We start from the raw sequence: 144,179 nt of genomic DNA, 5'->3' as shown, positions 1-144,179 counted from the left end.
GATTTTCTAATATTAGAAAATGATTTCTTAATATTAGAAAATGCTTTTTTAATATTAGAAAATGCTTTTTTAATATTAAAAAATCATTTCTTAATATAAGAAAATCCTTTTTTAATATTAGAAAATCATTTTCTAATATTAGAAAATCATTTTCTAATATTAGAAAATCATTTTCTTATATTAGAAAATCCTTTTTTAATATTAGAAATTCATTTTCTAATATTAGAAAATCAAAAGTAATTTCTTATATTAGAAATTCATTTTCTAATATTAATAAATGATTTTTTAATATTAGAAATTCATTTTTTAATATTAGAAATTCATTTTTTAATATTAGAAAATCATTTTCTAATATTAGAAAATCATTTTTTAATATTAGAAATTCATTTTCTAATATTAGAAAATCAAAAGTAATTTCTTATATTAGAAATTCATTTTCTAATATTAATAAATCATTTTCTAATATTAAAATATCATTTTCTAATATTAGAAAATCATTTTTTAATATTAGAAAATCATTTTTTAATATTAGAAAATCATTTTCTAATATTAAAAAATAAGGTACTTTTTAATATTAGAAAATGATTTTCTAATATTAAAAAATGGTTTTCTAATATCAAAAAAGGATTTTCTAATATTAAAAAAGGATTTTCTAATATTAAAAAAGGATTTTCTAATATTAAGAAATGATTTTTTAATATTAAAAAATCATTTTCTAATATTTAAAAGTACCTTATTTTTTAATATTAGAAAATGATTTTTTTAATATTAGAAAATAGTTCTTTTTGTCCACTTTGGCTTGCCATAAATACTGGCTTCAATCAGAAAACAAAAGAAACGGTGAGCATCTTCATAATGTACATAGATAAATAAAGTCGAATAAGATGCTGTGGATTCATTAATATTCGTTGGATACCAATTTTCGTGGATTTCGTGGGTACAGGAGAACCACGAATTCAAATGTTCATCGAAATACAAATTTTGTAAAGGAATGAGTGTAGACTTTGACAAAACCACGAAATTAAATATCCACGAATTTGTAAGTTTTCCTCAAACAACGAAAATTGGTACCCACGAAAATAAATGAATCCACAGTAAGTTAAATGAATATGTTAAATTTGATGTATGTCTATTTGTGCTTCTTCGTTACATTTGTTGGTTTTTACAGTGATTAAGATGATAACACAATATTGACTGCTGTACCCCTATTTATGACATTTTTACTCTTTGAGTATGTTTGTTTTGTTCATGCATCGTTGACAATGTAATGGAATTTGATACGACTGTCATACAAGTGAGAGGTTTATGAATATGGCAGTTGTTATCCATTCGTTTGATGTGTTTGGACTTTTGATTTTTGTCTTTTGATTTCGGACTTTCCTTTTTAGCTCACCTGGCCCAAAGTTCCACTGTAATTACTGGGCCAAGTTCAGTATAGATAATTGTAGCAACAAGAATGTTCAGTAAAGTAAGATCTACAAACAAATCACCATCATCAAAACACAATTTTGTTATGAATTTATCTGTGTCCATTGTTTTATATGCACATAGACCAAGGTGAGCGACATAGGCTCTTGAGAGCCTCTAGTTGATTTTCCTCGGAGTTCAGTATTTTTGTGTTTTTACTTTTTTTGACATTTATATATATGTGTAAGAAGGCAGACACGTTTTTCAATTTGTCTTCGGTATCAAGATAGTCTAATGTCAAAACTCCTTTTTAACAATTAGTAAAAATAATTGAACCTAGAAATGTTGTTTTGTTCCTCAACTCTGTGTGAGCTATTAGACAATTGTAATGCGTGAATAAAACGAACATTCCAAAATGAAAGTGGAATATATTTTTGTTATAATTACACTTATGTGAACTTCCCTATTGAACTCCTGATTTTATTTCATATGTTAATAAAGGTAACGGTAGCATATCGTTGATCAATAGCCATCAATTGTTACATCTCAGCTCCTTTGTTGTAGGTCCGTGTAACACTTATCAATTCAAAGTTTTAAAAAGTTTTGAAATTTTAGATTTTTGGAATTTTGATCAAAGTTTTAAAATATCAAAATTTCAAATTGTGTTAAAGTTTTGAAATTTTGAAATTTTAACCAAATTATTAAAATATCAAAATTCTAAATATCGTTTAGAAATTTGATAATTTAGAAATTTGACCAAACTTTTAAAATACTAAACCTAATGCGCAATTTTGATTATTTCACTTTTTGAAAGTTTGATTTTTTAAATGTTTGCTTAAAATATCAAAATAGAAAAGGGGCAATAAGAGGGATACCTGTAAAAAGCGAAACGAAACGAAACAATATGAATTAAAAACATACTGATACTTAAAAGTTTATGTATGAAAACGGACAGTGGAAAGCGGTGAAAAATAGGATGACAAAATTAATATTTCTTAAAAGAAGATAATTCATTTCAAAACCAGACGTACGGCTCTGATATTGACCATTTTACCTGCTGGTTTTTCTAGCACCCATATTTTAGGAGAAACGGGAGTAACAGTAAAAACTAAACAACTTGCAGTAGGTCAAATAGTATGGTTATGTTGAGCATGTATATTCATTTTCTACTAAACTCTAAGCCATAAAAAGGCTCAATACACGATGTATTATCTCTTTTGATTTCATTTTTTTTTTCTGTTTTGCTTTACGACTTCTTACTTTCTGCAATCATGTTGGCTAAAGAATATATCATTTCATGTACTGAATGAAAGATCATCTTAAACGTTTTTATCTGTTCTTTGTAAGTTGTTTGCCCTAAATATTCAGCTTTAAGCGTTCCGTAAGGAGGTCGATCAAGAAAAGCGCTTCATGATACTGAATGCATGGTTTAAGGTTGTGCTAGTCCACAGTGTGGGAGGTTTTTAATATGATCTTTTTACGCTGAAATTAAGACGGTAATAGGATCCAATATCAGCAAATTGGAGCCAAGATACTGTTACAAGGTATCTACAAAAACTCATCATAGATGGATACCGGAATATAAATTTTGCCGGTTTTTGCGCCAGACGCGCGTTTCGTTTACAAAAGACTTATCATTGACACTCGAACCAAATTAAGTTAAAAAGGCAAATAAAGTCAAATAAAATTGAAAAGGCCAAATAAAGTAAACTTTTAAATCCAACGTATAGCTCTGGTTTTGTAAAAGTTGAAACCTTTCATATCATATATAAACGTATACCATAAACATTATTCTCACGAGCATTCATATTTATGTAATAGTTACCGCTGTACTACATTAAGCACCCAACTTGCATTCATGTTTATGTAATAGTAACCGCTGTACTACATTAAACACCCATCTATCCAGTTGTAGGTGTCGGCATTTTGAAAGTTGAAAATTGTGTTCAAAAGTTTTTATCAGCGATAAATGGTAATCTTCTGGGGAACCAATATTTAGATAGTACCTGTTTTTACTTGATACTTCCACTAGGGGCTTCGATAATGGTACATTAAAATATTCTGATCCATAATTTGATGATATAATATTCTGTGCCAGAAGAGAACAAAAAAAATTATCCATGCCTTTTAGTGTTAAATTTTGAACCAGACAAGTTGATTGATGGCGATGAAAAACTTAATAAAATTATTAGCGCTTCGACAAAACAACCTCACCACACTTTTAAAGTTACATGGTTGCTACCTTAATTTAAAGACAACGTTTGGACTGGTTATCATACACGTAGCTCCATTATAGGTTCTAGATCAACCACTGTTTTATTATAGTAAACAAAAGGAATAGATTTTTTTGTATTTAGGATATTACTGTCCCGTATTTGCATTTTGATATTTGGGTATTTTGAAGTTATCGTACGACAATCGACTTTTAGCAAACTAAAAGTTCACATGTACACCCAGTCAGAATGGGGCGATTAAAGAGAAGCCACACTGTCAGCTGCATGATGGATTTTTTTCCATTTTTGGCCGTACACCAATGTCGCTCTCGAAAAACCAGTACAATGTTAAACGCTGAATTTGAAGTAAAGAATTCACATACGGAACGCTGAAACTGAAATTTGAAATTCAAGCAAAATAAGAACGAAACAATTAAAGAGGTGTTTGACCAAAGTGAAGTTAAAACATATTTAATTCCATCTATATAAAGGTCTACTTTGTCCTAGGAAGTTGAATTTTATGTTTCTTCGTAATTTGTATGTAAACAACCTATTTTAAATTATCGATTTTTTGTTGTTGCCAGTGACAAATATTTCATGAATGTTCCGGAACCAAATAGCAATAAATGCAACAGGGAGAGAGTGTGCATAATGAGGACATATTAAACCTTTCAATTAGTTAATTGTGGTCTGGAGCTGGCGTATGACAGTAACTGCTAGCCTTATGTATAGTAGGCCTTTGTTATTTTATTATCATTGTCATGCATGTTAATTAGTTTCTTAGTTTGTTTCCTATTCTGACATAGGACTTGTATTTCCTATTGAAGTGCGTTTTACTGTTCGTATTACTGTGTGTTTTTCATTCTTTATTGGCTAGAGGTATAGGGGAGGGTTGGTATTTTATTGCGACGCTATATTTAAGTATTCCTTCAGTATCATTTGTTGGAACTGAAATACATCATAAAAGGCAATATATTATCATCATGCAATCGATCAACAAGAAAGGAAAACGTTTTAAGTTGTATGGCAGCCCATCGAAGCGCTTTTTCCGGATCTACCTTCATCAGGAACGTCAAAAAGGCGAATTTTTCACTGATACTTCTAAATGTTGGGCACTGGGAACACAAAATAGCTTTGAATTATTTATCTCAAACGCTAACCTTATATAAGAGATTTAAATTAACGTAGTTGATCCCGGTTTAAAAAGGTTTAATTATATATATTTTTTTGATAGATGCACAACCTTAAAATTTCAGGATACTGTTATCCCATGTGATGTCTAATATGTTTCATAAAAAAAAAACGACTTCTTCTTTTCATTATTTATTTTGTTATTAAGAATGATTTGATATATTTCACGCTATTTATTTATAACTAAAATAGTTCTTATCAGAGCCGTGTTTACATCAGTGATTACAGGTTCCCCTCTTGTCGCCCCTTTATACTTTTGATATTTTAAGCAAACATTTAAAAAAAATAAACTTTCAAAAAGTGAAATAATCAAAATTGCACATTAGGTTTAGTATTTTAAAAGTTTGATCAAGTTTCTAAAATATCAAATTTATAAACGATATTTAGAATTTTGATATTTTGATAATTTGGTTAAAATTTCAAAATTTCAAAACTTCAACACAATTTGTAATTTTAATATTTTAAAACTTTGATCAAAATTCCAAAAATCTAAAATTTCAAAACTTTTTAAAACTTTGAATTGATAAGTGTTACACGGACCGTTGTAATAGGGGTGATCTCAGCCGGATCACCTCTACCAGATCACCCCAGTTTGAGTTTCTTTGTTATGCATGCGTCTTTTGTTCTGTAACATTTTGGCGGGAATGTCAAATCCACTATAAAACTAAGGCCGTGTTCACACCAAACGCCGTGTACAGTAAACATGTTTACATTTGGTTTAATGTAATCTACACTAGTTTCACATAAGATTTGTCAACATCTATACACCTTGTTTAGTTACATGTACATAAGATGTGGTCACACTTGTAAACTATATGTCATTTAATTGTTCATTACGTAGAACTGAACTCAAATTTTCGAACAACCTTTCTAGCAGTAAGGGAACGACCATCCTACTTTAAAAAAAAAAAAGGGGGGGGGGGATTTTCCCACAATTTAATTGAAAAAAAATCGGATCATACAGATGATTAGAATGAAAAAATAGTCTGAATCGAAAGTTTCCCCATACATTATAGTGTTAAATATTGAATTGGTACCATCGAAAAAAAATTGAATATTACTTTTTGGACTCAGACCCCCCCCCCCTTTTTTTTTTTAAAGTAAAGTGATTGCTCCTAAAAGAAAGTCATTTTGGATGATTTGCAGTAGTTTAAAGATGTCTCGACTACGCATTAAAAATATAGGCTGCATCAGCGTGCTTATAGACAAAAAAAAAGAATTGCGATGTTAAGGATCACTACATTTCTATCTTTTCTGTTTGTTTCAAATGGTATTGTTTCTACAAGTTGTTTTTTTTTTGGGCAAAAGCTGAGGGTGATATTTTTTTTTTATTTCTTATTGTATTTTAACGGATCGAAGATTCCTCACAAACAAAAAATTAACCTCCATCTTTTTTAGTAATGCATTTATGAGTGAATCGGTTGTTTGAGTAAAGACCAATGGCAAATATTTCTGTCAGTGTATACGTCCAGTCGATTCGAGAAGACCATTTCTAAGGAATTATGTGTTCGGCAATGAGGATGGATGAGTTTTGATAAGGGGTTAATAAGGCTACGTTAAGTGTTTTTTATAACAAATAAACATATATCAAGTTTAGACAAATATTTCTGTAAAGAACTTAATTAATAAGTGTTATGAGTTTCGATTTTATATAAAAATTGTTTCTTTTTTACATATAAATGGAAAAATTACAGTTCGGAATGTTTAGTTTTGTGTACACTGAACCTACACAAGGCCTACATCGACTATCGACTGCATGAAGACAAAACATGATTTAAACTACATGTAAACATTGAGTTTTATCAATGAGAACGTAATTATGTTTAGTTTATGTGTGAGTTACACTAACACGACACCGAGTTTAGGTCAATGTGAACACAGCCTAAGCTATCAACATTCACGTAGAAAAAAAATCAAGTGTATATGCTGGGATTGGGACTCAAGACCTTTGGCATATCAAGCCACGACACAAACCACTACCCCAGGACGACTGGATACGAATTATCAATAATTAAACATACTTAAAGGAAGCAAGATATTTATATAAGTGGGGAGAGTTGGCAGACCTTTATTCAGTGGGGTTTAAACCATGTTCGTTAATAAGTGAGTTGTCAGACTGATTGTTCAATTAGAGTTTACACTTTTTCAAAAGTAAGGCGAGCACACTACTAGTGTGGGCCGATTGGCCAATAGGGCGAGTTTACATTGTTTGATATCTACTCATCGTGTTTAGGGGGTCATAAAGGGTATACATAATATAGTAATATATAAAGTATATTATAGTGGTTGTGTGGCGTTTTAAACTAGATTTTATGAAATGCAAATGTTTTTTCCCACTTGTATTTTTTGTCTATCTGATGATTTAAGCCTTTTTCAACTGATTTTTATAGTTCGTTCGTATGTTGTACTGTTATACCACTGTCCCAGGTTAGGGGGAGGGTTGTGATCCCGCTTACATGTTTAACCCGGCCACATTATTTATGTATGTGCCTGTCCCAAGTCAGGAGCCTGTAATTCAGTGGTTGTCGTTTGTTTATGTGTTACATATTTGTTTTTCGTTAATTCTTTTAACACAATTAAGGCCGTTAGTTTTCTCGTTTGAATTGTTTTACATTGTCTTATCGGGGCCTTTTATAGCTGACTATATGCGGTATGGGCTTTGCTCATTGTTGAAGGCCGTACGGTGACCTATAATTGTTAATGTTTGTGTCATTTTGGTCTTTTGTGGATAGTTGTCTCATTGGCAATCATACCACATCTTCATAAAACAGCATAAAACAGCTGGAATGTAAAATAGTTATCCCACTCGGACTTGGTGTGTCATCCGGCCATCGGGGTGCTCTTACACCGATCATGACACATCGCGTCCTCATGGGATAACTATTTTACAGCGAAAAAAGATACGAGTGAAATACCACAAACGACGGAAACAACATCAATTAAATGAGGAAAACTAACTCGCTCAATGGGTTCGCATATCGGTCAGTGCATGCTATACAATGTATGATTACACTGTATTCAATTCGATTGACCATATCAGTGCAGGAGTTTTGCTTATAATGTCACCAACTGTTTTAACTACATCAATACATTTCACATAAAATTCAAATAAATATTTTTGAATTTCAGTGTCAGTTGCTTTGATGCGTTCCTCATTGTTAAAGGTCATAGCAAGCTCCGAGACAATCCCTCGAATTCCCAGCCTGATGCGGGGAAGTTAAACCTGAGGACCTATGGCTATGGTTTACCAGGGTGTACCTACCCAGGAAGAAGTTGCGGACCAAACTACTGCTGCTGCTGGGCTTTCTGAAAAGTCTGAAAAGGGCAATCTTAATTAAAAATGCATTTAAGTTATCCTATATTCATGCCTTTATCATATAAAATGTTACTTTCCTTCGTATAGTCTTAATCTGCTATATGTTCTAACCTGACGTAAAATAAAATAAAGTGCTGTGGATTAATTATATTATTCGTTGGATTTTCTTGGATTTTGTGGTTACAACTAAATGTACAACGAATTACACATTTTGTAAACATTCATTATTTTCATACAACGAACTCAAATCAGACGAAAATACAAAAAACAAGTTTGTAGCATCTTTTGTGAATTTCTGTTTTCAATGTTTTTCAACTTCGATTTTGATTTTTCTTACCAATCTTTTTATAGTTGTCAGTTGTTTTCCATAAGTTCTATTATTGTAAGATATAGCCAAACGTTTTGTTTCGTCAGGTTTTATTGACCTCTCCATTTTGAATAATTAGTTATCAAAGGTACCAGGATTATAATTTAGTACGCCAGACGCGCATTTCGTCTACATAAGACTCATCAGTTACGCTCACATCAAAATATTTATAAAGCCAAACACGTACAAAGTTGAAGAGCATTGAGGATCCAAAATTCCAAAAAGTTGTGCCAAATACGGCTAAGGTAATCTATGCCTGGGGTAAGAAAATCCTTAGTTTTTCGAAAAATTCAAAGTTTTGTAACAGGAAATTTATTTAAATGACCACATTATTGATATTCATGTCAACACCGAAGTGTTGACTACTGGGCTGGTGACACCCTCGGGGACGAAACGTCCACCAGCAGTGGCATCGACCCAGTGGTGTAAATAATTATCAAAGGTACCAGGATTATAATTTAGTACGCCAGACGCGCGTTTCGTCTACATAAGACTCATCAGTAACGCTCACATCAAAATATTTATAAAGCCAAACACGTACAAAGTTGAAGAGCATTGCGGATCCAAAATTCCAAAAAGTTGTGCCAAATACGGCTAAGGTAATCTATGCCTGGGGTAAGAAAATCCTTAGTTGTTCGAAAAATTCAAAGTTTTGTAACAGGAAATTTATTTAAATGACCACATTATTGATATTCATGTCAACACCGAAGTGTTGACTACTGGGCTGGTGATACCCTCGGGGACGAAACGTCCACCAGCAGTGGCATCGACCCAGTGGTGTAAATAGTTATCAAAGGTACCAGGATTATAATTTAGTACGCCATGCAGACGCGCGTTTCGTCTACATAAAACTCACCAGTGACGCTCACATCAAAATATTTATAAAGCCAAACACGTACAAAGTTGAAGAGCATTGAGGATCCAAAATTCCAAAAAGTTGTGCCAAATACGGCTAAGGTAATCTATGCCTGGGGTAAGAAAATCCTTAGTTTTTCGAAAAATTCAAAGTTTTGTAACAGGAAATTTATTTAAATGACCACATTATTGATATTCATTTCAAAACCGAAGTGTTGACTACTGGGCTGGTGATACCCTCGGGGACGAAACCTTGGAGTCTGTACTTTCGTTAATACAATTGCCACGTATTGCGGTTGTATGTTAGCAAATTATTAACCTGTTATAAGTTACACAAAAACATCTCAGCCTTGTGTTGACATGAGTTATCATTGATATGATCATATTATAAATTTACTGTTTAGAAAATTTATTTTTGAAATACTAAAATAATAGCTTTTCTCCCTTAGGAATAGATTGCCTTAGCTGTATTTGGCAAAACTTTTAGGATTTTTGGTCCTCAATGCTCTTCGACTTCGTACTTTATCTGGCCTTTTTAACTTTTGTGGTTTAGAACGTCACTAATAAGTGCAAATATGAAATTTCAATTATCTTACTAGTATCTATGATGAATTCATTAACGACTTTAAATAATCGTAATTATACTGAATGGGCGATGACTTAAGTATTTTCAATTCTAATAGTAAATTAGGGACGAAAGATACCAGAGAGAAAGTCAAACTCATTGATCGAAAATAAACTGACAACGTCATGGCTAATAATAAAAAGACAAACAGACAAAAAATACTAAACAAGAAACAACATAGAAAACTCAAGACTGAGCAACACGAACCCCACCAAAAACTGGGGGAGATCTCAGGTACTGCGAAAGGGTAAGCAAATCCTGCTCCATATGTGGCACCTATCAATTTGCTTATGTTATTACAACTCTGGTAAAATGTCTAATTCTGTAGGTCACAATCGTGAAAAATGAAGGGTATTGTAGTTACGACATAAGGAACATATCTGATATAATCTGTGAAACGGTTATTCCATAACGGTCAATCAACTCGTGATGGCGTCCGTAAAATTTACGAAGGGATGAGTTCAACTTCACCATTCGGAACTCTTGGTTTAATAGCTTCCTTGTTAGCAGCAATCCTCTATTAAAGAAATCATAATAGGAAATAAAAGCCCGGGAATACCGTATCGATTGTGAGATATATACTCCGTAGGCATGCGCTGCTGGTATGCGGCTAGTTAGATACTTTGTCAACCAACTGATAACAGGTTTCTTTGATAAGGTTTCACAATCACTGGATTCATGCACATAATTTGCGACGTCTATAACTCAAGAGGCAGTGCTACAGTCCTCATTTCACAATCACTGGATTCATGCACATAATTTGCGACGTCTATAACTCAAGAGGCAGTGCTACAGTCCTCATTTGTCGAAAAGTTGTGTTACAATCATTCAAAACACTATGGGTTTCCTACATGTACCATCGTGAACAATTGTGCGTGCTCGAACAAATTTGGAAATTGTTTTACTTATTTTTAGATACTAGTAGCTGAAGGATAATACAGCCTTTGAAGGGCATTTGTCTGATCCACTATAATTTTAATAGGATGCAATTTTAATTTGGAAGATCATATTTGCACAGCCTTGCTGAAAATAAAATCAGAAATCCGTGATTGTTATGTTTTCAAACGAACACTTAACGCTAGAACTTTGAAATTCAAATTTATGCAAACATTTGGGGAAATTAATTATTTGATTTCTTGTCAAAAGCTTCAGAAAAGTTATCACTCGTATGGATTGAAATTCTACTTTGAGTCATATTATCTTCACCAACCTTTTTTTTTTTTTTTTTAAATATTTGTATCAAATAAAATATGTTTCTATACATATATGCATATATGACACAAACAGTAAGCCTAGTAAGCCTATTGTGTTACAATACAAAGGACCGAGGAAGGTAAAAAATTATGAGTGTCAATTTAAAGTTGTTTTTTTTTTTTATTTCTAACTCATTGCTATCTAAGGGACGACATCAAAAGATCAATGTAAGATAAAAAAAAAAAAAAAAAAACTTAATTCAAATAGTTTGGGGGTGGGGTCGAACTGCTGCAAGATTTGGTTATCCGACATTGATTTTTACATATATCCATATGGGTTGATCAATTTTTCCCAAATTAAGTTAAGAGGAGGGTAGGGGGTCAGTGAAAAAACTATGTGAATTAAGTTTTTGTTATCCTTCATTGAACTTTTGATGTCGTCCCTAACCTCTCACTTGTCTTTTTCAAATCGACCTTGACTTTGGTGGATACACATTTAACACATTGAAATGCTCTTAATATTAAAAGCCAATTACTACTCATCAACTATCATATCCCTGTTTTACTGGGATTGTCACTGTTTTCACAAGGACATGGTCTGTTCCTCTTTCCAGATTATTTCATCATTAATATCAGATATAACGTTAGCATGAACATTCATTAAACACATTGTAAAATTATATTAAAAAAATCTTTAAAATCTGAAACCATCTTGATATCGTCTACAACAGACTAATAAAGGCAACAGAAGTATACCGCTGTTCTAAACTCATAAATCGATAGAAAAAACACCAAATCGGGGTAACAAACTAAAACCGAGGAAAACGCATTAAATATAAGAGGAGAACAAGGACACAACATTGAAAAAAGTAAAAACACAAAAATACCGAACTCCGAGGAAAATTCAAAAGGAAAATCCAAAATCAAAAGGCAAAATCAAAAGTCCAAACACATCAAATGAATGGATAACAACTGTCATATTCCTGACTTGGTACAGGCATTTTCTAATGTAGAAAATGGTGGATTGAACCTGGTTTTATAGCTAGCTAAACCTCTCACTTGTATGACAGTCGCATCAAATTCCATTACATTGTCAACGATGTATGAACAAAACAAACATACTCAAAGAGTAAAAGAAATGTAACACACACTAATCAGTGACACTCAAATAAAAAAAAATGTAATATATTTCTGAGGTAGAAAAGCTTCAGTATTTCAAAATATCAAGTCTTAATATGTATCAAGATCGGGGTAACAAACTAAAACTGAGGAAAACGCATTAAATATAAGAGGAGAACAAGGACACAACATTGAAATGTAACACACACTAATCAGTGACACTCAAATAAAAAAAATGTAATATATTTCTGAGGTAGAAAAACCTTAGTATTTCAAAATATCAAGTAGATACGATTTAATTGTTTATAAACTGATCGCTTGTTATGTATTACCACACACACTTAAACAGGATATGTTATATAACATACTTTAGCGTTTAGTAACCGCATCTACATAACTTTCGAACGAAAACATTAAAAAATTGAAATATTAATGAGTTTAAAATGTCAGAAGATATAGATAAAATTTCTTTTGCAAATGTACAAAAGATATGGAAACATCAAAATATTGCTTATGTCATAGGTACAATAGTCTCAGAGACAATAGTTCTATTGTCCAAAATGATATTTGCGTCGTTCGGTGCAGGGAATCTATGACACTTCAACCTACGATATACATAATATCAGGTTTCAACATGTTCAATACAATGACTACAATGGCTTTATGCAGCTTTTCCTTATCTATTTTGATTCAAATCAAATCATGTTATTGTATAAAAGTTTTTATAGTATATGTTCATAAGATAGTTATTTCTTCTATAATACAAAATCCATGATAAATGTTAATTAACCTTTTTACGGCGATTCAGTTACCTGCACATGCGTGCGACTACCGCATCTATTAACCAATCAAACTATACCAAACCTACACAACACATATGCGCAGATTAAAGAAAACAATTTCTCGACCGGCAAAGTTAGGCGTACTTTTAAGCGAACTCCGACAGTGATATTCTAAAATGAATTTCGTAGTGACGTTGTTGAACATTTTTGTTTTGGGTAAGTTCAATTATTTTCATAACTTTAACTAAAACAGGATACAAATAAAATATGTATTGTATGTACTAAATGTATAACTTGAAAGTAACAATTATAGATTAAAATACGGCCTTGATCACGGAGCCAGTTGCAAGCTAAAAGGGACCCGAAATGCAAAACAATTCAAACAGGAAAACCAACGGTCTAATCTTTATAAACAAAAACGATAAACAAGAAACACATATGAACACATCAACACACGACAACCACTGAACAAAAGGCTCCTATAACTGCATGTATCTCAGGATATATGTGTCCTTCTAATATTGATAAACAAATATATTGTAGGAAATAATGTACATGAGAGAATATAAACTTGTGTTTTTAATATTCAAAGTAGTCATAATATATAGGGCCTTTAGCGATGAACTAAGAGGCCACCCACAAATCTAAGACCTCTTGAAAAACAACTAACAAAGAATATATGCTTCATGCTTTTAATTATACTTTTAATATTTGCTCGTTCACTGTTGCAAAACCTCACATTATATCTGAATTGATAAAAAAAATCATTACTTTATTGTGATTGCATATGCAATAAAAATTAGATAAATCAAAATGAACGAGAAAGTAAATAAGTAAACAAGATAAATCAAAACAAATTTTTACAAACGCAACTTTCACATCTTGTTCGCCAAAGTTCATGATCAAAGCTTGACCTTTCCCATGTGTAAATAAATCAACGTAAAATACGTGAAATAAATAACATGTTTTAAGAATCCACAGGATCCTACAGGGCATATAATGACATTGTCGTTATTGTGGGTTTCTCAATAATAAAAAGAAATCGTAGTAATATAGAAACAAGTACATGCGGTATAATTGTTAATAAAACTGTTACAACACATATTATAAGTGCAAATGAAGTGAATTTAAGCAATTAAAACATTCAGCCGTAGGGCCTATGACAATGAGAGAAAAAACATATCGCATAGTCGCGCAATAGAAGGCCCCCACCTGAAAAATAAGAAAATATCCAATTGAGAAAAAAAACGCTTTAAAAAGTAAAATCACAAAAGTACTGAACTCCGAGGAAAATTCAAAACTGAAAATCTCTAATCAAATGACAAAATCAAGTGATAAAACACATCAAACGAATGGACAACACGGTCACATTCCCGACTTGGTACAGACATTTTCAAAGGTAGACAATGGTGGACTAAACCTGGTTTTATAGCGATAAACATATCATTTGTATGACAGTCGCATCAAATTCCACCTATTTACAACGTTGGGTGAATAAAACAGACATAATAGGTAAAACTTGTACAATCTCTAATATTTTATTAACTCTGCATTTGCATTCAGATCAAATTTATTCGTTCATTGTGTATTAATTTACGTTTTTTGATTGAGTTGAGTCTGCCAATTGATATTTTATCGTGTTTTTTTCTATGTTGTGATGTTACGCTATTATATCAGAAAAAGGGAGATGGTTTGGATCCATTAAAACGTTCAATCCCGCTGCAAATGTTTGCTCCTGTCCTAAGTCAGGAATCTGATGTACAGTAGTTGTCGTTTGTTTATGTAATATATACGTGTTTCTCGTTTCTCGTTTTTTTATATAGATTAGACCGTTGGTTTTCCCGTTTGAATGGTTTTACACTAGTAATTTTGGGGCCCTTTATAGCTTGCCAAGGCTCCGTGTTGAAGGCCGTACATTGGCCTATAATGGTTTACATTTTTATAAATTGTTATTTGGATGGAGAGTTGTCTCATTGGCACTCACACCACATCTTCTTATATCAATGTAACAGTTGTAACAGATTCAGGACACCTTAAAGCTTGCAATCTTCGCAGGTGCTTGAGGACAGGATCCTGTATGAGCCCCATATAGTCCCTCCCCCCTTTTTTAAACTTCGATCAACGGAAGTTACAAAACAACGACATCTGTGTGATCTTCAGCTCAAGAAGGATAACTCCACCTGAAAACGCGGAAAATTAGATGAGTTCCGGGGTAAATGCAGGGAACGAAAACATACGAGAATTTCGAATGTGTACATTTCGAAAATCTCTGACTTTTTCGACCCCGGAACTCATCTAATATCCTTCATGAGCTGAAGACCACACAGATGTCGTTGTTTTGTAACTTCCGTTGATCGAAGTTGAATGGACCAAAAAACAGCAACACCGCCAGCGAAAAAAATAATTAAAAGTGTTTAAACAGTAATAAATTATGTCTGGATATTGATATTCGATAAGGATAATTATATGGGAACAGCAAGTACTCGTTGATTAGACCGGTAAAAGACATTTTATTAGATTTTAAAACAATTTTTCCTGACCATTGCCCCAATTTCTTGAAACGAAGTTGGCAATCTTTCGCTTCGCTGTATAGTCGAGATTCACGTTGATAGTAAACATGCATATTTAAAGTTAAAATATGGTATATTAGTATATATATGGTACAAATAAGTGATATGAGATTTATGAATAAAAAAAAGGGGGGGAGGGACTATATGGGGTTTCATACAGGATCCTGTCCTCAAGCACCTCATTAAAAAAAACTAGGATTTTGTTTTGTTAAGCTTGAAATGTGGCAATGAAAGTTATGATCAGTTATCACACCTCTTGTGTCATTAACCTTTTCGTTCCCCTATTTATTAAAATTTTCACACAATCTCTCATACATATTTCCATTGTTTGATAAATTTGTTTAATAGGAGACATGTTTCCATTTGTAGTGATCTTCATTATAAGCTGTGTCAATGGACTGAACTTTGCATCCTTTGACAAAACAGCTCATGCCTACTGCGCAAGTCATTCAAATGGTCACGTGTTTGTTTTGAGAAGGGATTGTGAGAAAACCACAAAGGATTGCAAAGCAATGTGTACAGCAGCAAAAGATGTAATAGTTGGCACAATTTACCATAAGAAAGACACGTAAGAAATATATGTTTATACACCCTAGCAATGAAGAATCAAAAAGATTGTGGTTCACATCATGTCCGTATCCCGAAATGAAAATAACGTCCTCTATCGTTAGTTTAATTGCCATTGTTAAGAGCGTGTTTAACCAATCAACTTGAAACGTTTTTGAGTACGTTTTTGAAAAATATACCCATAATGCATTAGATTCTGAAACGCGTAATTGTACAATCAATATAAAAAAGAAGATGTGGTATGATTGCCAATGAGACAACTATCCACCAATGACCAAAATGACACAAACATTTACAACTATAGGTCATCGTACGGCCTTCAACAATGAGCAAAGCCCACACCGCATAGTCAGCTATTAAATGCCCCGATAAGACAATGTAAAACAATTCAAACGAGAAAACTAACGGCCTTATTTAAGAAAAAAATGAACGAAAAACAAATATGTAACACATAAACAAACGACAACCACTGAATTACAGGCTCCTGACTTGGGACAGGCACATACATAAATAATGTGACGGGGTTAAACATGTTAGCGGGATCCGAACCCTTCCCTAACCTGGGACAGTGGTATAACAGTACTACATAAGAACGAACTATAAAAATCAGTTGAAAAAGGCTTTACTCATCAAATAGACACAAAATAAATCACAAACACAAAAAAACACAATCAAAACCATTAGTCGAAGAACTACAAAAGACAACAACAGACCCCAAAAAATGAGGTGGAAAATAACAGAAAACATAATATAGTATTCATGTATAGTAACGCATACAATAAATATGTACTCATGAGCTCTGAAGGTTGAACAATATTTGAACATGTATTGCCTCCCCCGTGAGTGTTGCTTATGACACGCAAAAACGTTAATAAACCACACTCGGACATGACTTAAATATAAAATGTTGACGTACGTGATGGGGGCTACGAGACAAAAAAGAGTGATGTTGTTATGGTCAGCAGCTCTTGATACTGCAGTCCGCGTCACTGGTCAATTGATTTCCATTTTTTTCTTTATTTGCATGCATGATTTAACCGTTGTTTTTCAATTTCAGAGTTGCCTGCTTTGATGCTTACAAAGTTTACACACACGAATATAACTCCACTGATGTTATGCAGACCACTGGTTTAGTGGGATTCCATACATATGGGTTCGGTCCGAGAGGGTGCACCGGATCACCAGATCATTGTGGACCAAACTTCTGTTGTTGTGTGGCATATTAGAGCTTTTTTTTTAATTTTCTGGTTTAAAACGACGTTCAAATTTTTTATACAAATAAAAGGAGCTTAAGCACTTATTGTTTTCATGGGATGAACTTTAAAGTTGTACAAATATTCTACTGTTTTTTTATATGACTGCATATGTCTGGTATGGACACTTTCCGTGGTCATTGTTTCACTGACAAAATGAGTCTCAAAATATTAGAGCAACTTTTAAATTGTCTAGTGCAAAAGACCTTTAAATGTGTTATATAAATAAAATAAGATTTGCTCTTTGTTGAAGATTGTACGGAGACCTATAGTTGGTAGTTTCTGTGTCATTTGATCTCTTGTGAAGAGTTGTCTCAGTTGGAAATCATACCACATCTTCTTTTTCATAATAAGCAATTTTTGGTTCGCATAGGATACCCAGAATACTTTTTTGTATTTTTTAACGGCTGCATAGATGGAATTGACATTTCCGTAGTCATTGTTTCACTGAAAGAATAAATCTTAAATTACTGAGAATTCTTTTGGGGATTTTGATAACAGTATAAGAAAGATTTTGTTTTGTCTTTTTTAAGTTATTTTTGTGCTTTGTGTCTATGAGACGAATCAAGCTATTTACGAAAATAGAATTTGGTATCACAACAAATTCAAGTTTTTAACGACCTTGACTGACTATACAGCCCTTGCACGGTCGTTAAATTTTGTATTATATTGTGTTGTAACCCCATAGTCCTGAAAAATGGGAGGGTTGTGCGCTCGCTCACAAACAAGTTAAAACCCACCACATTCCTAATTTGCACAGAAGAACTGGAACAAGGAAGTTATTAAAGTGACAACGTAGAACGGCGTTGGAGATGTAAAGGTCATGTAAAGGTCATTTACTAATGATGAATACCAACAGTATATGTTGCACTGACATGGAAACCAGAGAGAAAAGGGAAAGTTGGGCGTTCCAAATCCAGCTGCAGACTGATTGTAGAGACAGAACAAACATAACTTTGATGGAACAGCTGGGCTACAGCAAGAACAGCAGTTAAAGACCGTGTAAAACAGAAAAAAAATGTATCAGGGCCTTTATTGATGACCAGCATGAAGAGGATATGTGAGGTTAGGTGAACATTCATGAGTTGTAAAGCATGTCCAATGATTATGAAGTTCAATGGTTGTCGTTCGTTCCCGTCTGACATAATTGACGTTCGTTTGGTTTTTAAATATAAGTCAGGCTTTAAGTTTTCTTTTGAAATATTTAACACTTTATGATAATTGGCAGTCTTCTGTAGTTTACTATTCGGTATGTGTTTGCTCATTGTTAAAGGCCGTAAGGTGACTAGTTGTTGTTCACATCATGATTTTTTGGGGGTTTCCGATTGAAAATAATCTCATTGGAAATCATACTACATCTACTTATTTTCATATTTGAAATTGAGAATGGAAATGGGGAATATTTCAAAGAGACAAAAACCCGACCAAACATTAGAAAACAACACAAGGCCACCAATGGGTCTTAAATACAGCGACCAAATCCAGTACCCGAAATCGGATTTTAGCTGGCCCCTAAATAAAAATATGTACTAGTTCAGTGAAAATGGACGTCAGACTAAACTCTAAACATCTAAATGAACTAAATTTAAAAAAAAATGCATACAAGACTTTTACATATGCCATAGTCTTCTGATTTGTTACAGGCGAAATGATGCGGCGGGGTTAAACATGTTTTGTATGATCTCCATCCTACCGTATATCTGTTGGATATACAAATACACATCCATACACACAGTAAAACTCAGTTTAAAAGAAGCTACTCTTTATTAAGATATCATTTATACATAAAACACCTTTCCAAAAGCAATACATTATAAGATTTCAAGATAAAAAATTGAGTAAAAAAATCATTCTATTAATATATCAGGATATCTTGTTTGTAAAAGTTGTTGCATTAAATGTAAATAGTTATCAAAGGTACCAGGATTATAATTTAGTACGCCAGACGCGCGTTTCGTCTACACAAGACTCATCAGTGACGCTCAAATCAAAAATTGAATGTAAGCTCACTTATACATTCAATCATTTTAAAAGTTTATTTTTTACATTTTTTTGATCACGTTACAATGTGAACAGAATTGAGTTCATGCTTATCTTGCCCTAAAAGAGAATGGTACCAATAAACCAAGACGAGTTCAATTTAAAAATGAAAGAGATAAACAATCTTTTATTTTAGAATTTTCATAATAACAACTTGAAGTATCTTTCTATTGAATCTTGACCCCAGAGAAACTGGTTCTTATATCTCGGCTACTTTCAATGCAACGTCCACTGTGTGCGTGACCAATGCGGACAAAGACACTATCCCCCTTTTTCAGATATAAGGGTGTTGATGTTGTTGCTTGATTCCTAAAGTGACCTCCATCCATTGAGGAGTCCGGCATACTAATATCTCGGATTCGCCCATTTTGTATTAACTGAATGATTGCCCATGACTTAAAACATACGCCCGTCGAAACATGGAACAGATACACACCCGGAAACGGCGCTGTGAATATACCGTTATGTCTGTTGTATGCATTTCCAATGTTAAGGTCAACACGGTCATACACAATAGTCCTGTATGTTCTACCATACCTGGAGCTTATACCAACATTTCCACTTCGATATGCAAAAAAGGCAACAGATTTTTCTCTTATTGCTGCAATAAAATGGTATATAGTATCATACGAACGATAATAAATGAATAATAAAAAAGCTTTATTTAGAGTTGGTAAGGTAAACACACAGAGACAAACATAAGCTATAATGAGCTTTTAACCGACATATGAGACATTTATAACAATCAAACACATACTAGATGGTAAACAAAATAGCATAATATATTAACTTAACTCTGCACTTACAGTCATTTCCATTCCATGACTTTCAAGTATTTTTTAAATGACTAAAATAAGCATTTTTTTCTAAAATCCTCAGGTAGATCATTCCAAAAAAGAGCAGCTATGTATTTAAAAGAGTTCTTGTCACAGATAACGTAAAACACCATAAAAAGTTTACCGGCGATTTCTAAAAAAAAATTATTTGGTTATACCAGAAACGGGAGTTGACGATTTCCCGCAAATATGTATATTTAATTTCCAAAATGTATAATGGTATTTAATTTCCAAAATGTATAATGGTATCTATTTGTAACGAATGGATGGAAGCAGGATACACACAAAACTAACGAGAAGTCGGAGTACGTCAAAAAGACATTTTTAACATATCATTATTTTTTTTATATATCATATCAACATACCTCTATCTTCCCTTTTAGGTCCATTGAGGTCACTAGTTTCTGGTCTTTCAATGGCGTGTGTCGAAGAAATGAATATACACGACAGGAACACAGAAAAGAGTAAAAGTGGTAGCACCATTGTTAAAAATGTATAACAACAAGCATGCAGTGAAAACAGATAACTTCTCAGGCAATATCAAGCCGAAATTAAATAAAAAAAATAATACGTGCAACATCTGTGCCTGCGCATTATTCATCTGTCCTATCATTTTCTTGTTTCTGGGAATTTTTATTTTGTACAAGGTTACTGAAATAGGTAACAACGAAGAAACGAATTTTGATATAAAATCAATTAAGTGTGTCAACTGAGTTTTCTGCATATATAGTTTCTTATTATATTATATGTATTGTCAGGATTACTCTGTTTTAAGTTTTACACAATTTCAACATCCTAATATTTAGTGGCGGTTCCAGGAGGGTTTGGAAAGGGGGGGGGGGGTCCGATGGGTAGGAACCCCCTTTGTTTTTTGCCGCTCAATGTATTTGAATGGGGACATATAGTTGCCCCCTTTTTGTCCTGGGTTGGCCCCTCTTTTTAAAATGGCTGGATCCGCCCCTATTATTGATCTTGAAAATCGAAAAAAAACCAACTTTGCACATGTCTGTATAATAATGGACATATGATTTAGGATACAGTATTTGTAATTTGTACATATAAAAATAAGATGGTATATGATTCTTGATGATACAACTTCCAATTAGTGATCAAATGACGAAGAAGTGAACAATGAGCAAAACCCACACTAAAACTAAAAAGAAAATTAGTCCGTCTTCTAGACATCTTGTCTTGAATATTGCAGTTCTATTTGCACAGGTCCGTCTTCTTGAGGGTAGAATTAACCTTAAGTACAGAAATTGTAATTTGTGCAGGTCCGTATTCTAGAATGACACTTGACCTTGAGTACAGAAATTGTAATTTGTGCAGGTCCGTTTTCTAGAATGACACTTGACCTAGAGTACAGAAATTGTAATTTGTGCAGGTCCGTATTCTAGAATGACACTTGACCTAGAGTACAGAAATTGTAATTTGTGCAGGTCCGTTTTCTAGAATGACACTTGACCTAGAGTACAGAAATTGTAATTTGTGCAGGTCCGTATTCTAGAATGACACTTGACCTAGAGTACAGAAATTGTAATTTGTGCAGGTCCGTTTTCTAGAATGACACTTGACCTAGAGTACAGAAATTGTAATTTGTGCAGGTCCGTATTCTAGAATGACACTTGACCTAGAGTACAGAAATTGTAATTTGTGCAGGTCCGTATTCTAGAATGACACTTGACCTTGAGTACAGAAATTGTAATTTGTGCAGGTCCGTTTTCTAGAATGACACTTGACCTAGAGTACAGAAATTGTAATTTGTGCAGGTCCGTATTCTAGAATGACACTTGACCTAGAGTACAGAAATTGTAATTTGTGCAGGTCCGTTTTCTAGAATGACACTTGACCTAGAGTACAGAAATTGTAATTTGTGCAGGTCCGTATTCTAGAATGACACTTGACCTAGAGTACAGAAATTGTGATTTGTGCAGGTCCGTTTTCTAGAATGACACTTGGCCTTGAGTACAGAAATTGTAACTTGTACAGATCTTTTCCTGGGGGGGGGGGGGGGGTTTGACCTTGAGTACATAACTTGTATTTTATGCAGGTCCATGCATCTTCCAGGGGGACAATTGACTTGGGAGTACAAAAGTTGTAATTAGTACATGCCTATCTTATAGGAGACATCTGGCCTTGAAGTCATAAAACTTTGCTCAGTGCTCAGAGCACAAAAATCATGCTCGAAACATGAAATCCAGCAATTTAATTGGTTGATTTTGAAGTCTGAGTAAAAAAATCATGCTCGAAAGTTTTATGACCGCAAGGCCTGATCTTGAATAAAGACGTTGAATTTGTACATGTCAGTCTTTCACGATCACTTGACATTGGATTGGTGTGTTGTTGTTTGCTTAACACCCAGTGGTATATATATATATATTTCAAGCAGTCAAGACAGCCTTGCCTATGATATACTAATTTTAAATTCATATATGCAGAATGCGAATGCCAGGAACATTGTAGGAATTCTTGGCAGGTCATGCCATATATTTGAAAGCATTTTTAGATTTCTCTACTAGTAATAGTTGAAGGACGTTTGATATAAAACGACATATACTACAGGTTTATTTTCAAATGATGGCATGTTCATCTGATGGAAAAGAGATGCTTCATCATAGTGAATCTGATTTTCAAATAATTTCTACACCAACAAACTTGCCCTGCCTATAAACATTATTCTGACACAATAGTCGACCAGCTGTTATTTCGAACTTTTGCACGTTTGAAAGAAATAGAAAAGAACATTGAAATTGTCAGATTTTAACTAATCGAACACACCACCTCCTGCACTCTGAGGTTTCTACAAATAGATATATGGTGACCTATGATTTCTTACATCCACTTCATTTAAACTCTGGTGTATAGTTATATCATTGGCAATCATACCTCGCACATGTCCTTATCTTAATATACATGAAGAAATGTATAAAACATATAAAAGACATGCATAGAGTAGAGGATACATGTTAGTTTTATTTTCAGTTTAATTGTAAAATAGAACAAGATTGAAAAGATGAATTCTGTATCCCCCATAATGCATCACACATGAGACAATTAGACATTTAGTGTGCATATAAGAAAATAATACTAAAGAGTAGCTTGGTCATTGCTGTTGCATCTTGACTGTTGCTCCATCATGTTAAACTATGTAATCACATCTAAGATCAGGGGGACCTTTATACTAGAATGGTACTACATGAACAGGACTTCACTTTATTATAAAGTTCAATTTTTTTATGCTTCTTTGTTAAATTATAATATAAATTGAGAAAAGAAATGGGAAACCGACTTATGATTGATTGTCGGTTGCTTAATATCCAATGGCAACTATGTCATGCATGTTCAGGACGAGAACAAGTAAACAATAAATACAATAAGTAGATCTTGTAATAGAGGACATCCTGAATGATGGTCGTGGAAATCTGGACTGCCACTGGAAAACAATGGTATATTGGATAGGGATGAAAATTTAGATTCGCAACAGGCCACATACAAACCCCTCAAAGAGTTGTTGCATGACACTCTCTGTACACGAGAACAGACTTATGAAGTGTCAAATTCACTCATTTTTTGTGTACAATTTGGAGTTTAGTATGGCGTTCATTATCACTGAACTAGTATATATTTGTTTTAGGGGCCAGCTGAAGGACGCCTCCAGGTGCGGTAATTTCTCGTTGCCTTGAAGACCTGTTGGTGACTTTCTGTTGTTGTCTGCTCTATGATCGGGTTATTGTCTCTTTGGCACATTCCCCATTTCCATTCTCAATTTCATACATCTTTTAGGAATTTTTTTCAGTCCTAGTATTTCCTTGACAAAATGTTAATTGAAACAGATTGATGGTACCAACAAAATTACAGTCAAGCACTTATACATTATGAGGGAAAGACCAATGGTTTTCCCGTTTGAATGGTTTTACACTAGTAATTTTGAGGGCCCTTCATAGCTTGTTGTTCGGTATGAGCCAAGGCTCCGTGTTGAAGGCTGTACATTGACCTATAATGGTTTACTTATTTTTAAATTGTTATTTGGATGTAGAGTTGTCTCATTGGCACTCACACCACATCTTCCTATATCTATATTATAAATAAATCAAATTGTACATTGTAATTGTTTTTTAATTTGATATTAATGATAAGATGATTGTATGTAAAAAAACTGGTATGTACTATGTCTATCTAATAAACACATTTCATTGGTCTATCTAACATAAATAAACACATTTCATTGGTCAATTATTTACATTATTGACTGGTTTAATATTACAATTTATCACACATTATTTACATACAATTACATAATGTTCTGACTTCAGACGATAGTACGACCAATAAAAATGGTCATATGTCTTGACTCTTTTTTAAAGTACTGTTGATTCATTTGTTGGATAAAATTTAGTGGGTTTCATGACACAGGTGAACCACGAATTCAAATGTTCAACGAATATCATATTTTCAATAGGCTTTGTATACAGAGATTGATAAAACTACAGAATCAAATATCCAGGAATATTCAAAAATTGATAACCACAGAAATAAATCAATCCACAATAGTCAATATTCAGACCAAAATAAATGGTCATCCTTTCATTACTGACCAGTCTTCAGTAATATTTAACCAGATTAATGTCATCTTTACTGACCGGTCCATTTTTAATTTTCATTTACTGTTTTTGTGTTAGTTTAGCATGCCAGGAAGGAATAATTAGAATCATTTAAAAAATAAAGTCAGTTACTGAAAATTAATTCTATTTATTAGCTTGTCTTTTTGGATGAAGTGTTACAGACTTCATAAGTCAAACAATAGTTGTAGTGATGATATAAAAATTCCAAACAATTGTATTAAGCATAAATTGGCTGTAGAACTTCAGGTGGTTTATATTGAAACATTAATACATTTACCAGTTATTTGGGACAAACAGAAGATTATTATGATATCATCAACAAAGTTTTCCTAAAACAAACATGATATTTAAGAGATTGCAGCCATTTTATCAGTCATGTGATCAGAGATTTGGCAGTGACATTAGCTCTGTAAATATATATTACATGGTCTTCAAATCATATATAGCCTGCAAAGTTTGTTATCCTTCTAACTCTGAACAAACCCATACAATACTTTATCTAAATCAGAGGACATGTGTATGGTACAGCAGTATGTTACCCATATCAATGCATATATTTATTGAATGCTGGTAGTTATATATAATGCAGTTTAATATTTAAAATACAGTTATCTCTCCATATCTACATGAACTTATACTTTTGAACAGCTGAAGTCATCATTTATTTCTGTATCAAACTAATTTAAACACAATATGAACGATTTCTTATTTTTAACGAAATTAATGTTTGTTAAGCTGGCAGTGTAATTCAAAATCCTAAAAATGTCTCTTTATTTGTGTTCTAAGTTTACATGAGTTCAGGCATATAATTTTTTATTTTAACAAGTTAACAAATTTGTGAAGGCAATTCAGAACATTTCCTTCTGTTTGAGGTAAAAAGTAAACAATTCAGTATATCTACCAAATTGTAAATAAAAAAAGTTGATATCTCTTTCATTGTCATGACTATTCCATTGCAATGTGTAGGAAGGGACTTCAGATCTCCCCCTCCCTCTCCCAAAAAAAAAACTAAAACAAGGAACAAACAAACTTTACTTATAAATAATTTTGAAAACATAAATTTGACATCCAACCCTAAATAATCCCCTATCCATGTTGTGAAATATCAAACTTTATCCTTCCCTCCCACTGTAAGTTTAATGGAATAGTCCTTTGTAAAAAGTATTTCAGGCAATAACACAATCTTAAGTATACCCCGATGTTGTAACTGAACCAACTCATAAGTTAAGAAGACACATTTATTCATCAGTTTCTGATTCTTTAAAGAATACAGCTCTGTATTTATGATAATCGTAGTAAGGAGATCGGTCGGGGTCTGATATTAGATGTTTTGTGGTCTCACTAGGTCTGACATCACCCGTTTCTCCCATAATCCATTGCTCGCTATTTTCCATCATGTCTTCGGTAACGTTTTCTTCTCGCCACTTAGACACTAGGTTTTCAAACTTTTCATGCATCTTTAATGACACTCTCTTGTGTGACTAAAATAAATAATTAAGTAAGTTTTAGAGATGTTTTAGTATTTTTAGTAGTCTTAGTGTTATAGAATTCTTTTATTTGTCTTTATGAATATTACTTTTACTGTTTAGTCTGTTTTTGGTGGTTTCCATTTAGCCTGGCTCTGTACTTGTACATCCCATCATTGTGTTATTGTTCTAATATAATTTCTGTATTTTTGTCTTCCTTTTTTGCTAATATGCCTTATGGTGTGTTTTTTTTTATACATGTAACGTGGCTCTGTACCTAAACCATCCGTCATTGTGCTATTGTTCTATTATAAATTTTTGTATTCTCGTCTTTCATTTTTGCTTATGTGCAATGATGTGCTTTTTTTTTAATGACATTAAACTGTTCATGACTAATGTAAGATTTGTTTGAAATGAACCACAGGGTACAAAAGTACAAAGGTATTCATTTCTCTAGTATGTACATCTACTCACCTCTCTGGCTTTAGTTAGAGCTGTACGTTTATAGAGGTAGTATTCACTGTTGACAACGTAGACAATTTTAAACGAGTTGACATTAAATTTACACTCGGTATTGTCCATAATGTCCATGTCATCAGTATTTGCTTTCGGAGAGGTGGAGCCACCATCTTCCTGTTCTTCTTCATCTTTTCTTTTCTCATTCTTGTTCCGTTGTCGCCATTGTCGAACATTTCTATAAAATGTTAAAAGGATCAAATAAACACTATATTAAAGAAAGTCATTTAGATTTACCAAATATAAAATATTTTTTTGGCATAAAATTGAGTATGGAAATGGGGAACATGCTAAAGAGACAACAACCCGACCAAAGAGCAGATACACATGCATGTACACATTTTTTCAACTGAATACTTTGGATTCATTTATAGATGTAGTTACCACTTTTATTTGAATGAGGACAAATGGTATTCACGATATTTTTTTTTTTTATGTTTTCACTATTTCAGAAATAAAGCCTAATTGAAAATTTGCATAAATATGTGGTTGACCTTTACCCTAAAAAATCAACAAAATCTTTGTTGAACAAGTTATAACAGAAAATTCACAATAACTAAAATTAATTACAACTGATACTTCTGAACTCTTTTTTTTCATGCTCTCCAGAATATTTCAACTTATATGGTGTTCTTGTGTTGCTCTCTAAATTATTTTATTATGGTTTGATTAATGGTTGAAAATAAAGTAATATCATAGGCCAAATGGTTGGGTTACTTAATTGGAAATATCAATTTTATATAAAAGCCATTACTGTTTACTTCTAAGATTTTTTTTGTGTAATTTGTCTCACTTCTTCCTTTATTCACATAAATTATCTGGCTAAAAATCCAAATTGTATCAGTAAAATAAAGAATTGACGTTAGTAAATACCTTGGTAAGAACACAGGTTTTCTGGCAAGTTGATCTTTTAGATCCTCCGACACCGTGTCATCGTTAGCCACGTATTTCTCTACGTACTCTGACCATCGCTCGACCTCGACAGGATCATCTGACTGCTCATGCTCAGTGTCCAATAACTCTAACGTTAATTTACAGTCACGTTTAAACTGAAATAAAAAAAAAATGAATTAGCTATCAAAAGGATACCATATTAATACTGATTGGAAGTCATACTTTAAGATGAAGACATAATCCTTCAATCAGTATAATTGAAGTCTGGAGCTGGCATGTCAGTAAACTGCTAGTAGTCTGTTGTTATTTATGTATATTTGTCATTTTGTTTAGTTTCTTTTGTTACATCTTCTTACATCAGACTCGGACTTCTCTTGAACTTAACTTTAATGTGAGTATTGTTATGTGTTTACTTTTCTACATTGGCTACAGGTATAGGGGGGGGGGGGGGGGGTTGAGATCTCATAAACATGTTTAACCCCACCGCATTTTTGCCCCTGTCCCAAGTCAGGAGCCTCTGGTCTTGTATTACTTTTAACTTTTGTTTCTTGTGTATAATTTGGAGTTTAGTATGGCGTTCATTATCACTGAACTAGTATATATATTTATATAGGGGCCAGCTGGAGTACGCCTCCGGGTGCGGGAATTTCTCACTACATTGAAGACCTATTGGTGACCTTCTGCTGTTGTCTGTTCTATGGTCGGGTTGTTGTCTCATTGTGGAAGGTTGACACTATTGGAATCAATTGTTGTTTAATGTAATTTCGTTTCTTTAGTTTAGGATTCAATTTAGACCAATGGAAGAGATCTGCATCTTCTAAATCTAAACATTCAATTAAAGTTGATAGTTAATTATCTAAAATTCAACTAGTTGAATTCTGTCATTTAACAACAACTACAATTATTTTTGAAATCTTAATAGTGTACGACTGAACTGCAGGCTAGGTCCATTTTCCATTTTTTGTGACAGTACTCTTAAGATTTTTACTTTTTTTCTTAAGAAAGTTAGGACTGAAAAATCTATTCAGTTTTAAATTTCCATTGATAAAGTTCCCAGTTAAATCTCTCATCACAGGGATACAGGTACTAATAAAAATAACAATATGATTGATGTAAACTGTGTGAAGCTTGTTTCCAAATCCTACATTTTGAAATATTTGTAAAATTTATGAATAAATAGGTTTAAAGAATCCATGATATCTCGGCCTATAACAAACTCGGCCTATAACATAACCGGCCTCCCAAAATCGGACTATAACAAATTCGGACTATACCAAACTCAGACTACTAGAAGAATATAAGTATAATGTTGGTTGTTGTTGTTATTGGAAATTAATTTTCAAATCTTAATTTGAAATGAATTTTTATCTACAATTAATTAGATAATTTATTTTGAACATTTTTTATATATACAAATAAAAGTACAAAAAAACTTCTTTTTAATATTGAAAATTCACCACTGATTTATTATTATTTGTAATAATGTCCCTCTCAGAATAAATTTTTATTATATGCATATCTTAATTGATTATGACATCATAACACGTGTATCGTTGACACCTTTTTAATCACCATAAGTTAAACAAACAACTGGCACCTGTTCTGTTGACACCTATTTAATCACCCACTACCTGTTATTACATGAAATTGGGAACTAGTCATCCAACTAAATATGTCTTGTCTTGGAGAGAATGATCTCGTTAGCAAGCATTTCAAACCAGTTCAGCGGCCGATATTTGAAGTTGGAGACTGGGATAGTGATGAAGATGTAACTACAGAAGCAGAAGGAACACGTAGAGAAAATGCCGACAGAAATAATGTTCCTGATAATTACCTACGGGATAACGGTATAGAATCCCAAGGGCGGTTATATAATCGTGATAGATGGCGTGGAAGAGGCAGATCCCCGATGTTTAAAAATCGTCTACTAGAATTTCCAGAACCGAGATGGGGACCGTAGAGATTCTTGAGAGATGGATTTACACAGAGGAGATTAAGGATTATGTCATTGTATTGTTGAGCCTGCAGTTTTAAGATGTTGTAAACTTGTATTTCTGTTACATGTACTTTGGATTTTGAATAATACAGTATTGAACTTTTAATCGACTTTGTGTTTATGTTAACTTGCAAGACTTCATTCAGACTACACCAGGATCCATTTTTTTATTCATGTGACCAGGATTCCCTTAATCATGCTACCAGAGATTTTTATGGTTACCCTGTTAAAGAGTATACTTGGCATTTGTCAAAGAGAAATTTGATTGACAAAGTTTGTTTATATACTAATCATAAAAACCAAAGATTAAACACAATAAAAACATGAACACTCGCCAATCATTAAAATATCTTTTGTCAATACACATAATAAATCACAATATTTCAACATGTTCAAATAGAAGTTAATTATCCTCATTTAAACATATCAAATTCAACTCATATAACAAATATTTAATACATTTCTATATATTGTTTTTTTTCTTCAAAAATATTTATTATAATCTCATAAATTCGTATATAATTTTAATATATAAATATTATTATTTTTATTAAAGTAAAAAAAAACAATCTACTAATCGTAGTCCGAGTTTGTTTAATATATTTCTGCATATAAATAATGGTAGGCCGAGTTTGTTATAGTCCAATTTTGTTATAGGCCGATTTTGTTTGAGTCCGAGTTATCCAGCAGCGGGTTTAAACTACAAAATGCAACATTTGTAATTTTTTTTGTAACTATTACAATGATTATGTTCGTACACAAAATTTAGTTTTAATGGAAGACAACTTATCATATACTAAATGTCACATTTTAAGTGTTTATTTTAGTGGATAATTAGGTCATAAATTGAGGTGCTCCTGAATTTCAGGAAGATTCTCAAAACAGAGTTTTACAGAAAAAAATGGAAAAGATCGTTTCTCTCCCCGATTTCATGTAGCCCCTTGGACTTCCTGTTTACTTTGAAAGTTGTTGACCTACAAATTAAAGTATTGCATGTTGATGTTTGAATCATCTACAGCAAACATCATTATGTTTAAATTCAACAAATACTATTTTTTTAGGCCATAATAAATAATAGGTTTGTTTGCCCAAACGCTACCTACCCAGAAAAAAGCTGCCTACTCAAATTCTTTTATTGTCCTGATTTGAAAAAGTTTTTTTTTAATCAAATAGGCATGAAGACTAATAAACATCTGATACTTCAATTTCTTTTTTTGAAAAGAAAAAGAAAATGCCTACCTACCTACCCACTGTCTCAACCTTTGGGTAGGGTTTGGGCAAACCAAAATATTTTTAAGTGTGGCCTTATAAGTGCACAATCTTTGAGAATGATTTAAATAACCAGTGAAGGATATCCCTGCTTATGCGTAGTGTGGCATTCCAACAATGACGTCACTATAAAATATAATGTAGGTTGGATATATTTAGAATATCTGGTCATACTGATTTTTCCGGATTGTAAAAGAAACGTAAATAGTGTAAAGGAGAGCTCATTATACGATAATTTCGAGAGAAACAGAAGGGAAATGTGTAAAAAAGTGTTTAAAGTCAATTTATTCATTTGTGTCTCCCCATCTCATTATTCTCAGTAAGATTTGTTGGGGGGTTTTCCACACTATAAAAACAAAATGAATGATGTGAGGGAATGTCACTCTGGTCAACCCCATTGGGGATTGACGGCTTGAAGCCGTCTTCCCCAAAAACTTGTGGTGATTCATGTGATAAGTCAAAAGGAAAAATCTGCCCCAAAAAGCCTACTTTTATTTGAATTTTTTTTTACACTACCAATAAGATTTAACAAGCCTTTTTTTATATAAGAGGAACGCTGTAATTTATGCAATATTTATACCAGCATGGCCTTAAAGCAGTTCTCATCTGTCAGTAAATGCTCTGTAGCTTTCTGATAGGCTAATTCAGCATTGGAACGTTGGTGGTATGTGGCTACACGGCCACCGGTGGCACGATTCTTCCTCTCATCTTGGAACATGCTATGGATTTTACAGCTTGTGTCTTCACAGACCATATTTTGTACCTAAATGTAAAAAGATCTTGTGTAATTGGACAGTTTAAAAGTGAAAGGCAGCAGCCTTTTTTAAAGTTCTGTTTCACCAATTTTTGACACATGAAATTGAACAATTTTCTAGCATATTTAACTAATGCATCAGTTTCATCAAAATCCTAAATAGAAAATAAAATGTTTCTCAAAATTGTAATTTTCTAACAAGACCTTTTTTTGTTGATCAGTAAATTTTCTTTGAAAACTTTTTTTTTATTCTAAATGAATTTGTCAATTTTTACAAACAAATTAAATGGAAACCTGTGTAAAATTTCAAACATTAGTGTTTTCTTTTAATGAGTTGTCAAACATTATTGATGGACACACAAAGTGAAAACTATAGGGCTTTCTCAACCTCATCGCAGGGCAATATAAACATCATTTTAGTGGAGTTTTAATGAATTGGGTCTCACAGCCAGCAGGAATGCACTGGATGAACATCTGATATGAAATAACATTCTTTCAAAGAACTATGGGGCCCTTGTGGGGCAATAACATTGATTCAGTGGTATGCAGACAAATAATATGTTATAGTGGTTTGTAAGTGGTATATGGGTCATTGTACATAATGTTTAAATGTTGTCATATTAACCCCTACTAATTACCTGTCTGACTAGGTTCTGGACCAGTTTATCCATAGTAAATGCTATGTAGGCATGGATCCCGTACATCTCACGTAACTGGTCCTCGTATTGAGTCGGTTCCATGTTCCCGTCCAGTAAACTTTTGACCATTTCCAGGAAGTATGAGTAATATTCATCAGGTTCTACTTCACCTACAAACACACAACATACATGATACATTCTGTGGATACATCAATTTTAGTTAAGTACCAATTTTTGTGGAAGACAGAAAACTTACATGCTCGTGGATATTCAATTTCGTGGTTTTGCTGAAGTCTCATACAAGCCTTAAGAAAATTTGTCATTCGTTGAACATTTAATTTCTTGGTTTATACTGTATCCACAAAAGCCACAAAAATTAGTATCCAAAGAAAAATAATGAATCCACAGTATACATATAACAAATGGTTATTTTTTATTCATATTGGTTTAGTACTTTCTTAAGGGCTATTTTTTTAAAAAAGGCCATGAAAGAGTTGAAAAGTCTTGGCACATCATATATAATTTCTTGGGAGTTGTTTTGGATAGATTGATTGATCGTTAGCGTTTTAACGCCACTTTTAAGAGCTACTTTAGGGCTATTTCGTGGCAGCTAGTTTTTATTGGTGGAGTAAGCCGAAGTGTCCGGAGGAAACCATGACCTTCCATAGGACAACCATGACCTTCCATAGGAAAACTAACAATTCAAGTCATTTAAGATTGGAGTCTAGTGCACCCATCTAGCGAGGTTTGAACTCACAACCTCAGTGTTGGTTAGTGATTACAGTAGCAGAACTACATAAACCACTTGGCCACAGTTTTGAATAGTTCAAATGGACATACAGCCACAAATGACCTACAAAATGTCAAAATATAGCACTTCCTTTCCACTCTTTAAATGGAATAGGTTAAACAAATATAATTAGACATAAATATTGAGACTATTTTAATCTCACTAGAAACTCTGTTCTATGACAGCTTCTACTGTTTCCTTATTATCATATGTCTTGTCTGAATTTCGATGTTTTTCTATTGTACATTCATAATCTGTTCTATGAAAGCTCCTAGTTCTTATGTAATTTTTTATGTTTCTAGAATAAGAGGACTTTAATCAAAGTGTTAAAATTATTGTGTGTAGTTTAAGTGATCTAGGTGTATGAAGACTTACTTGGGGCCTTTAGTCTGAGGGCTATAGCTGTTGATTCTTTTCGATCTTTCCGACAAAGTGCTTCCTCTGCAGCAATTCTATTTGAATAGGAGTATATCTTGTATAGCCTGTCACACAATATATGGTGTAGTCGGAAAAATAAGTACCAGTTATTGTTTATATGCATCAATGTGTACACGTCATCCTGTAAAATATAAATATGTTTATACTGTAATTCAGAAATAATGGCGAGCATTTATTGCTATTTTGTCATTTTGGACTAAAATGCGATTTTAATGTTTTTGATATTGTTGAAAATCCTCTTTAATTCATATAATTTTTTTTTTACATTATTGGGCTTATAACCCTGTTGCCTTTTTGACAAAAACAAGAATGTGTCCAAAGTACATGGATGCCCCACTCGCACTATCATTTTCCATGTTCAGTGGACCGTGAAATTGGGGTCAAAACTTTAATTTGGAATTAAAATTAGAAAGATCATATCATAGGGAACATGTGTACTAAGTTTCAAGTTGATGTGACTTCAAGTTCATCAAAAACTACCTTGACCAAAAACTTTAACCAAACTTTAACATGAACTTCGCACTATCATTTTCGATGTTCAGTGGACCGTGAAATTGAGGTTAAAATTTTAATTTGACATTAAAATTAGAAAGATCATATCATGGGGACCATGTGTACTAAGTTTCAAGTTGATTGGTTTCAACTTCATCAAAAACTACCTTGACCAAAAACTTTAACCTGAAGCGGGACAAATGGAAGGACGATCAGACAGATGGAGGCACAGACCAGAAAACATAATGCCCCTCTACTATCGTAGGTGGGGCATAATAAAAACATCACAATAATTTCATAACAAACTTAAACTCAAACACTGTTGCATTATCACCATTATATTATGCAAAGCAATATAGTAGCATAATATTTTGAAATGAGTTAATTTCCATTTGACTATAAAATTGTAGGTAGAAAAGATATATTCATCACAATAATTCTGTTAACTCTATCATTGGAGAAAAACTTCAAACCTTGCATAGGCAGACATACACTTAATTTCTATCTAAAATATTTTCCAAGGGAAATAACGCTTACATCATCCATATCTGAATCTTCATTATTAATATCTCCATTAACCATTGGTGCCTCGTCCTTTAACAAATCCTCTTCTTTCTTTAAATCTGCATCAACGTCCATGGACTCTTCCTTAACAGGGACATTTTCTTTATCTTCTTCTTTACTTTCATTTTCTACTTTCACTTTATCTTCTTTTTCTACTTTCACTTTGTCTTTGCTATCTTCTTTTTCTTCATCGCTACCATCTTCTACAAAAACAAAACATTTTTTTATATTTGCATCAGATTTCAGCGTTTTAACAACAGGGCTTGGTTGAAGCTTGTCTTCAATCCGTCTCCAACATTAGCCATAAGACAGATGCCCTAGACTAGTAAATCTTTATTTGGTCTAATATTTTTTTTATTTTATAGACAAATATGAAAAATATAGAGATTAAATGCTTCTGGTTGGTGTGCTCTTAATAATTTCTATCAACAGACTTAGGGGTGGGGGACATTATATTTTCAGGAACAGCTCTTAGTACCTTTCAACTGTACTGTGTTCCCCTAGCGCAGTGTCCTGGCTCAGTGTAATAAAAATTTGTAAGGGTTCCGCAGAACCCAGTGTCTCGCCTACTTTTGCTGTAAATCGCAGGCTCCTAAGTCAGGAATCTGATGTACAGCAGTTGTCGTTTGTTGATGTAATATATACGTGTTTCTCGTTTCTCGTTTTGTTTATATAGATTAGACCGTTGGTTTTCCCGTTTGAATGGTTTTACACTAGTAATTTTGGGGCCCTTTATAGCTTGTTGTTCGGTGTGAGCCAAGGCTCCGTGTTGAAGGCCGTACTTTAACCTATAATGGTTTAATTTTTAAATTGTTATTTGGATGGAGAGTTGTCTCATTGGCACTCACACCACATCTTCCTATATCTATCAACAAAAAATGAGGAAAAAAATCAATAAAAAAATTCCTCTTGATACTATCTTTTGATTGTAAGAAGCTTCTGTCCAAGTTTGGTAAAAATCTAGGATAGTTAATGAATTTAATTAATGTTTGAAAACTTAAACTGCCGACTGTATGTAATGTTAACTGGAAGAAAATCTAAGTCCATTTAAAAGTAAAATACAGAAAAAATGGAGTTATCTTTTTACAATATTTACTTCTGGATACTCTCTTATGGTCACAAATAAGCTTCTGTCCAAGTTTGGTACAAACCCAGGATAGTTTAAGAAAGTTATTAAAATTTTAAAAACTTTAACCACAGAGTGAATGTAATGTTTCCCCGCAGAAAAACTAAGTCCATTTAAAAGTAAAATACGGAAAAAATGGATTTATTTTTTTTACAAAATTTACTTCTGGATACTATCTTATGATCATAAACAAGCTTCTGTCAAAATTTGGTTCAGACCAAGGATAGTTTAAGAAAGTTATTAAAATTCTAAAAACTTTAACCACAGAGTGAATGTAATGTTTCCCCGCAGAAAAAACTAAGTCCATTTATAAGTAAAATACGGAAAAAATGGAATTTTATTTTTACAAAATTTACTTCTGGATACTATCTTATGATCATAAACAAGCTTCTGTCCAAGTTTGGTAGAAATCCAGTATAGTTTAAGAAAGTTATTAAAGTTTCAAAAACTTTAACCACAGAGTGAATATTTGTGGACGCCGCCGACGACGGAAAGTAGAATCGCTTAGTCTCGCTTTTTCGACTAAAGTCGAAGGCTCGACAAAAATCACTGTTCCCCTGGCTCAGTATAATATAAATCACTGTTCCCCTGGCCCAGTATAACATAAATCACTGTTCCCCTGGCTCAGTGTAACATAAATCACTGTTCCCCTGGCCCAGTGTAACATTAATCACTGTTCCCCTGGCTCAGTGTAACATTAATCACTGTTCCCCTGGCCCAGTGTAACATTAATCACTGTTCCCCTGGCTCAGTGTAACATAAATCACTGTTCCCCTGACTCAGTGTAACATTAATCACTGTTCCCCTGACTCAGTGTAACATTAATCACTGTTCCCCTGGCTCAGTGTAACATAAATCACTGTTCCCCTGACTCAGTGTAACATAAACAACTGTTCCCCTGTGTAACATATATAATTTCTATAGACTTACCATCATCTCGCTCATCGTCACTCAGCTCTCCTCGAGCAGTATAAAATAAATCAGGAATGAAATGTTTCAATAATTGCTTTATTCTTTGTTTATGTTCTTTTGCTAACCCTGAAATATTACAATAACACATACATCTAACTATCTATGTATCTTTAAAATGTCAAAAGGTAAACAGGGAACACTTATGTGCATCTTCTAATATAAGTCTATCGTTAACATGGCAAAGTGTATGTTGGATCTATTATATCCCCTTTCCCACCAAAACATGGAACACTTATGTGCATCTTCTGATATAAGTTTATCTTGAAAATGGTAAAGTGTGTGTCAGATCTATTATCTCCCCCTTTCTCACCAAAACAGGGAACATGTGTTTCTTCCAATATAAGTTTATCTTTAAAATGGCAAAGTGTTTTCAGATCTTTTATCTCCCCTTTCCCACCAAAACATGGAACACTTAAGTGTATCTTTCAATATAAGTTTATCTTTAAAATGGCAAAGTGTGTGTCAGATCTATTATCTCCCCTTTCCCACCAAAACATAGAACACTTATAAATGTGTATCTTTCAATACAGGTATATCTTTAAATGGCAAAGTGTGTGTCAGATCTATTATCTCCCCTTCCCCACCAAAAAATGGAACACTTATGTGTATCTTCCAATACAAGTATATCTTTAAAATGTCAAAGTGTATGTTGGATCTATTATCTCTCCTTTCCCACCAAAACATAGAACACTTTATATGTGTATCTTTCAATTTAATTTAATTCTAAAAAAAACCAGATGCTCCGCAGGGCGTAGCTTTATACGACCGCAGAGGTTGAACCCTGAACGGTTGGGGCAAGTATGGACACAACATTCAAGCTGGATTCAGCTCTAAATTTGGATTGTGATTAAATAGTTGACACAGCATAGGTTTCTGACACAGAATGAATGTGTTCTAATGAAATTAAAATTTTTGTTTTCTCTTAGAGCAATTTACTATGCTGTTGAATATTATTCCTCTCAAAAAAATGTTTGAAGAAATTTTCTTTTTATTTATGAAATTTCAAATGAGAAAATTGAACCCAATTTTTTTAATCACATCCCCCTTTCCTTTATTCCAAAACTTATCTCAATTAAAATTTCTAATGGAGTTTGCAACAATTACTACTCATTTAAATACATCATAAAATATTAAGATGTAAAACTAGAGGCTCCAAAGAGCCTGTGTCGCTCACCTTGGTCTATGTGAATATTAAACAAAGGACGCATTTGAATTCATGACAAAATTGTGTTTTGGTGATGGTGATGTGTTTGTATATCTTACTTTTCTGAACATTATTGCTGCTTACAATCATTCTATCTATATTGAACTTGGCCTAAGAGCTTCAGTGGAAAATGTTAGTTAAAATTTACAAATTTTATGAAAATTGTTAAAAATTGACTATAAAGGGCAATAACTCCTTATGGGGTCAATTGACCATTTAGGTCATGTTGACTTATTTTTAGGTGTTACTTTGCTGTACATTGTTTCCCTTTACAGTTTATCTCTATCTATAATAATATTCAAGATAATAACAAAAAAACGGCAAAATTTCCTTAAAATGACTAATTCAGGGGCAGCAACCTAACAGCAGTTTGTCCAATCCATCTGAAAATTTCATGGCAAATAGATCTTGACCTGATTAACAATTTTACTCCCTGTTAGATTTGCTCTAAATGCTTTGGTTTTTGAGTTATAAGCAAAAAACTGCATTTTACCCCTATGTTCTAATTTTAGCCATGGCGGCCATCTTTGTTGGTTGGCGGGGTCATCGGACACAATTTTTAAACTAGATACCCCAATGATGATTATGGCCAAGTTTGGATTAATTTGGCCCAGCAGTTTCAGAGGAGAAGATTTTTGTAAAAGATTACCAAGATTTACGAAAAATGGTTAAAAATTGACTATAAAGGACAATAACTCCTAAAGTGGTCAACTGACCATTTTGGTTATGTTGACTTATTTGTAGATTTTACTTTGCTGAACATTATTGCTGTTTACAGTTTATCTCTATCTATAACAATATTCAAGATAATAACAAAAAACAGCAAAATTTCCAAAAAATTACCAATTCAGGGGCAGCAACCCAACAACAGGTTGTCCGATTCATCTGAAAATTTCAGGGCAGTTAGATCTTGACCCGATGAACATTTTTACCTCAAGTCAGATTTGCTCTAAATGCTTTGGTTTTTGAGTTATAAGCCAAAAACTGCATTTTACCCCTATGTTCTATTTTTAGCCGTGGCGGCCATCTTGGTTGGTTGGCGGGGTCACCGGACACAATTTTTAAACTAGATACCCCAATGATGATTATGGCCAAGTTTGGATTAATTTGGCCCAGCAGTTTCAGAGGAGAAGATTTTTGTAAAAGTTAACGACGACGGACGCAGGACGACGGACGACGACGGACGCCGGACGCCAAGTGATGAGAAAAGCTCACTTGGCCCTTCGGGCCAGGTGAGCTAAAAACTGCTTGTTATCACTGAATGGTAAAGATTATTTTAATTTATCAGTTGGTAGTAAAAAGTGAATATACATTGTATATTGTATATATAACAAAGATTTAAGTTGATTCTGGACAAAGAAAGATAACTCCAAATAAAAAAATTCTTACAATTAGATATTTCTTGCTTACTATTCTGGACAAAGAAAGATAACTCTAATTAAAAACAAAATTGCTATTTCACAATATTTTGCAATAAGATATTTATTGCCATTGCGCAATACTGTGCAATTGAAAAGACTTGCTATTGCACAATACTTAATATAATAATTTGAGATCCAGATTTGAACCAACTTGAAAAACTGGGCCCATAATAAAAAATCTAAGTACATGTTTGGATTCAGCATATCAAAGAACCCCAAGATTTCAATTTTTGTTAAAATCAAACTAAGTTTAATTTTGGACCCTTTGGACTTTAATGTAGACCAATTTGAAAACAAGACCAAAAATGAGGAATCTACATACACAGTTAGATTTGGCATCTCAAAGAACCCCATTTATTCAATTTTTGATGAAATCAAACAAAGTTTAATTTTGGACCCTGATTTGGACCAACTTGAAAACTGGGCCGATAATCAAGAATCTAAGTACATTTTTAGATTCAGCATATCAAAGAACCCAACCGATTAATTTTTTGTCAAAATCAAACGAAGTTTAATTTTGGACCCTTTGGACCTTAATGTAGACCAATTTGAAAACGGGACCAAAAGTTAAAAATCTACATACACAGTTAGATTCGGCATATCAAAGAACCCCAATTATTCAATTTTGATGAAATCAAACAAAGTTTAATTTTGGACCCTTTGGGCCCCTTATTCCTAAACTGTTGGGACCAAAACTCCCAAAATTATTACCAACCTTCCTTTTATGGTCATAAACCTTGTGTTTAAATTTCATAGATTTATATTTACTTATATATAAATACTAAAGTTATGGTGCGAAAACCAAGAAAAATGCTTATTTGAGTCCCTTTTTGGCCCCTAATTCCTAAACTGTTGGGACCTAAACTCCCAAAATCAATACCAACCTTCCTTTTGTGGTCATAAACATTGTGTTTAAATTTCATTATTTTCTAATTACTTAAACTAAAGTTATAGTGCGAAAACCAAGAATAATGCTTATTTGGGCCCTTTTTTGGCCCCTAATTCCTACACTGTTGAAACCAAAACTCCCAAAATCAATCCCAACCTTTCTTTTGTGGTCAAAAACCTTGTGTCAAAATTTCATAGATTTCTATTAACTTAAACTAAAGTTATAGTGCGAATCCAAGAAAATGCTTATTTGGGCCCTTTTTGGCCCCTAATTCCTAAAATGTTGGGACCAAAACTCCCAAAATCAATACCAACCTTCCTTTTGTGGTCATAAACCTTGTGATAAAATTTTATAGATTTATATTCACTTTTACTAAAGTTAGAGTGCGAAAACTAAAAGTATTCGGACGCCGACGCCGACGCCAACGTGATAGCAATATACGACGAAAATTTTTTTCAAAATTTGCGGTCGTATAAAAATGTGTCAGATCTATTATCTCCCCTTCAAAATGTCAGGATGTTAGATTTATTACCTCCCCCTTTCCCACCAAAACCTAGAATTACCTGACTGTCGTTTCACATGATGAATAATTAATGAAGCTGCATCTTCTAACATAGATTTATCTTTATGATGTAAACTTAGATGTGGGTTCCACGGTTCATTACTACTCTCATTATACTGTTCTTGTCGCTGAAATCACAATAAATATTTTGTAACTATAAAGCATCCAAACTCTTTGTAAAATCCTGAAATTAATTTTTTTCCCAATGCAGTTACATAAACTATCTACTTTAATCTATTGTTTTAGCAGTCTTTATAAACCAGTTATTCAGTATTTCTATGTTGTTTAGTACTAGGAACAAATATGACACTCATCTAGTCAAAAGTAAATATGAACAACCTTGTCATATAAGCAAGTAGATGAACCTGACGTCATGCAAAGTTTGCATTGACCAAAAAATCTATGTTCAATGGGTATAAAAAAAATATTTAGATCTATGGGGAAAAAAATTAAGTTTTAAAGACTTTTGGCATACAAAATTTTATCCGGATATTATTATTAAAAAGTTGAAATTCAATACCAACCTCATCATATATAGTTTCTATTTCATTTAACAAAGCCTTAGATCGCAATGATTTATATACCAACCTCATCATATATAGTTTCTATTTCATTTAACAAAGCCTTAGATCGCAATGATTTATATACCAACCTCATCATATATAGTTTCTATTTCATTTAACAAAGCCTTAGATCGCAATGATTTATATACCAACCTCATCATATATAGTCTCTATTTCATTTAACAAAGCCTTAGATCGCAATGATTTATATACCAACCTCATCATATATAGTCTCTATTTCATTTAACAAAGCCTTAGATCGCAATGATTTATATACCAACCTCATCATATATAGTCTCTATTTCATTTAACAAAGCCTTAGATCGCAATGATTTATATACCAACCTCATCATATATAGTCTCTATTTCATTTAACAAAGCCTTAGATCGCAATGATTTATATACCAACCTCATCATATATAGTCTCTATTTCATTTAACAAAGCCTTAGATCGCAATGATTTATATACCAACCTCATCATATATGGTCTCTATTTCATTTAACAAAGCCTTAGATCGCAATGATTTATATACCAACCTCATCATATATAGTCTCTATTTCATTTAACAAAGCCTTAGATCGCAATGATTTATATACCAACCTCATCATATATAGTCTCTATTTCATTTAACAAAGCCTTAGATCGCAATGATTTATATACCAACCTCATCATATATAGTCTCTATTTCATTTAACAAAGCCTTAGATCGCAATGATTTATATACCAACCTCATCATATATAGTCTCTATTTCATTTAACAAAGCCTTAGATCGTAATGATTTATATACCAACCTCATCATATATAGTCTCTATTTCATTTAACAAAGCCTTAGATCGCAATGATTTATATACCAACCTCATCATATATAGTCTCTATTTCATTTAACAAAGCCTTAGATCGTAATGATTTATATACCAACCTCATCGTATATAGTCTCTATTTCATTTAACAAAGCCTTAGATCGCAATGATTTATATACCAACCTCATCATATATAGTCTCTATTTCATTTAACAAAGCCTTAGATCGCAATGATTTATATACCAACCTCATCATATATAGTCTCTATTTCATTTAACAAAGCCTTAGATCGCAATGATTTATATACCAACCTCATCATATATAGTCTCTATTTCATTTAACAAAGCCTTAGATCGCAATGATTTATATACCAACCTCATCATATATAGTCTCTATTTCATTTAACAAAGCCTTAGATCGTAATGATTTGACATCGTTCTGTTTAAAGTTAATGCCCTGATGATCCAATGATTTAAGATAATATTTTTCATTTTGTTCACGCCACACTTTATTAAAGTTTTTCTGAGCTTCCCGCCATTCTTCTTCTTTTGCTTTTAATCTGAAATAAATTATATATATATATATCTGTAAAGCACTGTAGATGTATTGATAAAAGAAGAACTACAAAACTTTATCTTTCCAATCTAGAAAACTTAATCGTAGCAGATCTCAATTACCTATCCATTACAACATTCTTTAAAATTATAGGGCTCTCAGATCTATTAACATAAGTTCAGAAGATGTTGAGGTTTACAGGTTTTGTCTGCTTCTTAAAACTCTAAAAACAAGAATGTGTCCCCAGTACACAGATGTCCTATCCGCACTATCATTTTCTATGTTCAGTGGAGCGTTAAAATGGGAGGAAATATATAATTTGGCATTATAATTAGAAAGACCATATCATAGGGAACATGTATCCTAAGTTTCAAGTTGATTAGACTTCAACTTCATCAAAAACTACCTCGACCAAAAACTTTAACCTGAAGCGGGACAGATGGACGAATGGACGAACACAAAGACCAGAAAATATAATGTCCATAAATTGGGCATAAAAATACTGCTCACACCTTTATTTTGAGATCAACCAGTCAAATTGTAAAAAAAATGCAATAAATACGAATAATTTTGGCTACTCAAATATACAGATGGTAAATCTCCTTGGAGTGATGCCTCCAAGCCAGGGGAGATAATACAAAGGGAAGTTACTCTTACCTTCTTAGCACTAATGGCACAGCTACCACAGGATTTTTCTTGAGACCATCAATAATATCTGGAGATTTGTCACCATATATCCTGTCAATAGAAATACAATTATAACTTTAAGTTAGGCCTCCCTTAAGATACTCAATAATATCTGGAGATTTGTCACCATATATCCTGTCAATAGAAATACAGTTTAATATGTTGGTTTTATACCTCTGTACTATCTGCATAATTGATCATAATTTGTGACGGTGAAAGACCTTCATGTGTAGTCAGGATCGTTAAAAAAAACTTGTCGTATCTACCTCCTAGTATATCCAGGTATTTGTTCATTATTGCTTTTTCAGATTTTTAAATTAGATAACCTGGTATACTTCTGTCAATGCTACTAAAACATTAATTTTTATATAACTGTGTAGAGCTCTGTCATGTGTTAGGGAGATGGTGTGAAATAATCTCCCTTTGCTAGAATATGGGATGGCTCAAAATGAAATATGCATTGAAGACCTATTGGTGACCCTCTGTTTGTTATATGGTTGGGTTGTTGTCTCTTAGACACATTCCCCATTTCCATTTTAATTTTATATCACTGTGCAAGAACGGAATACCAAAGTGAAAATATAAATGAAATTTTATCATGATGATTTAAAGACTTATTTTCCAATTAATAACTTACTATATATTTTATAGAAAACTTGCTGTATATTAACTTTTTTATGTAAATTTTTCAGTATCTAGAATGACCAAGAAAGACACTTACCTTTGTATAGCTTTACTATGTAAAACTTTCAAGGATCCTGTACAACCTAGAAAGACACTTACCTTTGTATAGCTTTTCTATGTAAAACTTTCAAGGATCCTGTACAACCTAGAAAGACACTTACCTTTGTATAGCTTTTCTATGTAAAACTTCTGAGGATCCACCTAATGTATTGTCTAGACGGAATTTAGCTGCTTCCTCAGAGTTCATACGAGACATTTTCTTCTGAACACCTTCTAGCACTTTAATTGTAGATAAATTGGACTCTATAACTATGTCCAACTGTAAAACAAAATATATATTTTTAGGAATTTTAATATTTCAAAATTGATTTGCATTGTATAAAGAACAAAACTCATCTCTTTTCTCAATCAAAAATCAATCAAAATTTTATACATGAACATGAATACATGCAAATGCAATTGCAGAAGGTCCATTTCTATACGACACAATTCTTAGTACTCTCATTTATCAAAAGACTTTATATAGATACCTTAACGTCATATCCACATATTTTCAAGAATGAAAATTCATCTTTCAGATCTTATATTTTTGCACGTAAGCATTGAATTTTATATTGATATTCAAAAACGCTCGTATTCACCTTTAAATCAATATAACAAAAGTGAAAACATAAACTTACTTCAAATCGTTCGTCTTCACATCTGTATATATGTTCCTCATACTGTGTTTTCCGTGAGGTAACAAATGTAGAGTCTTCTGACCATGACGGGAAAGATACCCATGTATCGTTTAATACCTGTAAATTGTAATGAGAAACAAGATTAATCTAACATCTCATGCACAATCAGTATTGTATTGATTTCTATCAAATGTTTGTATTGATTGATTGATCTGTTCATCAATAGACAAAGAATAAACAAGTGAAACTGCCAGCTACTGCTCACTGTTGATATTCTCGCCACAGTGGATAATTTTATTAGTGTAAATATATGCAAGCATCACACGGTATAGCTTACTTGTTTAAACCCTGAAACCAAATGTAGTTCCTGAGAAAAATGCGACGGACGGATGGACTGATGGATAGACAGTGACAAACAGTATACCCCCCTTTTTTAAAGTGGGGGTATAATTATACAGATTTAGCGGTTGAATCTTCACCAATTTGACCACCTAAGTTTTTGAGTGGTTAAAAAAAACTACAGTGATAGCTAGCATGTCAGCCTTAAGGTTGCAAGTTTGAACCTGCTTAATCTTGATCACATAGTAAATTAGACAAACCTCTTTACACAGCGACGTCCTCCCAGTACATCTAGGCTGAGGATAAGATTTAGGTAAAGCTCTGTAACTTGTTCCATACTTTTTACATGTTGCATAATCTAAAAAATAAAAGGGTCATCAAATCTAGAGATTGTTCAAACTATCACATAATTAAGTGGCACAAATACATTTTTTCCCCTTTTAAGACAAAGATCACCCTAATGTGGCCTTCATCTTCAAACAAATGCCCCTCTGCCTTTGAATTTTTCTTCTAACTTCATCAGCATAGAGGAAGTTTGGATAACAGAATATTACTTAGTAGTAAAATTAACATTCAAAATGTTTCTGTTGCAATGTTGCAATATCAGTTTGGTTTTGTACCTTCAGAATTATAAACGGCCATATTTGTTTTAATGATAGATGTTCCATTTCCTTTGTAAAACCATAAAACACTGGTACCCACTTAGTTAAGACTTTGTAACATACCTATTTCCATAGCCAGATCCCCACTGACTCGTTCCTTTCCTGTGGCTCCCATGGGTATTGATTCTGTAGTTCCACCTGATTCCTTATAACCAAGGAAATCTTTAAACCATTTATATAATTCTGGATATTTACTGAAAGATTAAAAGTTCTATCACAAATTGAGCATGTGACTTAGGAGGAAAATATATGTAATGTTTACAGTGCACTGATCCTTATTCTATCTCCCACCCTGAGTCATTCATTGGTACTTGGAAAAAAAAAATAGAGTTATCTTTCTTAGACAAAATGCATTGGGGGCAAATAATGTCTTTCAGTATTCAAGAAGTCTGAATGAAAATAACAAAACATTTTTTTAAGTAAAAAATAAGGCTTATACACTAGAACAATGGCTTATTATGATTGAATGATGATTATGTACACTGATCAAAACCAACTCTAAATACTGACTAAGACTATGCCATAATTCATCACAACCATCTTCAAAGACAAAATGACGCTTTTTATAGTGGACTGTGTGGTATGGGTTTTGCTCATTGTTGAAGGTTATACAATGACCTATAGCTGTGATTTAACTTTTATATAATTTGGTCTGTGGTTGAGAGTTGTGGTCATTGGCAATTATACCACACTTTCTTATTTTCATATGCAACTTATTTGACAATAACAATATTCGGCCCAAAATTATGCAAATTTGCTAAAATGTTTGCCAATAACAAAGTTTCAATAAATTTAGTAAATCATTTGTCAAAAACAAAATTCCAAAACTAAGATATAATGAGAAGTTGTTAAAGCAGAATCAAATATTTGGTTCTATAATGTTCAGGTTTCATATACTTATAAATGCAATGGTAGTACTTGAACCTCAAGGTGCAGAATTTTCTTGCTGCATTGAAGACCCATTGGTGGCCTTCAACTATTTTCTGCTCTTTGGTCGGGAAGTTGTCTGTTTGACATATTCACCATATCCATTCTCTATCTTATCATATACTTACACAAGAAATGTTTGAACTAACTGCACCAACTCTGATCTGGATATCACTTCCTGGTTAAACAGAACTAAGCAACGTAAAAAGTTCTCATATACCTCAGGGTACTTTAATGCTTTACGCACCTACAAAAATAATTTAAAATTTTAATTCTTATAAACATTGAATGATTGATAAAAATTTTAAATTTGGGTTCAAGAACATTAAAACATAAATGAACAGAAAAGCCATCTATATTGAGGAGCTAGGGCACAGAATTATGATGTACCTTGTCAAAGAAAGCAAACTCAGTAAGTGTTCCGTATCTTCCTGCCTCGGCCAATGATATATCCTTCAGGGTACCAGTCTTCTGTTTCTGGAAAATAAGAAACCGTTTCACTAATCAGTCAATACAAATTTACTATAACTTTCTAACGGTCAAATAACGTATATGATATCATTTAAAATTTTGTTCTTACTGTTAAGGTAATATATAAGCAGAAAACTTAAAACGCACATAATCACAGAGACAAGGGTTGAACAAATAAGTGGTACTCATATGAAGGCTTTTTTGATAAGTGAATTTAACACTACCATAAGAAGTTTTGGTATTAAAATTGCAATTACTTTTGTTTTATCATTAACTTCTTACAATATTTTTTAAGTATCTGGACCTACCCTTTGTGCCTTTATCCACTAGAGGGCTGTAGCCATTCATTTAGACCTACCTTTTCTGCACTGGAGGGCCGTAGCTATCTATCTAGACCTACCCTTTGTGCCTTTATCCACTAGAGGGCTGTAGCCATTCATTTAGACCTACCCTTTGTGCCTTTATCCACTAGAGGGCTGTAGCCATTCATTTAGACCTACCTTTTCTGCACTGGAGGGCCGTAGCTATCTATCTAGACCTACCTTTTGTGGTGGCTGCTGTCCACTAGAGGGCCTTCTATGCTGACTGGATTTATTCATTTGACTTTTCATTCCTGGTTTCTTTACTGTAGATGAATGATCATTTCTGACTCCTAAGGCAGAGTCATTCTGTAGCATATTCAACTTTAAATAAAAAATTATAATGTCAGAATATTCACTCCTATTTTGAACCATCAAATGTTAATCTGAATATTACAATGACAGAAACATTACACTGCAAGAAATCGGCAGAATATAATTTGATGTAAACAAAGTTTAATCCACATTACTGTAAATTCTGAAATTATTGTTGTGATTTTGTCATCTAAGACTAAAATACAATTTAAAATTTTGCGATATTGAGAAAAGTCCTGTTTAGTACAAATGAAAAATTTCAAAATGCAATTTTAAATTTTTGCCATTATAACCCAGTCGCATTTTTCGCAATAATAAAAACATCGCAATAATTTCTAAATTAACAGTATATAGGGCAATTGTTACTTTTTGTTGAAACTTAGACAACAAATAAACTGATGAAAGCTATAATAACAACAATTACTTATATTTTTTTCTATATTTCAACCCCCAAAATGGTATTGAGATTTAGAAAGACAACCAAGACATCTGTGTCTACCATTAACATTTGCATTTCATTTTTTAATGACTGAAAACTGAATACATAGTAAACCAAATTTTCTAAAAATCCTATCTTATTTAATTATCTTTCGGGAGAAAACAGTCAATTTTTACATGTTACATAATATGAAAATCTTTCTTGTGTATTAAAATTGTAATAAAATATATTACTTACATAGCCTCCATAGGATGAGCCATTGGCATCAGGTAAGAACTGTCCAAACTCAGCTAACAGATCTTCTTGGTTCTGGAATAACTTAGCAACCTGTGAATATACTTCTGCTTCTGTCAGAGGCTTGTAACTTGTCACTATTCCCTGTGAATATAAAAACATTTACATGAATTATAATATTTGGTTTTCAAAAATAAGCAAAAGCATAGTCTATAAGTTGTAAAACTTGAATATTGTAGAATTAGAGGCAGCTTTACATAGATATAGGAAGATGTGGTGTGAGTGCCAATGAGACAACTCTCCATCCAAATAACAATTTAAAAATTAAACCATTATAGGTTAAAGTACGGCCTTCAGTCTACTTTAACTCAACTTCTGACAAAATTTCTTCAGTTCATATAATTTATAGATAATTTACATCAATGCAACTTAAGAGATTACCAAATTCAAATTTTGGTATAAAAATATTAAGAAACAAACAAGAATGTGTCCCAAGTACACAGATGACCCAAACGCACTATCGTTTTCCATGTTCAGTGGACTGTAAAAATAGAGAAACATCTCTAATTTGGCATTAAAATTAAAAAGATCATATCATAGGGAACAAGTGTACTAAGTTTGTCTCAAGTTGATTGGACTTCAACTTCATCAAAAACTAACCTTGACCAAAAACTTTAACCTGAAGAGGGACGAATGGACGGACACACAGACCAGAAAACAAAATGCCCATAAATGGGACCTAAAAAATGTTAAAATTCTGCAAATTCAGCATTTTTTTAATTTTCCTTAGTTTACAATGTATCATGATCATGCTCAACTACTTGGTACAATGAGGATAATGCTCATCTACTGTGTACAATACCTCTTTGAGATTCCTCTGTTCTTTCTGATAAGTGTGAAGAATTTCTAGAAATGCTTTGTAGATCTCTGGCTGTCCATGAAATCGATTCTGTAAATAAATAACAATAAAATTGAGAATAGAATAAAGAGACTTTGTTTTGCTTTGAAAATATGCACAATATTGTTTGCAGGAATTTTTTTAATTATTTTCTCTCTGATTAACTGTTAGCAGTGTTTACATAGTTAAATATTTATTACTAAGGTCTATCATACCAATATCTTTAGTCTTGGGATTAGGACTTACATTTATAAAACTTTGGAGTGTTCAGATTCAGAAATAAAACAATGAAAAAACTTAATTTGGTGTTTTGAGCACAAATGTTGTACTCTTCGGTATTGAAGTTAGTTTTATGACAGAAAGGCTAAAATTTGCTATGAACTGTGTTAATTCTTTTCTAACATGACCTTTCCCTCAATTTCGACTTATCACTGTATTGTTACCATCAATAAGTAATTCCAATCAAAGCCCTGTAAGCACTGTAGGCAGTTAACCAAAACCAAGGCAAACATAATTATGAAAACTGTGGCAATGTTGCTTCAACTTTTTTTTAAAGATTTAAAAGAACAAACATCAAACATTCATATATAATTGTGCATTTATGTTCATTTAATGAATTAAACATTAAGGCAAATAATTCATATTTTATCAAGGTTTTCAATAGCAACCACATGACCATGAATGGTCATGAGTCTTTCATGAGTCAGCAATGGTACAAATTTGCAATGATTTCAGTTCTTATAGCAGAGCGTAATTGTTCTTATTAGTTGACTATTAGTAGTTCAAGTTGACTTAAGTATGAGCTTGTAAAAGTATGAATGGACTTGCTTCCCTGGAAAGAAAACTGAGTTTGTGTTTTACAGTACAAAAGATATGAGACACAAATCAGACAAATGTTTACTACTACGAGGATCAATGGTGAGGTCTGACTGACCTGTACATAGTAAATGTAAATGACTCCCACCTTCACCCCAAGTCCATGATGTCTAAGTTTGGAATAAAATGACAAGTGTTAGATCTAGCAAAGTGATATGCATATGTGTCGCCTATGAGATTGACCTTGTATGTCATTCAATCTTTTTAAAATAAAAAACAGGAATGAATATGGTTTAGGCGTTGGTATCTAAATCTTTTACAAGTTCTCACAACACACACAAGAGGGTGTGGGTGACCCTATAGACTACCCCTATTTTTCATTTAATTTTTTATATTGTCCCATTCATGAATATATATGGTTTATGGGTGGGTATCTCAACCGTTATCAAGTTTTCAAACAGGAGGGGTGGGGGACCCCAGTGACTTCCCCTATACTTCATTTGATTTATTATATTGTCCAATACATGAATATATATAGTTGAGGGGTGGGGATCTCATCTGTTTCTAAGTATCAAACAGGAGTGGGTAGGGTGACCCTAAGGACTCTCCCTATATTTCATTTGATTAGTTCTCATACATGAATATATATGGTTTAGTTCAAAGGTGGGGATCTCAACTGTTTTCAATTTCCCAATCAGATGACTGCAGGGACTCCCCCTTTATTTTATTTAATCTAGAGTTGGGGATCCAAACTGTTTCAAATATCTTAAACATGAGGGGTATGGTGACCACAGGGACTTCCCCTATATTTCATTTGATTTGTTATATAGTCTTATACATGAGTATATATGGTTAAGGGGTGATGATCTCGAATGTTTCAAAGTTCTCAAACATAAAGGTGTACAGTGGCCATAGGGACCCCCTTATAATTTATTTGATTTGCAATATTGTCCCATACATAAATATATATATAGTGTTTAAGATTGTAGATCTCGACCGTTATTAATTCTAAAACAGAAAGTGGTAGAGTGGCCCCATGAACTCCACCTATATTTCATATGATTTGTTATATTGTCCCATACATGAATATGTATTGTTTAGGGGTGGGGATCTTGACCGTTACCAAGTTTTGGTCATTTTGGTTTCTTGAGGATAGTTGTCTCATTGGCAATCATACCACATCTTTTTTATATAAGAAACTTCCAATTATTTTAACTGATGAGAAGAAGAAAAATACCCCTTGAAATTGCAGTAATATGTTTAACTTGAAAAGCATTTAACATGTATAACCAACAGTCAGCATTGATACAAAAAATTATACTGATACCAGGAACATATATATTGTTAGATAAACTGTTCCCAGCTGTCACTTGTATAAAATTTTGACATTAAAATTGGTATACAAAATATTTTCTGCTTTTTATTTCTTTTAAACAATTTTGGTTTTCAATTCTAGTGTATATTTATTTACCATGCATAGCTGTATTTTGTCACCCATCTGGATTTTTTAAGTTGATGGCCCCAAAACCCGTGATTACCCTTATCCGCTTCCGGAATCGGATCCGATATTGTAATCTCACGGCAGCCATTTTGTTTACAATGTTGTTTTTGACAGAAAGTGAGATACGATTTTACTCGGATTTACACATTATTTATCAGCAATTTTCTGTATAAAAGCTAGTGGTTGAACAAATTGAACATCGCTGTAATGAATAGTAATGATGAAAATAAGTTTGAGATCGTTTTTAGGAAACTTTGGTAAAAATGTTTGCAAAGTTATTTTTTTTATTTTCTTTCAAGATCCGTCGGGCGTAGCTAGTAATTAAGTAGAAAGTCCGACTGCAAAAGTGGAAGGCCACAGACCCGGACCACCGCTAAGTTGAACCCCTGCGTCTAAATTAAAAAAAATACGAAAATTCCGTCTTCTAATTCAAAATTGCCACCAACAGCGTGATCAGTTGAACTTATATACGTAGTTGACTACGTATTGACGACAAACAATATTCCTACGAGTTTTGCAATTTGGGAAATCTTAACTACTTGTCTTTAGATATTTTCGGCGATTAAATATTTCATACATTTGTTCTTTGTCATCTTAGCCAAAAGCTCAGGGGATAATAAACTACATAAGGATTCCTAATGTGCTCTACTTCCTATGTGCAACTTCAAAACTTTTGGGAAAATCCACGATCATTTAAGGTTTTTCCGGTCATATTTTTTGTAATCCAGAATGAAAAGTATGATAAAAGTGTCCAATAAGTTATAAATAATATAGTAGACAGCTAGATAATAACAATGGCACGTATTTCAGCATTTATTGGGTAGCACACAAATCCAGGGCGCTCGCATAAGGCAGCTTAACTGCCTAAAATCACTGATTTCACAAAAAAACTTTCAGAAGTCATGAACATTTCAGTGTAAGTTAAGATCAATTTAAGGTGGTCCCTAACACTACAGGGAGATAACTATGTAAAATCAGCTTAACGTTTTAATTACATTGTGTTATTAAGGGAATAATAAGCTTCTCAATGATCAAAATAAGTGTTTGTCAAACTGCTATATAACCAGTGTAATTTTTCTGATAAATGGTTGGTTCAAATTTTTTGAAATTTTTATATTTTAGTAAAAGGGTCAAAGAAAATACTTTGTCAAAATTTTATGAAAATTTAACTAGCAAAATTAACTTTGGTGAAAGTGTTACGATCAGTTTAAGTGTTAATATTTTTTGGGAAAGAGCCCCAGGTGTCACATAGTACATACCATTATTTGCATTGCTATTAATATAAACATGATAATGTACCCTTATCTTGTACCTTTAGGATTATAAGTGATGAACATTTCTGTATAAGTTATGATCAATTTAAGTCTTTATATTTTTTGGGGAAAAGATCCCATGGTGCCACAAGGTACATACCATTTTTTACACGGCTATAAATATAATGTACCTTTATTTTGTTGACATAATTAATTGCATGGTTGAATTCCACTGGTTGTCCAGCCTGCTGCTGTTGTTGTTGTTGGACTGGAGTACTATGCTGGTTACCAGATACAACTGGTTCCTGGTTATGACGAGGTGATTGATGGTAACTATGGTGAGATGACTGGTTGCTATGGTTATGACTGCTAGGTATGTGAGCTGAAGGAGGAACTTTCTACAAAGATAATTACAAATATGTCTCTTAATTCTACAAAACATCCAAGTGACACTGATGAATCTGAAGTGTGTCTGGTATACAAGATTATCGACCTGGTATCTTTGATGAGTATGTTATTTTTTATATAAATAAATTTGGTGTTTTTACTGTCTTCTGATTGGTTAAAATTATTAGTTTTATTTTCCATGTTGTGAATTTTGATGGCGACACGCCCACTCTGATGTTGATTATTCATACGCCAACATGTGTGTACGCTTTTTATTGTTAATATAAATAGTATAAAAAGTTCTTTGAGCCTTATTTTTGATAGAAATTTATTTATAATGAATGGCAATGATTTATTTTGATTTTATTGAACCATAAAACTAATTTTTGACTCTTCACATTTTACATAATCCGCTTCGCGGATTATTCAATGTGACGAGTCAAAAATTAGTTTTATGGTTCAATAAAATCAAAATAAATAATAGCCATTCATTAAATAACTAGAGGCTCTAAAGAGCCTGTGTCGCTCACCTTGGTCTATGTGAATATTAAACAAAGGAAGCAGATTGAAAATTGACTACAAAGGTCAATAACTCCTACAGGGGTCAATTGACCATTTCGTTCATGTTGACTTATTTGTAGATCTTACTTTGCTGAACATTATTGCTGTTTACAGTTTACCTATATCTATAATAATATTCAATATAATAACCAAAAACAGCAAAATTTCCTTAAAATTACCAATTCAGGGGCCGCAACCCAAAAACAGGTTGTCCAATTCATCTGAAAATTTCAGGGCAGATAGATCTTGAACTGATTAACAATTTTACTTCATGTCAGATTTTCTCTAAATTATTTGGTTTTTGAGTTATAAGCCAAAAACTGCATTTTACCCCTATGTTCTATTTTTAGCCGTGGCGGCCATCTTGGTTTGATGGCCAGGTCACCAGACACATTTTTTAAACAAGAAACCCCAAAGATGATTGTGGCCAAGTTTGGATCAATTTGGCACAGCAGTTTCAGAGAAGAAGATTTTAGTAAAAGATATATAAAATTTACGAAAAATGGTTAAAAATTGACTTTAAAGGGCAATAACTCCTAAAGAGGTCAACTGACCATTTTGGTCATGTTGACTTATTTGTAAATCTGACCTTTCTGAACATTATTGCTGTTTACAGTTTACCTATATCTATAATAATATTCAATATAATAACCAAAAACAGCAAAATTTCCTTAAAATTACCAATTCAGGGGCCGCAACCCAAAAACAGGTTGTCCAATTCATCTGAAAATTTCAGGGCAGATAGATCTTCACCTGATTAACAATTTTACCCTCGTCAGATTTGCTCTAAATGCTTTGGTTTTTGAGTTATAAGCCAAAAACTGCATTTTACCCCTATGTTCTATTTATAGCCATGGCGGTCATCTTGGTTAGTTGGCGGGGTCACCGGACACAATTTTTAAACTAGATACCCCAATGATGATTGTGGCCAAGTTTCAAATAATTTGGCCCTGCAGTTTCAGAGGAGAAGATTTTTCTAAAAGATTACTAAGATTTACGAAAAATGGTTAAAAATTGACTATAAAGGGCAATAATTCCTAAAGTGGTCAACTGATCATTTTGGTCATGTTGACTTATTTGTAGATCTTACTTTGCTGAACATTATTGCTTTTTACAGTTTATCTCTATCTAAAATAATATTCAAGATAATAACCAAAAACAACAAAATTTCCTTAAAATTACCAATTCAGGGGCAGCAACCTAACAACGGAATGTCAGATTCATCTGAAAATTTCAGGGCAGATAGATCTTAACCTGATTAACAATATTACACCATATCAGATTTGCCCTAAATGCTTTGGTTTTTGAGTTATAAGCCAAAAACTGCATTTTACCCCTATGTTCTATTTATAGCCATGGCGGCCATCTTGGTTAGTTGGCGGGGTCACCGGACACAATTTTTAAACTAGATACCCCAATGATGATTGTGGCCAAGTTTGGTTTAATTTGGCCTAGTAGTTTCAGAGGAGAAGATTTTTGTAAAAGTTAACGCAGGACGACGACGACGACGGACGACGGACGCCGGACGCCAAGTGATGAGAAAAGCTCACTTGGCCCTTCGGGCCAGGTGAGCTAAAAAGGACTTTAGTTTTCTGGTTTGAATTGTTTTACATTGTCATTTCTGAGTCTTTTATAGCTGACTATGCGGTATGGAATTTGCTCATTGTTAAAGGCTTTCAGTGACCTATAGTTGTTAATTTTTGTGTCATTTTGGTCTCTTGTGGATAGTTGTCTCATTGGCAATCATACCACATCTTCTGTTTTATATAATCTTACTGAGGACAGATTGACCGGTCCTGGTGTCATGCCTTGGACTGGGATACATAGAGTTTGTTGTCCTGGCTGGTGGACATTTATCTCATTAGCTTGGACCTCTATCTTATATCCTGGCGGGAGGAATGTATTAAATCCCACAATTAAATCAGGATGACCTTTAAACAGGTTGGACACACGACTGATGACCCCTGGTGTATCAATGCTACAAGTAAAAATATATAAGGTTATACTCACCATGTGCATTTATAAATCAAATTTTACTTACAGTCCAGACAATGTTGGTTATATTTCTTGTTTCTTGTATTTATATTGATAAAAGCGCTGTTTATTTTGTTTGAATGGTTTTTAGGGGCCTTTAATAGCTTGCTGTTCGGTGTGAGACAAAGCTCTGTGTTGAAGACCTAAATTTAACCTATAATATAGTTTACTTTTATAAATTGTGACTTGGATGAAGAGTTGTTTCATTTGGTATTTATACCACATCTTCTATATCTATATAAAAGCTCAAAGTCACAAAGAGCTTATTTTATTGATATGTGACATGCTGACTTTAAATGATGCTTTTGATTTGATTTGATACAAAGTGATTCAGTTAAAATAGTAATTGTCCCAAACTGAGTGTAACAGTTTGAAAAGTGTTGTAGTAGTGGCAATACTATACATGTATTTTAGAGATAACATCCAGCTCCACTTGAGAATCAAAGAGCTTTTGAGCACTGAGGGGTATTACCTGGTAATGAATGCATTCATTTCGCAGTGGGAACTAAAAAATAAATATTTAGCATTTTAAGGGAATACTAAGAATTGGACAAAGGAAGATAACTCTAACTTTAAATATTACTTGATATTGCTAGATCAGACATTAGATTCATGCACTATGAACAATTTAAGTAATATTCTTGTCAAATATGGTTTAATATAACAATTTGTAATGTAACTTCAATATCTGAATGTATATCTTGTTTATGAATTGCAAAATGTACAGACCCGATAACAATGTGCTTTTTTTTGTGTTTATCACATAAGGAGTGATCACATTTGTAAAATTGATAAATATCAAGCCAGCCCAATTAAGGTTTTGATTACATTATAACAATCTTTACCCAAAAATCACAAACGAACATTTTTGACCTTGTAATGGAGTAGGTCCGGTAAGGGCCGATTTTGGCCTCAAATTTCAGTTTCATCTGACGAAAGTTTTTGACCACTTTTTAAACACTTAAGTGTCTATTTCATTTGAATCAATTAGTTTATGTAAAAGATTTTAACTGATTCAGTCATAAAAAATGCACAGATTCGAGCTGAAATATGAAAAATCTACCAAATATGCCGAAAAATGTCACTTTTCAGATGGTTTTTGTCAAAAATGAAAGTGGCCGCATCCGTGTTTATCCTCAACCTTTATATATGTTATGTATTATTGTAAAATACAACTTACATTTCAATATTAAGGATGAACACGGATGCGGCCACTTTCGTTTTACACGACAACCGTCTAAAATTTAACTTAAAAGCTAGGATTGTGAAGTTTTCTGTAATTTAGCATGACTTTATGGTGCTAGTAACCGATATATGTGCATTATATTGTCAAAAACAGCCCATATTCATGTAGTAGAAGCATTTTACTGTCTAATAAATAACTAAAGGTTTACATTTTAACAATTTTGTAAAACTGCTATATTTTGGGGCCAAAAATGGGTCTTACTGGACCTTCTCCTTTAACCAGTGACAGATAACAGGTCAACAAACAATTACTTACGACTGAGATTTGAACTCTTTCATGATGTCTAGAAAGTCATTGTAAACTTGTGGTTGGTTACCAAACTGTAACTTGACCTGGTCAAGATAGGACAGTGCATCCTCGACCTTTAACCTCTGAAACTGTTGTTGCTGACCTTGAACTTGTGCTGTATGTGCCTGTAAATAAATGACATGTTTGTAACAATGTGTTATTTCTTGGCTCAACCTCAAACTTAATCACTTCCTGTCGTTAACAACAAACACTGATTATTATTTGTTCTCTTAATACATTTTAACATTAATCCACAAAATTCCATATTTGTTTTCTTAATCTAATAACTTGATAAATGGAGATTTCTTAATTTTTTTTGTTTAAATGTCAATAATTCCTTTATGAACTCAGGTAACACAATTATCACAATTTGATATTATAAGTACAGGTACATGTATATAAAATTGATAAAAAAAAACCACCTTAAAATTCACCTCTTAATGAAACCATGAAAGTTTTAAGTGTGCAAATATCACTCCTGCCAGTAATATTACATGACACCAGAACTACACAGGAGATGAAACATTTAAAACAAATTTATAGAATATAAAGAGACAATTTACAAAATCAGAATACATGTAATACTAAAAGTGATTTTTTATTTTTTTTTACCTCTCAACATTCAAATGAATGAATATCTTTAACTTGAAAATACCTTAATGTTCTGTAAAACACTAGCAGTTATAACAATGATCTGTGCTTATAGAAATCTACCTTGTATGTACATTGATGTAAGTGCATTTACATACATACACGTATATGACTTTGATTGATTTTGGAACATATAAAATCAAAGTTAAAGAGATTTTTGGTCTGTTTCGTGTGGTTTTTAAATCAACCTTATTTTCAAACAGTTACAGACTTAATATACATAGATATTTTTCAACTCCTAAACAATTAAGCATATGTATTGATATTAATTTGGATAAGGTTGAGTTCTATGACACACAGATCAGTTAAAATAAAATATCCATCTCACTGCAACATCAAAATGGGTTAGAATTATTTAGAAAGCTTTACTGCAAACATGAACCTGACTTCTCCCACAAGTGTAAGGTTAGATGAACAGTGGTTAATATTTTATCATGTCATAGTGTTAAAACAGACACACTGTGTGTTGGAAAGTATTTAAGTGCGAAAACAGACACACCGTGTGTTAGAAAGTTTTTAAGTGTGAAAACAGACACACTGTGTGTTAGAAAGTTTTTAAGTGTGAAAACAGACACACTGTGTGTTAAAAAGTATTTAAGTTTGAAAACAGACACAGTGTGTAAGAAAGTATTTAAGTGTGAAAACAGACACACTGTGTGTTAGAAAGTATTTAAGTGCGAAAACAGACACACCGTGTGTTAGAAAGTTTTTAAGTGTGAAAACAGACACACTGTGTGTTAGAAAGTTTTTAAGTGTGAAAACAGACACACTGTGTGTTAAAAAGTATTTAAGTTTGAAAACAGACACAGTGTGTAAGAAAGTATTTAAGTGTGAAAACAGACACACTGTGTGTTAGAAAGTATTTAAGTGTGAAAACAGACACACTGTGTTAGAAAGTTTTTAAGTGTGAAAACAGACACACTGTGTGTTAGAAAACATCCAAGTGTTATGTTTTTAGATGAAGTACAATTTGTCAATTATTACCTTTATGACAGTAAAATATTGTATACTTTTCAGCAAAAGAATTATACTGTCTATTTTTAACAGATCAGAATGTGAAAGGTAAATTCAAGACTTGTTAGATTAGGCAAAAGTCACATACAAATGAAGAGGATGAATATCATTTGTTAATTGGTAGTCAAAATTCCCTTTCTTTTTAATATTGACCAAGAATGTGGCAAGAAATAATTAAAAAAAACAATGCATTAGTTTGAAATATCTAATTATCACCCTTTAATTATCTATATTTCTGAATTTGTTTATTTTCATAAATGTAAATTTTAATGGATTGAAGAAAAACTAATTTTAATGGATCAATGATTACATAACATGACATAGTTTTGCTTTAGTGTACATTAACCCTTTTCTCCATAATGACACCTTTTGACGCCACCCACCCCCCTTACTCCATAATGACGCCTTTTGACGCCTGTGTAGTACCTCAGTTGAAACACTTTGACTACAAAGTGTCTGCCGTAGTCCTAATAAAATTTGTATCCAATATGAAAAGGAATATCATAGGAATATCTGACTTAAATTTATTTGATGAAATAGTTGTTTTTCGCAATGCCTTAATACTTTAAAGAATATGTTCAGCACTTTATTAAAAAAATCCTATGCGAATCAAGTATGCAAAAAAATATTTCAATGGAGGAAAGGGTTAAAGTAACACATAAGTTTGTAGAAAACATATTGCCATGAAATCCACAGTAATTGGTAACATATATAGAATACACAGAAGTAGAAATTCAACAGCCCCAATTGCATCCCCTTTTAAAATCACAAAGAATCTGATATTCATCCTCCATTGTAAACAGGAAGTTATCCTCCAATCTAAGGGACATAACTCCTCTAAGGGACATAACTCACAGCAGTGTCTTGTTTTGGATCTGTTTGAATGACTATAGCTTTGTGTTTATCATCCTTCAAATAAACAAAACAAGAAAGGTAGAAAAAAAGAAATGTCACAAACTTTAAAATTTGTCTTTTTTATTTACACTTTTTACACATGTGTCTCTGAAATAGCGTTCGTTAAATTTCTAGGTATCATGTTTTCAAAACACCAATCCTAATTAATGACATATCTACGGAGAAATTATATAATACACATAGCAAAGCAAATACAAATACATGATACAAAGTGGAAAAAAAGTTTTGTGATCTGTACATTGTTGGTTTGTTTTGACTACTTCATATGCATCAGGTCTTTGATTTAATCTTTTATAAAGATCGACTAAATGTGCAAGCTATTTTAGAGATTTGAACTTGGTACAAAATAAAAGCAAATAGATCTTAAAGGAATTTCCATAATTACAGTCAAAATAAGTAAATCTCTCCACAACACACAATGGAAATGGGAGATTCTAATGCTTATACAAATATCACTCACTAAAACAGACCAATTTACTGACTTTAAAGTTTTAGAGTAAGGCAGAAGTTTCGGAGTCAACAGACTATGTCCGAGGGGACAGGCCAAATGATCTTCTTAAATGGTTTACCTATTGTGGATTCATTAATATTCGTTGGATACCAATTTATGTGGATTTCGTGGGTACAGGAGAACCAGGAATTAAAATGTTCAACGAAATACAAATTTTGTAAAGGAATGAAAGTAGACTTTGCCAAAACCACGAAATTAGATATCCACGAATATGTAAGTTTTCCTCAAACCACGAAAATTGGTACCCACAAAAATAAATAATCCACAGTATCTTTTATGGACAGACAAAGTACAGAAATTTGTAAAAGTGATTTTTCACTTGTTTTCCAATCCTAATAAAGCTGTTATATAATTTGTCATGTTTATATTGTTATTTTCCCATAACAGTATGGTTTACGGCTAAGTTAAAAAAAAATCCTTGAAAATGCACAAATGCGTACTAGCCTTCATTGACTTGCCATTAGTGGTTCACTTTAAACTGATCTTATCACAAATTAATGATACTGCCTTAAAACCCACACTTAAGTCTCACCCCAATTCTTTGTAGAAAAAAGACCAAAATAGATAAATGTTTAATTTCTAAAATATAGGAAATCATTTTCATTTATTAGTTTGAATTTTCATATAAAGGCATGCTTACAAGCTAGAGTATATATAGAAGCATTACAAATTACTGCATGCCAGAAAATAAACTCTCTACCAATGATGGATATAAATAAAATTCACAAAATAATAATAGCATGTTCGAAATTGTCTACCAGGATTGGAGTCAGTTACCATTCTTAACAAAGGTAAGTAGATTATCTCCTCTTTAATAAATCAAGTAATCTCCCTTCTCAACAAAGATAGGTTATTATCTCCCTTTACTAAATTAAGTTAGGTAAATTATCTTCCTTTCCTGATAAACCAAATTATGCAATCTTCCTTTTCTCTAAGTAATCCCCTTTCAACAAGTAATAAAGTTATGTAGATTATGTCCCTTTTCCTTAAAAGTTATTTCCCATTTTATTTCTCAACAGTAGTGATATTATTTAAATCACTTATATATTTTGTTATTCTGTCTAAAAATAAAACCTTGGTTGAAAACAGGTAACTGACTCTTACCTGTGAATAAGTGACTTACCTGAGGAGGCTGAACGACCTGTGGTATGGCTGACTGATTAGGAGTTTGTTGATGTGCTGGTTGCTGAACTCCGTGGTGGGCATTGGGTGCCTGACCAGGGTGCATTCCACCACCTTGGTTCAATCTAAAGGAAAATAAAAGTTTAGACAATAACTGGGGGAGCCTATGAAGAGCTATGATCATAAATGGTTGAAAAATGCATAAACATTATTAACAAAATTACTCCATTATCTCTTATAAACAAGTAGCAGTATCAAAATGGAGTTGACAATGATGTATCAATATCAGTATCAAAAAGTACACAATTTCCACCCAAGATCGATATAAAGATTGCCAAGAGTTGTCTCCCCAGAAAACATTGAATTGTCCTGAATAATATATATACATGTATATCACTGTTAAATATCAGCTCAGTTTCTAATATCTTTACTTACGGGAAATTCTGTAGTGGAAACGACATGAGGTTATCTCCCCCTTCAAATCTCTGTGAAGAAGGGGCAATAACTCTGGGATATTGTGGTGGTTCTCCTGCGGACACTCGTCTCTGTTGCTGTAAGATAAAGGTTATTGGTTTAAATTATGTGAACTAAAGGAAATTTTTTCATGTGTATATTACTATTTAAACATTTAGATTAAGTAATATTGTATCATGGCCACTGTTATGTTGTAAAATCAGTTGTTTTCCCATTTGAATGGTTTTGCACTAGTCATTTTTGGGGCCCTTATATAGCTTGCTGTTTTCGGAGCGAAGGAAAATTTAGTGAAATAGCCATAATTATAAATATCCATTATTCATAGTATCACTTACCTGCTCGTCAACTCTTCGCTGCATTATTTGTACACACTGTGTAATTAGGATAGGATGTATACCTGAAAAAGAAGACATTTGTACACACTGTGAAGTTAGGATAGGATGTATACCTGAAAGAGAAGACATTTGTACACACTGTGTAGTTAGGATAGGATGTATACCTGAAAGAGAAGACATTTGCACACACTGTGTAATTAGGATAGGATTTCTACCTGAAAGAGAAGACATTTGTTATGTATACAATGGTTTGTGTTGCTCAGTCTTTATTTTGTTGTGTCTTGTGTACCATTATTTGTCTCTTTTTGTTTTTAGCCATAGTGTTTCTTTCAATCTAAGAGTTTGAATGTCCCTCTGTCCTCTGATGTCTTTCGCCCCTCTTTCGTGTCTTTTATTATTTTATTTGTATACAATGTTCAGCAGTCTACACATTGAACTTTAAATCTACAGGCCCAGAGCGCAATTTTTTTTAATTTTTAGTTAGATTCTTTTGGACTGTAAATATGATCTTAACAGGCCCGAGAGCAATTTTACAAGCCTGGGATGCCACTCATATGAAGACTGCTGTTCATTATTACATTACCACCAATATGTTTTAGTACCAATAATTTTAGTTTTGCCAAATAAAAATAATGAGGTAGATTGGCAAATTTCTTTCAATTTCAATAACAAAATTAGGAAAATCACATATTTTTCCAAAGCAATCCCAATTTATATTCAAATTGGTTAACTTGTGCCTGGAACTTAATTGATTTCCAAAGAAAAATTCAGTTTTTATGTGAAAAAAATATTTTTACACTAATTTGCCTATTGAAATTGATTTTTTTGTACTCAAAAGTGGGATAATTTGGAAAACTAGAATTCAGTGATTCAATGATCACATTGCTTTTGCAACTCTTTAACAAATTATATAAATTTGAAATTTAAGTTCCTAAATTAAAATCCAATGTTTTATGTTTCATATACATTTTGTTTGCACCATCATTGACCATTATATTCTTTAAAATCTTAAAAGATTTTTTTTATCACATGGAACAAAAAATATACAATGTATATATCAAAGTTAAAAGGTAATTAAGGTGAATAACTCTGGAACGGAAATGTCAATGCCATGAAGATAAACTTGACCTGTAGTTTATGATTGATGACACTGTGTTATAATTGCCTAAACATTTGGTCACACAGTATCATTATTATCATCTGAAAACCAAGAAAATAGAAACTTTTACAGTAAGGACCATAACTCTTGAATGGAACATCTTGAAAACATTCAAAACTCACTTGACCTGTATTTTATTGTGTAAACTATTTGAATTTAAATATGAATACCATAGGATGTGATAGAACAATATGTGTCACCTGGATTCAATTACATTTATTGTTTATTTAAGCTGTAAAAAACATGTGTTGATTATGATACAAATTGTCAAATTGTTCATGTTCATGATGTTGTGAGGAACAAACTGATGTCAGAAAATAAAATGGACAGAAAGTCCTAAATTGATAAGACAAAAAGGTCAAAATTAATTTAGTTTAAACTTTAGGCCGTTTTTATTTAATAAGTTGGTTTACGGACATCAGCCCAAAAAACTTAGGGTAGGAGGAGGGAAAAAAAATAAATTTAAACTAGATCTTTCCAGTTGTTTTTTTTAATTGGTTTACGGATATCTGTAGGGCTCACACTTCTTCAGAATTATAGGGAGAAGTGACTTCTCTTTTTGAAACTGATAGGGAGAAGTGGTGAGATTTGAAAGAGAAGTGCTCATTCGTGTGGTGCCCTACAATGTTTGGATTTTACTATAGTATAAAGGGTCATATGTAAATAATGTTCTTTTTATATTGTTCAATTCATATCTGAGTATGCAATTAAAGTAACATTTCAAATTAAAAGTTTACTTAGATTCTTGTGAGAAACTTCCAACTAAATATTTAATATCTAGCACTAAATTGGGTTTTTTTTTATTTTGAAAAATGTAAAGAAATTATAATATATCAATTACAATTTAATTCAAAACTATCTTAAGTATGAAATTCAGTGTTTCTCATCAAAAAATATATAAGTTATTAACCTGGTCCATAATATATTGATATTAGCTAGTGTGATAGTCTCAGAGTTAAGCAACTTTAATCAAGTTTGAAACAAATTCAATCCATAAAAAAATATAGGGAATTATAGACACCAATCAATTAGATGTAACTAAAAGTCTCTTAATGCATGTGACATACATAATTTTTCCCTTTGTGGTCAATATTCGTCTGTCAGCTGTTTCGTCCGTGCGTCCATAACAATTATTGTGAAAGTACGGATTTCGGTGTTAGCTGGTCCGGTTCAGATCCGTAGTTTAGAAATCGGTAAATGGCGGACGAATGCAAGAAAATTTACAAAAATAAACGATGTTTGACAAGTTATTTGGAAAGGAACATGACGTTTTTAATGCAATAAATGGATTAAACATTTACTAGAGGCAACTTTTATCACGTTTAAATGAAGTAACAAACTTATTTTGCCGTCGAAATTTAGGTTGATGTATGTTTTCGAGTGACAAGCACCGGAACTTGCAAAAATGTTCGAGGTGATGAGTTGTATTTTTTATCAAATAAACTGCTACACACTGCAAATACAATGCTTCAGCCTCTTTTCTTAAGATAATGAACCGTTTATGTCTTAATTTCTTAAATTATCAATAAAAAATGATGTTTCATCAACTTGTTAAAAATTGAAAATGTCCGATGACGGATGCGACTGGTATCGTCAAGAACAAGGCGACTTGTTTTCGCTTTTGGGTGTCGGGGAAAGCTAACCAGTCACGTTTCCGGTGCACTGGTTTACGATTTTTTAGTGCAGTAATAGGAAACAGAATACGAAACGTAAACACAAAAATTCCGTTTAAAATTTTCTTAGTAAATCGATAAATATGAGGTCGGCGGAAATAATTTTTAAGGACAAATATGTGTTTATTTTTATTTGAATTAGCGAAAATTCGGGTCGGCGGATCCGTAAACCAACTTATTTAATAAAAACGGCCTTACAATTGTTTGAATTATACATGAGAAGTTCTTAAAAAATCTTTTTATAAGACAAATTCAGTTTATGATGAAAGAAAAATAGTCAATTTCAAATCTTGCAAAAGATATTATTTCTTAATCTTTGCATAAGAACTTAGAAGATATAGTCAAGAGTAAATGAAAGGACATGTGTTAGTCTATTGTTGGATATTTGTCTTCTTAGCAATCTCACCATATCTCCTTATTTTTACAAGATATATTTTTTGGTTGGGTAAAATCATCACAGAAATATATATAGCTGGTCATAAGAGAGGTGGGTTGGACCTTTTTCAAGACAAAGCAGGTTTTTTGGCTCAAGATTTATCCGTTCAAGATCTGGGAATTTCTTTTTTCTAATTTCTGGATGTCAGAATTTAAACATCTTTAAATTTGTGATGTCAGGATTTAAACTTCTTTAAATTCGAGATGTTGGGATTTAAATTTCTTTAAAAATTAAGGACCTAGGGATTTCATGTTTGTCAGCTAGGGATTTCAGTATCAGGACCCCTTCGACCCACCCTCATAAGACTACATAACAATAACAAGGTAACAAAGGCAAAGGGACCAATCAACATCAAACATCAATTTGAGTAAAAGCACATGCTTACAGAAAAAGATGATAAAGTGCTTATAAAACATTATGTGTAAACCTTAAGATAATACTAAAACAATAACATATTGTGGTGTTTAAACACTTGCTCAAATTGTTATTGACCGTCACTAAAATTTCATCAACCACAGAAAGGGGGAGGGGGGGCCGAAAATTTATGAAAAAAAAAATCCGTTTTGTTTTGTTGTATCTATACAAATGTAACGTAATGTGCTATGTAATATAGTAATTACGTTGAAGAATAAATGCATAACAAGCAACGCCTTTCCCGCGGATATTTTTAGCACACACTGTTTCATCATGGCCGACATTGGTTTTCAAACATCAGTTTTATGTTTCCACCCAAATTTCAAAATCCTTTATTTGTTATAGTTGACCAATCGTGTTTTGTAATGCAATGAAAGCTTACCTTTCCTAACGTATATAACACATAAAACGGAATTTCCTAAATCATTAACAAATTAACATTTTCCACAGCTGTGTATCACCGACGTACTTGTCGGCCGTATAAACAACTGCCTGTCTTCCCCTGTGTGTAATTTTAGTGGACTCGTCCTAACACAACTGTAAAGGTGCGTGTCTCGGTAGTATTTTTATCGATACATGCCCTTGACATCTTTAAAAAAGTTAACGTATACAAAATTAGTGATTGAGATAAAAGGTTCATTTACATTTGTAAACTATATGTTTCTATTTTATTATAAAGAAGTAAAACGACCGAAAGACGCGCGCCTGTTTAAATGATAATAATATGTTGTGTTCCGAATGTATACACACAAAACACCTGTGTTAGTCATGACCTAAATACATTTATTCTTCGCGGAGAGAACGTTTTGAAAATTTATTTTTTTATCAATTGTTAAAAATTCATGTATTCTTCTTTGATTAAAAAAAGCATTAAACGAATACTCATAGTAAATCCTCAGACATTTGTACGGGTATTACAAGAATGATTTAAGAAAAAAGGATTCTGTTCATCCATGGCATAGAAGAGTCCATTTTTAACAACATACACAAGAAACGTGTACTAGAGTACTATCATAAGACACCTCTTTCGCTTTAGTTTACAACTTCAAAGAAACTAGACGTGGATTATTGATAAAAATACAGATTACCTAGACTCCCCTTAAAAATTCAGGATGTAAAACATTATTTTCATTCGTCTTGTATTTTATGATTGGCAAACTGCCCGAAATTTGGAATTCCAAACATAAAATTATTCAAAAATAGAAGCCAATCAAAGTGATGTGTTAAAATTAGATATTCAAGGTTACTGGGTTTCCCCGTGAATTGATTTATTTGCATGATTTAGGAAAGGGCTTTAGGAGTAACTTATTGTCTCCATGGGAACGACCACTTTTATATATTTATTAAAAATGATGTTTATTTTATTCCAAAAAGAAATATTCTGAATCCAACCGTTTCAAAGCAATAACCAAGAATTAGTATCACAGACCCTTAATTGTCTCCCCCCACTATATACCTAAATATTAATATATAAAGGTATATAAGAAGTAAGATAGCTTAACTCAGGATTTATGCTTAGATAGATCTGTCTTGATCATATTTTTGATATTCAAAGTTTCTATCCATCTAGTTTCCAAGATATATAATCGCCGAAAATGCTACAAAACTTGAAAGACTTGAAAAAGTAAGAAATGGAAAATTGTCGGACAATACAAGTCGACTGACGATCTTGTCTTGCTGATAATTTTGTTATTTAAAGATTATATCTATATCAAGTGGTAGAGTAAACTATTTTAACTGTTTATCATACTTTGTTTCTTAAGTTGTACTGTTACACCAATTGGGTTAGGGAGGATTGATGCCTTCAAACGAGTTTAACCCCGAGACCCTCTTTATGTACGTACCAGCTTCAATTCAGTAGTTGTCGTTTGTTGCTTTGTAACATAATTGATTTTTGTTCATTATTTTGATATAAAATAGTTCGTTCCTTAAACCTTTTCTCATTTGAATTGTCTAAATTAGTAATTTTGAGGGCTTTTAACATGTTTAAAGCTGTCTATGTTGTATAGGCTTTGATCATTGTTGAAGGCTAAACAGTTACCTATAGTTGTTAACTTTTGTGTCAATGGTCAATGTGGAGACATGACTCATTTGTAACCATGCCACATCTTCCTATTTTTATATCACCAGGTAAAAGTGTAAAATCAGAGGCGGATTAAGAGAGGGCGAAGGGGCCCACCCCCCTTTTCTGGGGAAAAATAGTTGAATATATATGGAATCACTGAAGCATGACCGTATGGACCCCTCTTAAATTTTCTGGATCCGCCACTGAAAATAAAGGTTGCTGGTTTATAAACTTCACGTTGATCACGTTGGTTAAATACTATAGGAGTAAAATGCAGGTTTATAAACTTCACGTTGATCACGTTGGTAAAATACTATAGGAGTAAAATGCAGGTTTATAAACTTCACGTTGATCACGTTGGTAAAATACTATAGGAGTAAAATACAGGTTTATAAACTTCACGTTGATCACGTTGGTAAAATACTATAGGAGTAAAATGCAGGTTTATAAACTTCACGTTGATCACGTTGGTAAAATACTATAGGAGTAAAATACAGGTTTATAAACTTCACGTTGATCACGTTGGTTAAATACTATAGGAGTAAAATACAGGTTTATAAACTTCACGTTGATCACGTTGGTAAAATACTATAGGAGTAAAATACTATAGGAGTAAAATACTATAGGAGTAAAATACTATAGGAGTAAAATACTATAATACTATAGGAGTAAAATACTATAGGAGTAAAATAAAAATACTATAGGAGTAAAATACTATAGGAGTAAGATACTATAAGAGTAAAATAAAAATACTATAGGAGTAAAATACTATAGGAGTAAAATACTAAAGGAGTAAAATGCTATAATACTATAGGAGTAAAATAAAAATACTATAGGAGTAAAATGCTATAATACTATAGGAGTAAAATACTATAAGAGTAAAGTAAAAATACTATAGGAGTAAAATGCTATAGGAGTAAAATACTATAGGAGTAAAATACTATAGGAGTAAAATAAAAATGCTATAGGAGTAAAATAAAAATACTATAGGAGTAAAATGCATGCTGCTCACCTTGTAAAATTTACTAAAGACCAAATTGTAAGAGTAGAAACAGTGTGGACTAACTTTACTTACAATAATGCATGCAGGGCGGATGAACTCAATTTTCGGCTCTCCCTTGACACCATTTGCGAGTATGGTCTTGAGGAAACGATGATAGTCCGTCGGATGGGGACGATAAATGGCTGACCCGTGTTAAGAGAGGGCCATATCTCTTGCACGTTAAAGACACCCTTGTAGATTTCGAAAAAGAGTAGGCTAATGCCGCTACAAGGCAGCACTCGCACCCGCAAAGTGGAGAGGGATTAATATAAGTTGCAAAACTTGTTTCCCAATCCACTATAAATAAATATGTTTAATAAAGGGGCGGATTTAGGCGGGGGCGTGGCGGGCGTGCGCCCCCCCCCCTAAAATTTGCAAAGTATAGGTTGTCTTCTACTTGTTTCAGTATCAGAATATTAGACCATTCCTTCTTAACATTTAAAGTATATGAAACAGTCAGTTTAACCAGGGATTTCTATACTAAGTAACTTAGTTACAGAATCAACGTGTTTACTAATTAACTGACCCACGAGTTATTCAAGTTCTATAGGCCCATATTATATACTTCAAAGGAAGGTGTCTGACTGAAAATAAAAAAAAAATGTTTTAGCAGTTAAAGTACAAAAAATTGTTACATTGTATTTGCCGTTTTTATAATCAATTTCTTTGATAATCGAAGTGCCGAATTATGTATACCGTATTACATGCACGGCTGGGATCCCCACAAAATAAAAATAACTTCGTAAATGCATCTCATTCTGATTTTAGTGGTTTGTGGCGAACACAGTATATATAAAGTCTGGCACGACCTCCGAAAATCCAAAAAGTAAAAACATATTATGAAAGGACAATTGAAAATCACGGCGAAAAGTGGAAATTTTCGTTTGCAAAATCTAATTCTAGTATTTAGTATTGGTCATGTGAGCTGATGTGATCTGTCTTGTCTCACTTTGCTTCCGTCGATCCGCCCGTCTATCTATCAACTTTACATTTCCATCGTCCTAACCAAGTTTGTCCAGGATGGTGTTATGGAGTGTTAAAGTGATTCTTAGGTGAACCGGTTTCATTTCACATAATTGAAACCATGTTGAATGGCTAAGACACATTAACGATCTGCAAACAAGGGCTTCTTATTTTTGTGATGTTTCTGTTTATCTGTTTATCACAACTACCCGCACCAATGTCTTTTAAGGATTGGTTGACAGATATTTATGACCTGATATTGATATATAGATTATTTTAGAAGTGCTGGTGTCTTGAGTGTAGATTGGTTTGCATAGGAACACAGAATCAAAATAAAATGTTCGCATGATCTTCATCTTCTGTTTTGGGCTGCAGCTTTATATATCAATCATAGATATGCAAAATGAATCTCTTACATGTAGTGCGTAAGTTATTGGTGTTAGGAGATTGTTGAAGATTTTTCAAGTTTGTAGCCCCTTGCCATTATAACTGAGAGGTTTTTCGCGGAACAGGAACATATTGTTTAACATCTGTCCGTCCATAATACTAGTGATTGTAGATTGTTGTCAGGTTGGATTTAGGTGGTTTAATGCTTGAAACTTCAATTTCTTGCTGACTGTACCTCACAATAGTTCGAAATACCTACATTGAACCCCTTTAGTAGAATATTTAAAAAAAAAAAAATAACCTCACGAATTTTTTCGTCTCGCTGCGCTCGGCAAATTTAAACGTTGCGCCCACTAATCTGAAATCCTGGATCCGCCCCTGGCATGTACTACATCACGTAGTAAAATGTATTCAACATTCGTTCAACTACAGGAGTAAAAATACACATGGCTTATCTTGTTAAACAGTTTAGACTTACTTGTAGTAAAAAACACTACATAATGACTTCAAACCAGACAGAAAGCCATATCAACAACCATGGATACACCATTCTGACTCCAAGTCAAACAGGAAAACATTCCACCACTTTAGGGCCTCAAGGTAGATAAGCGAAAGCTAATTGAGTCACTCTCTTTAAATAAAGTCATTACTTACCAACCTTGGATACACCATTGTGACTCTAAGAAAAACAGGAAGACATGTCACCAACCCTGGATACACCATTCTGACTCCAAGCCAAACAGAAAGCCATGTCACGAACAATTGATACACCATTCTGACTCTAAGGCAAACCGGAAGCCATGTCACCAACCCTGGATACACCATTGTGACTCCAAGTCAAACAGGAAGACATATCACCAACCCTGGATACACCATTATGACTCCAAGCCAAACAGAAAGCCATGTCACGAACAATTGATACACCATTCTGACTCTAAGGCAAACCGGAAGCCATGTCACCAACCCTGGATACACCATTGTGACTCCAAGTCAAACAGGAAGACATATCACCAACCCTGGATACACCATTATGACTCCAAGCCAAACAGAAAGCCATGTCACGAACAATTGATACACCATTCTGACTCTAAGGCAAACCGGAAGCCATGTCACCAACCCTGGATACACCATTGTGACTCCAAGTCAAACAGGAAGACATATCACCAACCCTGGATACACCATTGTGACTCCCAAGTCAAACAGGAAGACATGTCACCAACCCTGGATACACCATTCTGACTCCAAGTCGAACAGGAAGACATGTCACCAACCCTGGATACACCATTGTGACTCGTAGTCAAACAGAAAGACATGTCCCCAACCCTGTATACACCATTGTGACTCCAAGACAAACAGGAAGACCTGTCACCAACCCTGTATACACCATTGTGACTCCAACACAAACAGGAAGACCTGTCACCAACCCTGGATACACCATTGTGACTCCAAGCCAAACAGGGAGACATGTCACCAACCCTGGATACACCATTGTGACTCCAAGCCAAACAGGGAGACATGTCATCAACCCTGTATACACCATTGTGACTCCAAGTCAAATAGGAAGACATGTCACCAACCCTGGATACACCATTGTGACTCCAAGCCAAACAGGAAGACATGTCACCAACACTGTATACACCATTGTGACTCCAAGCCAAGCAGGGAGACATGTCATCAACCCTGGATACACCATTGTGACTCCAAGCCAAAAGGAAGACATGTCCCCAACCCTGTATACACCAGTGTGACTCCAAGCCAAACAGGAAGACATGTCACCAACACTGTATACACCATTGTGACTCCAAGCCAAGCAGGGAGACATGTCATCAACCCTGTATACACCATTGTGACTCCAAGTCAAATAGGGAGACATGTCATCAACCCTGGATACACCATTGTGACTCCAAGCCAAGCAGGGAGACATGTCACCAACCCTGTATACACCATTGTGACTCCAAGTCAAATAGGAAGACATGTCACCAACCCTGGATACACCATTGTGACTCCAAACCAAACAGGAAGACATGTCACCAACCCTGGATACACCATTGTGACTCCAAACCAAACAGGAAGACATGTCACCAACCCTGGATACACCATTGTGACTCCAAGTCAAACAGGAAGACATATCACCAACCCTGGATACACCATTGTGACTCCAAACCAAACAGGAAGACATGTCACCAACCCTGGATACACCATTGTGACTCCAAGCCAAGCAGGGAGACATGTCACCAACCCTGGATACACCACTGTGACTCCAAGCCAAACAGGAAGACATGTCACCAACCCTTGATACACCATTGTGACTCCAAGCCAAGCAGGGAGACATGTCACCAACCCTGGATACACCATTGTGACTCCAAGCCAAGCAGGGAGACATGTCACAACCCTGGATACACCATTGTGACTCCAAGCCAAACAGGGAGACATGTCACCAACCCTAGATACACCATTGTGACTCCAAACCAAACAGGAAGACATGTCATCAACCCTAGATACACCATTGTGACTCCAAGCCAAGCAGGGAGACATGTCACAACCCTGTATACACCAGTGTGACTCCAAGCCAAACAGGAAGACATGTCACCAACACTGTATACACCATTGTGACTCCAAGCCAAGCAGGGAGACATGTCACCAACCCTGGATACACCATTGTGACTCCAAGCCAAGCAGGGAGACATGTCACAACCCTGGATACACCATTGTGACTCCAAGCCAAACAGGGAGACATGTCACCAACCCTAGATACACCATTGTGACTCCAAACCAAACAGGAAGACATGTCATCAACCCTAGATACACCATTGTGACTCCAAGCCAAACAGGAAGACATGTCACCAACACTGTATACACCATTGTGACTCCAAGCCAAGGAGGGAGACATGTCATCAACCCTGGATACACCATTGTGACTCCAAGCCAAAAGGAAGACATGTCCCCAACCCTGTATACACCAGTGTGACTCCAAGCCAAACAGGAAGACATGTCACCAACACTGTATACACCATTGTGACTCCAAGCCAAGCAGGGAGACATGTCACCAACCCTGGATACACCATTGTGACTCCAAGCCAAGCAGGGAGACATGTCACAACCCTGGATACACCATTGTGACTCCAAGCCAAACAGGGAGACATGTCACCAACCCTAGATACACCATTGTGACTCCAAACCAAACAGGAAGACATGTCATCAACCCTAGATACACCATTGTGACTCCAAGCCAAGCAGGGAGACATGTCACCAACCCTGGATACACCATTGTGACTCCAAGTCAAACAGAAAGACATGTTACCAACCCTGGATACACCATTGTGACTCCGAGCCAATCAGGAAAACATGTCACTAACCCTGGATACATCATTGTGACTCCAACACAAACAGGAAGACATGTCACCAACCCTGGATACACCATTGTGACTCCAAGTCAAACAGGAAGACATGTCACCAACACTGTGTACACCATTGTGACTCCAAGTCAAACAGAAAGACATGTCACCAACCCTGGATACACCATTGTGACTCCAAGTCAAACAGAAAGACATGTCACCAACCCTGGATACACCACTGTGACTCCAAGTCAAACAGGAAGACATGTCACCAACACTGTGTACACCATTGTGACTCCAAGTCAAACAGGAAGACATGTCACCAACACTGTGTACACCATTGTGACTCCAAGTCAAACAGAAAGACATGTCACCAACACTGGATACACCACTGTGACTCCAAGTCAAACAGAAAGACATGTCACCAACCCTGGATACACCACTGTGACTCCAAGTCAAACAGAAAGACATGTTACCAACCCTGGATACACCACTGTGACTCCAAGTCAAACAGAAAGACATGTCACCAACCCTAGATACACCACTGTGACTCCAAGCCAAACAGGGAGACATGTTACCAACCCTGGATACACCATTGTGACTCCAAACCAAACAGGAAGACATGTCACCAACCCTGGATACACCATTGTGACTCCAAGCCAAACAGGAAGACATGTCACCAACACTTGATACACCATTGTGACTCCAAGCCAAGCAGGGAGACATGTCACCAACCCTGGATACACCACTGTGACTCCAAGTCAAACAGAAAGACATGTCACCAACCCTGGATACACCACTGTGACTCCAAGTCAAACAGAAAGACATGTTACCAACCCTGGATACACCATTGTGACTCCAAGCCAAACAGGGAGACATGTTACCAACCCTGGATACACCATTGTGACTCCAAACCAAACAGGAAGACATGTCACCAACCCTGGATACACCATTGTGACTCCAAGCCAAACAGGAAGACATGTCACCAACACTTGATACACCATTGTGACTCCAAGCCAAGCAGGGAGACATGTCACCAACCCTGGATACATCATTGTGACTCCAAGCCAAACAGGACGACATGTCACCAACCCTGGATACATCATTGTGACTCCAAGCCAAGCAGGGAGACATGTCACCAACCCTGGATACACCATTGTGACTCCAAGCCAAACAGGGAGACATGTCACCAACCCTGGATACACCATTGTGACTCCAAGCAAAACAGGAAGACACATCACTAACCTTGGATACTGTCAATTTATTTATTTTCGTGGGTACCAATTTTCGAGGTTTAAGAACAACTTGTATATTCGTGGATATTTGATTTCGTGGCTTTGCCGTAGTCTGCAAACAAGCCTATGTAAAATTTGTCATTCGTTGAACATATAAATTCGTGGTTCACCTGTACCCACGAAATCCACGAAAATTGGTATCCCAAGAATAATAATGAATTCACAGTACACTATTCTTGTAGAGGTCAAGTGTCTAACAGACATTTTCACCTTTCAAAGTTCCCAGTAACAAAATATAGTAATCCTTGTAAAGTGCAAAATAAATGTGTACTTTACAAGACAAAAGACAAAACTGCACAATATATGGCATTAATACTAGTCGCAGATGTAAAAAATATTATTTATTTTTTTATTTCATTGAATAAATACATCTTCATTACATGATGATATGACAACAAAACACACAAATGATCAACTAATGAAATTCAATAAATGGAGGTTATATGATATGTCATTAATCAATGAAATTCAATGTATGTTGGTCATATGGTATGCTATGAACCAATGAAATTCAATAATAACAATTGGCCTTTCAAAGCATGAAAATATATGAAAATGAAAAAGAATAGCAATCACATAACTTGAATCAACCAAATGGATCAGTTTAAGAGATATATATATGAGCAGTGAGTGCTTTGTCAATTGCAACTTTTAATAAATCATTTATTGTATAACATAACAAGCAATATTACAAAAATTCTGAACAAAGCTGTTGATATAAAAAAAAGCGTAAAAAATATTATAAAGATGTTTCTTTTCATTTTTTAAGTGTATTCAGAATACCTAGGACTGACATAAAATTTACTTAAGGAATCCAACTGATATTTGTATCACATTAACAGCATACCGTACTTAGGTATTTAGCCTTAGTTTGATTTGGCTTTCATTGAGTTTTTTTTTGGTCATATACAAGTAGCTGTTCTGAACCTGTTTTTATACATACTTGACTATCAAATATTTGACTTTGAATGTTCCCATCGAAAGCAAATTTAGAAAAGCATTTCAGAATCTAAAAAGCTTACCTAAATTTACTTTCAACAGGAAGGGTTAAAAACTAAGTTCAGACGCATGAAATTCATAAAATTACGCCAATATTTACTTGATTTCAAACACTTTAAACATCTCTATAAAGGAAAGACAAATAACACGAATATATATGACTCTTTATCCAAAGGTTGGCCTATATATCCAATAACATTTAGAGCCAATTAAAATCTACTTCTGGCCTTTTCCAATTTGAACTTTGCTTGTAAATGAAGTGATTATAAATATACAAGTTCTATAAATAGTATCATATTGGATAAATTCTGTCTATAAATAGTAACACGGGGGATGAATACAAACTGTACAAAACAACAATAAATCTGCATAAAACTTAACAAATTAACAAAATTTAACAAATTATACATCAATATCTTAATATATCAACAGAAAGGGGTTGGATGGGAGTATTTACCTGCAGAAACCAGCTCACCTGTTATATTCTTGATAACTAAATATAAAAACACTCTTGTGACCTACAAACTCCATGATAAATAACATTGCAAGCCATTAACACAGTATTTCTAACTTATCATATCTGATAATCATATGAAATTAAATGCTACTGAATTGATTTGACAAATGTTTCTTTTTAAAGAAAGGCCTCTATGAATTGGTTTGCTCAGGGATAAGGGAGCCGATCCTGCAAAACACAATGGCTTTATTAAATACACCATCAGCATGATTCACAAGTTTTTCACACTGGAGAGAAGTTTAACATTGTCAGTTAGATCTCTGTATTTTTTTATGTTTATTTAACTGGTGGAAAGGTCTGTGTCACCAAGTGGTCCAGTTGGTTTGTTGTCTGTTTGACATGTTCCCAATTTCCATTCTCAAATGTAGGTAGTGTATCAAGATCGAACCTGCTCATTAGGTACATTACACTTAGATCTTATTGACTAGGATTGTCAGTTTTTCTTTCCGGAGTCAGCGGATTTACAATATAAGTACTGGCAGATATGATATAATCAATAATGCTCAAAGTTGCATAAAACACCCTCAATCAATCAATCAGTCTACTGAAAGGCTTTTTATGTCTAAACTTCCATTTCTGGTCAGCTGTTTTAAAAACGAAAAGAAGAGGGGAAGAGGCGAGGGGATGATATAGAAGGTAGAAGTTCCATTTTAGGACATGGTTGAGCTAATGAAGGTCTATTATGGTTTTTATCTCTATTCCAAATAAACAAATTAAACAGCTGTACAGAGAGCACACGATGCAAACATTTTTCATTTCAATGTTAGATAGCTGTTTACAATTTTCTAAAATAAAAATATATGAAGCAAATACAAAATATATACATATGTAGCATAAATTATAACAATATTTATATTTGTTGAATATTTACAGGATAAAATATAATTTACATAAAAACAATCACAGTTTATGCAGTAAATGCCATACTATTATATGACGTGGTTAATTATACAGTAAACATGTCAAAACAAAATGTCTAATTCATCAAAAACTAGTTCTTTGAACCATTTACTATGGATTCAATATTACTTGCTGGATGTCAATTTTGATGGGTTTCTTGGGTACAGGTGAACAACAAGTTCAAAACATTACAAATTTAACATAAGAAAGGCAAAAAAGTAAATAAAATATCTACGAAAATCAGTTTTTCTCAATCCACAAAAACTTGATACCCACGTAAAAGATGAATGAATCTGCAGTAAACTTCAACCCAAAAGATTATTGTTATCTCAATTAGGTAATATAGAACACAAGAAACAGTATTTATTACTCTTTTCTCTAGCCTTTAAAGTGATATGATCTATGACCTTGACAGAAATATAAACAGAGAATGTGCTAATGGGACACAGATAATTCCCTGCTGGCACATAATTTTACAAAGGGACATAACTAGTGAACTTCTAACTTGATTTGCATTGTATATAAGTTCTATAACATTTGGTGGCAGGTAACTAAAGTTAGAGAATGGAAACCAATAGACATTTTTTTTAGTGTTTTTAAAAGCAGCATGACTACATGGACAATGACAGTATAATTGGAAAAAAAAGCAAGTATGTTTTTTTTTCTTGTCAAACAATTGCAAGATTAGAATAATGAACATTTTGGACCAAATTTGTGAAAATAAGCTTAAAAAATATTTTGTACAAATGCCTCTGAAGAGATTAGTAAAACACAACCCTCATTGAGTAGTTCACATGTTTTATATCTAGTTTACAAACATTGTCTCCTTGGTTAAAAATTCTTCCTAAAATCTGGTGGTAACAGGTCTATTGATGTGTAGTAAAGAACAAAGGCTGCTGAACTCTGAAATCAGAACAAAAAATAGAAGTTATTACTCACAAATATATATGAGAGTTTGAGAGGGGAGAGGGGGAGGTCCTTCATTTCTAAAATGTTTAAAATATTTAAGTTGTTTTTCTCTACTCTTTATATTTTAGCTCTCATTATATCTTTTTTCCTATTTTTCTCTTTTCTTTATAATTTAGCAACCCACTATGTTCTATTCTTCAAAATCCTCCTGGATCCCTGCACCCCCCCCCCCCCCCAAACACACACACAAAAAATCAACTTGTTCAGGGGCTGATCCAGCCATTTAAAAATAAGGGGAGGCCAAACACCATAAAACCCCCCTCCCCTTGATTCACCACTGTGGTTGTCATAAGGTAAAGAAAAACCCCATCAAAATAATAGTCATCTTAGTAAAAAAACTTATCTATCAAGAACCTTGTCATTAGATGTGTTATTGATAAATTTTGCTTAATGGCAGATTTTTTTATTGTTTCTGCTAAGTTTATTTACAACTTGAATAGACCGGGATGTCAATTTCACCCAAGAAATCATGATTACTGTATTTTGAAGGCACTTTCAGGCTTGTTTGACCTGCCATGTTCTGTGTCTATTTTCCAACTTATCTCCCTTACCCAAATCTTGAACTAATACAATTTTTTTTCAGACACTCAGCTTATATTTTATTTATATTATTGAAGACTGTACAGTGGCGGATCCAGGGGGAGGGTTCCGGGGGTTGGAACCCCCCCTTTTTTGGGACAATCAATGCATTTGAATGGGGACATATAGTTGGAACCCCCCTTTGTCCTTGGTTGGAAACCCCCCTTTTTCAAATGGCTGGATCCGCCACTGCTGTATGTTGCCTTCTTGATTATTGATGTCTTTTTGTTGGTATGCTTACCTTAACTTCTGATTCTGACATATCGTAGACTTGCTCATCATCATATTTATACCATCTTTTGGTACAGGGATTCCTACAGAAGGCTGTATCTGTTTAAAATATAAATACACTGTATTAAGTTATACCACAATTGTGTGCATTCATTACAATAATCAAAATATTATTTTCTTTTTTATTATTATCTAAAATCTGATTTATTGCACTATTGCTGTTATAATGACAGCATTTGACAGGACATCCCTGTAGTGTTAGTTTTATTGAACAAACAGGAAGATTGTTCAGTAAATTATTAATAATAATAAATGGTTAGATTTACATGTAACAATATTATGTATACAGATTACTACAGAAATTAATTTCAGGAAAAAATTACATTCATGAACCGCTTTGACTCTGTATATATGCTAGTGCTAGTTGACCTACGAAGGATAGCATCATGGACTAACTTATGGTAAAATCAATAAACTTTCCAGTCGCAATAAGTTATGTCTGTTCTAATAGGACTAAGACATCAACTATTTTGGATCTAAGAGTTCGCAGCGAAGGCAAACATTTTCAAAAATAAAATTTCTTATTAAATAAGTAATTAAAGTATACAATTAAACAATTTAGAAAGCATAACAAAGCAACTTACAGTGTCCACCGTCCATAGTACCATAGTGATTCTGAAATATAAAAAAACTTGTCACAGTCCTGTCATATAAACAGTTTTAGGGGCCAGCTGAAGGACGCCTTCAGGTGCAGGAATTTCTCGTTACACTGAAGACCTGTTGGTGTCCTTCTGCTGTTGTTTTATCTATCGTTGGGTTGTTGTCGCTTTGACACATTCCCCATTTTCATTCTCAGTTTTATTATTAAAATTGTCAACATAAATCATTAAACCTTAATCATTTACAATCATCCAATTACTTAGAATCTGATATTGAATAAGATACTGAATAATAATTTCTAAAATTTGAGAAGAAAACAAAACATTTTGACATCATAATCAAATATCGACTAATCATTTGCCGAGAACAGATTTTTCACTAGTGAGGACAAATATTTTTCTCACACCGGTCAGGAAATGTGAAAATAGCAAAAAAATTAGAGAAATATAGATTCTTACACTGCAACAAGTGTATTACAATATTTCTCCACTCGAGACAGTTACATTTTATTATTTAAAGCGCGAGGCTTGCCGAGCCCTTTAAATAATAAAATGTAACTGTCGAGAGTGGAGAGATATCGTAATACACGAGTTATAGTGTCGGAATCTGTTTCTCTAATGATTTTTATCCTTCTTTTTCAAAGATTTTCAGAAACTTGTGTTCTTTATATGCGACGTCATCAGGCATGGTTGCTTTTTTTCATGACGTCACAATAGGAAATCTCAGAAGAAAACAAAACATTTAGACGTCACAATCAAACTTCGACTAATCATTTGCCAAGAACAGATTTTTCACTAGTGAGGAGAAATATTTTTCTCACACCGGTCAGGAAATGTGAAAATAGCACAACAATTAGAGAAGATAAATATCTTAATTACTTAGACAAAACAGTAGTCAGATATTTAAATCTAAAGATTTAAAGAAGTTTAATGCACAGATAGATTCTGAAAGAAACCTCACATGAAAATTGAATCTTTTATAATGATAAAATGTTTCCAAACAGGTCGTTTTAAATACATAAAATCTACAAACACACCATTAGGTTTTGGCTTCATAGTCAACTGTATTGCCAGAAATCATGTTTACATTTGCTCTATTGAATAACTTTTGATTCATTCTGTTTTTTCTCTTTTGTTGTGAATGCCAGTCACATGATAATTTACATTTGATTCTCTCTAGATTTATCATTAAGTTAAAGCTATGAATGAAAACAAAAGAACAACTTACAGATATACCATACAGATTGTATTTGCTCTTTGTTGTTGTCGGTGATTGAACAACGGAATCTAAATTTAGACTTTGAACAGGAAAGTCCACGTAAGAACTGATTTTCTGTCGCCACTGGCCTTCATAAACAAATCTATAAAGAGAAAAAAATAATCAAAGTCGACAAATGGAATGACAATTACATAATATTCTAATATGACGTGCTTCTTTCGCTTTGTAAACAACACGGTGATAAAATTCTCCATATATCTATACTTAGCGCAGACTCAGAGATATACACAATAATGGCTGTTACTTTATACTTCCCACGTAAATCCACATGTATTGGAACCTATTTGCAAACCGTTTGCCGATTTTATTGTTTTAAAAATTGCAGTTAAAAAAAGACTAAACAACTTTTATTTGTGATAAAAAGAAGTAATGCATGAAAACTCGGAGAAATCAACAAAATAAAAATAAAATAAAATTCCGCGAAAGTCTTTTAATGTTTTTGACACATTTAAGTCATTTCAAAACATGACGTCATACAAATGAAAAGGCTACAGTTGAACGTTTTCTGATACGTGAACCATTGAAATTCTTATAATATTGTATTAAAATTGATTTGTAAGGCAGGTTTTGTTTTGTTTTCTATTTATATTATATATTCTATTGCATTTTTTGCATATTTAATGATTTCAGCAAGTCAACATGGAGGCTCCTTAGTTACGAAATGTCAACTTTGGATTTGACGGTAGCTTACGAGAAAAACATGTGAATTAAAAATGGCAAATGTCGGGTTTGAGAATTAAACCCTGAACGGTTGGGGCAAGTATGGACACAACATTCAAGCTGGATTCAGCTCTAAATTTGGATTGTGATTAAATAGTTGACACAGCATAGGTTTCTGAAACAGAATGAATGTGGTCTAAAAAACTTAAACATTTTTTTTTGCTTTTGAGCAATTCACTATGCTGTTGAATATTAATCCTCTCAAAAAAATGTTTGAAGAAATTTACTTTTTATTTATGAAATCTGAAATGAAAAAAATTGACCCCCCAATTTTTTTTTCACATCCCCCTTTCCCTTATTTCAAAACTGATCTCAATTCAAATTTCTAATGAAGTTTGCAACAATAACTAGTCATTTAAAGTCATAAGAAAGGAGTGACCAGTGAAAAATAATGTTCTTCCAATTCTTGAACTAATGGCATACAAACATAATAAACTTAGTCTTCTGTGCACGAATTTATCATTTTTTTCGTGTAAATTTCGTATAATCGTCAATTTTTTTTCAATCGGTCAGTGTTGTTGTGAAAATATGGCAGGTAATTAAAGTTCGTGTTTTGAAGCCGAAGTTTAACGATGGTCACCTGTTTGTCAACAATCGACAAAAAATAAACAAAAAAGCATGGAAAGAGAACACGTGTTTAACATGTAAATTCAGATAATAGTTTATTTTAAGGACATCCATGCGTATTGTGATCACCGGATTTTTACGAGATGGGTCACACTGTGGTCACTTTGCATACGGAAAATATGTCGGGGGAATTGCTTGCTGGAAGGAAGCAATTAAAATAAAGTAAACTTCTTCTAAATATGAATAAATCAAAGAAATTTCTTCAGAAAAAAGTATGTGTACATAAGTTTTATAATGAAAACTATCCATTTAGTTATAAAAAACATATGCATTATTTTTTTTTATTTGAGGTTTCTTATGACTTTAAATACATCATAAAATATTAAAATGTAAAAAAGTGCTTGTTATTACTGAATGGTAAAGATTGTTTTAATCTATCAGTTGGTAGTAAAAGTGAATATACATTGTATATTGTATAAAACAATGATTTAACTTGATTCAACTACTATTCTGGACAAAGAAAGATAACTCCAATTGAAATCCAATTGGAATTTCTTGCTATTGCACAATATTGTGCAATTAGATATTTCTTGCTATTGTGAAATACTGTGCAATTGAAAATATTTGCTATTGCACACTACTGTGCAATTGAAGATTTCTTGCTATTGCACAATACTGTGCAATTGAAGATTTCTTGCTATTGCTGAATACTGTGCAATTGAAAATTTCTTGCTATTGCACAATACTTAATATAATAATTTTGGATCCTGATTTGGACCAACTTGAAAACTGGGCCCACAATCAAAAATCTAAGTACAAGTTTAGATTCAGCATACCAAAGAGGCCCAAAAATTCAATTTTTGTTAAAATCAAACTAAGTTTAATTTTGGACCCTTTGGACCTTAATGTAGACCAATTTGAAAACGGGACCAAATATTAAGAATCTACATACACAGTTAGATTCGGCATATCAAAGAACCCCAATTATTCAATTTTTGATGAAATCAAACAAAGTTTAATTTTGGACCCTGATTTGGACCAACTTGAAAACTGGGCCAATAATAAAAAATCTAAGTACATTTTTAGATTCAGCATATCAAAGAACCCCAAGATTTCATTTTTTGTTAAAATCAAACTAAGTTTAATTTTGGACCCTTTGGACCTTAATGTAGACCAATTTGAAAACGGGACCAAATATTAAGAATCTACATACACAGTTAGATTCGGCATATCAAAGAACCCCAATTATTCAATTTTTGATGAAATCAAACAAAGTTTAATTTTGGACCCTTTGGGCCCTTTATTCCTAAACTGTTGGGACCAAAACTCCCAAAATCAATACCAACCTTCCTTTAATAGTCATAAACCTTGTGTTTAAATTTCATAGATTTCTGTTTACTTATACTATAGTTATGCTGCGAAAACCAAGAAAAATGCTTATTTGGGTCCCTTTTTTCCCCCTTATTCCTAAACTGTTGGGAACTCCAAAAATCAATACCAACCTTCCTTTTGTGGTCATAAACATTGTGTTTAAATTTCATTGATTTCTATTTACTTAAACTAAAGTTATTGAGCGAAAACCAAGAATAATGCTTAGTTGGGCCCTTTTTTGGCCCCTAATTCCTAAACTGTTGGAACCAAAACTCCCTAAATCAATCCCGACCTTTCTTTTGTGGTCATAAACCTTGTGTCAAAATTTCATAGATTTCTATTAACTTAAACTAAAGTTATAGTGCGAAAACCAAGAAAATGCTTATTTAGGCCTTTTTGGCCCCTTATTCCTAAAATGTTGGGACCAAAACTCCCAAAATCAATCCCAACCTTCCTTTTCTGGTCATAAACCTTGTGTTAAAATTTCATTGATTTCTATTCACTTTTACTAAAGTTAGAGTGCGAAAACTTAAAGTATTTGGACGACGACATCGACGACGACGACGCCAACGTGATAGCAATATACGACGAAATTTTTTTCAAATTTTGCGTTCGTATAATAACTCATGAAAGCCATAGATTGTTGGAAATTGTTGCTAAAGCTCAGGATAAAATTCGAATATCAAGGCCCAGGCTATGTGCAAATCTCTAACAATCTATGGCTTCCATGAATTATTTCTTAAGTAAACACTGACTCCTGTATTGATATAATAACTGAAATAATAAAAATGAGGTCAAGGTCAAATACCACCCACAATAGATAAAATATGGTTGACCTTTCTTTATCTATAATACTGAACTCAATGTAACAAATTTTCAACCCTGACAATGTGAGGTAATAATAACTGGATAATTAGTTTGAAATAAAGCATTATAATTTATTTAAGAATTTTTTTTTCTGTCTATGAAGAAAAAAAATTAAAAAATGTGGTGCACACTGAATAACACACGTAGCAGGTCATTTAACAGTTTGCACCACATTTTTATGTTATTTAGACTGGAAAAATATTACAGTTATTTCTTATAATTTAATTCCAAATTCCATTTTAAATTGGAGAAAACCATAAAAAAAAACGTTGATGACGTCATGGTCACATGACAAAATTGTGTCTATGACATGATAAACAAAACGACGTCAGGTAATCAGAAGATGTGTTACATCCAAAATTAAATTACATGGAAATAATGAATGAAATCAAATTTTAAGTGATTCTTCCTGCTAGACTATCTGTGAATGAATTATTGAAAGTTTTTTCTCTTACTGATAATAAAAAATAATCCTTGTGTGAGTGTTATGTGTCAATAGTGTGTTGTGTATCTCCTATTGAACAAACTGAGTTATGATTTAATAATAATTTTGACTTAAAAGTTACAATTTATTGAAGTTGATTTAAGTACAAAAAGGATTTGACATAAACTCCATCACTTTACCTGTTGAGTCCTATCAGAAGAATTCTGGGTAATTTCCAGATATCAATCTTCTTGACAGAGTCTCTATCTACTTTACAGCGAGGACATCGCCACCTGGAACTTCCTGTCATCTTCTCTTCTTTGAGAAACTGCCGCAGACAATCCTGTAATGATATAACACAAATTTATACAGCTAAAATTCAAATCTTTTGGCCAATGTTCCCCAATATGATGTTTATATCATTTACATAAGAGACTCTTTTTTGGTGAGGAGACCTCAAAAAATGAAAAACAAATAGGTAAAACCTTTTTTTCTACTTGTATTTTTTTATGAAAAGTTAAAAGAATTGAAGCAGTGACTTTTGAATTTGAAAACCTATTTAAGTATTGATCATACACAAAGAGATCTTCCTTATACTGCAAATATAACTAATTTGGGTTTATGACTTTTAAGCATTTAGGAGAATTATGTTCCTCACTAATTAAGTGCTCTCCTTGTGGGGAGTAAAATTTTGAGGATGATTGTTAATGTGACTTAGAATTTAACCAATTAATTACTAGATATGGTGAGTACTGAGTGAACTTTTATAAAATAGATTATTTGCTAATGAATTTGTTATATGTAAATAATTCAATTTTGGATGTAACAAGTCTTCTGATTGGCTGACATTATTTTGTTATCAGCCCATTAACATAATGTAGTCATGTGACGGTGACGTCATCAAAGCTTTTCATGGTTTTCTACAGTTTAAAATGGAATTTAGAATTAAATTATAAGAACTGACTAATATTTTTTCTGCCTATTTGAAATAACATAAAAAATGTGGTGTACACTGTTAAATAACCGTGTTATTCAGTGTGCACCAAATTTTTTATGTTATTTTTTCATAGACAGAAAATAAATAACAGTCATTCCTTAATTACTTAGCACATAGATCACAATAAATTTACTTACGTTTAGTGTGCATCTTGATCCTGATGGTATGGGCAGGGACAGGTACATAAAAGCTTGAAATGTAACAGACTGTTTTCTACATGTCAGACACATCAAAGTAGACTTTAACTGTCCCTACAATGGTCAAATAAATTGCTGAACATAAACTTATTTCAGGATTCATCAAATTTGAAATTCTAAACATACAAGTATAATCCAAATGCATATTCTTATTCCCATTCCATCTTGAAATATTTCTGTATTTACAAATGGCTTTGTGTTGTTTTCTGCTCATTGGAAAGGTTTTTGCCTCTTTATTGCTTTCCCTCTTTTCATTTTCAATTTTACAGTTAACTTAACAAAAATTGACCTTTCTAGATTTTAACCTCTTATTGCCTTACCTGAAACAGTTCAACAATAATGGATTCGTGTAACATACGATGATGTTTCCATGACAACTCAGCATTCACGTGATCAGGTAAGTTATCATTATCTTGTTCCGGAATCTTTGGACGTATTTTTACCTGACAATAAAAAGTATGAAATTTACATAATCATGGTTCTCAAATTCACTGAAAAAATGGTAACAATTTTGATTTTGCAGATACTTTTTTTTTTTGCATTTAGCCCTTATAGGGCCATTTCTAAGCAATTTAATTTCATGATTTTTAAATATATTTTATGTAATTAAATAAAGAAAGATCCAAGTTTATCCTATTTTTGACAATTCATATTCCCGTAACTTTTCTACTTGTGAAAGTCGTGAATATAAATCGCTCAGGATAAATTAGTTGGTTAACAGTATGTTTGATCCAAGGTTATACATAGGATTATATTACAAAGAGCTTGTAGTCAAATAACCTTGAGAAATAAAATAATCTTTTCTTGTCTGCTCTACTTTTGCTGCTTCCTCTGCTATTTTTACCAGTCTTTTAAAAAAATTAATATGGAATCATTATTTTTGTGGGTATCAATTTTGGTGGAAATAAGAAAAATTGTACTTTCATGGATTCTTGATTTAATAAAAAAATATATACTGGGTTGAACAGTTGACTTTCTTGGTTGGCATTAACAAATAAAATCTGTTGAAATAGGTACCCCATGAATAATAATGAATCCACAGTACTATAAATGCACTTAGGTCTTTTCAACAGTTATTAATAGTGCTAGATTCAAAACATTTGGGAGGCCAACTATAAAAAAATTGAAGATTATTGAAACCTCAAAATTTCCAAAAAGATTTTAAAAATATTTCCAAAAGCTATCTACGGTTCTTTAATAGATGTTTCTGGTTTCTCATTTTTTATATAGATTAGTATATTTTCCTAGTTTAATCATTTTAACATAGTCATTTTGGGGCCAATATAGCTTGCTGTTTTGTTGTGTGAACCTAGGCTTTGTGTTGAAGGCTGTTATTATTTTGTGACCTATAATTATAAACTTTTTAAACATAGTGACTAGGAACGAGAATTGTCTCATTGACACTCATTCTACTAGTTTATCCTCATAACAATAGAAAATCACCAAATATTTTTATTTATACTGGTTTATCCTTATAAACTACTATAAATCATACCTTATTAAGTCCTTCATGTAAGGCATCTAACAGAAATGTAAGGAACTCTTGGGAATCTTGCTGGTCATTGCCTGCAAACATAGGCTGATGTTTTCCTACAGTCACCTACAATATATATATATATATTCTATGCTGTGATGTTTCACTAATGTTTCAGATAAGGGAGAAGGTTTGGTACCATTAAAACGTTTAATCCCAATGCAATTGTTTGCACCTATCCTAAGTCATGAATCTAATGAATCTAATGTTCAGTAGTTGTTGTTTGTTTTAATATGTGGTTTATAAGTGTTTCTTGTTTTTGATATAGATTAGACCGTTGTTTATCCCTTTTGATTGGTTTTACAATAGTTACTTTTTGGGGCACTTTAAAGATTGCTGTTCAGTGTGAGCCAAGGCTCTGTGCTGAAGGCCGTACTTTGTCCTATTATACTGTCAGTTCAGAAATTATTGAGATTTTTTTTTAATTGCGAATAATGTAATTGGGTGGGTATTGTTATAAAAAAACTGCTACTCAGATATCTAAAACTTTATATGATTTTATATGACCTTGAATTCACTTAATGATACTGACCTTGAAGTCTCTGGGAGTTATACATTTATATTGTCCTGTCCACAGGTTTTTAACAATGACAGCAAAATCATCAGCAACTTCTCCATGGCTACCAAGTTCACTCTCTCTAGAAAACAAGATGGAAGAAATGAAAGTTTTGTTTTTAATAGGAGATTTGCTTGTGGCAAATCATCACATTCTGTTAGGGAGTAACCATTTGACTTGAAGGGGGAGGGGTATGGTTTTTTGTCTGAGTCAGATTTTTTTTCATGCAAAGCTCAAACATTTTTTTTTGGTTTTTAGATGCTATTAATCAAATTCTTTCTATTCTCAAAATTTAACATTATAAGGAATTAGGGTGGAAATCTGAAATCGGAATCTGCTTATTAAACCAAAATATTTTTTCATCAATTTGGGGATGAGAATATTTTTTATATCATAAATTGAGAATAACTAGTATTTTAGGTTTTGCCAATGTCTACTTTAAGTATACCAATAGTTTTTTACTTTGATGAACATTAGAATTGGCAATTTAGCTGTTCCCACTAAAACACAATAATTGGAATACCACAAATTATAATGAAAATGTAACGAAAAAAGTCACCAGCAGGAGCATTCATTAAATTTACTATCTTTAAAAAGATAATAAGTAAAATCACAAAAATATTAAACTCCAGGAAAATTCAAAACTATCTTACTACCTGTACATAAGGAACTTACCTATTTATATCATACAGGTAACTATCTGTCAGGAAGTAGGTAACCAATGGGGAGCAGTTGTTGTAAATAAGGAACTTACCTGTTTATATCATACAGGTAACTATCTGTCAGGAAGTAGGTGCCCAATGGGGAGCAGCTGTTGTAAATAAGGAACTTACCTATTTATATCATACAGGTAACAATCTGTCAGGAAGTAGGTGACCAATGGAGAGCAGTTATTTAGGCACTGTATTGTAGAATTCATGTAACATGTGTTACCTAGATTTCTCAATCCTGTCAAGGCTTGTCCCTGGAAAAAATAAAATAAATCCTATTTTAAATTTTATTGCACAGAACACATGTGTTTTCTAATTACTGAAAATTTACAGTGGTCATTCAATATCTTGATAAGGACATAATTAGTCTGTTAACACTGAGGTTCAAAGTTCAAACCTCACTCCTGGCAAGGTGCTTATGACTCTAAATTAAATTGACTACTTAAAAGTATGACCTCCCGCAATTGAAAAGCATGCTAAAGGATGTCTCCGGGTGTTGGAGTTTCTCGCTACATTGAAGATCCATTGGTGGCCTTCGGCTGTTGTCTGCTCTATGGTTGAGTTGTTGTCGCTTTGACACATTCCCCATTTCCATTCTCAATTTTACCATAAGCTGATTTATAAATTTATAAATTTAAGTCAAGGTAATCACTCAATTAGACTTACTAGCATCAAACTTAAACAAGGTCAACTATGCAAGTTTCATTGGGGTCTAAGCATGACGTAGGATTGCCAATTTTTAGTAAGTGTGACACATGAAAATCAAATTATTGTGTCTTGAAATGAGAAACGCTGTCTAGCGGGACCTGGGAAATGACAAAAAAAATGAGAATTGCTTACGTTCATAGTGTAAGTGGAATATGGGAATCTGACAAAACAGTAAGCTAGATCCGGGATCGGAACCCCCAATGAGACCCCCTTACATATCTTTGTATGCAGCTTTATCTATAACTGTTTTCACATTTTGGTCTTTCATGTTAAAATCACAATAATTTAATTTGGGATGTAACACGTCTTCTGATTGGCTGACCTTATTTTGTTATGAGCCCATAGACATAATTTAGTCATGTGACCATAACGTCATCAAGTTTTTTCATGGTTTTCTAGTTTCAATGGAATTTAGAAATAAATCATAAGAAATGACTGTAATATTTTTTCTGTCTATTCGAAATAACATACGCGCTTTATTCAGTGTGCACCACATTTTTTATGTTATTTCTTCATAGACAGAAAAAATATTACAGCCATTCCTTAAATAATTTCTGAATCTACCATGTTGACCAGGGGGAGATAATGAATACCTACCACATTGCCATACACAGGGTTTAAGTTCCTAATCCTTGCGGCTTGTTTCTGAGGTGATGGTCTGTTAGCCTCTGGAATCAATTGTCTGAAACAACAAGTAATTGTATTATTGGTGTTTTCTTTTTTCCTGAATTTGATCATGAGGTTCTTCATTCAATAATGGAACAGGAACGTCTTACCATTCTAAAGCACACAAGTTCACCCCGGTTTTAGGGATTAATTGTTGTTTTTTTATAGAATTTTTGTCTTTTCTTTGCCATGATGTCTCTGTTTGACATATAAGTCTTGAATGCGTATTTGTTATGCATTTACTTTTCTTCATTGGCTAGAGGTATAGGGGGAGGGTTGAGATCTCATAAACATATTTAACCCCGCCGCATTTTTGCGCCTGTCCCAAATCAGCAGTCTCTGGCTGTTGTTAGTTTTGTATTATTTTAATTTTGGTTTCTTGTGTACAATTTGGAGTTTAGTTTGGCATTCATTATCACTGACCTAGTATATATTTGTTTATGGGCCAGCTGAAGGACTCCACCGGGTGCTGGAATTTCTGGCTACGTTGAAGACCTGTTGGTGACCTTCGGCTGTTGTCTGTTCTATGGTCGGGTTGTTGTCTCTTTGACACATTCCCCATTTCCATTCTCAATTTTAATCTCTCTTGATGTTTCTTTGGCATTTTTTATAGGAATCTATACTAGGTCTCTATGACAATGACCTTTAATCCCATCTTATAAAATGTACTTAGGTGAGGTTTTGGAATTTTTGCGAGATGTTCGGACTACTTGTTTTTTTCCCCAATGATACCTATACTGGGTTACAATGACATTTGACCTCACTTTTCTGCAGGTTTATTAGATCTATCTATACTGAGTTTCTATGACAATGACCTTTGACCTCACCTTTCTACAGGTTTATTAGATCTATATATACTGAGTTTCTATGACAATGACCTTTGACCTCACCTTTCTGCAGGTTTATTAGATCTATCTATACTGAGTTTCTATGACAATAACCTTTGACCTCACCTTTCTGCAGGTTTACTAGATCTATCTATACTGGGTTTCTATGACATGACCTTTGACCTCACCTTTGTGCTGGTTTACTAGCTCTATCTATACTGGGTCTGAGTGGTGTTACTTTGTCTTCCTCTTCCATCATTTTAGCAATGTTTGGTGATGAGTTAGACCGTGACAGACCTCTCTTTGTTGTAGTAGGTTCATCTTTTAATTTTGTTGTGTACTTGCCAGCAGCTGTGAAATAAAAACATATCTAATTTGTATCTGATATTATTATTTTTTAATTATTACACTATTTATTTTCTTCCTAATATTTTGATTTTTTTTTTATTATCAACACATGGTTCATTATATATCTCAGTTCTTCATTGGTGAACATTCATTTATGATGTCATGTTTTCTTGCTTTTCTCTGACTTTGCTATTCTAGCATCATGAAAAAGGAGACTATGCGTAATGAATTTCACATAGAAATAAAATTGAGAATGGAAATTGGGAATGAGTCAAAGAGACAACAACCCGACCATAGAAGTACATATAATCTTAACAGTATAAATATTTGAAACAAAAATGAGTCCTGAATTTGATGATGGCTGCTTAACGTCCAGTGGCAAATTAATATGCATATTCAGAAAAAGAAAATGAATATCAACCCTGCTTTTTAAAAAGACCAGTATGCTGAGCAGGATTTAAATGTGCTAGCCAAGGCTCCGTGTTGAAGGCCGTACTTTAACCTATAATGGTTTAATTTTTAAATTGTTATTTGGATGGAGAGTTGTCTCATTGGCACTCACACCACATCTTCCTATATCTAGTTCACAAGGTAAAAGTCCTCAGGAAGACAAGTTATCATTATTCTGACTCTGAGCTTGCCAGTCTTGGCTCTTACTCCTAAATGCCATGTGCCTGGATGCAGCAAATACCAATTATTATTGAAAGTCTAAAGTTTAAAAAGCTTACCTGGTAATTTGATTTCTGTCTGTGGAGGTTCCCACTGAGTAGTGCCTTTGTTGTGATTTATATAGTAGTATCTATGAGTTGGACCGTCTAAACGTTTCTCCCAGCCAGTTGGTAGGTTAGGGGATGGTATTGTTTTTATCTTAGGACTTTCACCTAAAATATAAAAAAAATAGTTGACAAACAATTAAATAATATTAAGACACATAGACATCTCATACAAATTTTATTTTGTAAATTCAAGTCTGTTTGTGGATTGAGGAAAAACTGTTAATTTGTGGATATTTCATTTCATGGTTTTGATAACAAGCGTTCTGGCAATGCATTTATCGTGAACATATAAATTGATGGTTTTTCTGTACCCATGAATAATAAAGAATTTTAAAAAAGAAGATGTGGTATGATTGCTAATTAGACAACTTTCCTCAAGAGACCAAAATGACACAGAAATTAACAACTATAAGTCACTGTACAGCCTTCAACAATGAGCAAAGCCCATACCACATAGTCAGCTATAAAATGCCCAGAAATGACAATGTAAAACAATTCAAATAAGAAACCTAATGCCTAATTTATCCATTTTGTGATTTCAAGTCTGTTTGTGGTTTTAGGAAACAATGTTTATTTGTGGATATTACAGGCAAAGCATTTTGAGTTGAACATATAAGTTGATGGTTTTCCGAAATTGATTTTCCTCTAAGTTCAGTATTTTTGTGATTTTACTTTTTATTTGTGTACCTGTTATTTGTACAATAGTTGGCTGATTGCAGGATGAAGATAAATACCTTGAATAAGTTTGAGTTTTTCCTCTGCCTCTCTCCTTGCCTGATCTGCTCTTGCCTTTTCCTCTGCTTCTTTCTTTGCCTTGTCCTCTGCAATCTTTCTTGCCTGTTCATCCCTTGCCTTTTGTTCTGCCTCTCTCCTTGTCTGTTCATCCCTTAACCTTTGATCAGCTTCTCTCTTTGCCAGTTCATTCTTGGATCGTAGCTCAGCCTCTTTTCTTGTCTGCTCTACTTTTGCCGCTTCCTCTGCTATTTTTGCCAGTCGTCTCCTTTCAGTTTCTTCTTCTCTCAGTTTTCTATCTTTCTGTTCTTTTGCCTTTCTCTCATGAGCCTCTTTTTCTTGTCTTTCAATAGCAAGCCTATCTTCCTCTTGTCTTTTTACAGCATCTTCTTTTTCCTTTAACTTTCTATTTTCTTCTGTTCTTTTCAGAGATTCTTCTTTGCTCTGTGTTTCCTTTAGACTTTTCTCTTCTTCCTTTAATACATATAATCAAGTTCAATGTACAGCTGGAATACATACTGTGAATTCATTTATATTAGTGGATACAAATTTTCGTGGTTTGAGGAAAACTTTCATATTTGTGGATATTTAATTTGTGGTTTTGGCAAAGTCTGCATACATTCCTTTAGAAAATTTGACATTCGTTGAATATTTGAATTTGTGGTTTCGATGTACCGACAAAATCCACGAAATTGGTATCCAACGAATATTAATGAATCCACAGTATATTTGTTGGAGACCAATTTTCGTGGACTTCAAGGGTACAAGGGAACTACCAATTTAAAAGTTCAAGAAATTACAAATTTTCTAAAGGATATGTATGAATATTTTGCCAAAACCAGGAAATAAAATATCCATGAACATGCAAGTTTCCTAAAACCATGAATATTGGTACCGATTATTTGAATTTGTGGTTTCGATGTACCGACAAAATCCACGAAATTGGTATCCAACGAATATTAATGAATCCACAGTATATTTGTTGGAGACCAATTTTCGTGGACTTCAAGGGTACAAGGGAACTACCAATTTAAAAGTTCAAGAAATTACAAATTTTCTAAAGGATATGTATGAATATTTTGCCAAAACCAGGAAATAAAATATCCATGAACATGCAAGTTTCCTAAAACCATGAATGTTGGTACCGAAGAAAATAAATGAATCCACAGTATATCATACATGTATACCATCCTAATTTTATACAAATTCAGAAATTGTTATCTTGATATAAGAAGACATGGTATGAATGCCAATGAAGTAACTCTCCATCCAAATCACAATTAGTAAAATGTTTACCATTATAGGTTTAGGTACAGCCTTCAACATTGAGCCTTGGCTCACACTGAACAGTGAGCTTTGAATGTGCATTTATTATTGGATTTTTTTATGCAAGGACATTTTCCTACCTGCACATCCTGGAAAAGTCACTGGTGTTCATTCCAATTGAATTTTCTTATGTTATAGGGTTTTGTATCGTCTCGTATTGTGTTTTCGACCGTCTGACATTTTCGACCTAATTCTACTTTCACTTCCCGTATGCTGCGCATGCCCGCATGATGTCATATTCGGCTGCTATACTAAGTAACAATAGCAAATGATACCACGTGTGGTGAAGATTTTTCAAATAAAGTTATTATATTAAGTATTTACGTTTTTTTATTTGATATTACATTTTTGTATCCTTTTCACTAATACTAGTTTTACCTTCCAAAAGAATCGGTCTAAAATAAACGAATTTTCTAAACTTATGGCAGAGGTCTTTTTGCATGCAAAGTTAACTTCAAGGTCATTAAGTCACATGACTGTCAGGTGGTTAGTTGTAATACTTAAACAGTCAGGGGCATTACTTAAACAAGTAACAATTAAAATTACTTATACAAGTAATGTTGAAATTGAGGCTAATTTAAATATATCTTATATAAGTTATTTTTCTGAATATTATTTTTATAGGTGTCCAAGAAAACAGATTTTACTAGCTTTAAATAATTTTCACAGTTACCCTTGATAAATAAAAACTAATTCTTCAGAAACACTAATTAACTTTCCGACGCACTTATCTTTCATACCGACGCTTCTGGATCAAAGATTGGTCTCTTGGGACTATTAAATTATCATTTTCCTCTAAAATCTTGAAGGTAGACTGATATAAATAGATAGATACTTGTGAATTTATTAAGACCTGAAGTTATTTATATTTTGTAACCTAAATCAATTATATATGTGCCTTAGATAAGTTTTATTGCTATTTTTTTCAAAAATGTTTAAAATAACTTATTCAAGTAATATTTTTGTCATTATTTTCAAAGTAACTCTTTATCTCTATACGCCTCTCAAATCTGATAAATTCTTTATTTTATGATATAAAATGTTGTTTAAAATCATGAAAACTACATTAAGTCTATGTTTCTATTGAAAATCAAAATAACTCTATTAAGTAATTTTATTATTTTTAAAATAAAAAAATACTTATATAAGTAATTCAAAAAAATAACTTGTTTAAGTAACGCCCCTGACTGTTAAAGTTAATTTGAATACGGAAATATGCATGCTCCTTACAGCTTTTTACAGAAAAAAATTAAATTTCAGTTAAATTTTATTTACAAAAAAAACAGTGTCAGTGGAAATTACAGACAATACTCACCAACCTCACTTCACAATGGATCAATTAAAGTAATTAACAAAAACATGAATGTATACAAGACCATACAAGGCTTCAAAAGTGCCTCATTCTGAAATGTGTACAACTTGTCCAAAAAAGACATCAAAATAATATTTTATATCTTATAGTTGTATATTTAACCATTTAATTCTTTAAGTCATAAGTTTGATCGCCTCTAACACTTTGATATAAACTTTGGTATCAAATTTATAACCAATTCCGGATTTGCACGTCATGTCGTTTCCGACTTTTGACCCGTTTTTTAGATAGGTCGAAAACACAAGACGCTTGTTTTTGTCAACAAAGGTGCCATCGATCTAATGAACTCAAATAAAAAACTAAATTAAAGATTGAAATATATTTCCGATACAATTACTTTATGCACAAGTATACTAGAGACTCTCAAAATATTTGGTATGTTTATGTTCAAACATATAACAGAGAAATTCGAAAAATATGTTAGTAGGTCAAAAATACAATACACAAGGATATAATCATTTCTTATGATAAATAAAAAAGTCAATTCTGAAGAGTGAGTTTTACCAGGTCCCACCATGGACAAGTGAAAATTAAAAAAAAACTAAAAGATAAGTACAGATAAACCAACCAGTCTCATTTTCCTCAGTTCTTCTATCTTTGTTTTGAGTTCTCTCTGTTTGAGTTCGTGAAGTTCTATCCCCATAGATTCTTCCTCCACTTGTAGTCGTCTGGCTGTTTCTTCTGAAAGCTTCAATTCAAAATCTTTCTTTTCCTCTTCTAACCTTGCCCTTGCTCTGGCTCTCTCAAGTTCCTCTTTCTGAAGGAAGATAAAAGGGACATGCTAATTTGATGAGTGAACCCCTGCCTAATAATATAGTACAGTAAATTCAGAAATTATTGAGTGCATTTATAATGGCGCTTTTGTTACTTTTGACTTAAATGCGATTTTAATTTTTACGATTTTGAGAAAAAACATGTTAAATTCATATATCATATTTTAAAATGCGAGCTCAAAGTATTGTGTTTACAACTTTGTTGCATTTTACAGTATATGGAAGTATTGGTAAGTAAACTCTATTATGGGTTATGCTCCTTGTTGAGGGTCGTATGGTGACTTATGGTTGTTAATTTCTATGTCACTTGGTCTCTGTTGAAGAGTTATCTCATAGGAAATTTTACAACATCTTCTTTTTTTATATACATTGATTTTCTCCTGTTAAACATATAAAACAGAAATAATATTCTTTTTGAAAGTCCTAGGTAGGTTTCAACTGTGTGAGGATTCATCAAGATTCATTTTGTAATTAAGAGAAATATCAACTTAAATCACATGGACAGACATTGGAATCCATATATACCAAATTGGTTCATATCATGACTGCAATAATATAAATATAAACGCTTCTTAAAGGTTTGGATTTTTCAAACATCATTGAACGATAATCGTACTCAGACTAAGAAATAAACCAATCAAATTATTGGATTTGGTGTTTCAAGCACAAATCTTTTACACCGAATAATGAGCAAAGTTTTATGAACAAGGGCCCTAGTGCCATATAAGTGGTACTGTTATGACATCATTGATATTAGCTCAGAAGTTTCAGAGAAGATAAAAGTTAATATCTAAAAAATGATAATTAATTAAATGACCTGCTATAGTTTATATGGACAAAAATGTCATCTGATTAATTACCTCCTTTCCTTCCTCCAATATTCTTCTTTCTTCCTCTTTTTTCTTTCTCTCCTGTCTAAGTTTGTCTACTTCATCTTGTCTTTTCACTCTCTCATTCTCTATTGTCCTCAATTCTTGATTTCTGTAATAATAATTCACTTTACTGAAAGTGCATTTAAAAAGAAAATACAACTATATTTTACATTGATATATACATTTTTTTTTGTAAAAAGTTTTTAAATTTTTCAATTTAAAAGTTATAATCAGAAGATAAAATCATGAAATTTATCCATGTATACATGTGTACAAAATTTTGTTTTTATTTATAACTTTCTAACATGGGTCCTCCACCATATTTTGCTTTAAATATTTATACCTGATATTTTCTCCTCCAGAGCCTTTCATTTCTTCCTGTAACCCTCTCTTCTGCCTCATAAGATCAGCCAGATCTTTAGTTTGTTCTGATTTTTTCTGTTCTATCAATCTTAGTTTTTCTTCTTCATCTTTTAATCTCTCGATCCTTGCCTGTTGTTCCTAAATAAGACAAAAACATAATGTAGAACAAATATGACAACAATACATTAAAAGAATTAAAATTTATCAATGTTACATGGAAGGTAATTTTTTGCTACTAGATTTTCTAGTGAACCTATATATATCTTACATAGTCAATACTGCTTTGGTAACAACTTGATAATTTTAATACTGTAAATACAGAAATTATTGCAAGGGTTTTTATTAATGCCTATAAAGTGACTGTGTGAGTATCTTGATATTAAGAATTTGTATTTTGAATTCAATGTTTGTATGCATATGTACATTTACCTCAAATTGCAAAAACTAATCTTGAATTTTTGTCCATTCTTCAAAAATCGCAATAATAAATGCACTGAATCATTCCTGAACTTACAGTACCTTTGTGAGGCCAGTTTATACAGGTTTTACTGTACCTTAGACAGGCCACTTTATACAGGTTTTACTGTATTTTAGACAGGCCACTTTATACAGGTTTTACTGTATTTTAGACAGGCCACTTTATACAGGTTTTACTGTACCTAAGTCAGGCCACTTTATACAGGTTTTACTGTACTGTAGTCCAGCCAGTTTATACAGGTTTTACTGTACCTTAGACAGGCCACTTTATACAGGTTTAACAGTACTTTATTCAGGCCACTTTATACAGGTTTTACTGTACCTTAGTGAGGCCACTTTATACAGGTTTTACTGTACCTAAGTCAGGCCACTTTATACAGGTTTTACTGTACCTTAGACAGGCCACTTTATACAGGTTTTACAGTACCTTAGTCAGGCCACTTTATACATGTTTTACTGTACCTTAGTGAGGCCACTTTATACAGGTTTTACTGTACCTTAGTCAGGCCACTTTATGCAGGTTTAACAGTACCTAAGTCAGGCTACTTTATACAGGTTTTACTGTACCTTAGTCAGGCCACTTTATACAGGTTTTACTGTACCTTAGTCAGGTTTTACTGTACCTTAATATTTCTTTCTTTATCCAGCTGATACTTTGCAATTTCTTCTTCTTTTTCCTTTCTAATCCTGTTGAGTTCTTCTCGTTCATGTTCTAGTTCTCTAGACAAACTCTGTACTTCATTCCCAGTCTCTTTTCTGATTGTCTTTGTACAAGATATTGAACTTGCATCAGGATAAAGGGAAGTAACTCTAGGCTTCAATTCATTAAGTTTTTCAAGGTCAGTTTGATTGGTCAGATTTGTAGAAACACTGGATTGTAATGGTTTGGGTTTGGTTGACCTGTCTATTCTTGGAAACTGTGGTCTCTGACCTGAAAGGTCATTAATTAGTGAACTTGGTTGTGATTGGGTAACTGTTTCATTTAGTTGATTTTGATTGGCTCTGTCAGGAGTAGGTGTGTTGATGAAGGCTTCATCAAAATCAGGGTAGTCAAAATCCACTGTAAGATAAATACCAGAAAAAATAAATTGAATGTTAAGTAATGCAAAAAAAATATTTAATTTCTGACATACTTTGAATAATTAGTTTATTTTTTACTTTGCATTGTATGTAAATAGATTATACCACTAAAAAGAGTGTGATACAATATTTATCCACTTGAGACAGTTAAATTTTAAAATTTAAACTGTGAGGGGACGTCATCAAGCATTGTTGCCTTTTTCATGACGTCACACTAGGAGTTTAAGATGAAAGGAAGAAAATTCTACGTCATAAACAAGTTTTGAACAATGAAGAACTAAGATCAAACGAATCACCGCTGATTAAAAAATTATCAATAGGTCAGGAAAGGTATAAATTAAGTAAGAATTAGAAAAATTCATGTATTGAAGGGTGATGAATTTTAACAGGTAGATGCATATATTCACTAGACTTTTGTTTGTTTGATTTTTTCCGAAGCATTACATGATCCAGTCTTACGACAAAAAGATAAAGAAATAGCATGTCTTCTCTAAAGGATGGATGCAGGCTGATAGATATTGATTATTATATTTATTTCATTATAGAATAGCAAAGATTCATTTGGTCATTAATTGTCATTTGTAACAATTTCAATGCCAAGTCTGTATGGTTCTTTCTTAGTTTGACTGTGACAAGATATTCTAACAACGGCTGTGCACCTTCATAAAACAGTCCTTTCTTAGTTTGAGAGTGACAGAAGATATTTTAACAACGGCTGTGCACCATCATAAAACAGTCATAGAGATCTTTTGCTATATATACGAAGTTGTAATAAACTGTCATTAATACATTTGTACATACATGATGGTATAGGAGACATAAGGTCTGTTTTTGGTCTTGAGATATTAGAATTTGTTGTTAACATTGGATAATACAACAACCACTGGTCATATCCTCCGTCTAACACCAATGGTTCACTCTTAATTATCACTGTTGAATCAAACTGAAAAGAAACAATAATAAAAATGTAGATACATTTTTTGTTTCACCATGAAATAATTATTTGATAAATCAAAAGTTAGATTATCACAAGAGTGCACACTCTGAAAAGTCTCGCATTAAAGTCTCGCCTTAAAGTCTCGCCTTAAAGTCTTAGAGAAACAAGAATGTGTCCACATTACACAGATGCTCCACTTATACTACTATTTTCTATGCTCCATTTATACTACCATTTTCTATGTTCACTGGATCCTGAAATTGGAGTCAAAACTCTTATTTGGCAGCAAAATTGGAAAGAGGAACATGCGTACTAAGTGTCTAGTTGATTTGACTTAAACTTAATCAAAAACTACCTTGATCAAAAACTTTAACAAACTAGAGGCTCTAAAGAGCCTGTGTCGCTCACCTTGGTATATGTGAATATTAAACAAAGGAAGCAGATGAATTCATGACAAAATTGTGTTTTGTTGATGGTGATGTGTTTTTAAATCTTACTTTACTAAACAGTCTTGCTGCTTACAATTCTCTCTATCTATAATGAAATTGGCCCAGTAGTATCAGTGGAAATGTTAATTAAAAATTAACAAATTTTATGAAAATTGTTAAAAATTGACTATAAAGGACAATAACTCCTTAGGGGGTCAATTGACCATTTTGGTCATGTTGACTTATTTATAGATCCTACTTTGCTGAACATTATTGCTGTTTACAGTTTATCTTTATCTATAATAATATTCAAGATGATAACCAAAAACAGCAAAATTTCCTTAAAATTACCGATTCACGGGCAGCAACCCAACAACAGGTTGTCAGATTCATCTTCCAATTACAGGGCAGATAGATATTGATCTGATAAACAAATTCACCCCAAGTCAGATTGCTCTAAATGCTTTGGTTTTGAGTTATAAGCCAAAAACTGCATTTTACCCCTATGTTCTATTTTTAGCCTTTGTGGCCATCTTGGTTGGTTGACCTGGTCACGCCACACATTTTTTAAACTAGATACCCCAAAGATGATTGTTGCCAAGTTTGGATTAATTTGGCCCAGTAGTTTCAGAGGAGAAGATTTTTGTAAAGATCACTAAGATTTACGAAAAAATGGTTAAAAATTGACTATAAAGGGCAATAACTCCTAAACGGGTCAACTGACCATTTCGGTCATGTTGACTTATTTGTAGATAATACTTTGTTGAACATTATTGCTGTTTACAGTTTATCTCTATCTATAATAATATTCAAGATAAAAACCAAAAACAGCAAAATTTCCTTAAAATTACCAATTCAGGAGCAGCAACCCAACAACCAATTGACTGATTCATCTGAAAATTTCAGGGCAGATAGATCTTGACCTGATAAACATTTTTATCTCATGTCAAATTTCCTCAAAAGGTTTTGGTTTTTGAGTTATAAGCCAAAAACTGCATTTTACCCCTATGTTCTATTTTTAGCCGTGGCGGCCATCTTGGTTGGTTGACCAGGTCACGCCACACATTTTTAAAACTAGATACCCCAAAGATGATTGTGGCCAAGTTTGGATTAGCTTGGCCCAGTAGTTTCAGAGGAGAAGATTTTTGTAAAAGATTACTTTAATTTACGAAAAATGGTTAAAAATTTACTATAAAGGGCAATAACTCCTAAACGGGTCAACTGACCATTTTGGTCATGTTGATTTATTTGTAGATCTTACTTTGCTGAACATTATTGCTGTTTACAGTTTATCTCTATCTATAATAATATTCAAGATAAAAACCAAAAACAGCAAAATTTCCTTAAAATTACCAATTCAGGGGCAGCAACCCAACAACCAATTGACCGATTCATCTGAAAATTTCAGGGCAGATAGATCTTGACCTGATAAACATATTTACCCCATGTCAGATTTGCTCTAAATGCTTTGGTTTTTGAGTTATAAGCCAAAAACTGCATTTTACCCCTATGTTCTATTTTTAGCCCTGGCGGCCATCTTGGTTGGTTGACCGGGTCACGCCACACATTTTTTGAACTAGATACCCCAATGATGATTGTGGCCAAATTTGGTTTGATTTGGCCCAGTAGTTTCAGAGGAGAAGATTTTTGTAAAAGTTAACAACGACACCGGACGCCGGACGCCGGACGCAAAGTGATGGGAAAAGCTCACTTGGCCCTTCGGGCCAGGTGAGCTAAAAACTTAAACCTGAAGCGGGACAGACTGATGAACGAAAGGACAAACAAACGGACGGAGGCACAGACCTGAAAACATAATGCCCATAAATGGGGCATAAAAAGGGTATACAAAAAGTATTATATAAATTGAAGATTATCAATTAAGGAATGGCTGTAATATTTTTTTCTGTCTATGAAGAAGTAACATAAAAAATTTGGTGCACACTGAATAACACACATTTTTAATGTTATTTTGAATAGACAGAAAAAATAAGACAGTCATTTCTTATAATTTAATTCTAAATTCCATTTTAAACCATAGAAAACCATGAACAAACGTTGATGACGTCACGGTCACATGACTAAATTATGTCTATGGGCTTATTACAAAATAATGTCAACCAATCAGAATACGCATACATCCAAAATTAAATTATTGATCAATGTAAATGAGGCAAAAGTCAGATGAATGCTGTCTGATGAATATGGTTACTTCACAATCATTCCAAATAAATCATCCTATAGCATACAGTGATTGAGAAACAGACCTTACTTACAGCATAACAACACTTATCTTAAGTCAGGTGAATATATAAATAAGAAGAATGGAGATTAGCTGTGAATGCCAATGAGAAAAGTATCTACTTAAATTCATATTATGTGGATGTAAGCAATAATAGGCAACAGTACAGTCTTCAACAATGAAAAATGAAATGTTACGCTGGGTCTGACACCAATCTTAGACAAGGATTGCCAGTTTTCCTGACCTAGGTCGCTGTCTCTCTCAGGAAACTCTGGCCCCATCAACCAAAAAATACTGCTGACCGTTTTATATATACAAAATCAATGAGAGTGGTGTTCTGCATTAACAAGAACAACAAACAAACAATTAGGCTGTTAGTTTTCTCGTTTGAATTGTTTTACACTTGTTATTTCCAGCTCTTTTATAGCTGACTATGCTGTATGGGCTTTGCTCATTAATGAAGGTCGTACGGTGACCTATAGTTGTTAATTTTTGTGTCATTTGGTCTCTTATGGAGAGTTGTCTCATTGGAATTCATACCACATCTTCTTATTTATATGTCCTCTTGGTTTGACACCAATCTTAATTGAGAAGGTTTTCCAGTCCAAGATCGCTGTCTATCTCAGGGAAATCTGGCTTCATCCACCAACAAATACTGCTGACCATAATATAGCCAAGGCCAATAAGAATGGTGTTAAGCACTTACAAGAACAACAAACAAACATATAAGGGGTAACTCTATACTTACTTTAAATAATGCATCTTTTAGTGTTCGTAATGTAGTCCCTATGTTACAGTCCTCTAATTTAGAACTCCAATCCAATAAAATAATATGGTCAACATTGCCTCTCTGTTGCCATGGTGATTTTGAATCTTCTGGTAAAGATTTTGCAATGTGAATAACAGTAGTCCTAAAATGAAATTAACATATTATCCTGTATAGAAGAAACACACACAAGTAAGTATGGTATCAGTGATATTGTTTGCCTTAAATAAGTGGAGAATAAAGGCTTTTTCCCCAGGAGAAGAATCCCAATTTGAAAAAATGGCTCAAAATTATTCCCAAAAAGACAACTTTTTTCCCAAACAGTTCAGTAATTGTGCATGAATAGAAAATTCATGGTTTATTTTAAATTTTCCAATTTGATGAAAATGACGCATATTTTCCCAATAAGAAAAGGGTAGAGGTAGTTTTGAAAAAGCCAACAATATCACTGGGTATGATTAAATAATTATCCTCATAGAAAAAGCACATGTTCATGATGTTTGTATGGTATGATTAAATAACAAGAATGTGTCCATAGTACATGGCTGCCCCACTCGCACTATCATTTTCTATGTTCAGTGGACCATGAAATTGGGGTCAAAACTTTAATTTGGCATTAAAATCAGAAAGATCATATCATGGGGAACATGAGCGCACCTGAGTATAACACACAGGAACAATGACAGAGAAAAAAAGCCTATGGCTTATTTAACTGATTTAACAGTACTCATATTATTTCAAAGTTTATTGAATTCTGACGCTGGCATATCAATAATGTTTCTGTTGCTGTGTAATTGTTATTATTCATGGCTAGAGGTATATTATAGGGGGATGGTTGTGATCTCACAAAACATGTTTAACCCAGATGCATTGTTGCGCCTGCCAAGTCAGAAACCTGTGGCCATTGTTAGTCTTGTATGTGTTTTGTAATTTTGGTTCATTTCTATATTTTGACGTTTAGTATGATGTCCATTTTCACTGAATTAGTTTTGTTAAGGGGCCAGCTAAAGCCTGTTTCTCTGTCAGAGATTTTCTCACTGTGTTGAAGACCCATTGGTGGTATTGATCTGTATTCTACTCTTTGATTGATAATCCACATAAACTAACAAATGACACATGCCCTGTTTTTATTCTCAATTTTATCAAAAACTCTAGATAATACTTTCAATATGAAGAACTGAAGAATGATTATGTTGTGCCTTGGAGAAAAGCTACAAATACACATTATTTTAGATTTCCTGGAAGGACAATCTCTACAGGATAATTTATATTTCTTACCCTGGAGGAACAATCTCTACAGGTATATTTATACAACATTTATGGTTGATATGTGATTCTTTGAAGTCCTTGTCTGATCTGACATCCATGATAATTAACTGTACATCTTGTACCTGTAGTAAGCTGTAGAGTGATGTAGGAGTTATCTCACCTTGGATGGTCTTTGGTGTCTTTGGTGTCACTGGTTCATCTGAATAAAATACCAACTATGTAATAATGAGAAGAGTTAAGAGTTTTCTTTTCATAGCGGGTCATATGGTTGATCAGTAATTACAACCTAGATTTGATCAGGTGTAGCCATTGTCCTATATCAGTAGACTGGAACTCATCATGCCTATGTATCGCTCACATTCTGAAGAACATATAAAACTATAAAAAAAATAATAATCTGAACAGATTACCAAAGTCATTGAAAAAATTGCTGAGAAATTCATTTCACACAATTTCATTAAACTCTATCGTGAATTGTGAACTGTGGGTTATGGAGCTCTTTAATACAAAGTTGTCTTTACATACATATTGATTACATTTCAAGGGACATAACTTTCATATCTTTTAACCAGATGCTCTGTATGGCGCAGCTTTATACGACCGCAGAGGTTGAACCCTGAACGGTTGGGGCAAGTACGGACACAACATTCAAGCTGGATTCAGCTCTAAATTTGGATTGTGATTAAATAGTTGACACAGCATAGGTTTCTGACACAGAATGAATGTGGTCTAATTAACTTAAAAATTTTGTTTTGCCTTTGAGCAATTCACTATGCTTTTGAATATTAATCCTCTCAAAAAAATGTTTGAAGAAATTTTCTTTTTATTAATGAAATTTCAAATGAAAAAATTGACCCCCCCCCCTCAATTTTTTTTTCACATCCCCTTTTCCTTTATTCCAAAACCGATCTCAATTCAAATTTCTAATGGAGTTTGCAACAATAATTACTCATTTAAATACATCATAAAATATCAAAATGTAAAAAAAAGTGCTTGTTATCACTGAATGGTAAAGATTGTTTTAATTTATCAGTTGGTAGTAAAAGTGAATATACATTGTATATTGTATAAAACAATGATTTAGTTGATTCAACTACTATTCTGGACAAAGAAAGATAACTCCAATTGAAATTGTGCAATTAGATATTTCTTGCTATTGCGCAATACTGTGCCATTGAAAATACTTGCTATTGCACAATACTGTGCAATTGAAGATTTCTTGCTATTGCGCAATACTGTGCAATTGAAAATTTCTTGCTATTGCACAATACTGTGCAATTGAAGATTTCTTGTTATTGCTGAGTACTGTGCAATTGAAAATTTCTTGCTATTGCACAATACTTAATATAATATTTTTGGATCCTGATTTGGACCAACTTGAAAACTGGGCCCATAATCAAAAATCTAGGTACATGTTTAAATTCAGCATATCAAAGAACCCCAAGAATTCAATTTTTGTTAAAATCAAACTAAGTTTAATTTTGGACCCTTTGGACTTTAATGTATACCAATTTGAAAACAGGGCCAAAAATTAAGAATCTACATACACAGTTAGATTTGACATATCAAAGAACCCCATTTATTAAATTTTTGATGAAATCAAACAAAGTTTAATTTTGAACCCCGATTTGGACCAACTTGAAAATTGGACCAATAATCAAAAATCTTAGTACATTTTTAGATTCAGCATATCAAAGAACCCCAAGGATTAAATTTTTGTCAAAATCAAACTAACTTTAATTTTGGACCCTTTGGACCTTAATGTAGACCAATTAGAAAATGGGACCAAAAATTAAGGATCTACATACACAGTTAGATTCGGCATATCAAAGAACCCCAATTATTCAATTTTTGATGAAATCAAACAAAGTTTAATTTTGGACCCTTTGGGCCCCTTATTCCTAAACTGTTGGGACCAAAACTCCCAAAATCAATACCAACCTTCCTTTTATGGTCATAAACCTTGTGTTTGAATTTCATAGATTTCCATTTACTTATACTAAAGTTATGGTGCGAAAACCAAGAAAAATGCTTATTTGGGCCCCTTTTTGGCCCCTAATCCTAAACTGTTGGGACCTCAACTCCCAAAATCAATACCAACCTTCCTTTTGTGGTCATAAACCTTGTGTTTAAATTTCATTGATTTCTATTTACTTAAACTAAAGTTATTGTGCGAAAACCAAGAAAATGCCTTTTTGGGCCCTTTTTGGCCCCTAATTCCTAAAATGTTGAGATCAAAACTCCCAAAATCAATCCCAACCTTACTTTTGTGGTCATAAACCTTGTGTTGAAATTTCATAGATTTCTATTCACTTTTACTAAAGTTAGAGTGCGAAAACTAAAAGTATTCGGACGAAGCTGACGCCGACGCAGACGAAGACGCCAACGTGATAGCAATATACGACGAAAAAATTTTCAATTTTTGCGGTCGTATAAAAAATAAAGATGATAGTTTACATGACGATGTAAATTTTTGTCATAAATTTCATTAAATTTAAGGGACAGGGAGATTGTCAGCATCGTTTTTTTTTACAAACTAATAAAACTTCCAATTGGCATAAATAACTCCTCAAAAAGTATTGAATAATCTCTAATTTCTTTATTTTGTCCATGAAATAACTGACCTAAACCTGTGGCATAAACTAGAGGCTCTAAAGAGCCTGTGTCGCTCACCTTGGTCTATGTTAATATTAAACATTGTACACAGATGGATTCAGGACAAAATTGTGTTTTGGTGATGGTGATGGGTTTGTAGATCTTACTTTACTAAACATTTTTGCTGCTTACAATTATCTCTATCTATAACAGTAGTTTCTTTGGAAAATGTTAGTGAAAATCTACAAATTTTGTGAAAATTGTTAAAAATTGACTATGAAGGGCAATAACTTCTCAGGGGGTCAATTGACTATTTTGGTCATGTTGACTTATTTTTAGTTCTTACTTTGCTGTACATTATTGCTGTTTACAGTTTATCTTTATCTATAATAATCTTCAAGATAATAACAAAAAAACAGCAAAATGTCCTCAAAATTACCAATTCAGGGGCAGCAACCTAACAACCAATGATCCAATTCATCTGAAAATTCCAGGGCAGATAGATCTTGACCTGATCAACAATTTTACTACCTGTCAGATTTGCTCTTAATGTTTTGGTTTTTGAGTTATAAGCCAAAAACTGCATTTTACCCATGATCTATTTTTAGCCATGACGCCATCTCGGTTGGTTGGCTGAGTTACTGGACACAATTTTTTAACTAGATACCCCAATAATGATTGTGGCCAAGTTTCAACTAATTTGGCCCTGTAGTTTCAGAGAAGAAGATTTTTCTAAAAGATTACTAAGATTTACAAAAAATGGTTAAAAATTGACTATAAAGGGCCAGGTGAGCTAAAAAGCAAGTTAAAGCGTTCTTACAAGGTTAACTTTCCATATTTTCTATCGACATATTGTGCAAACTTACTGACTGGTTTTGTTTTTGTTTTTGAATGTATTGCTGATGTTACCTTTGACAAACATTTGATAAAACTCAGATGAGAAATGTTGATCATACTGTATAATTGTCTACAGAAAACTATCCACCAGAGAACAATGACTTAGATGGTAGCAAAAATAGGTCAAACACTTTCTCACTACTGATATTTGAATTTGTTAATCCCTATTAAAACTGCAATTGGTTAAAAAAAATCAGCAAATCAATTAATCTACACTTGTAAATGATTATTTGTAAGTACCAACCACCTTAGCCTTACTCAATTGTTTCTGTACATGTACATGTTTACAAAATGTTCAATCATCATGTTTTTTTTCTGTTTCAAGACAGAGATGGCCTAAGGTATATAAATGACACATACTCTACAGGCCCGTAGCCAGGAATTTCCAAGGGGGGTTATTTGGACTCACAAACTCGACTTTAACAGTCACAATTCGAACAGAAAGTTGACTTACACAGTGCTTATTTGTTGTCAAGGGGGGGGGTTCGGAATAACCTCCCTGGCTACCGGTATGCTCTACTAGTTCATATCTGATTGAAGTGGCCCTGACGTTTCTCACATAGAGGAAAAGTGTGTATGGTGTACAACATTGTATATCTATGTCTTCATTGAATATCTTTAATTCCAATCATAGATAAATTTCTCCTTATTTGAAATCAATAAATATACCTTTTACTTCCTTTTCCTTTTCCTCTTTTTTTTGTTCGCCATCAGTTTCTTCCTTCTCTCTAGGACTGTCAACCTTTCCATTGATTGGTGGACTAGAGTCTAAGGGGGACAACTTCTCAGCTATTAATTTGGCCTCTATTTCTTCATACCTACAAAACACATCAAACAATAGTCGCCCATGTAAATGTGTCTGTATCAAATTCTGTGTTCAGTTTCATCATTTTATTTTACAGCTGATCATAATTCATGAACAATTCAGTATACTAAGTGGGTCTCATTGGGGTCTTAGTGTGACGTTGGATTGTCGATTTTTTGAAAGCGTGACACGTGAAAGTCAAATTATTGTGCGTGAAAACGGGAAATGAGGTCTTGCGGGACCTGTGTAAGCGGGATACAGGAATCTGACAAAACAGTAAGCAGGATCCAGGATCAGAACCCCTCCAGGGCTCACACTACTTCAGAATCATAGGGAGAAGTGAATTTTCTTTTTTAAACTGATAGGGAGAAGTGGTGAGATTTGAAAGAGAAGTGTTCCTTCGCATGCTGTGCTACAATGCTTGGATTTTACTATAGTATAAAGGGTCATATGTAAATAATGTTCTTTCTATATTGTTCAATTCATATCTGAGTATTCAATTAAAGTAACAGTTCAAATTCAAAGTTGTTTAAGTTAAGGTTCTTGTGAGAAACTACCATAAATATTTATCATTAAAAAAGTTACATCTTGTCAAAATTTGCTCATATTTTTTTCTCAAAACAACATTTTGTTGATTTCTATCTAAACTGTAAGTAATATCATGAATATTGAATTTATTTATTGGCATAATTTATTTAATAAAGGTTCTGTTATCATGGTTATTGTGAAGTTATATCTATGTTTAATATTTCTCCTTTTATAAAAAGTTAAACTCAAAATTCTATTGAAACAAATTATCAAAATCTCCATGAAAGAAGGGATAAAAAACTCAAATCTAATTTGCAGATGTTTCCCATAAAGTCTATATTAGAAGCAAGTAAAACAAAGAACAGCATCTTTTTGTGAGATATATAGTTATAGCATAACGTGTGGAGCAGGATCTGCTTACCCTTTCAGAGCACCTGAGATCACCCCTTGTTTTTGGTGGGGTTTGTTTTGTTTATTCTTTAGTTTTCTATGTTGTGTCATGTGTACTATTGTTTGTCTGTTTGTCTTTTTCATTTTTAGCCATGGCGTTGTCAGTTTGTTTTAGATTTATGACTTTGACTGTGCCTTTGGTATCTTTCGTCCCTCTTTTAATTATATATCTCTCTTGAATTCCTTTTACCTTTCCTTTAGGCTTTCAGCTAGTTCCTCTGCCTTGTCAATGGACTTTAATAGGTTCTTCTGTCCTAACAAACTATCATAATATTGCTGTAATAAAAACACATGTTCATGTACATGAGGGTTTGGATGGGGTTAAATGATTAAAGAATAATGCCCTTAAAAAATGAAGATTAGAAATGTGTGGTCTATTTTTTTGAAGATTAGAGAAAAAAGGGGTAATTTTTTGAAAATAAGAGAAAAAAGGGTTGAAAATTAACTGTTTACAGAATAACAGCCCCCCCCCATCCAGACCCTCATACATGTTACTGACAACCAAAATATCAAAGTTGTACAATAATATTTAGAATTTTACAAGGGTCCATGACTTCCTGTGAAAATTTTGAAAACTACCTTAGTACTTTATGTGTCTGTTTAAAAGTCAGCAGCCTGAAATTCGGTGGTTGTTAATTGTTGCTGTTATTGTATTTGGTTTTCATTCATTGTTTCGTACATAAATCTGGCCTTTATTTTTCTCGTTTGATTGTTTTGCATTTCTTATTTCAGGTTCTTTCATAGCCTAATATGTCATATGGGTTTTGCTCATTGTCGAAAACCATACAGTGATGGATAGTTGTCAACTTCTGTGCAATTTTGTCTCTAATGGAGAGTTGTCTCATTTGAAATCATACCACATTTTCTTATTTTTATATTCAGAAAGCAAACTATTATTGATATGGTCATAATGATGAATCATCTGTTAACCAACTGTTCTTTTTTTCAAATACTTATGATATTCTATAAGAAAGAATAGATTGCCTAAGCTGTTTTTGACAAAATGTATCAGATTTTTAGGTCCTTAATGCTGTTCAACTGTGTACTTTTTTAGGCCTTTTTTTTACATTTATGATTTGAGCATGACTCTGTGGTACAAGATTATAATTCTAATGAGTTTGTTTACAGCTATAGACTGAAAGTCTTAAAATGTTTTTTTAAGAAATATGCCTACTATAAAGCAGCAAGTTTTAACCAAGAATGAAACATAACTGCTTGAATATTTTCGGTTTTTATCGCTTTCTTAGAAATACTTATAGGGGGGAGATTGAGATCTCACAAACATGTTTAACCCTGCCGCATTTTTGTGTCTGTCCCAAGTCAGGAGCCTCTGGTCTTTGTTAGTCTTGTATTATTCTAACTTTTAGTTTCTTGTGTACAATTTTGAGTTTAGTATGAAGTTCATTATTAGGCCTAAATTAAAATATTGTTTGTTTGCCCTTTTCCGACCCTATGTTTTGAAACAGGGTAGGTAGGTAGGCAAAATATTTTATTTTTTTCCCCAAAAAAATAACTTGGCTCGGTATATTATTTGTCATGGGTAGGCAGGTAGGTATAACGTTTTATTTTATAGATACAAAATCTGCATAATGTCATTCTTGTCCGTTTGTTTTAGTAAATAAGTTTTCTGGGACAATTAGTTTTGAAGAAAAAAAATATCACGTAGAATGTGAAGATAATGTGTATGCACTACTATTTTGTTTTTAAATATCAAAATATAGAGCTGTGTCGCATATCTTTAACGTTTATATGTCTTGAACTTTGAAGTGTTTGAACTTGCACTTAATATATTCTGTACTACATACCTTGTACGCTTTACTAAAGGTTTTCTATAAGAGATAACTTTGTACTGGTAAGATATGTCCGGTAGACATACATTACTAGTAGAAAAAATCCCTAGAGTTAAAATTCTGTGTTTGCCTTTCTTTCCAATAAAAATGCTACAAGACTTTAAACTCAATTGTCACCTATTTTACGTCGCATTTATAAATGATCTGTATGGAAAACTTAGCGATTTTACTGCCAGATATTCTCCACTTTACAGTGTTTTGTCACCTTTGGTTCATGTCAGGTATAAATAATAAAGCGGCATCGTTAACATAATCATCCTGATCTGCGGATCACAAAAGGCCATCCCTACATAGAATACATCGTCCGTTTACAAAAAAAGTTTTGAGCGGGAAATACAAATAAAAGATTTTTGGTAGGAACGAAAAAATAAAATAAAATAAAATCTTCCTGGTAAATACAAATAAAAGATTTTCAGGCGGAACGAATTGATAGGGTCGGTCGGTAAAGGGCAAACAAACAATATTTTAATTTAAGCCTTACTGAACTAGTATACATATTTGTTTAGGGGCCAGCTGAAGGATGCCTCCTGGTGCAGGAATTTCTCGTTGCATTGAAGACCTGTTGGTGACCGTCTGCTGTTGTCTGCTCTATGGTCGGGTTGTTTACTCTTTGACACATTCCCAATGGCCAATTTCCATTCTCAATTTTATCGTTATGCCTTTTTTTGTTGTTTAATAATACCTTTTGTTTTTTATACTCTGGGGTCTTTTTAAGAAATGTGACGACATTGAAGTATTTCATGTACAGGACATAGGCTCTCTCTTCATCCCCTAACATGTCTCCTGTCTCAGCCTCCTTTAGCATCTTATCTGCTGTCTTTACCAAGCTGGAAAAATAAAATAAAAAGATGAACATAAAATAATTGATCTCTTCCCTTGGTCATGTTGGTTAGTCATTGATTTTTTTTTCAACTTGGTCAAGAAATCTATTTTGTTGCAAAAATTAATCTCAATCAAATGTGTAAGGCTATAATAGCATGATTAATGGTTGAGCAATAAAATAATACATTTGTAAATGTGTTTCTGCTACCACTAACGACCCAAATTTTTAGTGCCTTCCCTTACACTTTTTATGCCATTTTTGAACAAGCAGTGTTAAAGTCAGACAGATTCCCTAGTAATAACCAGGTAAAATAAATTGATATTTCATACCTATACCTACCTACACTATTTTTTTCCCAGCATGTTAGCAGAAACACATGTATTATTTTTTAAGCCTATACATAATTAGTACAATTCTATTAAAAAGGCTTTCATATAAAATTTTCTTTTTGAATGATTTTATCAATAGTATGTTAATTTGACAGGGTCAATTTTGTGATTTTATTGTTCAATCACTGGCATCACTCTTAGAATATTCTATGTTTTATACAAAATAAATATTTCAGAGCTGGAAATGTACAATACTTACATTTTTGAGTTAGAGGTAGACATCTTTGCTGGTAATTCTGCCAGTTTATTCAGTTCACCAATGGTTTTGGCAATGTATAGATCTTTCTTTGTTGCCGGCATTTTGCTGTATCTGAAAACAATGGAAAATTAGATATAATTATCATTGATGTACATGATAATGAGGAAGTCTGTGTTTTCTTCAAATAAAATAATATTTTGAATATATATGATCTTCATCCCGTAAAAAAAGACTGTGTTTACAAGAGAATGTATTTTTTGCAGATTTTGTGTCAAGTCAAAATATTTTTATTTCAGTACTACATGTAGATTCTAAAAAAATATTCACAGTCACTGGGTCTGCATTTATATACCAAAGCCTAGGCAAAATATATTATGAGAACATAAGACTTTTCTACCCTGTGACCATATTTTAAAGAGCAGCAATGAGGGGGAATAGAACCTTTATCAGGACTCCGAGATGGGGTGTTTTTAAGCTGCGAATTTCAAGATTTACCCTTTCGGGATGCAGGAATTCTTTTTTTCGAAAATTCAGGATTCATGATTTTAATTTAGGGACCCTAGGATGCTGTGATTTTAAACCTGGGATTTCGGGATCAGGACCCCTCCTACCTCGCCTCAGCATTGATAGGCAAAGGAGATAATTATACAGATTGCATTAGCTAATGGTTTAGAAAAGCAATAGGAACGAACTAAAACAAATTCTTTAATTCTATCGACATTTGTTTCAAAAAATCAACTGTTTTAAGTTGATATGTTAAAAACGGCTACTATTGGCGTGTATAGAAAAATCAATACTGTTGTTTACAAATCGAAAATTGGTAAAAGTATGAGTGTATAGTAAAAATCAGTTACAACTTAAACAAGTTGTTTAAAAAGTACAAGTTTGCAAAAGTACAAAGTGACATGGATCCCAAGGCATTTAAGAAAGCTCCTGTCTCATAACCCAATTCATCAATTCATTGACCAAACAGACACAGCCTATACATATATCTGCGTATTTATTAATAATCTTCTATTTAGCCTAGGATCAATATGCTCAACTTCCAAGCTGATTATTTCATCATTCTGAAAACAATTGCTTTCAATATTGGCCTTTACCCCAAGATGTTGTTTTATAGTCATATCCAGTAAGACCCAATAGATATAATCAGGATACAATAAGAGAAGGTGGTAAGGTACATGTATATACAGTATCAGGTCTGTTTGTGCCCAATACACTTTCACACCCTACACGTTTGCACCCAAGGTCTGTTTGCCCCCAATCAGGCCTCTACAATAACTTTTTTTTCAACTTGTCCTGTAGGACAAGTACATGTACATACCAAAATATACTTGTTTGAATGAAATTGTTACCTGTCCAAAAACAAATCTATTAAAAATAACCTTTTTACATTTTTAGTTGATTAAAGGAGCAAAACAAATTTAAACAATATAACAGAATTTGATGTATTTCTTTTGAAATACTTTTCAAAAATATGAGTCAAGTACAACTGCGAAACTAGTCATATCACATGGATTAGGTTCTAGTTTTCTTTAATGCTAGTCTCACCAGACTCTAAACATGAGGCACCATCTGAACATTGGATTTGTATTATTCAAATGCAATCAATAAAAAGACAATAAGCCAACATAAGGTCTGATTGCCAATGAGACAACTCTCTGCAAGAGACCAAATGACACAGAAATTATAACAAATTTAAATCATGATTTTGCAATTATTGTTTTTTTCTACTTACATACTTATGATCAAAAATGATTTTGCGAATTTTATGGTAAATAAAAAAAAAAAATTGAGAAAAAATTACGGTATGGTATTATGGTATTTATTATAAGGAACAGAATAAGGTAGCAAAATGAGGTACTGATTTGTCTTGTTCCCGAAATGTCTTCTGCCTTGTCAAACTGAGAGCCGTGGTGTAGTGGTTAGTGCATCTGACTACTAACACAAAGGTTCCTGGTTCGATTCCCGTTCAGGATGAAAATTTCAGGAACTCAATTTTCTGCTCTCCCTTGACACCATTTGCGAGTATGGTCTTAAGGAAATGATGATAGTCCATCAGAAGGGGACGATAAATGGTTGACCCGTGATAAGAGAGAGCCATATCTCTTGCACGTTAAAGACACCCTTGTAGATTTCGAAAAAGAGTAGGCTAATGCCGCTACAAGGCAGCACTCGAACCCGCAAAGTGGAAATGGATTAATATAAGTTGCAAAACTTGTTTCCCAATCCACTGTAAATAAATATGCTTAAACTAACTGTCTATCAATCATGTCTACTAAATATGTCTCCTACGGTGCCAAACTGTCTATTAAACTTGGAGGTGACAACTGTCCTGTAAAGTTACCTTATCTACAAAGCGCATCATTGATTCGGATCAGTAAGACTGGTTTCCAAGAATAGTATACCTTTTACCTGTCAAAAAGTACCTGACAAAGAGCCAGTTAAAAATTATCGATTGCAATTCACACACCCCTGATGGGGTCTTGAGAAATAAAAAGTTTCAAGTTTAAAGAAAACATGTTGAAGGAAAAAGTTTTGCATTTTAACATGTTGAATAAACAGAATACAGAAACATGTCAAATTAATATTTGTTTCTTGTTTTTTGTTTACAATAAATTACTTTGTTCCATCAAAGTTGGATTAAATTTATTTTCTGCAGAATAATTGTACTTGGCCTAACGGACAAGCTAGATACAGCTTTTACTTGTTCAACCTTTTTTTCCTCTGGTACCGGACAATCGGACAAGCGTTATTATCGAGGCCTGCCAATATTAATTAAAATTCCTGTTGAAAATATATAGCAATACACTATTATAACAAAAACACGATAAAATTTATTCAACATACAAAAGAAACGTAGTTAGAATCTCACTTTATTTTGAAACAAGTCAATGAAACAAAAATATAGCAATACACTAACCAAAACATGATTAAGAGTTATTCAACACAAAATAAAATGTTGACAGAATCCCACTCTATTTAGAAAGGATTAGTACATGATCTTTTTTTTTAACAATACACTTTCCAAAACATGATTAAGATTTATTCAACAAAAAAAATCCTGTCTCACTTTATTGTGATACAATAGACGTTTTTACACTTGTATGCAAATTTGTCCGCCATTACATAACATCACACAGGTTCCTGTAAACTTTGACTTCATAATTCAAAACATATGTCATATGACGTCACAACTAAAAAGTGATTGTTGCTTGACGTCAAAAGGTTATTCGGAGGTGATGTTAGGTCATTCGGAGGCAAAATACAGCTAAATACCAAAAGTGTAAATACGTTTATTGCAATGACAGCAAATATACTTATTAGAACACACTTGCCAAATTAAACTTGATTATAAAGGTTTTCAACACAAAACCAATTAAAATTGTGAACGGCTTTGGGTACAAATATGTAGGGCGCGAAAGTGAAAGGGGCTTACAAGAGTGTGTGCTAATGCGAATGGACCTTAATTTGGGTGGTTATGATGGTACATTGTACCTTCATGACAAACTAGGGTAAAAATTCTTGCCAAATTACGTTAACAGTAATTTTTGGTGCATGATGATAAAAAGTACACTTTCTTTAAGCCAGTAAAAAATTTACTTTTTTGACAAATCATCATGTTAAAATTTTCCCCAAAACGATGGTATAATCATTAAATGATAATTATTTGAGACAGTTTTACCATGTTGACAATTCATGTTAAATTTTAACCAATTTAAGCTAAAAATTACAGTTTCACTACCGTTAAAGGAACGTTAAAGGGTATTACTGCCCTCATAAGACTGAGAGTTGCATGAGTTAATTACAAAATGTACAACCTGAGACTTACTGTTATACTCCGTTTAAGTTATAGTAGTCTCAGGTAGGATACAACCAAACTTGCAAAAACAAATTAGGAGAAAAGTGCCAGTAGTAAACATTTTAAAAATCTATGCAGAAATCTTATGAAAAAACATTTACCACAAAACAAGCAACTAGATGTTATATAAGAGTTCTTTAAAATTAAGGTATTCTTAGACCATTTTCAGGAATATTTCACTTCCAGTCACAACATATCCCATAATGCAATGTACAAATTCTTAGACAAAACGAAACTAAACAAAAATATATATGCTTTATACATTCATGATAGTAATATCAATTTTGAAGACCAAAATAATACTTTAATGACATGTTATCTATTTGGAACAAAATATAAATAAAATCTTTCCTTTCAACTTTATTCGGTTTTTATAAATTTGCATTTTGTTATAATCATTTCAATATGGTGGAAAAAGGAGGAAACTTTCAGTTTTACATTATTATTTTCATAGTTTTCAATTTAAGTCTGCTTTCAATTTGTAATAAAGCAGACGAAAAAGAAACAAAAAATGGTAAAGACGAGAAATGGAAGAAGAAAAACATTCGTGATTACAGTGAAGCTGATTTAGAACGACTTTTTGATCAGTGGGAGGTGACGTGTTATAATTTACTTCCCATTAGAATTTAGACAGACGAGTTATTTTTTATTAATTTCAAAAGTTTTCAAATCATTATTTTAGAAAATCTAGAGAAATGAAGATTAAGTTTTTATTACAGATTTATATACCTAAACAAACAAAATTACCATATTACAATTTTCTTCTCAATTACGAAGTTTTTAATTTTAAAAACACCATTTGGATAAGTTTTCGATTTATGTAGTACATAGTTAAGCAGAACAATTAGTTATCAAGTTGACGACATGGGTATCTTTACAGTTGGATGAAAAAAATGCTAAACCTCTGATTTAAAAAAAAATACCACGGACGGAAAACTTATCAATCTATCAGTTCAGTAATTTTTCGTGTCTGCCCTTCCATTATGTGACTCAAGAAAGAAATCCAAAAAATGAGTAACAATAGTATAGAAAGGAGAAAATCGAGCGCAACTTTTTATGTTAGGGGGTGTTTGAATTGTATATTTTATCTTGATATCGTACAAATCAAGAATATTTCATACATCATCTCATTTCAGATTCTAATATTTTGTATATCAAAGCTACAGTTTGACTTTATAACATAAATTAAAAAAAAATCACAGTACTAAAAGATGCAATAAATGGGTCAAGTCAAATACCTATCTAATGAATCACAAAAACAGAGTAGGTGGGTTTGAATAGCTATTTTTGACGGCACTCTTTCAAGTTGGATGATGAAAATGCATATCTTCGAAAAATTATATAATTTTTTGTGTGTGTAAACTAGGGTTTACAGTCTTCAACCACTAAAAAAATCTAGTCTACCCTTCCACGAAATATTTAATTAGAATAATTTTAAATGTTTATGAATTTTAGAAAATTCCACCTGACAACCGATCAGACAATAGTTTTAAGTTAAATCAATGCAGACAAGATCATTAACTGATGCTCACTAGCTAGTTGATACATTTGCCTTTTAAAATACAACTGACATATAAGGATCGTAATGGTGCAATATAGATAAATTTATTGGTTTCAAAGAGAAAAATTGGTAGGGCGTCATCCCTACAATGGCTTCCATTTCTATGATCAATGATGATTGTGAAAATGATGAAATGGGGAGATAATTTTGACGAAGTAGAATCCTGACTGTATTTGAATTTGAGACAGATAGTAAAAAGAACTTCACACCTTTAAAAATTGAAAATGCCAGTTTATTTTATTCTTAGTGAGCAGAAAAAGTTCTTCATTGATATAGAAAGTTATTATCAAAATACTATTATAATTCAATAGACCACTTTTGAGTAATGTCCTTTGGCTTCATCAGAAAAGTTTGTCACTTAGCGCCTTTATGACATCATTTACCAGATAAAGGAGATCGCCTGTATTCCAGTTAATTTAGTGTCTTCTTGATCATCATTATGCAGGATAAACTAGAACATGTAGAAATATTTTTTTTTTATGTGGTATAACTGTACATGCTGTATGAGTGCCAATGAGACAACTCTCTAGCCAAGTCACAATTTGAATAAGTAAACATTATACATGTTACAGGTGAAAGTGTGGCCTTCAACATATATTAAGATAATTTTTAACATCTTCACATACTTACATGTAGTTCATTTTAATTGTAATGGTTACAATGGTTATCTTTCAGGACAATGATGAGGATGAGTTAGAAGAAGATGAACTTCCTGAATGGAAACGAGAACCACCCAAAATAGATATGTCAAAGTTAGACCCCAGTAAACCAGAAGAAATGATTAAAATGTCAAAGAAAGGGAAAACCTTAATGATGTTTGCTACAGTATCAGGTTAGAGAGACAACCCAAAATAATTTATACCTGCCAACTTTTCAAAATCCCCATGGGGGTTTTACGTGCAAGATAGATCCTATAGATCTACAAAACCATCAAGGGGGCCTTTAAATATATTTTAGTGTTCTTCATATTATTACAAGCCTAAAGACATTGTATAATTTATTGTTTTGTTTAAATAGTGGACAAAAATGCTCTTTCAAAATTTCCATTTGGGAGCCTCCATGGGGGAAATCCCCAGCAAATAGTGACAGTTAACAGGTATGAAATATATATATAAAAACTTAATACTCTGTTATTGCTGAGAAAATGGTAAAGACAAATTCCGGTGGAGAGTTGTCTCATTGGCATCCATACAACATCTTATTTTATGGCCAATTTCTAATACCTAGAATGTTAATGTTCATCAAGTTTGTCCTATTTTTTTGATTGGTTTTTTTAAATCGCTTATTTCAACATTAAAGTATACATTTTTTTATATAATCATGATAATAATTTATATCTTTGATTTTTTAGAAAACCCAAGTGAAAAAGAAACTGAAAAAATTACATCACTTTGGCATACAAGTCTGTTTAATGCTCATATTGATACACAGAGGTAAGGAGAACATCTTAATATTATGGCTTTAATACAAAGATAGATATAGGAAGATGTGGTGTGAGTGCCAATGAGACAACTCTCTATCCAAATAACAATTTAAAAAAGAGAACCATTATAGGTCAATATTCGGCCCTCAACACGGAGCCTTGGCTCACACAGAACAACAAGCTATAAAGGGCCCAAAAATTACTAGTGTAAAACCATTCTAACAGGAAAACCAACGGTCTAATCTATATAAAAAACGAGAAACAAGAAACACGTATAAATTACATAAACAAATGACAACTACTGTACATCAGATTCCTGACTTAGGACAGGTGCAAACATTTGCAGCGGGATTAAACGTTTTAATGAATCCAAACCTTCTCCCTTTTTCTGAAACAATAGCATAACATTACAACAGTGAAAAACACACGATAAAATATCAATTGGCAGGCCTAACTCAATCAAAAAAGGTATATTAATACAAGTCTGCTTTAATACAGGTGACATGTTGGGTAAAACCAGTTTTTATGTGCATTAGCTGCACAGTTCATGTTCACCAATTCAACACAAAATCTCATATGCTATTTATAACACACAAATATATCTATCCACATTTCACAAAGTCCTAATTGGATGTTCAACAACCAACAATCAATCAATCAAAAAGTTTTAAAGATACAAATTTACTATGCTTAATATGATGTATATATATTTTGTGTGTTCTGTGGCCACAATTAAAAGAATGTCTGTTTCCCCTCCCCCGGGTCTACTCTTTGTAAACAGACCAGGCAGGCAGGTAATTTTTTTTTTTCCAACTGGATGTCATGGATGGTTTGACTTGTCCACTGGAGGCTACTTATCAGTTGAAAAGTTTATGACGACGACGGACAAATAGTGAATAGCAATAGCCCACATAGATGAGCTAAAAAATTAACCAGTGCTATCATGTTTGGTATATAATATTTCCCCTTTACACCTACAAATTTTTCGGAGGGTATCACATAATACCTCGCCACTACGTGTGGCGGGGTATAAAAAATAACAAAATCCACACCTGTAAAAAATTTCGGCAGCATTTCGCCTAGGAAGTTAGCATTTTAGCCCCTCCCACACCACTTTCCATGCCAAAAGTTTGGGATGTAGATAGAAATTGAGTTGGTGTGGGGCAGGTTAATTTATAATGACATGAACCATACACCATCTCAAGCCTTCAAGAAAATAAAGAAAATTCTTACCTTAAATAATTTTAACATACTTACTAGTAAATCTTGGTGCTGTTTCATCAAGTTTGGAAGGCAATTTCGAGTTTGCCTAAGTATTAGCTTTTCTTATTAGGACGTAGAAATGTTTTATACTGTAAATAATGTTAATGTCAATATGTTTTATAATATAATTCTTTATATAATTTGTAATTTAGTCTCTTATCGTACCGCGGGTAAATTATCACATTGTGATTGGTTTAACACCGTCACGTGGTGACCCCCTATGAGACCGTAGGGGTTAGAAAGTTTCATAGGGTGTTCGTGACGCGGTAATGGTGACGTCATATATTAATGTTGTTGTGTTTCTTTGATTATTTTTCAACAAAACGCAGCAGAAAAAGTCCAGCGTACGATAAATTCGTTATATGGTTAACTACTGACCCCCTACGGATCCATAGAGGGTGAATAAAATTCAAAGGGGATTCGGCCTCTGGCCTCACCCCCTGTGGATTTTACTAACCCTCTATGGATCCGTAGGGGGTCAGTAGCGAACCATATAACTTATATTGTAATTCTGTACAGAATGGCTCTCTTTTTATATTTGTATATTTTTACATTTAATGTAATGCTGTATTATATATTATTGAGAGATGAGACTTAAATAAAATATTGAATTGAATTGCATTTTGTGCATTATTATTAGTCTGATTATTGTTTTTGTCATTTGAAGGTGGTGCGTCCCTTATAATGTTAAATTGGACATATTTGAGTCTCTTGTCAAAATCATGAACAACTCTTATTTCTTCAGCAAAATCGGGCTCAAAAGTCACACCGTTAGCCATCTTATCAGACACAGAAACTGTCACTTCATCTAATTTATTTATGTTGTGACCATCATCTGTAGTTAAATTGTTCAACACGTCGTTCCATGTGTACCTTTTTGGAAAGCTGTATAATCTATTTACCACGATGGGTAACACCATTGACGCGTCCTTGTACTTAATTTCGTATAGAAGACGACAATGCGATCTTGTCGCCCATCTTTCAAGCAGACAGTTACCTCAATACATACCGCTAAATTGATAGATAACTCCAGAGAGTTCCGGGAAGACTTCCTGTAATATCTGAACCAATAGGAATGGAAACAAATTATTTTCGGGAATAAAAATAAAAATCTTATTTTTTGGGGGCAAATAATTTTTTGACTTTGGGGCTTATTTTTGACCCGGTCGGGGGTAAGGGACACAAAAACATGTTTTTTTTATTTTGGCCTGGAATAGATGCCATTTAATATTCTAATTAACCATCGAACATAAATATATAATTTGAAACACAATCAATCACAGGCAGTCTTAATATGATGATATTTCTGGGTTTGTTTGATTTTAAGTAGGTTAATGAAATGTGTAAATCAGTGAATGAAAAGGATATTCTTGTCATAACAAATTCATGAATAATAATATGAAATGGAAACAAAAACTGAAAAAGCAAGCTAGCTGACTATCATATAAGCAATATACAGCTATAACTACAGTTTATTTCAAATTAACAAGAACCAAATTGAAAGAAAAGTTCTCTTTATCATATAAAAAACTACCTCTTTTTCCTTTATTTAACAGATATGTTGTGGGCAGTAACAGAGTTATATTTATGTTGACTGATGGATCTAAAGCCTGGGAAGTTAAAGATTTTTTAACCCAACAAGAAAGATGTGAAGAGGTTACAATAGAAGGCAAAAGTTATCCAGGGAAAGGACAGGTAAACAAGTATTTTAGTTTAAACATATTTATTTATAGTGGATTGGGAAACAAGTTTTGCAACTTATATCCCAATCCACTATAAATAAATATTTATTATAAACAAGTATTTATTATACCCCATGCAACAAAGTTGAGGAGATTATAATGTTTTTGACCCCTCTGTCTGTCAGTCCTGTTCTTGTTCACAACTCCTCTGAAACAGCACAAAAGAATTTTATAAAACTTGTTGCTAATCAATGCTAATAGCGACATACAATGAAGATGTGCATGTTGGCAGGAAATTACGATTATTTTTTTTTTAGTAGGAGTAATGCCCCTATAACTTAGAATTTCGGTCAAAATATACGACCGCAACAGTTTGTCATTGCAACTCCTCTGAAACCACACAACAGAATTTCACAAACTTTGTAAATAATAAGGACATACTATGTAAATTTGCATATCGATCGGAAATTACTTTTCAATTTTTTCTAGGACTTGAGTTATGCTCTTTGAACTTTGATTGTTGGCTTAATTATACAACTGCAACAGTTGAAACTTTGTAGTACAGTAAATGAGGAAATAATATGTGAATGTGCATATCCACAATTTTTATCAGTTGACTTTTGCAGAGTTATAAGTGAGATTGTGTGGGGCGTCAAATTTAGAAACATCATTACATAATGTTTAATCCATTGGCAAATCATTATTACAAAATAACAAAACCACATTGCCTAATGAAACAGCCACATCAAATAAAGATGAAACCACATCGAGTAATGATAAAACCATCTTAAGTAATGACAAAACTGTATCAAGTCAATATGAAACAATATCATGTAATATCAAAACATCATTAGGTAATGACTATTCCGTATTGAGTTATATCAAAACATCATTACGCAATGTCAAAACCATTTTATGTAAAGACAAAATATCATCAAGTAATGATAAAACAACATAATGTAATATCAGAGTTCCACATAAGACACATGAGTTGTTCCATATTTTTTTATATTGTTCAAGTCACACAAAAACAAGCAAGCTGAATTGATGCATGGAAGGATATTTCTTATCACTGCAATGAGCTGTCTGAAAAAAAACAAATATTGTATGTCTAATGAAAAAGTTTACCAGAAGTCTAGACTTTTTACAGTGCTACTATTTTATGAATCATAATCCATACAAACGCCTTTACATAGTTAAGAAGTTTTACGGAGCTACTTCATTATGAAATATAATTCATACAAATGTATTAACATAGTTAGTTACATCAAAATTAGATATCTGTTTGTTATCTTTTGTAGAAATCAGAAGAATCATCAGATAAAAAGAATAATGTAGACAGTTCTAAAAATAAAATCAAAGATAAATCAAAAAGTGAAAGTGAAAGTAGTAAAAAAGATAAAAAAGATAAAGATATAGATGATAACAGAACAGGAAGGAAAAAGACAGAGTTATGAGTTTGTTCGTTGATTTAAAATTGTCTTCCAAAGAGGAAAAAAGGATAATTTTCTTCTTTTTATTTTTGATAAAATTATTAATTCAGCTAGTTTCTGAAAACCACAGCTGGATGTTCTTTAACTCCTGCTTCATTGTTAATTTTTGAGCCACCACATTATACAATACGGGTGTGTTTGTATATACACCTATGGGTTGATATTTTGTGTATAAAATATTAAACCATAGGTACCTATGGATACCCATAGGCTGTCTCAGGCGTATATCCCAACACACCCTATATAAGAAGAAGGATGTTTTATAAGACATGTATAGGCAATAATTCATATTACTTGTCAATTCTGTAGCCAATGACTTTCTTCAATTTTTTCTAAATGTAAAATCACTAATTTACACAAAAGGAGATTTTTATTGTGCTGAACATTTAAACCAGATTTGATTATCAATCTGCCAAACATTATTTAATTATTAAAATGCAGTAATTTGGGATTTTGTCAAGAAAAAAAATGAAATTTTTTTCATGTCTAAATAAATGTCCAATTACATGATATCTCTAAATGACCACTGTCAAAATGAGCAGGTTTTTTTTGTGTCTTTTTTAAAGGGAAATTAGAAACTCCTCTATTCAGCAAATTGAATTTGATCATATGAAATCTGTTATATAAATAGACATTATGAGTATATATCCTCCTTTGAAAGAAAAAAGGCAGCAACAATAAAAAATAATTCAAGTTAGCTGACAATTGCTAATTAATTATATTTATCTAGCCAAAGCATTAGCAGGGGTGTTCCAGGTGTTGGAACCTCCCCTTTTTTAGCGGATCAATGCATTTGAATGGGGACATATAGTTAAAACCCCCCTTTGTCCTGGGTTGAGACCCCCCCTTTTTAAAAAAAAATAGATCCGCCCCTATAATGAAGTTTATATCTCATGAAATTAACTTTGTAATCTCATGCTAACCAATGACTAACTATTTACATATAAAGAGGTTCATATCTCATGCATACATTTACAATCATTTATATGAAAGAATTTTTGTAATCATATTTTTTATAATAAAAAGTACCTATAATCTACAATTTTCTTTTAATGTTGTGTATAAAACATCATACAGTCGTTGGCCTTTTTCATTTCTCTTTTAAATCAGACTTTTATAGCTGACTATGTGGTATTGGCTTTTTTCATTGTTTAAGGCCATACCATAACCTATAGTTGTTAATTTCTGTGTCATTTGGTCTATTGTGGAGAGTTGTCACATTGTTTTATAACCAAGTAACAATAACACAGCATCATCAAGTTCTTTTTATCTGTTAGTTCAAGGTCAATTGCCTGTGATACTGACTTCATATTGTTTAATTATAATATGCATTTGCATCATGCACTCTGTATTAATGTATCTTTTAAAATTTGTCAATCTGATTCAAATTCAGATCTGGTCTCCATGATCCTTCTTACAAATCTGGCAAAGCTCAGTTTCTGCATTTTGTTTTAAAAGACCTTTTATAATCCTTCGTTTTAGAGAAAAATCATTTTACATTGAAAGGTGGACAATTCTCATTGGCTAATACAGTGAAACCTCTGTAAACCGAACCTCTTTTCTGTACTTTAGATTTTGTACAGTTTTCGCCGATGTTTAGCTTTATCAGGTTCATAACGTACATCATTTGATATGACAGTGCTTACGAACATGTTTGGTTTATACAGGTACTGTAAATTCAGAAATTATTGCGTGCATTTATGAATGTGATTTTGTCATTTATGACTTATTGCGATTTTAATTTTTACGATTTTGAGTAAAATCCTGTTTAATTCATACAAAATATTTCAAAATGCAAGTTTGAATTATTGCGTTTACAACTCTGTCGCAATTGGATACTTTAGAGTATGTTGCTCATATGGTATAAGCAACATGGTAACTATATGTGGTATATGATGTGATACTAATGGTTTAAAAATCCAAAAAAAACTTAATTAAGATTCAGTAGTCTAAAAGAGAGAAGGGGGTCATTTTCCTTTGACGAGAGATAAAATACCATGGTTAAGTATTAATAAAGATTTTTTCCCCGACATATATTGTTATATAGAATATTAATTTTGGCATTTATTTGACATATTATTGTAATACTTTTTGTTTAATCAGATTGTTTATAATAATAAAAAGCTATACTAATGTTCAAATGCACAATTTTCTTTTAATGTTGTGAAAACCATAATACTGTCATTGGGGTCAGATCTCTCTTATCTTTCAACATGACAATATGTTGTAACACAACATGACAATTTACTGTAAATATGTTTTAAAGTCAATTGCATTTATGCTGACTTCAGATGACCTCATTATAAAATGCTTATCTACTTTAAATACAGATCGCTTCTCCCTGACTCGCTCCAAATGAGGCTGCCTTCATTAATTTGAGGGTGGACTGTTCTCTGTAACAATTACCACAGAACATGTTTGTATGTTGATCAGATTGATAGTTTGTGAATAACTTTGATCTGTTATTTAAGTCTAAGAGTAGTCTTATATCAAGTATATTGTTGATGTGTAAATTTACCCGTGTTTCTTTGTGTTTTTTTACGCTTGTATTTGACTTTGATATATCTGACATTATCATATTATCAAGAGTTTTATTTTTTGTCGGGCCTTCAACTACTGTTGGAGAAAGCTTAACATAGGGATAGCTATCTGGTGGCTTTAATAGGTAGAGTAGATTTGGAGTATGTTATGATTGTAAGGTGAACAGGTTCAACTGGCAGATGTCTTCTGACCTTGACCTCATGTTCTTGGTTCAGTGGTCAAGTTTTGGTCTTTTTTTCTGATACTATATGCAATAAATCAACTATATTTGTTGTACGAAAATATTTAATGATGTATATGGCAGTCTTGCAGGTTTTATTTGTCTTGACTTCATTTTCACTGATCATTGCTCAGTGTTTTGATTCAATAAGACCGCAAAAAAAAAATTGGGATCGTATACTCGTCATCCTCTGCGTCATTTGCAGACACATTGGTTTCCAGATAATAACTTTAGTTCTTTATGAATTATTTCCCCTGAAGGTTTAATACTAGAAAAGGAAGGTTGGGATTGATTTAGGGGATGATGGTCCCAATCATATTTATGGTTGGATTTTACAAAAAACTGTAAACTTTTGTTAAATTAAATTTTTTCCAACTTTGCCACACAAGGGGATGCAACTTAAATTCAAGGATAGATAATTCAGATTAAGGTCCTTTTACAATATGTTAGGAATTTACCAATTTTATTATGTAGCAAGATAATGGGTTCTGTGACCCCATTTTTTTCTTTTTCTTAATTGAAAGCATACTATTAAAGCTATCTTCTCCTATGTTATCTCACATTTCTATGGAGTAGTTAACGCTTTATTGTAGAAAATTAGGTTTTCCATGCATAATCTATATAAAATCTGTCAATTTTGAACACCGTGTAGAGTGAAAAACAAGCAAGGTGACCCATTCTCTAATTATTTGTTTTTAAAAGCATTATAAAAACTACATTTTGGCAAATTATTTAACAATTCTATGGAAGATAATTGAGACACACATCTACCTCAAGGACAAAAAAAGGGTAAAGAAGAAGCATGTTTCTGGTTTCCAGACAATAACTTGTGTTTAAGTGTTTTGACCTCCTTGAAATTGTACTACAAGGTTAGTTACAACAAAGGAAAGACTGGGATTGAGGTTTGCGGTTATAGCTCCAAGGGGTTTCAAAAAGTTTGTGTGTGTGTAGGGAGGGTGTGTGTGTTCGGTTAAGATTTTTTTGAAGGAATTCATATTTTTTGGCAAAAGTTTTTAAATTTCGATTATGGAAAGTTAATATTGCACAGTAATGCACACTAGATTTGTAAGATCTTTGACCACATTTGTTTTGTTTCAAAAACCTTTATTATGAAAAAAATTTGATCACCATCCATCCAGACAGTCTCAAGCTTGAAAATATGTGAGCAATTTTGCCCCGACTGTTAAGGTTTTTGTACACAGCGGTCGTATCAGGCTGTGATTAGCGAAGCATTAATTGTGTTGGGTCTTTTTCCTAAGCAATAGGCAATATGTCAACTTTATTTTTGTATGACAGGATTAAAAGCTTTACATGTCTGCCTTTCTTGGTTCATCTGACCCTGACCTCATTTTCATGATTCATAGGTCAATGTTATGTTTTCTTGCTTAAGTCTGATTCTTAGAAACTATAAGCAATGGGTCAACTATATTTAGTGTATTGAATGATTGTAAGGCGAACATGTATTTCTCCTTTGGTTTATATGACCTTGATCGTGTTTTCTTTGATCATGTTAAGGTGATTTTATAGTTGTAATTGTGCATACAATGAACAAATTTCTTCACTAAACAATGGGCAAATAATTTTAACCGTATAACCGTCAACAATGAACACAAACCATACCATATAAATTATCAGAGGTCCCTGCTTCCTAGACATGTAGTTAACTGCTGTGTCATTTTGGTCGCTTGTGGAGAATTTTCTCATTGACAATCATACCTCATCTTCTTTGTCTATAGGTAAAACTTTAACGTGAGCTAATGATATAACATGAAAACCTAAAATGCCGATGGGAATCTATGACAACCACTTGCTCACATTTCGGTTGAATGGTCAAATGAAGAAAATGTTAAAACTTAATTGGCATAATAATCACACCTAACTCTTATGCATGACAAAATATGTTGCACGTGAGTTGCCTTAGTCGTTGCAATCTGTTTGCTTTTTAGCTCACCGGGCCCGAAGTGCCAAGTTAGCTTTTCTCATCACTTGGCGTCCGTCGTCCGTCGTCCGGCGTTAACTTTTACAAAAATCTTCTTCTCTGAAACTACTGGGCCAAATTTAACCAAACTTGGCCACAATCATCATTGATGTATCTAGTTTAAAATTTGTGTTTTTTTACCCGGCCAACCAACCAAGATGGCCGCCATGGCTAAAAATAGAACATAGGGGTAAAATGCAGTTTTTGGCTTATAACTCAAAAACCAAAGCATTTAGAGCAAATCTGACACGAGGTAAAATTGTTTATCAGGTCAGGATCTATCTGTCTTGAAATATTCAGATGTATCAGACAACCCTTTGTTGGGTTGCTGCCCCTAAATTGGTAATTTTAAGGAAATTTTACTGTTTTTGGTTATTATCTTGAATATTATTATAGATGGAGATAAACTGTAAAAAGCAATAATGTTCAACAAAGTAAGATTTACAAATAAGTCGACATGATCAAAATGGTCAGTTGACCCCTTTAGGAGTTATTGCCCTTTATAGTCAATTTTTAACCATTTTTCGTAAATCTCCATGATCTTTTACAAAAATCTTCTCTGAAACTACTTGGCCAAATTAATCCAAACTTGGCCACAATCATCATTGATGTATCTAGTTTACAAATTGTGTTTTTTTTTACCTGGCCAACCAACAAAGATGGCCGCCACGGCTTAAAATAGAACATGGAGGTTAAATGCAGTTTTGGTTATTACTCAAAAACCAAAGCATTTAGAGCAAATCTGACATGGGGTAAAATTGTTTATCTGGTCAAGATCTATCTGCCCTGAAATTTTAAGATGAGTGGGACAACCCGTTGTTGGGTTGCTGCCCCTGAATTGGTAATTTTAAGGAAATTTTGCTGTTTTTGGATATTATCTTGAATATTATTATGGATAGAGTTAAACTGTAAACAGCAAAAATGTTCAGCAAAGTAAGATTTACAAATAGGTCAACAGGACCAAAATGGTCAGTTGACCTCTTTAGGAGTTATTGCCCTTTATAGTCAATTTGTATCCATTTTTCGTAAATCTTAGTTAACTTTTACAAAAATCTTCTCCTCTGAAACTACTGGGCCAAATTTTACCAAACATAGCCAGAATCATTATTAGGCTATCTAGTTTAAATGTTGTGTTTTGTGATTGGGCAAACCAACCAAGATGGCTGCTACGGCTAAAAATAGAACATAGGGGTAAAATGCAGTTTTTGGCTTATAACTCAAAAACCAAAGCATTTAGAGCAAATCTGACATGGAATAAAATTGTTAATCTGGTCAAGATCTATCTGCCCTGAAATTTTTAGATGATTCGGACAACTCGTTGTTAGGTTGCTGCCCCTAAATTGGTAATTTTAAGGAAATTTTGCTGTTTTGGGTTATTATCTTGAATATTATTATAGATAGAGATAAACTGTAAACAGCATAATGTACAGCAATTTAAGACTCAAAAATAAGTCAAAATTACAAAAATGGTCAATTGACCCCCTAAGAAGTTATTGTCCTTTATTATCAATTTTTAACAATTTTCATAAAATTTGTAAATTTTTATTAACATTTTCCACTAAAACTACACGGACAAGTTCATTATAGATAAGAGATAACTGTAAGCAGCAAGAATGTTCAGTAAAGTAAGATGTACAAACACATCACAATCACCTTAACACAATTTTGTCATGAACTGTCTGCTTCCTTTGTTTAATTCACATATAACAAGGTGAGCGACACAGGCTCTTTAGAGCCTCTAGTTTAATAGTGAAATTACCCGTGTGTATCATTTGAATCATACAGAATGTATACACACAGTTAATTTATTAAAGATAAAACAAATTGTGTTAGTTTTTTTTAATGTAATCCTATATATTGTAAGCACACTATAAACATGTTAAACAACAGTCACTTATACGATAACATGTCTGGCATTTTCCAATTTACAAATTTGCCATATGCGTTACACGTTTAGGTAAATTGAAATACATTGTCTATATATCAATGATTATTTGATGGTTGTTAACAAAGTCCTGGTGAAACCAACTATGCATACTAAATATAAATATATACAGATATCATTGACATAACTCCTTTCAAAGATATTAGAATGTTACAGTTACGTATGATCCCAACTGCCTAACGATAATATTTTTTCTCTATTCCTAATTGAAAGAAAAAAAATTAATATGAAAACATTTATTGTAAATTAACTCATTCTAAATACCACGATTAAAATTTCAAATATTAAAGCCAGACGCGCGTTGCGTTCTAAAAGGCTTATCGGTGACGCTCGAATCAAAACATGTTTATAGGGCCAAATAGAGTACGAATTGGAAGATTATTGATGACCAGAAATTCCGAAAAGTTTAGTCAAATACAGCAAAGGTAATTTATTCCTAAGGTAATATAATATTATGCTACAGTGAATTATAAAACGGAAATAGTTACAGTTAGGTTAAATACTACATGAAAAGTTCAGACAGAAAACGTCTGAAATGTTTTCAAAGTGATTTGAAAAGATCTATGTATTCATCTCATGAATGCTCGATCTCGTAACAACAACTAAAGGCCATACACAGAAAATTTTAAACAAGATAAGATGTCTGATAAAACTCATTTAAACATGTTAAACATACGTATGGGATAAAACTAGTCATGATTATTCTAAAAAAATCTTACACTTTCATTTACAACAATGATTCAAAACCAATATTGCAAAATATTAAGATATTTCTAAAAACAAAAAGAACAATACACTGTCAATCAAAATCATTCAGAGCAAACATTAAAATAAAAATTCTAATTTAAAAACAAACCCCCCCCAAAATACTTTTCCAACATCTATGATTCCACATCATTATTTACTAATTTTTCATATAGAATGATTCATGATATGACAGAAGAAGGACTACAGTTGAGTCAGAAACCAAATTGCCTTTTGGGGATTTCAGTGTAACATTCTAAATATCTTGCAAAACATTGTTATAGCTCTAAAGATGTTATACAAAATGGCTTTCATCTTATTGGAGATAAACATAAACATACAATATCTTAACATTTGTTTAATACAATGGGGAATATCTATTCACTAAGTATTGGATTATAAAAATACATTTATTAGTATGTTTATGATATTATGCATAAAAATCCATCATCTTATAAAATGAAAAAAAATGAAATTAGTTATAGACCAATGATCACCAATGATATGGAAATCTTAAGTAAAGAAAGCGAACCATGACAGGCTAAGAGAGTTTCGGGAATATTATTTGGACTGGAATATTTTATTTTCACACTTTGGCAATTGAATAAACTATTATTCAAAACATATCTTGTATATTGTCTATGCATAAAATAAGACTCGATGATGTCGGTATTAAAAAAAAAGTTGGGATCAGAAATATATCTTTATAATAACAGTTATTGATTGGAAAGTAAAACATTGTTAGTGAAACTAAATAAACACTATTAACAACTAAAACACATGAAACACATGAAACTTTTTGCAATGAACATGGTCGCACCTGCAACCATGAATAGTTAAATATTAAAAATTCTGCACACAATGAATAAAGATAAAACGATGCACATAGAATTCTTATGCCAAAAAGCACCATATAACAGTTAATTTGAACGCTTTGATATTTCACGTAAATATCTGACTCCACCGGCCTCTACTCGTTCAAGAGCCATCATCAAACTGTGGGTGGTTTTCATTTTTGACTTTGTCTTCCATTTTACCAGTATATCTTCCACCAAACCTGGCAAATCTTTAGGAAATCTGAACAGACTCTGCTCGACTTCAATGAAGCTTAATCCTAGTTCTATTCCCAACTGGAGTGGACAATTTCCTATTTGGTTTGATAATTCTTTCAGATGTTGGTCAAGTGGTATTTGTTGAAGATTGAGGTCTGCAATTTCTGATGCAATAAAAGAACATTTTGAGTATTAAATAAATCAACTAATCAGGCATATTTTATGTTATGATGCGTTGTGAAGTATGCAAAATGCATACTTTTCACCTAGCTTGCATTTGTAGGGAACAATGAAGGTTTCTGTTTAGAACACACACATTATATATACGTACGGGATATCCTTCTATAATGTAAATGCAATAATTAATTGAAAAAAAGAGTACAGATGTGAATCGCAGCGATGCCAAGAATCCATTCAGAATATCACCTTTATTTTCTTACCTCCTATAGATTTATAGAGATATGTTTGGTAAAAGGACTATACGTGGTGACATGTATAATTGATATCGGATGTTCTAAACAAAATATAGGGTTGGTTACCATACATTGGTTAGTTACCATATGGGTTAGTAAGGAGTTACTTTTCTTTCAAAACAAAAAAAGATGGCACAATCCTTTATTAAAACAACACGGTGTTGAGGAAAAATCTGAAAGGATTTAACAGTCGAAAAAAATGATGATAAAAGGTTAAATTAAATTCATAAAACATTATTAAAGCTTTCAAATTGTAATTGTTGGTATAACGGAGTTATTTCCTTCTAAAAAAAGGAAATCTGAAAGCATTCAACAGAGGACGAAATTGATACATGGACGATTAAAATAAATTCATAAAATACATTTAAAACTAATTGTAATTGTTGGCATTAGTTTATGTATAGACAAATGGAAAATCTAAGTTTTGATGTCTTTAACACTTTGATAGTCTGCCAGTGGTTAAAATAAATTCGTTACAAGGTGTGCTAGTGACCTAATACGATATATATGGAATTTACTGACGCCATATATACCGTCTTACGTCACTAGCACACTATTTAACGAATTTATCTTACCGACTATCTTAACGTGTGAAATTTAGACTAGTGACCTATCTAATCGAGCAAGTCTTCAATACTGTTAGCATTTAGAAACTACTGCCATTCATCCTACAACAGATGCCAACAATAACTACTTTTTAAGTTTAAATATGTGTTAGAATTTAATTCCATCTTAATCATCAATTTCTTCGTCTGTTGAAACCTTTCAGATTTTTTGACAGTACCGTTTATTTTTTGTAAAAGGGACGTAACACCAATACTAACCGTGTGTGAAATAAAACCCGCCTCCCAACCAACCGATCGAATATGAAATATACACGGTATCCATGCGGACGCTTCAAAGCAATCTTATTCCTAGATATATATAGGAGGTAAGATAACTAATAACATCAAGTTTGTATAATGTTATCGGAAAAACAATTTAATTAAGACCAACATGAGGACATTTACGCATTTGTAAAACGTTTGGATTTACAATTACCGTTCCAATATTAATAACTCCACTAAGCATTTAGAAAAAAAAACATCAATCTAAGCAAAATATAATAAATAATTAAAGTGAGATCAAAGTTTAATATTTAAATATTTGAATTTCAACGTATTTCTTCCATATACATGTTATTAATGATTTGATTAGTCTGGGGAATACTTGTTCAATTTCAAAATTAGATTATTATCCACTTTCTGGCTTCTTTCGTTATACTCCGTTCTATGAACAAATTGAGGCAACATTAGTTTTCTTTAAGTTTAAAATTTTCATGATTCGTTTCGAATGAGACAACTCCAGGTCACAAACGCAAATTGAGGGAATTGTATAAAGTTCAAAAAGAAGCAGTACCGTGTATGTCGACAGGACAACGTTAACAATCTCTAAAAGATGCATGTACCATCTATTTATTTATTTAGATGTACAGATACAGAGTTGTCGCAATTTAACCCAGTTTGCCATCGAAATGTATGACAGCGGTCGTAGAATACACGATGTGAGCAATATATGGATCATAATGTGATTTTGAGATAAAGATTTGTCTATTGTTTTTACTTCTGTATGGTATATAGGTGATAAACTTGTTACATGAATAAACACAACATATCCTTTTTTTAACCCATGAAACATATGATTAAATAACTTCAGACAACTAGTTTTCAGTCAGTTTAATTGAAGTCTGGAGCTGGCATGTTAGTTAACTGCTAGTAGTCTGTTGTTATTTATGTATTATTGTCATTTTGTTTATTTTCTTTGGTTACATCTTCTGACATCAGACTCGGACTTCTCTTGAACTGAATTTTAATGTGCTTATTGTTATGCGTTTATTTTTCTCCATTGGTTAGAGGTATAGAATGAGGGTTGAGATCTCACAAACATGTTTAACCCCGCCGCATTTTTGCGCCTGTCACAAGTCAGGAGCCTCTGACCTTTGTTAGTCTTGTATTATTTTAATTTTAGTTTCTGGTGTACAATTTGGAAATTAGTATGGCGTTCATTATCACTGGACTAGTATATATTTGTTTAGGGGCCAGCTGAAGGACGCCTCCGGGTGCGGGAATTTCTCGCTACATTGAAGACCTGTTGGTGACCTTCTGCTGGTTTTTTTTATTTGGTCGGGTTGTTGTCTCTTTAACACATTCCCCATTTCCATTCTCAATTTTATTCTTTAGACAAAAAGGAAAATCAAAATACCAATGAACATGTAGAGGTAATATATGAAACCATGTTAAAGCTTGAAAGTCCTGCAACTATTGCTATCTTTAATTTTTAAATCTTTAATCCTAAGATTGTTTAAAAAAATAACTTACCAGAGAGCTCTGTTTTTTCTCTGAATATCTAAATATGTATTATATAGAAACATAGAAATTATATAGAAATATGATAGTTATACAAAATTAAATATTGAGTATTACTCTAAAAGACAAAAACCTGATAACACAGGCTCAGAGGCGGATTTCAGGCCCCCACCCTTTCGAGAAAAAAAGGTTGAGTATATAGTGAATCACTGAATTTTGACGGGAGCGGGCTATCTCTTAGGCAGCCAGTGTGCCCCACTTACGACTAGATCCGCTTCTGACAGCTCCCAACCACACAAAAAACACCAACAAAAACAAACATAAAAGAACTCTTAAAGATAAGAATATACAAAAAAAAAAAAAAAATTGTGGAAGAATTGCGACAACTCTCTACAAAAGACCAAAATGACACAGAAATTAACAACTATAGGTCACTGTACGGATTTCTTCATCTATGTGTATTGGTTTAACTATTTTTTTCCCCTATTACAAAATGTAGTATTTACATGAGGAGTTGATTATCGGGGTTCTTGGATCGTTACAATGTCACTTACGCGGAAACTTAAAAAAGTTACTATTGCTGGACATTGAAAAGTCTTTTTAATACAGATTTCAAGGTTAACATACATTAACATATGATTAAAAAAAATATATAATATAAGGATGATATAAAACTATTACAAACATAAAAATAAAGGACAATGCCTACCTCTGTAGTAAAGTATTTTGTGTGTCAGATGTCAAATCTCAATTCATTATCCTCGTACTTTCGTATCATATAAAGGGAGAATGTAAAAAAAACGAGTATATATTTATAATCCGGAACAATAACTAGTGAATCGGGAATTAACAGTTCACCCGCAGATGTATCGACCAAGTGCTAGTAAATTAAATTAACACTTAATAATTACAAAACTATATACCTGGCATATAAGATGACTATTCAGGTTCGCTTTCATTAAGGCGTCAGACAGATCTGTCAATGTAGACTCTTTTAGTTTTGATGAATTCAATTGTTTCCATTGTTTCATTGCCATTGCCATAATACCCTCACAACTATGGCCAACATATGTCGACTGAGTATTCTCCCATTTCTTTAATTCCATTCCCAAATTCAGGTAAAACTCTCTAAACCCATTAAATTCAATCTGACTTCCTAATCTTACAAGATGCTTGTCACTTGGTTCTGTTTGCAATTCAATGTCGTTGAGACCTTAAAATAGTTTATGATTTACAATCGTTGATCTCGAGAATAATAATAAATAACAGTCTGAAAGAATATTTTCAAAACGGTTATTCTAAATATATTTGGTGTATTGACTGATTGCTACTTGTTTTTCGATAAATAGGAAATATATCAAGAATATGAAAAAAAAGATATATTTGTTTTTTACAATTTTCTATATTTATGTTTTGTCTATTGGAAAAATATAAGCAAGCTCATCTGAATACCTAGCGTTTACATAATAATTTTGATAGACAGCTTGTGAAACTAGATACATTTGCATTGTTTCTGGCTTACCATATATATATAAAGGGAAGATGCTTGAATATTTCTTCAGTTCAGGCATTATAGTTCGGCCTAAAACATTACCGAGGACACAATGAATGTCAAGTAGAATTTGCACCTTTAAGACGGATTATTGATGCATGTATATGTCAATTGGCTATACTACTATGAAAAACATGGACACATCACTTATTTACCGGATAAGAAAACAATATCAAGTTAATTGTCACCTGAGACACTATATCATATATAACCTAACCAAAAGTTAAGCAACACCTAGATGTGTTTGCTTTTTTTATTTAAATATTATACTTGATACTGCTTTGTTTTCAAATATTTCGTTATTATGTTGTTCATCAACAGGAAAGAATTCACATATAAATTTTATTTCTAGGTACCTTAAAACAGGTTTTCTAAAGCTACATACAATTTGTTTCCTTGCTAGTGTCTTGCAATAAAATCTAACAGTTAACAGCAGACTAAATTGTGCCAATTTACGTGCCCATAGACCAGCCAAAAGACCATTGCTGACTAGTAAGAATCGTCAAGCTCGACATCAGTTGTCACATGCCACCGCCATTGGACCTTGATAGAGTGGCGTCAAGTCCATTGGTCTATTAAGAACATATTTCTCCTACATCATATCAATGAGCGCATGCATGTATGGCGTCTTTGAAATACAGCATAGGAAACAGCACATCCTTGGAACAACAGCGTTTGATGGTGGAGGTGTGGCAGTTTGGAGATGCTTTTCATTCGACTGCAAAATGGGCCTTTATAGTCTAGATTGGACTAGGGCGGTAGAAAATATTGCGATAACATCATCCAGATATCGTTGAGCCACATTTTTACAATCACAAACTTACAACTAGACCAACTTTCATTAACGATATTGCTAAGGCACACAGAGCACGCATTGTTTCAGATTATTTATGCCAGGAAAAAGTAAAAACACAAAAATACCAAACTCCGAGGAAAATTCAAAAAGGAAAATCCAAAATCAAAAGGCAAAATCAAAAGTCCAAACACATCAAACGAATGGATAACAACTGTCATATTCCTGACTTGGTACAGGCATTTTCTAATGTAGAAAATGGTGGATTGAACCCGGTTTAATAGCTAGCTAAACCTCTCACTTGTATGACAGTCACATCAAATTCCATTACATTGTCAACGATGTATGAACAAAACAAACATACCCAAAGAGTAAAAATGTCAAAAATAGGGATACCGCAGTCAATATTGTGTTATCATCTTAATATCACTATAAAAACAACAAATGTAACGAAGAATCACAAAAAGGCATACATCAAATTTAACATACTCATTTTGGTTTTCTTGTACCACTTAATTTATCTATATAAAGTCTACCCGTAAAGGAAAGAAGGTTTTCATTGCTGGTATAAAAATGCGCGTTTGAAATTCGTACAGGTAGACATAAAAATTATTTTGTCGTTAAAAGTATGAACAAAACAAACATACTTGCAAGACTATAAAAACAAGAAATGTAAACGAAGAAGCACAAAAAGGCATACATCAAATTTAATATACTCATTTTGCTTTTCTTATACCACTTAATTTATCTATATAAAGTCTACCCGGAAAGAATAGAAGGTTTTCATTGCTGGTGTAAAATTGCGCGTTTGAAATTCGCACAGGTAGACATAAAAATAATTTTGTCGTTCAAAGTATAAAGGTTTACATACATGCATAGTCACGTAAAGTTGATATAACAAAGAACAGACTCAACAGTAAATGTAATAATATTAAATAAATAAGGTGTGGTTCAAAGTAATACGGGATACATACGTACAGTATCACGTCAAATGTATGAAATGAAAAACAGACTTAACAGAAATTTAAAGTATTTTATTGAATGAAATAATTTTATCATTCATAGTATGTCAAAATCCATAAGTAAGAGTAATTTAAGCAAATGAAATAATTTTGTCGTTCAAAGCATGATGTTTTTATATAACCACAGAGTCAATTCAATAGAATATCTCAAAAATTTAACAAGCAATATTAATAAAGACTAATAAAATAATACTATAACGCGTTATTAAGATGATAACCAACGTCAGTACGGAAAATCTATACTTCAAGACCATCTTGTATTATTTGTGAAGTTGATACGGAATATTTATCAACAAGTTCTGGGTATCTTCCGATGAACTTTTTTTAGAAAAAGGACGAGACGTTCTTTGACATAACCCAGGTTCATCAACTTTCTGCTCAGACACTGGTGACGTTGTACAAAGTCTGAATAGGAGCTGCAAGCTCTTGAATACCTAATAAGTTGGGAAATGTATATTCCATATGCAGGTGAAGTTGGTATATTACTACTAAGGTGGGGGAAATTGATAATTTCAAAATTGAAATCGTCTCGTTTATCATAGATTCTGGTACTGAGATGACTGTGTATGTCAAATTCGAGGTATAAGTCTAAAAATGAGGCGGAGGAAGCCGTGTCTGTGGTCTCTTTAATTTCTAGTTCTGGTGGGTATATTAATGGAACCCAATCAGAAAAGTTCGGATTGTTAATGGAAAGAACATCATCAATATATCTGAAAGTGAAATTAAATAACCTGGCTTCTTTGATCTTCTTGTTTTTAACAAGTGTCTATAGGAACTCCGATTCATATGAAAATATCGGCAAGGAGAGGCGCACAATTCGTTCCCATAGGAATGCCGATAATTTGTTGAAAAAGTCTACCTCCAAATTCAACAAATATATTGTCAATAAGAAACTCTAGCATACTGATCACTTGTTCCTCTGTGTAGTATGTTTTACCCTTTTGTTCCTTATTAACAAAATATGCCTTATGGTATCCCAACGTGATAAATTTATAGCGTATGCTACCATTTTTATGATGAAAAGCATTGTGGATTATTTCTTTTAGACGATTTTTCAATTTCACATGGGGAATGGTTGTATACAAGGTTGAAAAATCAAAAGTTTTAATAGAACTAATTTCAGAAAAAGATCGAGATTTAAAATTATCCAGAAGTTCTTTAGAGTTTTTAAGAATCCACATATGATTAATACCACTGCGTGAGTAAACAGTTTCACAGTATATCTGAAGTCCCTCTTTAAATGCTGACAGGAAGTAATTGACTTTATTCCTTGGCCACCGTGGTCACCGGATATGACGCATTGAGCAAGTCTGGGACCAGACTTGTACTTTGATGTATTTAAAAATGGCCATTCTCGAGTTTTGAAATTTTTTTATAGTTTAAACTAGTAGTTCAGACCAAATTTTTCAAAAACTACAGTTACTGTATAAGATGTATTTTATTTTTGTATTTTACAACCAAAATAAAATAGTAAAAATTCAGTCCAAACTTTATCTTTTCAAATAACATTTTATATGTAACTTATAAAAACACAACTTCAGTTCATTTTATCAATATATCGATTAGTTATGAATTCATAAAAACTTTTCAAATAACATTCTATATTTTCGCCTATAAAACATAAATTCATTTAATCGTATCGATAAATCGATTAGTTATGAATTAATATAAAAAAAAAAACGACTCTGAAAAATTATCAGGTGTTGCTTTCTTTTGGCGATGTGTATATGTTACGATACTAAACAAAGTGTGAAAGTCTGTGTCATTGGGGACGATACACTTGCTTTTGTCCGAATAGCCAGTAAATAAGTGTTTTATTATACAAAAAGTCTAAAAATATTTCAGAACAATGCATAACTAATATCTTTATACTGCAACTATTATTACTAATCCCAAAAGACATGAGATGAGTAAATAATCATTTTTGAATTGAAAGGTGACAACATAAAATGACTTTAATACAAACAAACTTTAAACTGTATTGACGTCATTAATAACACTCTTCGGAAAAAATATTGATAACGTCATCAACGATACTGTTCATGCTTTTTTATTTTTATTTGATAGAATTTGCATGATGCTGCATGATTTATTTATATGATAGTCGGTCTTGTCTGTCCTTGTGTATATTCATGCCGACTCTAAAAAAGTACGTACTTACTTACTTACGACAGTATTTTATATAAAAAGACTATTAAGCGGTTAAAAATAACATCACCGAGATACATGTGTAATAGCCAATGTTATGTATGCCAGTCTTAATCAATAATTTTTTATTTACCTATACATCCAGTTTCACACTTCTGTTGGGTCTGAAATTGTATACTATCAATGATTAATGAAGTTAAAGGTAATTCAGTGTTTATTTACCAATTAAAACAGAGGCGAAATATACCATTGGGACATCCAAGCTCATAACTCGGGAAGACACTGACAGCTTCAGGTCTAAAAACGAAAAAAAAAGACAAAAACAAGTAGAAAAAACACAAAATAGAAAACCAAAGACTAAGCATCACGAACCCCATCAAAATTAGAAATGATCTCAGATGCTCCGAAAGGTATCATACTGTATCAACTTTAGCAATCAGCATATGTTATTTTTAATTAACATTCATTAGCCCAGTAACAAATAGTAACATTTGTTTTTAAATTTACTGATGCACGAAACTAATAGTGTTGTTTTCATCTACCTGAACTAGAACGATACCAACACTGATGGACTGATTATATTATCACTTCAGTAGTCAATGCTTTCGTTATTACATGATTCACAACAAAGTTTCTTGAATTTTCTGATTTTAAATTCGAAGACACTTAGCCCTTACGCGAAACCTCCCGCAAACAAGTTTAAATCGAACTAGTTTGCCTCTTCCTTAAGTAATCGTTAGTCATAAATCTTTTTGCATGATTTGGTCTTATACATACTTGGCCTTCGATGTCCGTGATAAACATACGTGTGTATATAAAAGAGAATATGTATTGTGTTCGGAGAAAGACCATAACAATCCAAACCAAGGAGTAAATAAATGCTCATAAAAACAAAGGACATTTACATCAACGGTTATAAATAATCAATAAGAAACAACACGAACTCCACTAAAATCCGGGAGTGAGAATTAGGTGCTCCGGAAGGGTAAGCATCTCCTGTACCGTTTACGCCACCCGTCGTGTTATTTCTTTTTCAGTTTGGAAAGTTGATTATAAAGTTGGTCTACTGTTTACTCCAAGACACATTGGGCACTGATGCGTTCTTTTTCTGCTTAGTGATTTATTATGTTATTAGACCCATGCAAAAAGTAAAATCACAAAAATACTGAACTTAAAGGAAAATCAATTCGGAAAGTCCATAATCAAACGATCGTACGATTCCGAATGTATTATCTACTGTTATTGTAAGATCGTGTGGATATAAGCAAGAACATATAAAATCAGTCAAAACAAGTAGAAATAAGAATATTACAGTTCTGACAGCCCCCCTCCCCTAAAAAAAGTCGACAGGATGAAGGCATTTTAAATTGATTTAGCATTATCGTAACCACAATCACGTCCACTTAAAATGGAATATGACCTACCAAATGCGACCTTTCAGCGTGTTTGTGCTTACACGGTTAACACGACAGGAGCAGGATCTGATGGCCCTTCCGGATCGAGCACATAAGAACACCCTTTGTTCTTGGTGGGGAGGGGGCTCTTGTTGCTCAGTCTTCAGTTTTCTATTATGTGTGTCGTATGCTGTTTTTTTTTGCTGTTTTGTTTTATTGTCAATTCATTGCCTGTTTTTTTTTTTATTAACTTATCAGTTTCAATGTCCCTTTGGTTAAATATTAAATATAAAGAATTTCTGTTAACAAATGTGTTTTGTTTGGTTCAAAGAACGAGCGCTGTATTCCTGAAAAAATGGTGAACAAAAAATACCTAGATTTTCTTAAAACTAAAATGTTCTGCCTAGTTAACAAACCATATGAATATATGCATATGATCAAAAAATCGATATGGTCCGCAATATAAGCGTTGACCCCTGTTGAGAAGGGGTAGTTAAATTCAACAGAAATAAATTTAAATCAAATACAAAAACGAACGAGAACACAAATTATGAAAGGTTTTATTTGAACAGTACAAATGCCATCAATGATAAATTAGTTTTTTCTTTCGTAATTTTACTTCCTCTGAATTTAGTGTATATATAGTATAAACTTTTAGTTCCAATATATATGTAGAAT

At 32.9% G+C, this 144,179-nt stretch overlaps 5 protein-coding genes across 6 annotated transcripts in view; 3 read left to right on the top strand and 2 right to left on the bottom strand.

Moving 5' to 3' along the window:
* Positions 1-8,277, top strand: part of LOC134719367 (uncharacterized) — an 8,740-nt gene extending 463 nt beyond the window's left edge. Inside the window, exon 2 of the mRNA XM_063582370.1 lies at positions 7,941-8,277. Coding sequence (XP_063438440.1) covers positions 7,941-8,121 — 181 coding nt within the window. The 3' untranslated portion in view covers positions 8,122-8,277. The remainder of the gene's footprint in view (positions 1-7,940) is intronic.
* A 4,847-nt stretch (positions 8,278-13,124) lies between these two features.
* LOC134718467 (uncharacterized) lies at positions 13,125-17,505 on the top strand. Its single transcript, XM_063581007.1, has 3 exons — positions 13,125-13,284; positions 16,008-16,206; positions 17,263-17,505. Exons 1-3 carry the CDS (start codon positions 13,245-13,247, stop codon positions 17,429-17,431), a joined length of 408 nt encoding a protein of 135 aa, XP_063437077.1. The 5' UTR covers positions 13,125-13,244; the 3' UTR covers positions 17,432-17,505.
* Positions 17,506-24,712: 7,207 nt separating this feature from the next.
* On the bottom strand, positions 24,713-66,897 carry LOC134718466 (paired amphipathic helix protein Sin3a-like). Of its 2 annotated transcripts, XM_063581005.1 has the most exons (28): positions 66,735-66,897; positions 62,671-62,732; positions 62,297-62,412; positions 61,863-61,986; positions 60,169-60,222; positions 57,616-57,773; positions 55,857-56,058; positions 53,324-53,530; positions 49,527-49,613; positions 48,668-48,808; positions 47,860-48,000; positions 47,237-47,323; positions 46,975-47,093; positions 45,983-46,113; positions 45,518-45,615; positions 44,919-45,035; positions 44,400-44,557; positions 43,525-43,605; positions 42,688-42,871; positions 40,949-41,075; positions 36,830-36,937; positions 34,747-34,976; positions 33,655-33,838; positions 32,490-32,659; positions 31,678-31,860; positions 27,812-27,987; positions 26,897-27,116; positions 24,713-26,437 (listed from the first exon to the last, which is right to left on the bottom strand). In XM_063581005.1, the coding sequence occupies exons 2-28, from the start codon at positions 62,692-62,694 to the stop codon at positions 26,195-26,197; spliced, it is 3,870 nt and encodes a 1,289-aa protein (XP_063437075.1). In that variant the 5' UTR covers positions 62,695-62,732; positions 66,735-66,897; the 3' UTR covers positions 24,713-26,194. The 2 variants fall into 2 exon arrangements, with proteins under 2 accessions (XP_063437075.1, XP_063437076.1); XM_063581006.1 differs by lacking the exon at positions 60,169-60,222.
* A 10,433-nt stretch (positions 66,898-77,330) lies between these two features.
* On the bottom strand, positions 77,331-118,081 carry LOC134718465 (ubiquitin carboxyl-terminal hydrolase 8-like). Its single transcript, XM_063581004.1, has 26 exons — positions 117,974-118,081; positions 114,011-114,121; positions 113,282-113,426; positions 110,940-111,025; positions 109,636-109,784; positions 105,484-105,673; positions 104,188-104,350; positions 100,637-100,778; positions 99,379-99,815; positions 98,259-98,416; positions 97,904-98,024; positions 96,839-97,027; positions 93,575-94,046; positions 92,793-92,945; positions 91,905-92,067; positions 90,821-90,905; positions 89,639-89,769; positions 88,782-88,887; positions 88,211-88,315; positions 87,036-87,158; positions 86,656-86,769; positions 85,722-85,864; positions 81,522-81,654; positions 80,279-80,309; positions 79,645-79,733; positions 77,331-78,758 (listed from the first exon to the last, which is right to left on the bottom strand). Exons 2-26 carry the CDS (start codon positions 114,109-114,111, stop codon positions 78,687-78,689), a joined length of 3,801 nt encoding a protein of 1,266 aa, XP_063437074.1. The 5' UTR covers positions 114,112-114,121; positions 117,974-118,081; the 3' UTR covers positions 77,331-78,686.
* A 189-nt stretch (positions 118,082-118,270) lies between these two features.
* On the top strand, positions 118,271-126,128 carry LOC134718464 (LDLR chaperone boca-like). Its single transcript, XM_063581003.1, has 5 exons — positions 118,271-118,466; positions 120,109-120,265; positions 120,785-120,866; positions 123,676-123,814; positions 125,103-126,128. Exons 1-5 carry the CDS (start codon positions 118,278-118,280, stop codon positions 125,256-125,258), a joined length of 723 nt encoding a protein of 240 aa, XP_063437073.1. The 5' UTR covers positions 118,271-118,277; the 3' UTR covers positions 125,259-126,128.
* Positions 126,129-144,179: the final 18,051 nt, after the last annotated feature.

The sequence above is a fragment of the Mytilus trossulus genome, chromosome 5 (genome assembly GCF_036588685.1).
Source record: "Mytilus trossulus isolate FHL-02 chromosome 5, PNRI_Mtr1.1.1.hap1, whole genome shotgun sequence".
NCBI lineage: Eukaryota > Metazoa > Mollusca > Bivalvia > Mytilida > Mytilidae > Mytilus > Mytilus trossulus.
The sequence above is the reverse complement of the archived record's forward strand: the minus strand, read 5'-3'. Positions and strand labels throughout refer to the sequence as shown.

Excerpts from the sequence above, each read along its gene's own strand:
- LOC134718467 (XM_063581007.1), top strand. The coding sequence starts at position 13,245 with ATGAATTTCGTAGTGACGTTGTTGAACATTTTTGTTTTGG. Across the intron at positions 13,285-16,007 it reads GTTGAACATTTTTGTTTTGG|TGATCTTCATTATAAGCTGT; the intron begins GTAAGTTCAATT and ends TTCCATTTGTAG. Across the intron at positions 16,207-17,262 it reads ATTTACCATAAGAAAGACAC|AGTTGCCTGCTTTGATGCTT; the intron begins GTAAGAAATATA and ends TTTCAATTTCAG.
- LOC134718466 (XM_063581005.1), bottom strand. The coding sequence starts at position 62,694 with ATGCAGCGAAGAGTTGACGAGCAG. Across the intron at positions 42,872-43,524 it reads GTGCCATTAGTGCTAAGAAG|ATTAAAAGCAAAAGAAGAAG; the intron begins GTAAGAGTAACT and ends AATTTATTTCAG. Across the intron at positions 36,938-40,948 it reads TCATGTGAAACGACAGTCAG|GGTTAGCAAAAGAACATAAA; the intron begins GTAATTCTAGGT and ends GTAATATTTCAG.
- LOC134718465 (XM_063581004.1), bottom strand. The coding sequence starts at position 114,111 with ATGCCGGCAACAAAGAAAGATCTATACATTGCCAAAACCATTGGTGAA. Across the intron at positions 99,816-100,636 it reads TATGTCTCCTATACCATCAT|TGGATTTTGACTACCCTGAT; the intron begins GTATGTACAAAT and ends TTTATCTTACAG. Across the intron at positions 97,028-97,903 it reads TATTGGAGGAAGGAAAGGAG|AAAGAGGAACTTGAGAGAGC; the intron begins GTAATTAATCAG and ends ATCTTCCTTCAG.
- LOC134718464 (XM_063581003.1), top strand. The coding sequence starts at position 118,278 with ATGGTGGAAAAAGGAGGAAACTTTCAGTTTTACATTATTATTTTCATA. Across the intron at positions 118,467-120,108 it reads GACTTTTTGATCAGTGGGAG|GACAATGATGAGGATGAGTT; the intron begins GTGACGTGTTAT and ends GTTATCTTTCAG. Across the intron at positions 123,815-125,102 it reads GTTATCCAGGGAAAGGACAG|AAATCAGAAGAATCATCAGA; the intron begins GTAAACAAGTAT and ends TATCTTTTGTAG.